This window comes from Diprion similis, chromosome 8 (assembly GCF_021155765.1).
Source record: "Diprion similis isolate iyDipSimi1 chromosome 8, iyDipSimi1.1, whole genome shotgun sequence".
Lineage (NCBI taxonomy): Eukaryota > Metazoa > Arthropoda > Insecta > Hymenoptera > Diprionidae > Diprion > Diprion similis.
The window spans coordinates 15,382,137-15,504,032 of NC_060112.1; the positions used below are offsets into that span (position 1 = coordinate 15,382,137).

At 42.9% G+C, this 121,896-nt stretch overlaps 2 protein-coding genes and 1 non-coding gene across 5 annotated transcripts; 2 read left to right on the forward strand and 1 right to left on the reverse strand.

Moving 5' to 3' along the window:
* Nucleotides 1-9,229: 9,229 nt before the first annotated feature.
* On the reverse strand, nucleotides 9,230-10,990 carry LOC124409079 (calponin homology domain-containing protein DDB_G0272472-like). The gene is made up of 2 exons (XM_046886472.1): nucleotides 10,702-10,990; nucleotides 9,230-10,593 (listed from the first exon to the last, which is right to left on the reverse strand). The coding sequence occupies exons 1-2, from the start codon at nucleotides 10,988-10,990 to the stop codon at nucleotides 9,230-9,232; spliced, it is 1,653 nt and encodes a 550-aa protein (XP_046742428.1).
* A 3,136-nt stretch (nucleotides 10,991-14,126) lies between these two features.
* On the forward strand, nucleotides 14,127-14,277 carry LOC124410116. The gene has a single exon (XR_006929575.1). It is a non-coding gene; the product is annotated as a U1 spliceosomal RNA (small nuclear RNA).
* A 10,687-nt stretch (nucleotides 14,278-24,964) lies between these two features.
* On the forward strand, nucleotides 24,965-118,402 carry LOC124408715 (toll-like receptor 6). Of its 3 annotated transcripts, none has more exons than XM_046885852.1 (2): nucleotides 24,965-29,414; nucleotides 116,955-118,402. In XM_046885852.1, the coding sequence occupies exon 1, from the start codon at nucleotides 25,732-25,734 to the stop codon at nucleotides 29,395-29,397; it is 3,666 nt and encodes a 1,221-aa protein (XP_046741808.1). In that variant the 5' UTR covers nucleotides 24,965-25,731; the 3' UTR covers nucleotides 29,398-29,414; nucleotides 116,955-118,402. The 3 variants fall into 3 exon arrangements, with proteins under 3 accessions (XP_046741808.1, XP_046741809.1, XP_046741807.1); XM_046885853.1 differs by lacking the exon at nucleotides 116,955-118,402 and adding an exon at nucleotides 30,950-31,023; XM_046885851.1 differs by lacking the exon at nucleotides 116,955-118,402 and adding an exon at nucleotides 47,638-48,091 and having other exon boundaries at nucleotides 24,966-29,414.
* Nucleotides 118,403-121,896: the final 3,494 nt, after the last annotated feature.

Here is a 121,896-nt window from a genome sequence, read left to right on the forward strand (position 1 = left end):
TTGTCCTCCGAATGACGTCGTCAACGTCGACCTTTCACGGAGATGTCCAACGGATCCTCGACTTCCGCTCAACTTCAGAGCGTCCCGCAATACCAATTCGTTTTGTGGTCTAAGAGGCGGAACTGCGCTAAGAAATTCGATTCGGCGGCACGAACTCTCGAGGAACGTATTCGTTATCCTTGTACCACGTTTAAGGCGCTCTCGGAATTCCAGGGCGTATATGTGTAGGTGTTGGAGCAATATATTGCATTTCTCACCAAGCTGTATCCTGCAATGTTCGATTACTGCACGCCACGCGAGACAGATGTGAGCTGTATAAAACTGCACCGTATAAAACGTAGAGTTTGTTCACCACTATTGCTTTTAACTGCTGAATAAACATTTATTATTCAGATCTGGGAAATATTAAACAATGCGCGAATGAATTTGCCGGATTCTGTGGATAAAGCCCATGCCCATGTGGTTTACAGTGTTTGTCCGCGAATTGTTGCGATATTTACGTATTTCTAAAACACATTTTTCACGAACACAGTTGGTGATAAAGAACCGTCAAATTCGTTATCAGTCTTTGATTCTCCGAGTAAATCATGGTATTACCAATGACTTATATGAATTTCACTCCGAGTAAGAGTGATAGTAAGTCATTCTATAACCACGTGAGAGAGTTTGCAACGCTTTAGTGCAGTATATAATCTGTGTGAAAACGTATAGATAAAAGGGCGTGAAATCACTTCGACAAGCACACGTGTCGAAGCCGTGCAAGAGAATGTCCGTTAGAAAGAGAAAGAGCGTGTAAGCCTCGTCGAGGAACGACATCGCGACATGAGCTGCATTAGAGTTCCCGTTGAGGATAAGAGGAGGTTGGGTAAAAGTTGCTGAAAATTCAATTGGCAATTATCGATGGCTAGGGATGAAACTCACGGCGCGTTGCAACGAGGGATAGGAGACAGGATGAAGTGAGGGTGTGGGGGAGGCTGCACCCTCGTCCCTAACCGAAGTGAAGGCTCGGGGGTGTTGCAGGCGAGACTAGATCTGACGCCGCGAAAATTATGCTTACTTCACAGGACCGCGAATACGCCCGGCGCGCATCGTGCAGGGTGCCTGCGTCGTTAGAGAGCGGAAACCGGCAACCAGAAACTACCACCGACCCCCTGCTGCCATCGTAAACCAATTGAACGATACGTGCTCCCAATGTTTTCCATACTCCCGATGGCTGCGCCGTTCTCTCGATCTTCGAAACGGCAGTTTTCCAAATGGCGCAGGGACTCCGTGTCATTCTCTGCAGTATATTTAGGATTTTTTTTCCTTTTTCCTGCCCCCCATCTCTTCCCCAGGCTCTGTTCCTTTCCGTAACGACGTTGTTTTCAGTATTCAAGGACTTGGTCTTTTATGGAGCTGGGGGCGGCACTGATGGCGATGCTGTTCCATATACCGCTACTGCTGAGGTGGTTGTGATTTCAAACTTCCTGGTTCTGCTTACCGAACGATTTCTTCCATTTCTTTATTTCCCGAAATTTTCCACGTTTCCGACGCTCTGTTCCTCTTTCACCCTCGCTGGTTGAATTTCGAAAATGAGACACGAAATCGTCGGTACTACTGTCACAGTTACACCGGATCAGCAGGTACACGAAATTGAAAGACTCAGACATCGCTATCGGCACGAGTACCTTCATGTTTCTCGAGGAATGAACAAAGTTTTCCGGTTCTGCAAATCGACTCGTGTAAGTAGCTTGAGGAGCTTACGCTCGGATTTGATCGAAGACTTTGATTGAAATTCTCTTCTACTCAAACGATCAAATGCCATTTTGTATACCTCGGAAACTTGTAGTTGCATCGAGGTTTCCTCGGCAGTACCTGTATTTCTGAATATGATATCCAGGCACCTATCCAAACTCGACCAAGCTAAGCTCAAGTCGAAGGGTGTATGCGCACAATTTCACTCAGCAGATTCCAACTCGGATCTTGCCAACGGGGTTAAGCATTTTGAGCACCTGATACTCAAACGAAGCTGACTGAGTTTCAGCTTACCATGGTCAGTGAAAAACTATCACAATTTCTATAAAACTTTTTGTGGCGCGATTCGTCTAGCTGGTTTAAAGAGGCAGGCTTCAAACTGACTAATTGTGCAGCAGGTCGGCACTTTTATGGTGATTGACCGATTCACATCAATCGTTGCTTCCCTTCTCGCGTTGATTCGAAGAACGAATGCAACCGTGGAAAATTTCTTCCATATTTTATACTGTCATAAGTAATTGAAATAGAATCAAAGGTAGCGTGACTCGTACGCCTGTGATTAATGGTGACTAATAGTGATCGATTATCTGTGCTGTGCTTTGATGTGGTGGTATTAATTTCGAGCGTTGCCACCGGACTGTAACGACTGCAGCGATAGTTCGTGGGAAACGTGTATTTCTTCCTTTTTCTTCTTTTCTTCTGCAACAGTTTTCAAATCATTCACGGATGGCGATGAGAGATACGTTGCCTGACGTTCACGAGACTAAGTGCCGACAAAGCGGGACTAAGTGCTTTGCCTTTGGATCTCCGCTTTTCTCTCCTCGAGCCAATATTAGACGTCATAAATTCAACGGCAGACGAAATGTAAATTGCCTGACGATTAGACATCACTCTCAACCCCAGGCGCAATTCCAGGATTCCAGAAGAGGAAGTCTAGCCTAGTTCTACGACGCTTTAGACTCATTAATTTTGGCATATCCGGAAGTTGACGAGTACTCGCCAAGGATATTTCGAACCGTAGAGTGCAGTGTGGTAGTAGAAAGAATAGTTTAATATCTTTCACGTGCGGATGATCAAAAGAAATTCAACGCTCATGGAAATTCAAGAAAAGAAATTCATGGAATTGCTAGATTTTCCTGATAAAGTTACTTTGAAAAAGCTAACACACGGTCTCTAGCCAGTTTACGTTACCCGTATTCCACGTCTAAGAATTCAAATTGTCTTTCATAATGCTATAGTCCCGTTGTCGTAAGATGTCGCACAACATCGTTCTGAGCCCCGATATATTTTCCGCATCAGATGTCGATCGAGTTCCTTTTTTTCCTCAGCATATGTATAAATCAACATGTACGCCCATGCTTGAATCCCCGCTCAACAATATCCCTTTTGTATCTGTATTCCGGAGACGTATTCGCCTCGCATTTGAAATTCCTCGCGTGAATACTTGCATACCTACTTTGATTTTTGAACGGCCTTGCTCGATTGAAAAACTGTTATCCTGATCAGTGCTGCATGTATTCGCGGAGAGATATTACCGCCGATGTCCACCTCATTACCAAAGATTGAAAGTACTTCAAGTGAGGAAAGCTCTGGTTCTTTCAAGCCTGGCTTGAACCGGATAACTTGGTAAAGTAACTGAGGAAAATACTTGCGCCAGTGCACAGCAGACGGTTTTGACGCTAAGAACGCCGGAGATGAAGTTTATTAGATTACAAACAGGAATGCCTTGGCTATTTGCTTTACCACTGCCATCCGCATCGTTCCTCAAGGTGGTACAGATACATTTCCACTGCATACCCTAATATTGAGACTTCGGTAAAACGTATTCATTTTTTAATCTAAACCTTGGTTTAATTATTTCCAAACCCGTAGACGCGAGGTATCGAACATCTTGTTCACCTGTTGTTCAACACATATGTGTGAATAGTCACCGGATCAACTGCGTAATTATGTATTTATTCCGCATAGCATTATATTAAAACCCCAAGCAAAGTTTGTCAGCTTTGAAAAAGTGCCGATAGTAAAACAGCTCGGCGAAACTAATTAAACGTGGCAAACTTTAGAGTTCTTTGTAAGCTCGTTGGCCTAAGGCGAGGTTCGTACATTAGAATAAAAAGGTTGGAAAGGTGGACGCAGTGGAAACCCGAGGGCTGGATGCGCTGTACGCGTGCCGATAAAAGGAAGGAAAGCAGAGGAAATTAATTTTGCATTATACCCTCCTCCGCAGTAACCACCCTGTCTTTCTGCCTTCCTGCCCGCCAACCGTACAACCGGCACGCACACTAACCCACCTTTCTTTACTGGCGAACGTGGAACCATGGCAACGGAAAATCCCCGAGAAAGCCAAAATTAATTGCAAGTTGAACCCATATGGTACGTCTCTCGCTCCGCATCTTTCGCGTGAATACTTGTCGATGTATTCTCATTCTCCGCCACCTCTATGCAGTATCCCAGGATTGGGAATATAAAACAAGAATGGGGGTAGAATTTACCAGCGCCGTTTTCCTCCGATTCGTTCTTTCAGTTGTATGTTTAAACACGCGCGGTCATACTTTGGAACCGAGGAAAGAGGGTCGTGATCCTTAGAGTTCGGCTGATTCATAGAATAACGTACCGTCTTGTCTTTGAGGATGGTTCTGCTGGTGTACGATCAGTCTCGGCGCATGCATGGTTTCGTGGTGTAAGTAATCGAAGATGTCGAGAAGCTGATCAAGCATCCAGTGCCATTTTGGCTGACAGTAGCGCTATATGTGCGACGTCTGGTGATTGATAACGGTATTGACCCGCGACCCCCGAGGCAACAGAGGTGGCTGCGCAAAAACTAAGAAGCGCTCTGTAGAATTTTCAATAAGGGGGCGGAAGAGAAAGATTAATGCACTGCTGTGAAGGACCGAGGAGGAAGACGACGACGGCAGCGCGTCCGTCAAAAGAACATTTCCGGGGTGGGGTATTTTGCTCCCTTTCTATTCCACCCCCACCGACTATTCTACACCCTGCAGACTCGGCGAACTCGGTACGTAACTTGCGCACAACGCGTCAGCGAATCAATTCGCACGTTGCATCAAATGCAGATGTTCAAGTATGACGCTATGTTGAAATATATTTTAACATACTTCGAGCGAATGAATTTCGCTGTCAGTTCAATCTCAACTTACCGTTACATTTCACCTCTATCAAGAGATTGTAGCTTCGGGTATTTCGACCGCGACGAAGCCCGGAAGGAGGGGATGTTGACCCGTGAATTGCTATTCCGTAGCACCGCTGAAATTTGCGCCATTCGGCACTGTCCGCAGGCTCGATCGTGCCTGAAACCAACCGGTATGGCTCATGTTTGTTATCTTCTTGCCCGGATGTGTCCGGTATGGTATGTGTGTGGACGCACGTGTGCCAGATCGGAACAAGATATTGTCAGCGCATTGTAGCTGCGAATTCGTCATTGTTTCTCGTTGCCCAAGTGTCGATAGATATGAAATGAGCAAATATAGTGTATGAATAATCAACGGCACAAGTAGTTCTGAGTAGACGTTTTTGACAATTTGGAAACGAGAGGAATTTATTTCATCAATATTCGGAATTAGCGTGTTCATTCAATCTATACTGCTCTCGCTAGTTGGAAGAGATTATACTCTTCACCACAATTTCCGACAATTTATACTTCGGAAAATCCTTCACATTTTCCATTTTGGATTTATTATACCACATACTGGCTATAATTAGAATTAGGACAAGTATGTAACAAAAGCGGAATGTATAATGAGGTGACTGCGGAAAATGTCAGTTTTCAGAGATACATTTATTTACTCATGGGAAATGGTTTTCACGGATTATTCCTTTATTTGACGACTGGGTTTTTTTCAGAAATATTCAGTAGATCCAGAAAAATTGTGTGGTCAATTTTAAATGAATTAAACATTTCGTTATAGTGTACTAACATACGAACGAAGAGTCATGAACAATAATTTCTGCGACGTTTTTGGTGAAGCTTTTGGACCTCTTAGAATTGATTAAAAAATAGTATTTGCATATTGACATAGAGTACATTTCTTATTATACAAATAGTAGTACTAGTTATTAATTGCAGTTTGATAAATACATGGTCGACATTTATCCGCAGCGAAGATATTAAATATAGGTACGATATGATATTTCAACACGGTGCTAATTCGTCTATAATAACTAGTTTAAGTACCTGTACGTGAATAAAAAGCGATCGCTATTCAATGATTCCGAAACAAATTCAGGAGAAACCAGACTTGCGGGATCAAAGGTGTAAAAAAAAATCGTAGCTTATACCCAATATTCAAAGACATGCTTTCGTCCCTTTCTAGAGATGATTTATACGACTTCTAAATTACCGGGTCTAGACAAGCGGTTAATTCTGATAACCAGGAATGAAAATAGTGCAGGATGCAGAACAGTGCGAAAGGGCTGAACCAGGGGTGGGTGGTGAGGGTCCGCCGCAGTCACAAGGGTTCAATAATTATATCAGGCCGAGTGAGACATTAGTATGTATTGCCGGCGTGTTTGCTGGCAGCGACAAGTCGAAAGTCTATCCCAGTTCGTATCCTTACGTACGAAACCTCGGAGCGTGGATCCACCCCGCGCCCCCTTTTACCCTAGCATAATAAACAGCTACTCTGCATAGCCGTGGGGTTCCTGGCCGGGTACGAGGGGCAGATCGGGCCCTATCTTAAAAGCGAACCCATCCCCGAGGTCGTCCCTGTCCCGGAAGAATGTTGAATTAGTTTCCTAGCCGCTGGAATCCTTTATGCATATTTATCAGCCCTGTTATAAATATAAACACGGTAAACGTAGACAATTAGTTCTCCGCCCTGTCGGCCTGATGCCGTGCAGCATGCGACAGGGGGAGGGGGGGGGGGGGGGGGTCGATTAGTTATGTTCTGGTGCAAGAATTCATCTCGAAACCGAGCAAGGTTCAATCCAACCTCGACTGACAATCGGCGTGTCAATTGTCTGAACGCCAGACGAGTCGAACGAGGGTTAAATACGTGCAGCTACTCTTCATTCCCAGCTCATTAAATTTCTCTCCCTCTCTCCCGAAATGATAACCGGAATTTAATGATTTTGACGAGCGATCCAAGAACCAGGGAGCTTCCTTTGACGGGAACCTTTTCCACGCAATTATGGTCTCTCCGCGGTGCCCCAAGTACACATCCAATCGCCCGGAGCACACCGACGGCCTGGGCGAAACGGAGGGCTCAGGGTGGGAGGGGGGTGGAGAGGGGGGCACCGATTCAGCTGGCCCCGGGCGAGGCTGTTGCGAATAAAAGTTGATGGTTATTACGGTCACTGATAAAGCACGTCCTGCCGAAAGAAGGTTAGCTTATTTCAAACTCGGTCTTAAAGAGAGCTCTGATCTCTTCCCCCGTCCGAACTTCCGACCCCGCGCTATTTCCATCCCTCGCACCTTCAGAGGCTCGTTCCATTCCTCCCTGACCAAACGTGGCACCCTGCGGTGATTTCCACGGAAATTCTCTTCGAGATCAATAAAGCTTACTATCGAAATAGAAGACGTTAATCTCGACCGCCTAACGCTGGGCCCCAAACCCAGCATAATTTTTTATTTAACGGTTAATTTCGGTAGGTTACTATTGCCGGAGTTTCATACCGAAATAGAATGCGTGATCACGTAGAGTCAAGTTTGAACCTAAGCTAGTCCGAAGTCTTCGTACTAAAGTGACTCAACGTTGTCAAGGAGTTCTATTCAATCCGACGGGGGTACGAGGATTTTGGGCAGCACAAAGGCCCGAGCTTTAAGGTGGAATATTATTTTGCCTATTTCTTTAATCTCGTCTTTGAAAAAGACTTGACTTCTCTCCATATCTCTGTCAAGGATATCTTACGCCCTGAAAGGTAAAATATTAAAACAGACGCACCAGCCGAAGGTGGCGCGGCGGCAGGATACCCGATGACACAGAGCAGGTTTTGTAGAAAGCGGCACCGTTCCCATCGCGATACGGTAGTCAGGATGTGTACGGAAAGAAGCGGAAGATGTGAACGAAGACAGGGACAGGAATACGCAGCGACGCCACACTTCACCTTTCAACGCGGCACACGCTCTCCTAAGATTAAACTGTCCGCTGGCGGTGATACACTGCTGAGAAATTCAAAGAAAATTCAAAGATCTGGTTTCTTTATCACACGGAGTTTCTTCTACACGTGTATGGGCAGGCAGGCAGGCAGGCACATGCACAACTCAGAACACGTACGACAGTCGTCGCATGGCAGGAATGATTCGTATCTCCAGAGCTATACGGCAGCGCCGAGTTTACGCCGTATAGAGAGGTACACACAGTGTGCGGTATATACGCGCTTGTAACTGCTTTTGAATTCGTTCAAAATTTATGAACGAGGTTCCACGAGAAGATTGCAAACTTTATTGCTGGGCGTTTGAAAAATTTAGAAGATCCCGAAGCAGCGATACATCTATTCGGCACAGGCGAGGTTCTCCCGCACGATCCAAACTTGATCGTTCCAATTTATCGGCTCTGACTTTCCCCGGGTACTTCTGAAAAAGTAAGGAAAGTGAGAGAGAAAAAACGGCATCCACTCTCGCAGGCGGGACGGGTAAAGGCTTATAAACAGGAAACGTGAGGGTGGAAGGCGGCTTTTTCAAAACGATAAACCAAAATATGTATAAATCCGCAGGTACTTCCGGTACGAGATGAACTATAAAACTTGGCCGAATCTCGCTTGCGCGTGTGTGTCATACCTCGGCATTCGTGTATGCAGGCGCGGGTTAGGAGGAGAATGAAAATGGATTGAGCCTGGCGAAGCGATGACGCAGGCTATCCAATTTTATGACGAACCCCCAGCCGAGAATTTCATCCTGCTTAACCAATACTCGAAATTGCTTCAAGATTCAATTACGTTGGACGCGGTATAAGAGGCCATGAGCTGCCGGTCCGGCTGCCGCAGGTTCGACATTGAGAAAAGCACATGGAGCGCGGAGCGTCGAGAAGAGATAGAATCGAGAATCAGCCGGAAAGCATGGCCTGGTAAGTCTAATAAAACGAACTTTGGACGAAGCAATTGAAGCAATAAATCAAAGGTAATCCCACCGAGGCACTTTTCATTGGAAAGCGTCGCGGCGGCGGTCGCAAGCCGTCTCAACTCGGTGTTCAAGCCATGGAAATTTCTGGGTCGGGTATCCGCGGTTAAACCCGCACTTACAAACTGATCTTCCCTCCGTTTTAAACTTATCAACTTCACCCTCTCCTCGGTTCAATGACTGACTTATTAAAATTATCCGGCATTCGAATTTCGCGATGAAAAACACACGGTTGAAAGTGGTGTCACGGTGACCAATTTATTCCATTTCACTACTACTGGAGCTACTGTATTTCGCTAAGGTTACACTTTTTTGGAAACGATTTCAATATCTCCTTGACCAGGACTTCCCTTGTAGGCATTGCCTGCATTACCGTTTCACTTGCCTGGCAAATCCACCACGATAATCAAAATCGCTACCAAATTAGCAGATTTCAGCGCGTGGTGGTGGTGGTGGCGGTGGTGGTGGAGGGCAGTAACACTGTCCCTTCTGTTCGGCGTCGTGACGAGCCGCGCATTCCTTGAGCAGCGTCTTAAACGCGTGAGGTGTGATGTGTTCAGATGCCTCGAGGAGGAGTTTGGTCTGCCTCTGGTACTCCTCTTCCCTCTTGATACCATCCTGGTACATTCGATCAGCTTCCTCTTTCTCCCGACGTCGGACGGCCTCGACGTAGCTCTGCTGGGCCTTGAGCTGTAGTCCGTAGTGTCTGGCCCTTTCCTTCTTCTCGGCTTCGACGAGCTCGTTGAGCTTAGCGTCGAGATCAAGCTCTTTCTGCAGAAGCAGAGCTTCTCGCTCCTTCTCGCTCTTCTCGCGCTCTTCACGTTCCTGCTTCTCCCTCATCTGGGCCTCACGCCCAGCTATGACTTCGCGCAAGCTTCGCTCTCGAGCTTCCTTGAACTTTCGAATAGCCAGGGTGCGTCTAGCCTCGACGTTTCTGTTCGATTCCTCGACGATGGCATCAACCTCCACGTTTCGCCTCGCCTCTTCCTCCCGGATGGCCTCGAGGTTACTTAAATAGGCGAACATCTCCCTGCGTAGTCTCTCCGCAGTCGATGACCGCTCGTTTTTCTCCTTGTCCAGCTCCGCTTCTCCAAGCTCCTTAAACATCAGGTCCATCGCCTTCTCCTCGGCTGCACGCTCCGCTAATATCTTCTGCCTCTTCATCAGCTGCTCTTCCAGGTCCCGCTTCAGCCGCTGACGTTCGTAGTTTTCTCTATCAAGGTTCCGCTGCTCCTCTTTTCGAATGTTTTCCCACATAAGTCGAAGAGCTTCCTCTTGCTCCGCTTTCACCTGTCGCTCTTCTGCCTCCAGGGCTCGCAGCCCGGCTATCTGGTTGTCCAGGGAGCCTCGCACCATTTTTGTCGCCAGTTCGCGCCGTTTAGCCTCCTCGACCTCCCTCCCCTTCTTCGCCTCCACCTCCTTCAGCATCAGGCAGTGCCAAAGCGCGTCCAACTCTCGTTCCGCCTTGCGTTTAGCCTCGTTTTCAGCCATCTGCGCCAGGTTGCAGAGCTTCGCGTCCCTCGTCAACTTCTGCGTCTTCCTCTCGCGTGCTTCCAGGCAACAGGCCAGGTACTGCTGCATCCGTTTAGCAGCTACAGTAGCTTGGTGTTCTTCTTCACGCTTCTTCCGCAGCTCCTCTACCCGCGCCCTCATTTCGTCCAGCCTGGAATCGCCGCCATGCTGAGCCTGGTCGACGATCTCCTTCGTGAAGGCAGCTTCCTCGACCAAGATCATGGCCCGAAGTTTTTCTCGCCGTTTGTTTATCTCATCTTCGTACGCCATCATTCCTTGGAGCACATAGAGGTTATCTCTTATACTGACATACTTATCGTTTATTACTGAAGAACATAGAGTATCCTGGAGGAATGACTTACTCGTGGATAGCATTCACGTACCTTGTTCAACGCGTCGTCGAATGTTCTCCTTCAACACGCGTTTGTCGGTACGTTTCTCAAAGGCGAATCGACGATTGAGTGCGACGAATTCCCTGTCTTCAAGCTCCTTGGTTGGATCAATCTCCGTAGATTTTCGCAGTTCGTAAAACTGTTTCATGTACCGACAGTTTGAGTTTGGCTCTCGCATTCTGTGCGCACAAGACACGTTCGCTGTTCCCGGATAGTCGATCGGATTGTGACGCGGTTTTAGTGCCGCGCAAACCGGTGGCGGAAATTCACCAAAATTCATAATCGAAATTTTATTTGCAACACGACCCGGCCAGGTTATGGACTACACACAGCTGATGCTCCGACACGAAGTGCGTCAGGGTTCATGTCGATACCGCCTGTTTTTCGTCGTCAAGGTGACGGCCATTCCACGGTGCCTGTCACTGGTTTCGTAGCATTTGTTGAATACGCGTTACTATCTGAAATTCTTCGATATAATTCACTCGCACGATATCAGAAATACGCACGCAGGCAAATAGAGTTTTGATCTAACCAATAAATCTAGGGCTTAAAAATGAAAGGAAAAAAAATAAAATAAAAAAAAAACCTGAAAAAAATAATTGATAACAAAATTTATGGATTAGAACGTGAAAAAAGAGGGGAGAAAAAGATGGGCTATAAATTATACCCCGGTCTATAGTCTAGACGGTTTTAAACTTTGACGGTAATAAAGACTAGCTCTAACGTTATAATGGTCCTTCGTCATTACACTGGGGCCACTTTAAATTAAACTATAAATCCAGAGTCATTTTTATATCATATTGCAGAACTATCAGTAAAAATTATAAGGCGTGTGACAATTTGCTTTATATTGTAGGTAAATCTTTTGTTACAGGGTACAACAAATATCTCGAATGTGCTATACTCGAAAAGCAGCAGTAAGCTCTTTTGTTGCCGAGATACAATGATAATTCAATTTGGCGCGTACCCGACATGCAAGAAATGAACACCAGTTAGCGACGATTAAATTTTCAAAACTCTTCCCTAAAATACCCTTATATTAAGCGGATTAAAAGTGCGGCAACTCGAGAAGACGAATCCTATTACGATGCCTTTTATTTGTCGGGATTTTACCCGGAGAAAAAAGCACTTGGCCACCAAGTGTTGGTCTCTTTCAAAAACTCGGCTTACCCTTATTTGGGACATTAGACACACGTGTAAGCTCCACTAATTTGGAAAGAAGGCTTTCGGAAAGGCTGTACAGTGGAACTGGCATGGCGGCCATATTTTTCCAGACCGCAAGAGAACGCGAAAATTTCCTCAACTAGATTGGAATATAGAAGAGAAAAGTTTTTCAGCATGGCTAATTGAATAAAACATGCACCTTCATCTTCATCAGAACTTCATCAGAATTCGCTGAATCAGGCTTTACTTGATTTTTTTAAATCCTTTTAGCTATTTACGATGAAAATGCGCATAGTTCTTAGAAGCGAATACGCTTGGCCCTAGAAGATTCGAAAACGAATAAGAATGAATTCGTGAAAGAATTTTAGGAGCAACACTCCTTTCGGAATCTCGATCATTCACCTACACGCGATGCTGCAAAAACTACGTGTGATTAAATTTCTTTCATTCGTGTAAGTTTTTCACGATTGATATGCGCATAGATGATGCACGGACAAATGAATAAATGCATTACGACGGGGTATAAACAAAGAGAAGAAAAAGGAATCATCGATCCAAGAATGACAACTCGGACGGGACCCCTTTAAGGAGCAACCGCTCGCGAATATTTTTCCCGCACGTTGATCCCTCGGCGGCGCGACGTTATTAAAGGAAATGTACGAAAACAGGGGAAAAGAGACGCGATTTATTTACATGCCAAACTTCGAGAGTAGGAGTAGAGCCATGCAATTGAACCCCGCACCCCCCGGGCCGCTGGGTAGGCACGCTATTTGTTTTCTCGTGGTAATTATCAAATCCCTGACTACCCCAACGGAAAATCACTCCGCCTACGGGCTTGTTGATTTATGGTTCATGATTTTTTTTCCTCCAGTTTTTTCTTCATCTCATACTCCTATAATGCCGAAATAAATCTGGATTATGTAAATTCAAATTCCATTAGCGACGTGGACCTCTGGTCGTGGCTCATTATACAGTTTAGATTCGTTTAACCCCTCGCCACGGCGTTGCACAAATAATTGGAACATGAGCCTGGTTTCTTTTTTTGAATGTTTATTTCTTTGTTAAAAATTCAATATAAATTATCCCCCCCCCCCCCGCAGCTCGATTCAATTACGGGAATCCGATAACATTGTACGCTTTTTTACCTTATTTTTTTTCGCTCAACTTTTGCAGCAGGTCAAATTATTTTGCAGACATTATTTCTGTCACGGAGTATTTTCATAGTGAGAAAATTTCTTTCAACTTCTTCCTTTGTATTCGAATACAAAGTATACTATTACTGTATACGATACACCTTCTACAATTATACTTGCATTTCAAATCAGTTTTTTCCTTGATGAAATCACAGCTTGTATAATCGATGTATAACAACTCTAAGAAACCATGCTCGTCAATCATTCCAACCCAATTCAAAGGCATATTGGAAAAAAGGCTACCTTGTATGGCAAGACAGGCATACTTCGACCCCTCAATTTGGTCCACACGCCGAGACTGAAATTACATTTCAATCAACAGCAGCGCAGTATTATCGGGCAGAAGCAAAGCTCGGCCATTGACTTATCTGATAACTAATGTACGTACTCGCTACTTAACAGATCCTAATAGGTTTGCGCCGGTTGTAAATCTTCGGTGAAACGATCTTCGATGGCGTATAAACTCCTTCACTTACACCCTCTCTGTGACCCGGCTGCATCCATCGAGAGCATAAAATTACTATCATGAGTGTTGATAACGGTCGTTCTTCCGGAGAAAAGTCATATAAAATATACCAGCTATCCACACGCTACAAAATTATGACGCATGCAGCGCAGGGCTTTGCTTTGCTCATTTGCCATGGAATATGAAATTTTTCAGGCATACATTTATTGCCATGTTTCCAACTTTGCTATTTCCAACACAAAAGGATGGCTGAATGAATGTGCGCGGTTTCATAGGAAGCAAGATATTTTTATTATCACAATACGCTGTTCAATCTCGCTTGCTTCTATTTTTCGGTAAAATTTTATAATAATGAAAAAATATCGGATGCTCGTAATTAGCGAGCGGTGAAATATCATTTTTGAAATACCTTCTGCCTGAATCTCAACCAAATTTATTTTTATGTCATAGACTTAACGTCACGTAGAGTTACAATCGATATTTCATTATAGATAATTTCAAATCATTGAGTACGATAGTCGCGTAACATTTGTTTCTCGCGAGTGAAATCGTGCCAGAATGAGTAGAATAAGAGTTAAAATACGAAGTTGACTATACTAACCTGACGTAGGGGATACCATGATCAATACGGTGGTTCCCCCGGGAGTGAGGCATGACTGCTGAACCCTGTAAATACCCCTAACGTGGGTATTTGTACGTTTAATTTTTGGTAGTGCGGGGCTCTTGCGGTCGCGCAGTCCCCGCGTAGTTCGCTCGAAATGAAACTCAACTACTTCTCTTTTCTTTTCTTTTTTTTTTGAGGTTGGTTAACGAAGGAGAAGTGGGAGAGATACGTGGAAACAACGATAATCCAGAAACTTGGGTAACGCGAGCTGTTAAGTAATACGCTCACGGTTCCAATGAACGGTGCGATGCACTTGTCCCGTTTCAAACTTCTTTCACACACGTGTTACGATACTTTAAAACTTTACGAATTTCCCGACTGTTAACGTCTAGCTCCTCCAACTTCTATCTATTTCCTCTACTGGGATTTAATCTAAACGCGTTACTTACTTTGTTCTGTAGTTTTAGAACTAACGATAAATTCCACTCGCTGTATACCTTCCCTGCACCTCACACCCTGCATTTATCCCCAACGTCACAAAACTTTACGAACTAAGGTCCACGTCCATATTTACGAAACCTCAATCAAACTGTATAAATACAATGATATGGTATTACTGCGATTGCAAGGTGTTCTCAGTTTTCTATACTTGTTGTTGAAGATACAACAGCTTAGGTATCCTAAACTGTAATATCCGTGCACTCATGGAATTGAGAAAATGTATTCCAAAAGTAAAACTGGTAACAGATTCGTGAGTATCACATGATAGAATGTTAGACAGTTATGTCCTCGAAAACTGTAGCCACAGACTGCGCTGATGATTTGTACTCAAAAGAATTACTTTTGAACAAATATTTCCAATTTGTCTAATCACCGATGAGATTTATGATTTTTTTTTCAACGTGACGTCTGGGTCAATAAACGACCAGTTTTGTGTTCTCCAACATAAATTTAATGGAAACTTAGAAGACACGGATACGACAGGGTCGGATTGAAGTCATTAAAAAATTCGGTACTCTTACGAAACGTTGTTCAAAAGATACAAGGAGGGTTTTTCGTAGCAAGTCTATAAATTAAGATTCGAACAATATCTGAGTAGGTAAATTATACGCGAAGCTTATTAGGATACAACTGCAGACCAACGCCGGAAACTGGAAGCATGAAACTGCAAGCACCCTCAGGATGTTGGGGGATGTTCGTTACAGCGGGCATTCGGTTTAGCCTGTAGATTCGGAGAGTCTTGCACCAGCAGTTTGCTCATCAAGATGATAACGAGGCCCGCGGGATGTTGTACAAAGGCATGCAGACACGGGGGGAGCCGCGGCTGTTAGCTGCTGGCTGCACCGTCGACTGTCGACGTCACTTGTGCAATTTCTACACAAGGTGCAATGTTCTCGGGAGTTGCGTTCCTGTGGATCTGTCTGGCACATGCATAATAGACCACGCGTATGCACTATGACGGCATCGCGTCAGGAATTGAACCGTACCTACGTGAATTCAAAATCTGTCAATCTCTGTCTCCGTCGAAATACGCCGTACATCTAAATCCCGCGTTGCAGCTGTAGTGCAACAAAAAAGAATGTTAATCATACACGTATTTTTCGTACCAAAATACGACAAATGTATGAGATTCGAGGTACCTGAAGACGTACGGAACGGGTGGGAAGAGGGGAGGGCAATTTTTCAGGATTGATTCCGAGAATTTCTTTCTTTGGCACAGGCAATTTCATCGTCGAGTGGCGTTCCTGCGTCACGAAGTATCAGGCAAGAAAAGTGAAGAAAAATTGGGTAGATCTAATTTCGTGAATGGTAATAAGTGTTTGTCACAGTCTGCCAACCGTCACGGCTGTCTGTAACATTTTCCAATTAACCCCAGTTATAGCAGCTGAAGGGTGAAGCAAGAGGGCAGCGTCAGGGATGAGTGACGGTGTGTGTATTAGTGTGTGTTTGTGTGAGACAGTGGCTAGAAATTTCTTTTCACGTTTCGTTTCGCCCCGAATCATTTGAGTGGTGCAGTGCTTTTTCACCCCAAATAGCATAAGGTGAGATGTATGAAGAATAAACCTTATTCGTTTTTTCTTTGCATATTCCGGGAAACCGAGATCTTGGAAACTTTTTAAATTCATGCGCTGTATACAGCTGCGCAGGAGAAGCGAGTTCTCGTCCTTTTCTCCCTCATATTATACGAATTGCTTGAGTCTACGTATGTAACGGCGGCACGAAGATGAGCCAAAGTCTCTTTACCACCCCTTATACTGTCAGACGAGAAGAAACAAGCTTACTTAACGTATCCGAATCAGCACTTTGAAGCGCACTTTTTTACAGATCCAATTATTTGCCCGTCCTGCGTACGCAAAGACTGTTTCTCAGCTACGTTGACTGGCCGATGGTCGAGACTTGACCTCAACCCCCGAGTCATTGGTCAAATGGATTCCGGGCGGCGATTTAACACGTCGGGTACGCCCAGATCTTATCCGGTATTCCAACAATGTTTATTGCATGTGACAAATTTCCCTCGTTTAGTCAGCTTCGATGGACGCAATATTGTCCTTGTGTCCAATTTTATGGTTCATGTGTCTCTTCGCTTTGCCCTAAGAATACCAGACAGCCGATGGAATTTCATCATTGACACATTTCGACTAATTGTCGAGAATATATCGACCTTTTCGATGCAACATTTTGCGCTAGATTGTTTTGCTCTATAAAGAGTCCACGTACAAGGAGCTAATGTCATCGACGTCATTAGATTTCGCGCTGAAATCGAGGTTAATTGTTCTCCAATAGCTGGCATTATGGTTCGCAAATATCACGAATTCGTGTAAGTTTGCGAGACAGCGAAGCGTGGAACAATTTTAGTTGCAAAATCACGAATTCCGAAATCCTTTTCTCCCGGAGAATTCAATAGGTGTCGCGGAATGATTAAAATTCACTGACACCTAATCCCTGCTTAGCTCTTCCTTTCGTCCGGCTTGTCCGATTCTCCGGACTTTTCCTTACCGGGTAATTCGTAGGCGATGTACGAAAAGCAATTTATTTCACGTAGCTTCTATGCTTCAGACTCGAGTAATTTTGCAGCTTTCACAGCTTTTTATTTAACTTCTTTTCACATTGGAGGATCCTGAGGAGAGGCAGGGTCTGATTTTTCCGCCGCAATTAGCTCGTCGGTAATTATTTTAAATTATTTGAAAAAAAATGTTAAGCTCGACAAGCGTGTACATAAAGGGTGTGCAAATTACCGCACTTAACTGGTGAGCTTTTTAAATTCGACTTTGTGTCACCATTACGTGTACAAATGTTCCAGCGGAAGTACCTGCTCAGTTGTAAAGTTATACTAATGTGTTTTACGTTATAAAAAAAAACGTTACCTCAAGTTTTTTTTACGCGGAATAATTCGGAGTACCATTTATAAATATATTACATACCCCTTGGGTCATAAATTAGTTGAGCTGCGAGACAAAATGAAATTCCCTGAAAGAACATTTGAACTAATTTCAGAATAATCATATTTACTGTTTAAAATTGCAGTCATTTCGGGAAACTATGAACTTCTGTACTCGATTCCCCCCTCGGGTTGAAATCTTTTGAGCCCTTCTCAGAGCTCGGAGTATTCTAGCAAAATTGAGTTGGAAAATTGAGAGTTCAGACTTCGAGTAAATGCTTAAAGAAGAATTCTCTAGTAGTTGAAAATTAGTTGAACGAACTCATAATCAATGCATGGCCCTATCTCTTGCCGAGTATTTATTTCTAACTTTATAATTGAGTTGAGGAGAATTTCATCTGGCTGACATGATGGGAATAACCTCAGGGCCTTAACATACCAACATATGATACGAAATTCATTTTGTACGCAATAACTCCACACCACATGAAGATAAGTAGATATACGAAACTTGAGGAATAATAATAATAGTACTAACCATCAATTAGAATAAAAAAATTCTACATGGAAGTTTTTCTGAGCAAAATGCTTGCACCCCCTTTTGCAATATTCGTGAAAATTGCCTGCGGCTTGGCAATGTGAGATTGGAAAGGGAGGATTTATTGTGCGTGTTATTAGCTGGTGGGGTTAATTACATCCACGGTAAACTAATATTCTTCACGCGATCAATATTTATCCGGTAAATAAGAGTCGCTCAATCTTTTTCCAAACGAGATTCCAGTTTCTTACGCGTTCAACTTTCCGGGCGAATAACGGAGGGCTAGGAGCGATCTACATCCGTACTCGAGGGCTTACAAAGCAAAGCACGTCCCCCATTAATAAATCTGCAACATTATAGTCATTTATATCGGTCGGGTTAATAAAGTCCTGTTTCTCTTATCTGAAAAATATTTCATTCAGACTATACACCGTTATTCTATGCCCACCTTATCGCCCTGAAGTACGGTCCGTGAATAGGCAGTGGTAGGTACAGATAGGCACAGTCCAACGACCGTTTTCAGATAGGGAAAAAGTCTTGCGAATGGCGTAACACAAGCTGGCCAAGGCGTGAAATGCCAGGGCCGATTATACAAAGCAGATTAACCAAAGTGTAGGTACAGAGTTTTGAAAATATTTAATCTTTCGTATTCAACTTTGGGTGACCCCGAGTGACAGGGTTTCACACGTAGAGATGAAAAGAGGATCAACAACTAACCGGTTCGTTAAAATGTTTTCTACTTTCTTTTCTGAATCAGTCTTGCCGATCAAGTTTATCCTGGGAAATGTTCGATGCTTCTACCGGGAGTCTCATTCATATCTATAGTCTGGACTCGGAAGCTTACCGCAAACGAAAGGACTCGAAACTCATCTACGTAGAAAAGATAATGATCGGTTGAGCCCATTCGTTTCTGAAGAAGGTAACCGTTGATCGTGAAATTACTGTGTTGCCAATTTTTAAGTTTGAATGAGACAACTTAGCTCAAATGCTCGTTTGGATCGTTCTCATAATGAAAAGTAGCTTGGAAAATTGTACACAAGTTTATTGAATAACAGGCTTCGGAAGGTGTATTGAGCACAGCGTAAAAGGCTTTCAACTTTAATTTTTTTCTTGTGTCATTCGGACTTTGTGCAGAAAAGAGGAAACGTCGAAAAGACAAGAGCATGAAGACTTCACCATTCAGGATGGTGCATCGGCGAACTGTGGACCGAATCCTCTCTCGAGACAGTGATAATTCTTATTGTGAAGTCTCCTTGGATGTGCTGTAGAAGTGGTTTGCAGACAACGGAGAAACCCTTCAGAGGAGAGGAAGTAGGAAGTCGCTATCAGCGATCGGCAATTCTGAAAACGCGGAGGTACTGTGCAACGATTTAGGTCGCGCGATTCACTGCGGAATTTCGTTTCTTTCACATATGTACATACATACAAACGCACACTCGAAGCTTTCCTTAATCGAGACTCAACTGCACCAAGAGTTCACTAAATTTTCCAGTCAGTCTCCGTCTCCGGATCCTCAAAAAATCTCTTTTAAATTACCGAGCATTTCTTCGCTCCCGTGCAAGTTACCTTGACGCATTCACCATTCGCGGAAGTGATTTCAGCTTCAAGATCTAGCCGGGTGAAATTAAATTTAAATTGTTTCCAACAGTAATGGTCTCATTTAGCTATTCGAAGCAAGCCTAGATCACGACATCATTCGGCAAAATCCTGAGATAGAACAGGCTGGATGAGCTTCAAGCGTTCCTGGCCGTCTTGTACTAATATATTTGACGAGCGACAAAATGGAAATACCTTCCGTCCCAAGCGGGTTAAATATACAGGACCAAGGATGTCCAGAAACGTAATATGTGCATTCAGAGAGGGGAAAAATAGCGGAAGAAAAAGAGCGGCACGTAAGAAGGAGAGACGCGGGAAAATCGGTGACGGATCGTCGCGCTATTTCCAAGCGTCGAACGCATTCTGCAATTGCGCAATCCGACAATAGCGAATTAGTTTCATTCCAGCCGTCAATTTGGGACACGAAATAACCACCAAAATGATGATGCATCGTAGGCAACGGGGCAATCATTTGTCGTGATTTCGTTCCGCCGATTTCTGGTCCCGAATCTAGGCGCTCCCACGGGTGCCGAATTTCATGGGAGTCCTGAATCGCCAAAAAGGACCGACCTGGAATAATTTCAACGATTCGATATAGTTTTTGAATTTCAATACGCGAACCCATCCTTCACGCACGGCCAACTTCTCCACATGTGCGCTAGGTATACACCGCATACGTGATCCCATAAAGGCGGACAGGCTTCGGACCCATTTGCACTGCCCTCCTAAGGTACCTCCTCGTTGACAGTGCATCTGCACTCGGGATTACGAGATTAGACGCGCTGGGTATATAGAGAGGAACGAATTCATCTCGAGCGGCACTGGAACCACGAAGAGGAAGGCGGTTGAACTATGGAAGAGATTAATCCTCCCTGCAAAACTGCAGTAAGTGCATCTTTTCAGAGATTCCAAGTTGTCTTAATCGGGAGTCTCCGGTAATGAAGTGACGCAATTCCACGGACTGCACTTGGGAGTCTCAAGGCGAATGCTGGTGCGAGTGTAAGAGTTACAAGTTGAGCAGCCTGCTCGAGCTCAACGCTTTCCATTTATGGAAAACAGCTCGGTGCACCGCGTTGACTTCTGGACATCATAAGCTCGAGCTGTCAGTCTGGACGATAATTACTGACTACCGTTCAGGCACTTGAATCGAAGAACGAATTCGAGACGGACGAAGCAGAGGCGACAGGTCGTGACACGGAGCGACTAGGATGTGTTTGTCGAGCTCTCTGGGTCCCGGACGATCGGCACTCCAGGTGGGTATATTTGCTCGAGCCATCATTTCTTTCTAACAACTTTTCCCCGTCGTGCACCGGGTCCTTTTGTACGCGTGCTCGAACGAAGACCGGGTGTATTCGGTTATTTTATTTCCTGGCCAACGAGCCTTGCAGCTTTATTTTGTCGATTCATATTCACAGCTAGCTGCTCCTGCTGCTAAGGCAGCCCTCCAGGCGTTAAATATTGTTATAACCATGAAAATTAGCAATCAGAACACGTGGAGTGTTCGAGCGTTAAAACGTAACATTTCCTTTTACTCCGAGGACACGAATTATCGTTGCGATATGACGACTATAAGCCGGGACGGAAAAATATGGATAACAGTCTATTTTTTCTCGCTCAACAATGACTTTTTTATCGCGTTTCATCAATTAACTAACGATATAAAAAACTTCGATCGAAATTTGCCGATACGATAACACGGAAAAAAAAAAACTTATTGTAAAATTATATTGTGATTGGAGTAACACAGCTTCCACGATCATTTGCAAATATTATGGGGCAACAACGAACAAGTGGAAACTGGAGGCAGAGAGGCTGAAAGTAACAACAACTCATCTGGGAGTTTAGTGCGCTCATTAATTAGGTTGGTCTGCGTCTGCGAATTTTCCGCTTCCGTTATTAGAAAGAATTCTGTAATAATTGCCGGGTGAAATAAAACAGGCCATTTTTCAGCGACGACTTTACCGAATATTTTTTTTTCTTCCATTTCCTTTTACTCTACTGCTCTCCCAATTCAACAAACAATAAGAAATTGTTTTTTTCTTTTTTCAAACGAACGTGCAAGTAATTAAGGGACATGTTCTCTTGTGGAAAAATATTTAATTGGCATGATGCAATTATCATGTCTCTTGGGGAAACGGGATGGAAGCGGCGGGGAAGGAATAAGAAATTAGAGAAGTGGGAAAAGAAACGACTTAAAGAAATGAACCGTACTTGGGAAGTGCATTATGTAGGTATTATGAGATACTGGGAGGCATAATTACTTATATAATTGGGTCGTAACGCCAATTTGGCTGGGACCCAGATCTTTTCAAATTAAAGCTCTACGGGACGAAATAGAACGCAACGACAGGATGGAATGTGGAGCACCAGCCTGAGCTACCCGCGCAATCATAGGAACACAAAGCGGTTTTATCGTTGTTGGTACGAAAAACGAATAAAACTCATTCAATAGAGATCGTTGGGTATTTCGACCATTTCGAACGGAGCGGCAACCGGACAGTCTGTCATTTGACCAAATAAAACCCATACCAACCCAGGGATCCACTAATTCCGTTGCTAACAATATGCTTTTGTGTATCGCATCTCAACCCCGGGCCGCAGGGTAGATGTATATATAACTACAATAACGATCGAGTGGTTCGTTCACGAAAGGAATCTAATTTGAAAAGGCAAAATTACCGTCGAGTCATTAGTGTGGATCGCCCGTGTCAATAATAAGATGAAGCGAAAATCGAATTCCATATAAATTGCGTCCAGCGCGCTGGGTGAAATAAATTTCAAATTCGTTTTGCCTGAAGTGATTTCCAGTTGATTGCCAATCGGTTTTGACAACTTCTTAGAAAACCAGCATCGAAGAACTACACTCGTCGTTTCCTCAGAGGTAAGGAAATTATATTCATTGAATTTTCACACACCCCCGAGTCTCGTCGCTCCCTCGCTCAACCGTCCAAGCGAAAGGCTAATCTAGGTCGCCTGACGTCAGATTTTCTACGGTTCTCGCATCCTAATTAGGGACCGAAAACTGTGTGTAACTGGCAGTCCGGCAGGAACTCTTGACGCAACCTCGTTATTCCTCGCAGCGGAAAGGAAAAGCAGCAACATGGTCGTCTTCCTGTATAATCAACTCCCCGAGGACACAAGATGGAAAAAAGCAGGGTGAACATTTGAGAAAGACTTTTACCTTGCTCGGAAATATCTTTGACATTTTTCTACGTAGGGCAGTCACACTCGTATATCTGCACACGATATGCATATTTCTCGCACTGCATCCTGTCCGCAAATAATTACACCTTTTGCGCGAAGCTTGCAAAATTTTTTAGCAAAACTAAATTACAAATTTTTCCTTTTTGTTCGTTTCGGTAACAGGCCAGCGTGTGTGCCATTTTACGAAAGCCTGCAGGATTCTAGCATTTTGTAAAAAGTTTTACAACTCGTGCAGGAAATAACGTGGATTACCTTACTTTACATCCAAGAATAACGCCGGCTGTTCCTTCCCGTGTCTAGAGAGAGTATTTCGTTTGAAGCACGAAAACCTGCAAAGAGTGGAAAAGACAAAAAGGTAATATTTTCTTTGCTAACTCATGAGAAATTCATAACGACATATTTGAAATGAAATCGCATTCACTACGGGTTGTATGGAAGACAATAAATGAATATGTGAATAAATTTTTATCCCATACAGTTGAATCCCCAAAAAAAATATCATCTGTGTTTATACTTTCGACAAGAAAAGGAAACAACCGATGAGCAGAATTCTTAGATATTCTTTGCCGTTCGAGAACCAGACGACAATTCTTACGTCACGAGCAATATCTGGTTAGTAGGCCGAAGCAATCACAGGGAATAAACAACAAGTGGAGGCGGGCATTAACGGCACAATGACAGGAAGCACGGCCGCCCTCCAGGAGGGCTTCGACTTGGCTCGACTCGACGTATTACACGAGGTCCAGTCCGTGGAGTCACTCTATCCCTTGGCGGCACCCTGCACAGCTGGATACAAATTCAATCGGCCTGCGGATGATTATCCTTCTCGCACCTTTCCTCCCTCTTCCATCTTTCTCCACGCATCTCTCCACGTCTACGATGCCCACAATTCTTAACAATCGCAACGATTCCATTTCAGGTGCGATTGTGGTATTCTAATTAGAACCGCTACGCGCCACTTGCCATTAAAGCAAGAAAAACCTATCCGTTCCTTGGCACGCCGGTTGGTAGAAAATTTTCGCAGATGCAGATACTGCGCGCGCTTCTAATATATAAATAGCTGATATTTGGGATTGGTTAATAAGGTTTAATTTAAACTGGGTGAAAAACCGATGGCCAACTCGGAAACCGCGTCTGAAAATTCTTAATCAACGATAAGCGTCGAGGGAGAGTGTTATGTAACGTCGAGGTCCTTGTCTTTTGAAGCAGCTCGTCTATATTCTTCTATCACGAAACCGGTGTCGCTTAACGAGCTTTCTACCATCGGCGGGGTGGGAAGCTCGACGGAAACTTTGCTCACTCGCTCGTTCGCGCAAAGCCTTGCCCTGTACAGATATACATCATGCTTAACAAGGACAAATGAAGGAAAGGAACTTTTTCATTGAGCCAAGCGGAGAGGAAACACAGGCAGAGGGAGATGGGACCGAAAATAGCCTTTACACGCGTCGGCCTTGTTTGCTCTTCAAAGTCACACAGGCTTCACCCTTTTCTCTCGCTCATATTCTCATAAAATGTGAACAAAATTTTCCACCCAAGGTTAAATTTCGCACATGATTTATCACGATCGGTTCATCTCTTTTGACAGAATACAATACAGACAGAGGTCACAGATCCAGAATAACTGCAATTTCCAATCTCGCATGAACATTGAGTTTCAGGTGAAAACTTTGATTCGGTCATGAAGCGCGAAGAAACTACCCTTGAACACGTCGGCGTTGGCGCGAGTATAACCAAGGTAAGGAACGAAAGCCAGGAGCGCTTGCAAATGAAAATATGAGCCCATGTTGCGAGCGGTGAAACCCTGATACATAGAGGCACACACACACACACGCACAGACAGGGACGACGGGTGTAGCTAGCATGTGCTAGACCACACAGTAGACGCACGACTGCGCTTCTCCTGCACGTAGAAACACCCGCACCAACACCCGAACACCCCGCGTGTAGTTTCCTTGTCGGCTATATTGGATTTTCTACCACGCGTTTTCACCCCCGTCGGGGTTTTCCGGCAGTCCTCGGAGGCTTTCGGGGCGAACAACCCCCGCTGACCACCCCCGCCGGATGCAGTGATGCTGCGTGCTTCGGCAACCCCGCGAAGCGGGCTTCGGAGCCAAGTTCTGGCGGTTCTGGTGGTTCTGGCGGCACCGTCGACCCGGTCGGACGGGAGAGTTGGAACAGCCAGCAGTCTCCTGCCGCGCGTCGGGATGAACGGTCGCGTTGTCAGAGCACATCCTCGTCGAGATGTTGACGGAGCCAGACGTACCTCGTAGGTGTCACTGATCCGTCGGTTGTGTGAATGATAAATTATCGCGGCGATTAGCGCTGCCCTGGAGTTGATGATCGGCCGACTGTACCTCGCGAATCATGAGAATACCCTCGTCGAGGAGATTTGCTGAATCGCCCGCGGTGAGAAGGGACACCGAGGACGAGGACGAATGACAACTTTGAACTACCCTGGTTTTGGAAGGCTTAGGACAGGGAACTCGCCCCGAGATCACGGGATTAATGCTGTCGACTTCGGATCTTCGGAGTACAGGGAAAGTTGGCAAGGATTTCGAGTCTTGATTCGGGTCTCCGTTATCTACGGATAACATTCGCTTCTTCCGAGAAAATGTTCGGTTTTGTGACATACGGATCGTTATTTCTATTTCTCGGTCATACCGGGCTTCCTTACTTTTGCGATCTGCAGCAGCGACTCTGGCATTGACGCGGAACGTATTTATTTTTCAATCCGAAGTGAACTACTCGGACCGGATTCAAAACTTAGGATAGTGCGATTCTAACCCAGTTTTCTTTTCAAAAGTTATGTTTCGATTCTCCCTAATCAACGGAAGACAATCGAGCACTGGCTGACACTGTGCGTGACTCGTGTTAAAAATGCGAGAAATTGTGATGAAAATGATGCTTTTTTGGGTGATCAGGATATTGGTTAGCTACAACACGGCCGTGTGCTTCGCGTTGTTCGTCGGCGAGGCTGCCGCGGAACCTCTTAGATATGCTGCGCCGGAGGACTGTGCCTGGCACTCGCATAATTCGGAGGACGAAGTTTCGCTGACCTGTTCGCTTCGTTCGATAAACAGTGAGTTTGACACGACGAACTTTAGCCTGATACCAAGCGAGCATACCGCCGTGCTGAAAATAGAATGCGACACTAGTATTCAGACGAAAAGCTCACTTAGCGAGGACAGCTTTGCCCACCTCCACAAGCTCCGCGAGCTTCACTTGGACGGATGTAAACTTGCCAACTGGCCCACGGGCGCTCTTAACGGTCTGAGAAATTTGCGGAACCTCACCATCAGGACGCGAAACAACGATTATCCTGCATTTAGCTTGGAACTCTTCCCGGACGCGTTTGCCGTCACGCCTCATATAGAAAAATTGGACCTGGCATCAAACAACATATGGTCCTTTCCGGACCGGCTGTTTTGCCCCCTGTCAGCTTTGGTATATTTGAATGTGTCTGGCAACAGATTACAGGATGTCACCGAGCTCAATTTTCGGGAAACCAGCGAACCCCAGCCGCAACCATTGATGGCAGACTCCGAGGAACCGCCGCCGAGTTCGACCTCGTGTTCCCTGGACATTCAAATCCTTGACGTTTCCTCCAACCACCTCATCCTGCTTCCTTCGAAAGGATTTTCCACTCTAAGACGGTTGAAGGAATTGCGCCTCGCGAGAAACGAGATCAATATGGTCGACGACAAGGCGCTATTCGGTCTTCGGAGCCTTGAGATATTTGATCTGTCAGACAACAGGGTTGTCGCCCTTCCCGCCGCGTTGTTCAGAGACACGGCCAACACTATCAAGGAAATCCACTTGCAGAATAATTCACTGAGTGTTCTCGCGCCCGGTTTGTTTGCCGACTTGAAACAGCTCGTCGCGTTATACTTGTCCAGGAATTCACTGACCAGTGCTTGGTTCAGCTCGACTACGTTTTCGGGACTGATTAGATTGGTTCTCCTGGATTTGTCGAGGAACAAAATAGCAACGCTGGACCCGGCTCTCTTCAAGGATTTGTATACCGTCCAGATTTTAAATTTGCAAAACAACAAGCTTGAAACCATACCTGCGGACACGTTTTCACCGATGAGTAACCTGCACACTCTCGTGCTGAAATATAATCGCCTCACTTACCTGGATGCCTACTCATTGAACGGGCTATTCGCGCTGTCTTTGCTGTCTCTTGACTCGAATCAAATCGAAGGGATACATCCGGACGCTTTTCGAAACTGTTCTAGTCTCCACGACCTAAATTTATCGGGTAATAACTTGGATAGCATACCAGCAGCTCTGAAGGATATGCGGATGCTGCGAACGATAGATCTAGGCGAAAATCAGATAAAGAAACTGATTGATCCGGGGTTTCACGGTATGTCTAGTTTGTACGGATTGAGATTAATTGGAAACGAAATATCGAACGTCTCGAAAGCAGCTTTCGCCGAGATACCGGCTTTGCAAATATTGAACCTCGCTAGGAATAAAATCGAGAGAGTAGAGAGCGGCGCCTTCGCGGAGAGTCCAGCGCTTCAAGCTGTTCGCCTAGACGCGAACTTTATCCAGGACATGAGCGGTATATTCCTGAACGCTCCAGGTCTGCTGTGGCTAAACATGTCCGACAACGCAATCGAGCACTTCGATTACACCCTGCTTCCGCGGGAATTGCAGTGGCTCGACATGCACAAGAACAAAATATCTGGCCTGGGCGTCGCCCCGGTGGGACTCCGTCTTCAAACCCTGGACGCATCCTTTAATCGAATAACCAAGATTCCGGCCAATTCTTTGCCGGAATCTATAGAGCTACTCTTTCTCAATGACAATCTCATCCACAGTGTCGAGCCGCACACGTTCGTGGCTAAGGTGAACCTCACCAGGGTCGATTTGTATGCAAACCAGATCGTGAGCATGGAACTGTCGGCGCTGCAGCTCGCCCCGGTGCCACCCGATAGAGCTTTGCCAGAGTTTTACGTCGGCGGAAATCCTTTCCAGTGTGACTGCACCATGGAGTGGCTGCAGAGGATAAACGCGTTAACTTTACGCCAGCATCCGAAAGTTATGGATTTGGCATCGGTGTACTGCCGGCTTCCTTACGACAGGCGAAAGTCGTTCGCACCGCTTCTCGAAGCATCGCCGTCTCAGTTTCTCTGCACCTACAAAACGCACTGCTTCGCTCTCTGCCATTGCTGCGACTTCGATGCCTGCGACTGCGAGATGACTTGTCCTACAAATTGTACCTGCTACCATGACCAATCGTGGTCGGCGAACGTCGTCGACTGTTCGCGGTCCAGCTACACCAACTTGCCAGGAAGACTGCCCATGGACGCTACCGAGGTCTACTTGGACGGCAACGAGTTCGGAGAGTTGACATCTCACGCCTTCATTGGACGCAAGAACTTGCAGGTTCTCTACGCGAATAACAGCAACATCGTGGCCATTCACAACCACACGTTCAGCGGACTGAAGCGGCTGGTTGTCCTTCACCTTGAGAATAACAAGATAATCACGCTGAGAGGATTGGAGTTGGCCGCTCTGGCCGGCCTCAAGGAACTGTACTTACAAAACAACCTCTTGGTTCATATCGATAACGGGACTTTCCTCCCGCTGAGAGAACTGGAGGTTCTACGACTGGAGAACAATCGGCTAACGACATTCGCAGTCTGGCAGCTAGCCCAGAACCCTTACCTGGTGGACATCGGGCTCGTTAATAATCCCTGGAGCTGCGAGTGCGGGTATTTAGGCCGCTTCAGGGAATGGGTCTCCGTTCATAAGGCCAAGATTACTGATCTAGCCCGTGTCTCTTGCGCGCTGGGGTCGCCCCTTGGTATTCACGGAAACTCTTCGGTGATAAATTGCGCCGCGTTGTCCGGCGCTACTCCGGCTATTGAGACACGCCCTCTCGAGGGCTACCTTCCTCTTCTCTTGGCGTCCGCGGCGCTATTCTTCGCACTGATCGGGCTCCTTTGCGGAGCCCTGAGACACAGGCAGACCCTCAGAGCCTGGGCTGCAGGCAGGTGCGGCCTGAGAGCTTGCTACAAGACCGCCGCCTTCGAGGAGAGCGACAGACCCTTCGACGCCTACATCTCATACTCGGCAAAGGACGAGGCGTTCGTATCGAGGTCGCTTGCCCCCGGCCTCGAAATGTCTTACAGACTCTGTCTCCACTACCGTGACCTTAGCTCAGGTTCGAGCGTCGCCGATGCCGTTAATGAGGCGGCCGACTCCTCGCGACGAACCATCCTTGTTCTGTCGAGAAACTTCATCCATGGCGAGTGGGCGAGATTCGAGTTTAAAGCAGCGCTCAGAAGCATCCTCAGGGACAAAGGACGCTCCGTTATCTTCCTACTGGTTGGTGGTGTTAGTCCCCAGGATCTCGACTCGGATTTGCGGAAGCGAATTGCCTCCCATACGGTCGTCGCCTGGGGCGAGAAACTCTTCTGGCAAAAGCTCAGATTCGCAATGCCTGATCCACCCGCCTCACTGGTTACCTTAGACAGGGGACTTCCTCCACCGCCGCTCCCTCCACCACCGCATCACCTGTGGGCGTAGCGGATGTTTCAATGCAGGTGAGTCTCGCTGCAAAATATTTTAGATCTATACGCCATCACTCGCAAGGTATTCGATCACCTACTCACGTGATCTGCACAGCAATTTGCTCGTTTGCCGTGAAACTGGGGTAAATAAAAATGAGACGAACAATCGTTGAAAAAACTGTAAAATGACTCTGGCAAGCCACAATTACACAGTTCCTACAAATTAACGTTGAAAATCCAAACAGGGAAATCTTTGTCCGTGAATATGAGAACGAAACTACCTGCAGAGATTCATCCCATTTCTATTCGTTCGCGTAGCTGGGTACGTTATACAAAGCCGAATATACGCGACTTACGAGTCTAGCAAATAGAACCGCGGTGAATAGCCAACGTACATATAATTACTGTAAATCTTGGCCAAAACGGCTGACTGCACCCGGTTGGCTAATAAAGTACGAACAAGCTGAAGAATATTATTATTGTCGGTGGTGAGTTCCGACGGGATTTCCAGTGTATGTAGAGTCAGGTAGCCTGCTAGCAGGTAATAAAAATTCGTTGCACGTTAACTTGAAGTCATTGGCAAAGGTGAAGAAGAAAATTTTTTCCCCCAAAAAATTTGTTAGATGATATCTTATTAGGTTGGCTTTCGCGGGTTTACAAGGGTCGCACAGTTACAAAGGATCACGTGGTTAAATAAGGCAATTTATCCAGGTTTTACGACCTCAGTCAACCGCGTTGTACTCACCGGGCTAACCTCCATTTACCCGAACGTGATCGTCGTATCAGGACTAGGTATGGTACCGTTAAACTAAACTCCCGGTGGTTCTTAATCTACAAATAACATCGAGTGCCTACCCGCGTCGAAACTTGGGAGAAAAAATTATCAAAAAGCACGCGGCTGCTGGACGAGTGTTTACACCTTGGAATTGGAAAGAGTGGCGCGTCTATGCTATCACCGTTCCGAACCGACTCCTGACTGGACTAATTTCACGGAGAAAAACTTGGCATGCAAATTTGACGAGTCTCAAGGCGCTGCGCGGTCGTCAGACAAGGAAGAAAGAGATGGCAGAATGCCGGCGGCAAAAGTTTAGTACAAGAGACAAAGATCTACTAAGGCTTGGAAATTGTACTAACTGTCTCGTCCAGGAACAGGGAGCTCGGCGTTGATGGCTCCACCTCTGAATCCGGCTCAGCAGTTGCCTGAATAATAAACCGTTTCTGAAGAATACTTTTACCTTTTTTTCCTTGAGGATACAACGGGGGGAAAGAGATGATTTCCGGGACCTTTTTGTTTTTCGACAAACTTAAGTCTCCGGTATATGGCAAACGATATTTTTATAGGACGATACCGAAGTCAAAGGAGGCATCATCTCTTTGTGCTGAGGCGAGAACGCATCAACGAATTACTTTATAATGTACGACACGCTGATTAGATTGATCGACCGGATGCTTGAGTGCCTGTTGACTTGGAGATAAGTAACGCGGGTTTATAATTCACGGACTGTGTATCACGTGAATGATGTCACTACGATTAGTCAGTGTTACAATTCGAATTTTCCTGCTTTCAGTATCCAACGCCGCTACTAAAAGCATTGTTGAATATCCCGAGCAAGATAAAATGGGAATCATGAATCGAGGAATTTGATGTACCAACGATTATTTTTTTCCTCGATGATTAAATGAAGGTATACTTCGGATGAAGAACTCATTTCCCCGCAAGCCAAAACATCGTTTCTTTCAACGGGATAGGCCAGCTTTATTTTCTTAAACCGGAGTGCTTTTATTTTCGTGCAAGCTTTTGCTCCGTAACGCTCAACCCATTATGAGGCAGAGCTTTCTCGTAATAACGCTTTTCCTTTCGACGCGTCTGCACCACCGCCCGCATGAATTCTGTGTGGCTAATAGTAAGCTCTCAGGGAATTTGCGCGATCTGTCAGACGATTGCCTGCAGTGGTAACTTGCGTGTGTTTTCCTTCTGCCAAAGAGAGAGAGAGAGAGAGAGAGAGAGAGAGAGAGAAAGCGAAAAAAAATTGGAATAGAAAATAAAAAGCCAAAGGTGAAAAAGAAGAGAAAACAATTCTAAAGAAGAGCAACGCGATGGCTTGTGCCCAGCAGAAGCGAATGACGGAATCAGAAATACACGAGTAAGCCGATCGGGAGCGGAGAGAAATAAGATTGGGCGCAAAAAGCGAAACACTTCGTACGCGTCCCTCCTTAAATAAGTTGCTGGCCTTTTTACTGCGTTCCTCTCGCCAAAAACAAATCCATTCACCGACTCTGAATTGGGGTGGATTCGCCCGGATTCTGGATAAGCTTGGTAGAGAATCGCGCCCAGCATTATCCAAGACCCATAATGCACCTCGAGACAACAAAGATTGCGCTAAGACACCAACCAGCGAAGTGTGCGAGAGCCAGAATTGTCGAACAAAGGGGTTCGAGGTCCAACGCGAGTTTATTTTTATCCCTCGGGTTGGGAGGCTGGGATGAGGCTCTTGGGACAAATTGGCAAACGTATATGACATTAAGACTAATAAATACAATAAACTCTTTAAAGTATCTGCAACTTTCTTTATTGCCAACGTGTAGCCTCGTTTCTCGGTACTCGCGTGATTTACCGACGTAGTTTTCCGGTGCTGCCACGATCTTCTCTCCGACGGAGCGATGCTCGAATGAGAAAAAATAAAGACACCAAAAGACGAAAAAAAAGGTGAGCAAAAACGCGGCACGGTCTCGCACACTCTTCCGTTACATATTCCTATGAAACAATTTTTACTCACGTGGTGTTCCTTTGGTATTCAACGAGGGTGAAAAATAGTCGTAACGTTGCTTGTAAAAGTTTTAAAAAAAACTTCGTCGTTGAAAAAAAACCGAGACGAAGTGTGAATACTTTTTTATTTCGTCGCGCCCTCGTATCTACCGAAGATATGAGTCGACCGATGAGATGAGCATGACTTTCGGAAGTTGTAATGCGAAATGATGATGCTCCGGTTTATTTGACATCCAGTTCCGTCATCGCTGCTAAAAATTATCAAAATAATGCCAAAACCTGAGAGCTTAGCATGGGTCGTTTAATATTCCTTGGGCGGAAAATTTGTTTCGCCGGTGAGACTAACTACCGTTGTGTCGAAGTCAAATAAAGCCATTATTCCGTCGAGAAATCTCGTTCCTGGTGAATCTTGCAAAAATTAACTTTGAAATTTATCGTAGCAACTGTAACACCATTACCTCAGCTTCTCATTGCTCTCTTTACACCCTTCTCTCTTGCACTCCCTCTCTCTCTCTCTATCTCGGAACGCCACAATTCTCTCAGCTTCATTTCGGCCGCGGCCTCTGTATTATTTTATGAATATTTTGAAATAAATTCGCTTCTGTGGAAACCTGTGAGCTATAATATTTTTCAAATTATTTTCTACACCCCGCTTGAGTAACTTATAATTATTTCGCTCAACTAGCAATACAACAGCCTTGCTAATTTGGAAATATACACACATACCTTCTTAATTGTATTGTCATGTGACAAGTTATGTCATCACCTTAATGATTGGTTCAACGGTCAGACCTTTGAAATAAATTAACCAACCGTCAAGTGGAGATAATTATCATTTGTTTGATAATTGGCATAATCATCTGCAGACAGGGTTGGATAAAGATTTCATCAACGATGCGGCCTTTAACTTAAGTTACCTCCATCAAGGATCTACAAAAGATAAGTTGAAAATTGTTTTCTCACCCTGTTAAATCTGCTCAGACTATAAAGTCGGAAGGATTTAAGTTGAAAAATTCTTGGTAGGAAAAGTTCGTTCGGGTGCCAGAATACGAAGGCGAAAAGGATCAGTTGAGCTAGCTGTTCTGCTCAGTTGGTCACTAGATGAGAATTTAATCTATTGAAAAACTGACGCCTCTTCATGCCCGATTATTACCCGTTCTCTTCATTGTAATCCGAATTCAAGCAATTAGCATCGAATAACTTTCTGCTCGCACCTATTCGAAATAAAATCTTCAACCTGTGTTCAGCGTCCTATTTCCCGCGAAGTTTCTTGATAACTATAACTGTAACTTTGAAACAAGTGAAACAAAATAACGTTACGAAACCGACAATGTGGCGGGCTTTATACGAGCCATTTTATCATACCGTCAATGGGATAATGTCCCGGTAGTAAAAAGACCGCACATCACAGCCTCTGGTTACACACTTTATTCATTGAAATTAATCGTTCCCCAGTTGCAGGGGTATTGTCGGAATAGAAAACACACTAGCAACTTACAACGGGGCTTAGATTAGAAGTAGAGAAAAGCTCGGATCACCGCCGTTTTTATCGAGGGCTGGTTCGCACCCCCTGCGGCGAACTCTGACCCAGGGGTAAACGGCAGAGACGCAACGGACAGATGGTCACCAACTAGGAACCTGAGCGTGTATCCATTCGACGAAATGTCTACTATTCTCGTTTTCACGAGCTTATAGTTAGCTTCCATACGCAGCGGGAACCCTCGACAAAGGCTAGAATTCTGACTACGGCTCAACCGATCGGTGATTCTCTAAAGTGAATTTCGAAAGCTGAATTCTCAGTTTAATAGGATCATGACCGAAGTTCAGACGTCAGTTTTTCACATAAGTTTCCAACTCATAGACCTACGCTCCTCTGCACGAAACGTTCGGATCTGCGGAATTTCCTCCCCGCGATGAGTTTTAAAAATCGTTTCTTCGTTCCGAAGGATTCGTCTCGAGGTATTCAGGCATACATGGCGATAAAACTCCGCGTAAGGAGAAATGACTGTAAAGAAAAGCACTCGTATTTGAAACGTTTCCCTTCCATTGTATTCAATCATTTTAAACAGGCCCAGAAAATCCCCTACAGGTAAATTTGAACGAGGGAGGACAATTTCCGATAGAGAAATAGAAGACGTTACCGTTATACAACCATTGGGAGTAATAAAAGTGGCGAACGTGCAATAGGGACTCATACTTCGACGTTAGAGAGGACCGAAAGAGCGAGGAAGTCGGAGAGGGCGAAGGACGGTGAAAAAAATATGGGGGGGAATAACGTTAATATGAAACACGCGTGCCTGAACAGAAATAAAAGTTTGTTCATAACGCTCTCGCGGGTTTGGCCTGCGTTCAGACGTGCCGCTGAAGTCTGCAGGTCGTGGTAAAAAGGTTTTATCCGCCGTTGTGGTCACGGGAAACTCTATTTTATAAAAACCTTTTCTGGATGCGATACAATTTCTAATAATTATTAAAGTTTTGGTCGACATCAATTACGGCGACTTTGCAACCGCATTATGTGCTACATACAGGTATCTAGATGCAACTTGTAACTGGTTTAATACCGCTACTCGATTTATACGCACGTACTTCGCGACGAAGGAGTATATAACAATAACTCGTCTCGACGACGGAGCTCAAGTTTAAAGCCGCAAGAAGGGATGCGTCAACTTCCATCTTGTGGATCATATCACGACCCTGGCATGTATATAGCTGGACCAAGATCGGACGTGTCTACGGATCCGTGAAATATGACGCACGATCGCTCGACAGAGTCCCTGCTGGGCGCTTATCGCCTCCTGAAGTAATAGGACCGTTTATTTAGATAATGGCGATTTATGAAGCAGCGTGTCGAGATTATCTCATCCAAGTAACAAGCGATGCCAGCGTTCAACGGAGACCTTTATAAGCTACTGGAACCTTCTTCACACTGCGGGAGAAAAGCCAAACTACTCGTCGATCACTTTCAACGCACTTCCTAAATCTTGACTCTCAAATGCGCACCTGCTGTGCTTAGATCATTAAAACCTCGACCAGGCTTCGAAAGCCTGTTTGGCAGGGCAACGTTGGATCTAGGTGTGCAGGATAAGCGGGAAGGAAGTTGGTGGGTGGAAAAATAACTTCACTGTTACTGCCGAAATCAGCGATCATTCACGGATTTTATCTCATGTATACTATTCTGCAGAACTGTAACAGCTGATTTACGCAATTTATGATATAAATTATCACCCGAAGAGAGAATTATTGGTGCACGATTTAAAACACAAATCAACGTGCAGATAAAGGTGCGTTCACGAATCGTTTGTCAAGTTATCAGCGAGGGATGCCCCTCGTTCATAATTGAGCTGGCTGTGGCCGGTGGTCCTGACCCCACAGGTGAAAGCATTTAATCGCGGTTTTTGATCGAAGTAATTGACACTGCTACAGGACCGCGAGATTCCCGGGTGCTTGCTAACCGGATGATCTGCGGCTTGGTCCAGCCGTGGCAAAAATGCATGAGCGATGGCCGATGGACTGATGAATTCCGTTTCTTGCTAGATTTTTTCTCATCAAGATCCCGGACCTAACGCAATTCATCCGCCCCGATGAACGAACATTTCTCACGTGAATTACAACAGAGATTGAGGCCACCTTCTTCGTCGAGCAGGAGGTATGATGAAAACAACAAAGAAAAAGGGAAAATCGCTGGCAACGCAGGGTTTTAAAATAAATTTTTTTTCTTGTCTGGTACAACATTCATGGAGTTGGGCAGTTTGTTGCTTCCATTATACATTCAACCTTTAAACAAATGATTAGGATACTTGTATTCCGGTCTCTGAATCAAGGAAATTTAAACTGGCGTGACTTTATGAGAATAGACGAAAAGCTGGATTGTTGAATTGGTATCGCATCAGGCGTTGCTTACACCCCAAACCGGTTTATATCGAAATTCGAACATGCCGCCACAATGCCGCCTGCACGGAACGCGGGATAGGTTGCATCAGAGCGAATGATCAGTGTTTGTTGCCACGACAGTCGGTGGATCCTGCGAAGGCCTCACGACTGCTTTGATCGTGTAACCAGACTAGAAATGCCAATTAAGCAAATATTATCGGAGCTGGTACCCGCATGCAGCACACCGGGATCGCGGCCTCGAACGTGCGGCCAGAGGACCGCATGCGGCAGCAAGAACCGAGTGTGTGTATCGGTCCGAATGCTAACGCGTACGTTCGGACGGACGGCGCCAGTTACAGATGTGCAGTCAGTTCCCCGTGAAATCCGCATTATGGGGAAATACGGGCCGCACGCAGACTGCCACCTAAATCAAACGCGTCCCGCCCTTTCCTCCCACAGGAACCCCTCCTGATCGCACCCACAGCATCCACTTATTGATTTTTACAGAGTGTCATGCCTCATCTCCGGCTTAGTTTCTTCATTGGATATTTTCACGCTCCGCAGACCGTCGATGGTAGAAACTTTTCACTCACGTCCACTTCCGGGTTCTCGAATTGCTTATGGAGCAGGTATACCTTGATCTGTACAATCAGCGATGCATTCCTGTAGTAACACGTGTCCTGTAGTAAAATTTCCACCGATATTAGGAACTTTTTAGCAATCTTTCTCGTCGCTTCTTCCCGTAGATTCGGAATCATACTCAAGGATAATCGAAAAACTTTCATAGTCTGAACTCAATGTCATCCGCCTTACACGTCCCAGTTGTTCTCATCGGTGTTTTCCATTCGATGATATTCTCACGAGTAAATTCTACTGTTTTTGCAGATTTCATTATTACTCTACTTCATCAGTGTCTGCGGGGAGCGCTCTGCTTCCTAGGTCGGGTAGAAAGTGGAAAGTTTTCAAGATGAGACTGATGGGTACAATATAATACGCACCGAGAGCTGTGCAGCATTTCCCGAAGCGAAAGTGAAACGTAAATCACTCTTCCAACACTCACCGTGTATCCGTCATGTATATCTGAGTAATTGTACAAACAAAGACGAAACGGAAATACTCCGCGGAACAATTCCTGCCGCAAGGATAAATGTGTGGAACTGATTATTGGCTTTTAGTATTTAGCAGTGGCCGTATCCCGAGAGTCAGTCAAATTCGCAGGTTGAACAAATCATTCACGGAACTTGTCAACATTCGCATAATTTCACAACTGAAGCAGATATTTCAGCTAAATTGTTCACAGCGCGTCATAATGTTTTGAATAAATAACAAGCATGGATGAATTCATCTACATGACGGAGAATTTTTGGATCGTGGAAAAAAAAGAGCAATGTAAAACAGATTTTATTCATTTCGGAACGAAATTCCAGAGCTCCAAGTATTTTTTTTCCCTTCCACTCCTCTCTTCCCTCGTTCGGAAACGCGGATTGCTGAGGCCATCGCTACTATATGGTCGAGTCAGAACGAACTGACACCGCGAAACGTCCATATGGAATCCATCTGCAGACAGTTGGACACAATTACGTCTAGTAATTGGGGACAGTCAACCATATGGTCAGAGTGTTCCTCCCGTTCTGCACATCCAGGAACAGTTCCCGACCACGGCAAGCAATCTGCCTGAAGAGGCACAGGAGCGTTAAACGCGTGGTGCGAATATTCCCGGTTCGACGGAATCGCTTCCTTCCTTTTCAATGGTCGGATTTAATTAAATTGATGGTACCTCTCTGTGCGTTTCCGTTTTTATCCAATCTTTTGTTGTTGCTCTCTTGTATTTTTTTCTTTACAAAATTGTAGTTTTGAAATTGGAAGGTGAAACACGTTTTTTTTTTTTTATCACTCTATATGGATCAGATCGCCGATGCGATGTGGTTAATTAATTTACCCATTTTTTTTTATTAAATAAATTTTTATTCAAGTTGAACTTTTATTTGCATCACCACGATTTGGCCTACATATTAAGTACACGTTTTCATCCGTGGGGAGCTTTGAGTGCGGCTTCGGTGAACCATTCATTCATGCAGTTTCTGTCGCTCGAATATCTTGTTTACGGAAATTTTTTTAAAACCATTTTATTCACCGTTATTCCCCTTCTCTTTTTTACATTTTCACTCTTCCTCCTGCCTGTACCGATCGAGTGAAAACCTGACTCAACTCACGCGTTATACACTTTTTCGTCACTTAGCTATTCTGCCGGAATAACCGATCAGAGTTCGAATTCTACCCGCGGAGCCTTCGCCATAACAGGTTTAGGACGGGGTCGTGATATGAGAATGCGGCAACCGGTGATGGATGGCTCTGCTATAGGTTACGCGTCGCTTGTACGGCGGTATGCCGCCCCGCCTTTCGCCCTCCACCCCCATTCGGTTATAGAGGATGGCTGGTTTTGTGGGGTCGTTTAGTTCTCGCTATACTGCAGCAGCATGGGGGATTCACCGTAGTCAGCGCAAACTTGACCTAAACTATAAATAGAGCCCTATAAAAGTTCGGCGCCAGTGTATTTCGGGTCCCTTTCCTCCTTATACACATGATCTATATCTACGTCCATATTTATATACGAGGCATTCCAGGATTTGCGAGAATTACGGCATAAAACGTGCAGATATTAAAAAATCATAAATAGTAAAAATTTACTAGAAAAAAAAAGAAAAAATTCAGGGTACTATTTACAAATTGGGATACTTGCATAATGGTTTTTGAACAAAATAAAAAATGATGGGGTCCACGGTGTATGACCAATACGTGTAGATGTACGTCTATTCCGTCAACGGACATCCAGACGCCTTTGAAAAGCCGCGCTCGGTGTCCCTGCGGCCTCAATAAAGCCATGCCGGGATATTCACCCTCTATTTACATCAGTGTCCACCGCTACGGTTTTATAGCTTGTAAGATATATCATAAGATCTCTGAAAATCAGAAAAGAACCGAACTTAAGTATACATTGCGTAAGTCAACCTTACTCACTCAATAAATACCTTTTTTAAAATATTTGGGTCTTGACAGTTAATTAAATAATTTTGATATCGAAATATTGAAAATTCAGTGAGTTATGATTTTTTTAATAGAATGGTCTATTTTCCAGTATTTTGTTTTATTATACATTTTTTTCAAGGAAAACGCGATTCAAATAGTCAAGTGTCTTAAGAGTACACCGTCTACGAATAGATGCAAGTTGTGCAAATATAATGTACATAACGTTCGATGAATCATCCGTCTTCGATTTTGAATTCGCGAAAACGTGAAGAGCCTGTGCTGCGGCTGTGAGAAAGGAATCTCGATTTCTACGTATAGACTCTATATACACCGGGTTTCGACCAGAATCCAAGGGTTTGTTTATGTCGTATGTGGGTGGAAACAGAAAGCCGGGGAGGCGCATTGGGAGAAAGGAGAGAGGGCAACGGGGCAGGGGAGTGGGGGGTGTGGATATAGGGTGCCGGAGTTATGAGACAGATATGGGAAGTAAATTATCGAGAGATAACAGAAGAATATGACTTATATCATGGAAGAGATAGAGAGAGAGAGATAGAAAGAGAGAGAAAACCTCGGCTGTCGGAGTATTTTCTCCGCGCGTTTCCCTCATTCTCGTATTCCTGGTCCACGCGTCGAATATGTTATCCTAAGCGCTCGTACGGGGATCCTAGACCTCCAATTTTCTCTGCCCAGCCGGCTCGAGGCCCATCCTAAACTGAGAGATAAAATACACACGGTCACTTTTTCCGCAGCGAATATATACCGGGTTTCTTTTATCTGATGACATGAGCGTGAAAAACTACGCGCTGCAGGTTTATTCCGAAGGAGAACTACAGCGATCATCGCCTCTATCTGAATATAATTCGATTCGTGGGACTCTTTCCAAACCATCTTATGCAGAGCGACTGATCCCCAACAATTACGCCATACTTAATTAAGAGAAGCGCTTATTCGCCGCTAAGCACCGCACCGCTGAAAGTGGATTAGGATTAATCCGGGTGACCGAAACACGTTATTTATACCAATGCAGTTCCAGTTTCAGTATGTCGATGATTATGACCAGATTGGTAACTCCTAAGATCGGTGCTCCTCCAAAGGTACTAATTGACCGATTCGCTTATATTATTACAGTTTGTGAAAATTTGTGATATCGTTAAAAAGCTGCCCGTATAATCGGTGCTAAGTGTATAAACATCCTGTCCTGCTACACGATTACACAAAATATCCTTGAATGTTACATCAAACGGATTTGGTTATTGCAAAAAGAATAAAATCGGATGCATGAAACAATAAATATGTAGTAATTGAACTAACTCAAATCAAAATCATAATCAATTTCGGTAGTCAACGATATAATCAGATTATTTTCGTTATCAATCTAGATCACGTCAACATCACACCATACGTTTTATGGAATCGCAGTACGGAATCAGTCTGAAGTTTAACGTTATTGTAACGATGCATCCTTGCATATAAAACTGATTAAATAATAATTGAAATATGAAATAACAGGGTGACGTAACCTGCCAAGTAATCCCACAACCTCTATGCACGTCACTGGTATTAATGAGCGCCCTGACTGCAGATTGACAAATACAATCAATTCTGGAAAAAATTGTATAGTCAGCAATAACCATCGAGTAACTCACAAAAGGGGCAGGTCCCGAAGTAATTATTGTGGCAGCTGCAGAGGCAGAATTTTACCAAATCTACGGTTATCTCTGATGACCGCTGACGCACCGGTAGAATCAGTGTAAAATATTGTCGAGATCGTCCCGCATATCCTAACGCAATCCCTTGGTTATTAGCTTTCATAAACTCTCGGGGGTAATCTGCATGTCAAGGTGGACCAGTTTCATCCGTGACGCAGCCTCCGGGACGGTCGGCTTTTCAGGCCTATATATTGAGCAAGGCTTTGAAACACACACGTCCACCAACTTTGGCGGTATTGCGGACTTTGTAGATGTGCCGGCATTGCTGAGAACCAGATTCCCTGTATTGTTCGTTTAAACGTCGTAACCGCTGAACACAATGAATTCTGAGCCTCTGTCCATGTCACAGCTTCTGTGGGGATATTATTTTCTTCATATTTTTCCCCAGCCTACCGCAGATTCGATTCTCGCCTATCCATAAATTAAATCATTATGCACGCGTTGTAGCTGGAAGAATATTTTAATTTTTAACGATCAAAGAGCCTGTAATTCGGAAGTATGGCATTTCTGGAATAACGACTACGCGAAATATTGTTGTTATAACATACCGTCGAGCTTTGACAGCCGCTGAAGATCCGGACGTGAAATAAAATATTAAATTTCGTGCATACTACCCGGAAATCTATCGTACGCGTTTATACTTTAGACTATGATTGGGATTTTGGTCCAAGCACAAAGTCAGAACCCATTAGCACGATGAGCGGTTGGAAATTAGGGAGATGTGGAATTTCATAACGTTTAACATTCCGTTTCAAAACGAGCAACGTACTTCAACCAGCCAGTATGTGCTTTTAAGATAGAAAATATTCGTGTCCCTTTATTTTCAGCCCAACCACGGCTTTGATGTTTCAAAAAAACCTACGAGTCCGTTACGTGAAATGATATTGAGCTACCATTTTCAGCCGGTATATCGTCTCTGGTGACACAAAATTGAAGAGTATGGTGACCACTGCCATTACACAATGAAAAGTAGAGACTAACGACAATTTAATCTTTGTGGTTATAGGAAGTAAAGAATTATTGGCGCATATTTAGCTTGAATCGTTGATATGAGCATTGAAACATCAATACGCCACTGCTTGATCGATTAGACATTTCGTCGACTTTCTGCACTATGATTAGTCATTAACGCTCCTCTATACCTTTCATCATTTCCTCAGTTTCAGGTGCTGCAATAACGATATTGATTCGCTATTGAATTATCGTTGAACACAAACTGTATAACAATTCGCTTTGAAATTTCCCCATTCAATTTCTCGATCGATTGCCAATGAAAATTGATGATAACTATCGGACGTCATTTATCCCGATTAATGATTTGTCGAGCAACTCTCTCTGATGAGAGGAGTACACGAGATAACGTGAATTCTACACGAGATAATGCGCGGATAAAAATCGTTTGCCGGTCACTCGCAAGACTCCCACGCTTGCTCGGCTTCCCAATTAAGGACATGTGCCAAAAATATCATATTTCCCACCGTCGCGTCGCCACTGTAGCGTCAAATATTTTCAAAGTCAGTTCGAAGGGTGGTTGGGTTAGCAGGCGGGTAGCAGGTGTTGGACGTACGCTCAAGATTTTGTTACTTGATACACGAGGTTTTCTTCGCTTCCTTTGGCTCCCTCGACCTCCGGGCATTCATTGAAAATTGTACCCAACTCGGTGGGAGCTGTTTCGAACGGCTCCGGGCCATTTGTGTTCCAAAAGCCTTGAACTAAGTGAAAAAGATCGGTCCTGGCGTTGGCAACCCAGTCCGGCGGTTGGCCAAAGGCACAATTTTCATTTGCATTAGTTACCTCTCCGGCGTAGAGAAGGAGAAGGTTATCTTATTGTTATGCGTGGTCGAGAATTGTCGCGAGGACAGGGAGGGTCGAGGGGTGCCTTACGGCGGCCAGGGTCGTGCTGTAATTTGAAAAGTGTAACCGCTGCGGAGAATGGCAAATTGGAGGGTACAAATGACAAAATACCGGAAGGGACCTGAAAATTCTGCGAGTAAATTCTTAGCCTGTGGTGATGTGGTTTTGAAAACGTTCACACTCAAATTAACTACAGAGAGCCGGAGGGGCGGAATTTGCGAATAAGAAATTTGGCAACGTGAGGACAAGTAATACATCTCCCAAAGAGAGGTACATGGATACCCAGATATAATTTCACCCTAAATAGGTCCGTAAATTACGAAGTGATGAATGATGGAAACATAATTGTAGCTTAAATGTGATTTGAAAAAAATTGTGGCAGCCATTGTTATGGAACCACGAAAATTCCATTTGTCGTGTGAATGCGGTGAGCCTTGAATGGAAATATTTGTCAATGAATTGCTTTTGTTACGGACTGTGCCATATTATGGATTTATTTCTATTGAACGCAGTTTCGGCGACCAATGCATAAATCCAAGTAATAGAATTGGCGAGCCAGGAGAAATGGAAACATACTCGTAATGCATTCCGAAGAAACCGTGTCACAGGATATAGCGATGAAAAATTCCCGTACCAGCTTCTCTCGTAAGATTAATTTTTCTCCGTTATATTCGGAGTTCATGTGATTTTAATTCCAAAATTTAACACGGAGTTGCAAAGAAACAATGATTACCTGGTACGTCAGTAATTTCTTGACCTATTTATTACGCAAGAGTATTGAAGATAGGTGAATTTGCTTTTCCAATCTGACGTAAAAAGCTTTGAATAATTTGACCGTGAAAAAATAATCTATTAATATACACTACGACATTCCGATATCAAGTAAGAGTAAGAATATACCTACATGTCTCTTGTTATTCGAATATTTTATCGATTGAAAAGTTCTTACGCTGATTCTTAATGAGGTGGATATCGAGTATAAATGAGGTACAATCAGCTGGCACTGACCAGAATACACGGCTGATATTTTTTCAACCAGTAATCAATAAGAAGCTCCTTCATGCGTGGCAAGTTTTTAAGAACTTTTGTTGTATAAGAGTCTTAAGCTGCAGGCCAACGAACTTGACCACCCAAATGGACGAAGTAAGCAATTTGACTGGGACGATTTCTCTTAATCTCGGCACTCTTAATGTCCGTTGTCTGTATAGCCGTACAGCAGCCGAGAAGGTATTCAATATGCTTGTGACACGGTAGCCTTTTTTGTGCCCGACGGTGAATGCTTGAAAATTGAATAGCCAAGCGGCGGCGGTAGCTTTTACCGAACGAACTTTAGTCGCGGTGGGTAGTTAGTCGTCCAGCCTCCGGAATCTAGATTCCCTGATGTGTGCCTAGACTGGTCCATCCCGGGTTTTCAACCGGCACATGGATGGGCTACCAAGAGCTATAAGGTCGGCTCTTCTTCCGCGTGCATGGCGCGTGGCTACGTGACATACGTGCGTCCTGGTCCTAATGACGCCAGGTACATACCTATCGGCTTGCGTGACTTTGGTTTTGGGCAGCTACGTGAGCTATTCACGCTGTCGGCGCTTATCGTTCGTCCGTTACGTGCGGAAAGGCCTGTCAGTCCATCGAGCCCATGTGAGCAAGGCCCACCTTATCGCAGGCAAGCGAGGCGTGCGGACTGTAATCGCTGCGAATCGAATTTGTTTAAAGTCACGGGGGGGGGGGGGGGGGGATGATTAACCGGGCGCGACAGCTGATCCGTGTTTGCAAATTTCACGTGAATACTCCGGGTAGACGCCTCGGCCGATTTCGAATTCCTTTGAAACTTAACCGGGCGGAAATCTGAGATGCGATCGACGCGCCCGGTTGAGAGGCACTGGACCCAGAGCTGGTCACGGAAGTCGGCTATTAAAATTAGTGAAGGGACACCGCCCAGCTAAACGAGGGTTCAGAAGTCCAGCCACCGAAACTTGGCCGGTCTGCAGTCATCTCCGTTACGCAAGCACGGAATCTCTCCTCAATTTGGCACCCGAACAGCTGCTATGTACTTAACGTTTTCGACCGGCCAAATATGCCGATGATTATTATACCCCGGGATGATCAGTGTCATATAGCGAAAGCCAAAGTATACGCACGAAAGTCCATCCCGATTTGAAAGGAATGGAGGAAAAGATGCGGCTCGGATTTCCAATTATACCAGAGTAATTGCACGGTTTATACATTTCTTTGAAAGTAAAAGAAAAGAGTAGCCGAGTTACAGTCGCTTCACCTTTTTTTACCGACTCTGTGAAAAACTGTGTCATATAAATTAATTCATTATTTCGATGAGGTGCAACTTTTGAACACATTTTCAATAGAAAATTCACTTATTTTGGAAACAAAACGGACAGAACAAGAACGAGCGACGCGCTCCTTTGTTTGGGATTTTGCCCCAACTACGTTTTCCGAAAAGTGAAGGACCAGGGATGGGGGACGAAAGCGTACTACGAATTCACCAGGTGATTTCTACTCGCTCCGGAATAAGGCATCCCCTCCCTGTGAAAGTGGGACAACAATTGGAGTCGCGAAGTTCAAGGCGCATGCCCGTCGCAACGAAGGGTTCAACTTTTCGCCCTGTTGTAGGGTTGAGAGTTGAAGTATAATTAATCTTTTCACGAATTGCAAGCCCTCGTCCAAACAATGCGAAAATAGTTTTGAGGACTAGAATCGAAGTTCTTCCACTGCAATTATCTACGTACTCGCCATGTTTCCGTGGACTTCAATTGATGGAAAAATGTTCATATTTGCTGCAATAACTAAACCAATAACATATTCACTCCAAAGTCTCTGAATAGATGTATACTGTTTCGAAATCAAGTCAAGTCAATCTTAAAATAAATCATACAAAAATTCTATGATCTCCTATTATTGTAGAAATTACCATTACAGTACCTCGATTACCCACAAGTTCGTGAATTCTATTGTCATTACAAGAAAAAGCAATAAAGCAAACATTGATACCAAAAGTCTCTCCGTGTAGAAAAATCATGGTTATTTCGTGAACTGGAATTGAATTGAAAATTTTTAACTGCACCATAGAGCGTTTTAAAGCGAACAGAACGTCGCCCATTGCACAGAACTATTTGTCCCAATGCAATTGTGTGCCAGCCGGAGAAACGAGTCGGGCTTGAAGAGCGGCAGAAATTAATGGCAACGTGCATTCGCGGTTGGGGGACATAATTTTTTTTTTTTTCCCTCTCCTTCGCCGTTTTTCTCCCTCCGCGGTCGTGTCGTCCTGCTTTCTTTGAATCCTTGATAAAAGGGACGAGGGATGTCGGGATGGATGTGTAAGGAGGAGGATACGTCCAGATCCGAGAGGTTTGATTATTGCGTTTGTACCCGGAGAAAGGAAGTAGTGCTAGTCCCTCCGATTGACGCACGCAGATGTGACGAGGCGAACAAATAAAATGAGCCTGGCTCTCGTCGAAGCGCAGACCCGCACTTCATTGTTGGACCAGGGGGGAAAAAAAACCTGTCCTCTTCAGGTATGCCTATATTCACTGTCCCCAAGCCGGTAGCCGAACCAGTAGCGGACTCTGGGCCCCACTATCAACCAACCCTGTTATGTCTGTGCCGAGCGGTCCATTCAGTCCTATTTATTCAAACACCGGCTCAAAATATTTACCCTACGTCCCTCTCACGCTGGTAATGGTAGCCGGTGAAAAAGGGGCACAAAAAAAAAAAGGAAAAAGAAATTAGAAAAAAATTGTCAAACTCGATGGGTACGGAATTTTTTGTCGTTCACGCACAGAATCCTTGTGTACATTATACGTTATTATATAAACAACCTAGGGAGTGTGAGAGCTGTTCATTTTGAATGAAAACGTACGGTCAGATCTTGAAATCAAACAAATTCGAGTGATTTTCGGGTCAACGATGTGTTTAGAGCGAAAGCGAGCTTTGAGTATTGTCAAGTACGCAAACCGATTTCAATCCTGTCTGGTGTGAAGAGGTGTCTGTTGATAATTACTATTCTTGCTGACGTCGCGGCGATGCTATAGTATAAATATAATTGCGAGAGAAAAGTTGGTATCGATTTTTTTTCGCAATTACAGTACGAATTTTCACCAATTTGAAAAATTTCAACTGCATTAGATATGAAAGTTGGTTTGGATAGAAAAAAATGATCTATAAAATACACTCGTCTTCGGCATCGTTGTAAATTTGATTTGGAATTCGATTCCAAATTAAATTTAACATTTTCAAGCACAAATTTATCCACGTGATCCGAATTTTCAATATTAAAGGAGAGCTATCAAAGTCGCGTTTGTCGATTGACATGCGACAGAAGGTAATATGGTGTACAGGGTCACTGACGTCGCCAAATTGTTTCAACTCGTTACTGTTTCGTTCAATGAAGAGGGGGTAACGAGGTGGTGTGATGCATGCATATACACAAAGACTTTGTGTCGCAAAAAACTTACTTCACTTGGTTAATTTTTGTTCAAGTTGGGCTGTGCAAAGTAAAAAAAAACATTGGGAGTACAACGGTTCGAGACGCTCTTTCCAATGTAGTTCGGTTTGGAGGGATATTTAACTTCCTGCATATTCCTGGGAATTTATCATCCTGCATTGCAAACGAATAGCAAAACGATTTTTGGAATTCCTATTTATATTTCTACATTTCGTCGAAATTTCGTCAATTCATGTACCTGCCGTTGGCAGATCGACACGGCTGAATGAGTTATTCATACTAATGAAAAAATAAATGTTCCATTTCGAAAGTAATTAACTTTGAAATTTGATTGTGTTACGTTCTGAAGTTTGTTCAGATGACGTTATTATTATTGTTATTACTACAATTATCATTATTAATAAGCATTCAGAATTCAGCCGCTTAATCCCTGCGAAAAACTTAGTATTCTGTCTTATTTCTGAAAACAATATTAGTTTTATGACCTTCAAGCTTTGACTCGTTTATATTATTCAAATATTCTTAATTTTGGTATTTTACTTTAACCACTTCTGTTTCTTTCTTTTCTTACAGATTTTAATCCCGATCTCGTCCACAAGAAAACATATAAGCAGACAACGCCCAAAACCTCGACTGATTATTATTATTAACATTATTATTATTACTATTATTATTATTAGTACCAACATTCTTATTATTATTAATTAGATTATTTTGATTTGTATAATGTGTAATTCTGTACATACTCGCAATTACTCAGAAGTTTGTATATTTGTACATATTTAAGAGACTTAGGTAATAGAAATGATCGTGATATTGCAACACGTTATATCGATAAAATTATCTCCTCAATTTACGAGAAATATTACTGTAGTTCTGTCATAATTTGTTTGGATGTCCGGTGTAAAACTCAACTCAAACTAACGCTTGATAAAATAGATTGTATGACATTTTACCTGCGTTGAAAAACTGTTTCACGATAAATGTTAACTAGAATAATAAATACACATCGTTGAATTGCAATCGATATAATGAGTTCTATAATTTACTACGCTTATTTACGCCGAATACTGTAATAACGATCGTTAAATATATTATTGAAATTAATCCAGGATCGTCCACTTCCTTTTGATCCAAATTATGCTGCACTTCTTCTAATGTTAGTAACGAATTTTGCGTTCGGAAATTCAGATTGGTAAAATCCGAGAAATACGATTTACTTTATTAACCGTTCAGCTTTAAACATTTGCTCCTCATATGAATATTTTTTCTAGTAATTCATTTCCATTGCAAAGCGTAAAAACTCCTCAGCCTCTATGCTTAGAGTATATGTGCGATGAAAAGCCTCAGAATTCACGCTGCTAGATTTCTTCTTTATCTTCTTTCATTCTGAGATTAACAAACAACACCTCGCAATGCTTACAACGAGTGAATCAAAAGTATCCATCAACGGCCCGCTTCCTGTTTATATCAACGTAGGTATTAATATCAGTTGAAAGACAAGACTTACAGTCTATTCGTCACTGTCACTGTCTCGATAAGCTTAATAAAGTCAATCGTAGCCTGAGCTTCTGTGCTGCCTCAGTGATACCAATATCATTTCCCCGCAGCAGCGGCCGGTACGAGAAGCGGAAATTTTGGTCGCTTGAAAAGTATACCCATTAATTTTTTTTTTCGATAGAAATTGAAATCAAGATCGCATACATGTTAGGGGTGGGAGTCAAAACTTGGAAGGGTTAATATTACGACAGACCGCTATATCGTAATTTCACACATGAGAAAAATAAAAATAACGAAAGATGAATTGCTCGAAATCTTGAGTCAGTTGTTAGTAGTCATTCTAATCAGCGACACTTTCAGAAATCAATATTTCGAACAATTCATTTGTCGTTATTTTATTATTTACGTGTTTAAAATTCCCATATATCAGCCGTTCGTAATATTCACCCTTCCAAGTTTTACCCTCTACCCTAGTTTGGATATTCCGCTAGTGCAGCGACCTACAATAGCACGCATAAAATAGGACGAGCTGAAAAATAGAAGTTGAAAAAAGGGTGCAAAAAAAGTCCCTCACCATAGTGTGAAGGGGTTGGAATTTAGCGAAGAGTTTGTCGAGTTCGCCGCGTGGCGACGCTTTCGGAGACAGGGAGACAAATGGCGAGGAAGAGAAAACGAGACGGAGAAAGTGATCGAGCAAGCAGGCCAGCGCTACTTCAAGATGACTTAATGGACCGCGTTGCAGCGCCGCAGCACGGCGTGAAGAGGAGCAGCGTCTCGCCCTTCAACCCTCTTCCATCCCTCCTGGTCGCTCTAGCATACTTCAACTGATTTACGTACGAACCGACTACCGAGTGTCCTTGACGTGTCCTGCCGTTTGATACATGTCTGCCAACAGGTTGCGCTCTTCTCTCCCCTCCGCGTTTTCATTTTCCTCGAGCCAGTCGAGCGTTCGCCACTTTTGATTGTACATCATCGGTATAAGTGATGCACGGTTATTGTTCGTCACGCGATTGTTAATTGGTGGGAAAATTTTTGTCTTTACACGTTAAGACCGGACTAAAAACCAGTATCTACAATAAGTTTGAGGAGTAAGAAACTCGACTACAGCAGCTCTACTTTGACTCGTTAAAACTCTCCTCATTTCGTGCTGCGGACGATCCGTAAAAGCATGCGATCTTCCTCCAGACAGCGGTACAGAATTACTTTTTTTTGTGCGTGGTTTTTTTTTCTTCTACTTTTAAGAGAACGTGGGAGCCGCGTGAGCCTGCTGAAAATGATTAGAATAAAAAATAAACTTCCTCCCGGGGAAGGTATATATACGTGTGTATATATATGCATAAATCTTGACAACATATATATATATATATATATATATATATATATATATATGTGTATATTGTAAAGATTTTATATTTTTTAGGGTGAGTATTTTTTTCTGGTTTCCCTCCGCAAGTGAATGAGTGTAGGCGATGCAAAGGTCGGTGGATACCTATCTCTTAAATGTATTAAATGAAGAAGGAGACAGGGAAGAAAGGTAAAAAAAATGAAGAGATATGGGAAGAGAGAGTTGGAGCCAAGGAAAAGAGCTTGTGAAAGCGGGAAATCGTCCGTTTTATTATAATGAAAATACGCACGTTAACTCAGCACTTCTTATAGGTCAGCCTAAATTTAGGGCAAGGTATTATGACTGGTGTTTGAGATTAATGATGGATTAGATTCACCGTAAAAACACCCAAGATTGCGATTTTCAAATTTTGAAGTTGAAATTTTTGTTGTTCATTTTCATGAATAATTTTTTTGAATTTTATTGTTGAATATAAAAAATTTCGAGATTGTCGTTCCGAAATCGCGCAACGTTTGAAATAAAGCCTTCGTGAATTTAATTTCTGCCGAATTCAAATTTTAACTCACTTCACCTCGCAACCAATGATAATTCATCAAGAATTATCAACTGTTGGATTTGTATTAAATGAACGAGTATAATACCATACTATTTCCATAATATATACTATAGTGTTGACTATAAACATACATCGATGGGTGCGCGAATATATAAATTGAGACATTTCATGAAATTAGTAATCACGCGGGCGACTGGGCGGCGTGTTTTTTATTCATTTCTATTATTATTTGAAAGGTTGGTTAGCCACTGGCTGATTTCATCGTAGCCACATCGTTGGAAGTGAACGTGTGTCACAGCCTGATGAGCGAGAGTAGCTGCGGGAAAATCTATTATCGAACGTAATTTACCCCCGGCTATCAGATTTTCACGAAGACGTGAAAGTGATACGAAGCTTCCAGCTACACAGCCATAATTTTCGGGACATAATGGAGGCGTCTGTGCGATATGACGCGACGACAAATTGAGTTGCTGTCCAATGCACCGAGGCGGGTAAGTCGTATTGGCAAAAACTACGATTATTTTGCAACGGCGGTTTGATCAAGATTTCACAAAAATTACAGAGAAACGTTTGACTGAGGTTTTTTCAGGAAATCATGCTTCTGACACCCCCGTCAAATCGAAATGCCATTCGTGCCATGCTTTTTACACAATTTCTTTTACCCGGCTGCTTGCGGACGTGCAACGCGAGGCGTTAAGCCGAGGCCTGAAGTCTCAAAATCGAGCTTTACTGGTTAGGTTTATGTTACATGAGTGGAAGATTTTTTGCAGCGCAAGCTTCGTCAAAAGTGTAATCCAGAAAAAGTCGTGGAAGTATAACGCGCCAAATTTATATAACCACGATGTTCCATTGGACGTATTGCGGAAATAAAACAAGGTGAAAGAAATAACCGGAAGTATAGAAGGCAGGGTTGAAAACAGGAGTGAGAATGAACGGGGGCTTTCGAAAGCCAATCAGCGTTACGAAAATTATAACATTTCAAAATATTGGCTCAATTAATTATGACCAGCTGTTACGAGGTCGGGCTTTCCTCTCTGTGTCGTTTCATTTTGCACTATTTTTATTTTTTCCATATACATCATACCAATATATTCTTGTAGATACGCCAGAGTAAAACGAGTATTTTACATTTTTTGAGTTTAGTTAGAAATTCTTATCCGTAATAGGCAACGTACGGTTATTACCGCAATTTACGAACCTAGTTTACGTATATGTATGGATATATCTGAATTCTACACGTGCTGTATCTGGAAAGTCAAAATATTAGTTGCGGATAATTTTTCATCGGCAAATAAAATCGTTCTAAGTTAGTTCTTACTTCTAAGCTTATTTTATACTACCGGGACACATACGATGGATTTGAGTAGTAATTTTCTGCGTTGAATTGACTTATGACGAGATTGTATTTTCTAATTTGAATGTGAATGAAAATAATAGCCTTCCAATTTCATTTTTCCCGAAAAATTAGGCCTGATAGGGACAATTTCTTTTTTGTTTTGTGTGTGTGTGTGTGTGTGTGTGTGTCACGAGAACGTGGCATTCTCATTAATTCTTACAAAAGGGTACTAATGGAGTTGAAAAAAACATCTCCAATGTAAGTTCATCTATTTTGAAACACTTCTGTTCTAGTTTTGAAGGCCGCGGTATTATTTAAGTACCGTTTTGTTCTTTTGCTTTTGTTGAGCAATTTTCCCCACTGTGCCGAAACCATAATTGAATACGACGGGATCGTAGTGACAGCCATTCAATAATAATGAATTTAGTTAACAACAAATAAAATCGCTCCGGCTGGACAGTAAAAAAGACTTGTGGGATTTAAAAAATTCCTTTTGAAAACTGTGTAATCGCTCTCGTAGCGTACCGCATGTCCCAATTAAAATCCGCTAACGAGAGAAAAACAGTCTGCTCTGATGTGTATTTTTTAATCTAGAATATAACACTCGTCAGTTTCATGTAAATATTTCCAATTTCCTCTGGAAATTTTTTGGATTCAGAACCCCCTTGCATTTGAAGTAGTAGAACATATTCATCGAGATAAATAGTCTGGTATTGAAGTAATATTGGAATATTCGATACAATTTAAAAGGTGACATCAGAGGTTTTAGGGAAATCAGTTTTATGCTTTATAAATGTTTTGAGACTTCTTGCTTACTCGATTTGTTCAAATAGTTAATGTTCAAGTGAGATACTTTTCGTTGTTAATGAAAGCATTCTCCAGAGATGATCCTTATTATAATTTCGATACTACCCAACGTCTATTTTTAACGAAAAATTAAACTCATAACTTTTTTAATTTTCATCCATTTTGTACACAAAAATTTTTGTAACAAATAACAAGCCAATAAAAAAATCTATCGTTCAAGAAAATGCGATAGTAAAAAGAATGTTAAGCAATGATTCCCAAAATGAATGAAATGTCTCGATAATGTTTTCAACGAACAGGATTTTCAACTCGAAATGCATACACTTCAAAAAATTTCTCGTATATCCATGAAAGCCAGTTTCAATCGTACGGTATCCGATTGGCTTCAGTTTTGAATGAAAAACACGTGTTTCGTAATTCATTCTCAACATTCGCAAGGTACACACATTGGTTTACCCGCAACCGGCAATGACGAAGGAGGGAGACCCAATCTTGTAATAAGTGACACGTACCTAAATACAGGCGGACGAACGGACACAGATACAAACGTAAATGGCTGTTCGCCAACAGGTGGCGTTGACATTCTACGTTAACGAACTACACCCTTGCCTGTCAGCGTCCTCAATGAGGGTTCATAATTTTGCCTCGCCCTCAGTCTCGCAGCAACGTATCCCCCCTTTCACGCCTCGCCACGACTTCCTGTGTTTACGCAAGGACCCCTGTTTCAGCGTGTTGATGAGCGCGAGCGTTGAGATTAAGATTTTTTATCAATAACTTTTTTCACAGATGGAAGGGAGAATTTTTCCTTCCAGTACCACATGTATGGGAAAAATTATCAAACTGCACGGACAGAAGTTTCTGTATGTGCTTAACCATACAGTCCTTAATTATTTACATTTTTCACCGTAACAGGATAATATAGCTCTGAGTTTAAAATGAAGGTAAGTCTTGTAATTGCAGGCAGAAAATTGATTCGTGCGATCCGCAGAAGTCAAATTTTCTATCGGGTAGGCAATTTTTGATCAAGTAAAAAGTAGGAGACGATAAATACATATTTTGAAAAAAGAGTTTTCAATAAATCTAAACAACTTTTACCTTGTTTATAGCTCTCAACCACGGTAAAATTTACGTTTTGTATTCGTACAACGAACGGAGTGAACCTCATTATCATTACGAAACGTCAGTATGTGAATTAGGCAGACTTTGTAAAGTATCCGCGTTGCGGGCAGTGAAACGGCTTTCCGGGCGAACTGCCTGCAGTATCGTAATATATATGCCTGCATGAGTGAATATTATATACTTTAATACTCTTCCAACGTATATTTAAAATTGTTATTATTTTTATCAACCGCAAAAGCTCACTCGCTTTGCCATCAGCGCAACTGCCGCGAATTTTCACCATAATTCCCTTCTTACCAGCTTTTTGGCCAGTCGAGGATAAATCGCCCTGCGATTTTCATTCCCTAATTTATGAATTGTAATCGCGCGTTTTTCCACCCTGCTTTTCCCACCACTCGCGTATCTCGGGTGAACCCGTGTTTTAGGCACATACGCCAACGTTTACTGGGCGGGGGAAACTTTTTAACACTTGTCGCATCGGTCAATATACGAGAGGAATAAAATACTACGGTGCATATCGGACACTGGCAGAAAAATATACGAACTGCGAAATAACCGACGGAAATCTGCAGAATATGATAAAAAATAGCCACCCTAAAGCTGGAGATAAAACTGTGAACAGAAAAAAAATTAAAAAAAATAACGGCAGTGGCAGCTCGTGTAATCAAGGCGAACCGGATATAATCGTAGATTTGCATAACGTTCCGGCCCAATTTGAGTAGTTACCGGGTAACGCTCGGTTCCGCAAGTTATCGGCACAAATATTGCCTGATCGGAAACAGCAACATACCGAGGTGGCGTGTGTGCTCTGTAGCGAGATCAAAACGAGACGAATATGTATACAGGGTGGGCCAAAGAGAAATAAAAAACAAAAAACGACAGGCCTGATTAGAAACGTGAATAACATCCAAACGTTTGATCAACTTTCAAAAACTTACTTTCCTTTGAAAGTAAAAAATCGGAGCTCTTGAAAAACAGCTTTTGAAAAGTTGCCGAAAGACTGAAAAATGTTAATATTCAAAAATATTCAACGCAATTTCCTTCTGAAATTATGATTCGAATATTAATTGTCACATATTAGAAATTCTCCGAGATTTTATTCACGTGACTTTTTAGACATTGGCGAATTACGTAGAGCATCACACTCTAACTCGTGGGAGAGAAGTTTTCACCGTTTCGTGGAAGTTGAAGTTACATGGCTTGTTTTATTACTCTCCAGTTCATGAGATATTGCATCTTGGCCAAGGAGAGTTCTGGCAATCATATCGAAGTTAGTAACGTTATCGTAACAATTCATGCCGAGGAAAAATTGCTATTTCGGATTCTTGAAATTGTCTGAGATTTAGTATACCGTAATAAAACAAAACACACTCATACTTGGAAATCTTAGTTCTTTCAAAATCTTTGTAAAATTAAGAAAAGAGTCTTTTTCACCCCAACGTTTCGTTACGATAACGTTACTAACTTCAACCTCATTTCTGGCAGTAATAACCGTAAATAACTGAATTACGCTTCCGATTTACGTTTACGCGTTGCTCATATTGATTATTAGCAAAGTTTGAAGTATTAAAAATCAACGAAATAAACGAAAAACGCAGTGTTGTACATTTTTTTTTCATGATCAATTGAACCAAAATAAAGTAGTCCTTGAATCATAATTTAAGATCGAAAACAATTGAACATTAATCAATATTAATTTCTCTCAGTTTCCTAGCGACTTTATCAAAACCCAATTTTTAAGACCTTGTATCTCATCAGCTATTACAAATTTTTCAAATTTTTAAACGTGACACGAAAGATTCATTCTTCTAGTTTCAAGCAAAATAAGTTCTCCAGAAATCGGTCAACGCGTTCGGATTTAATTCACATTTCAAATCAGTCACATTTTTTTTGCCCACCTTATATATAAATCTACCGGCTTACTCTGACGCGTGAATTTTTTGCCCGCAGATCCGCTTGAGCGTGCGGTAAAAACGCTACCGATAAAAGATAATAAAAAAAAATAAAATAAAATGCGGAATATAACAGAGTGAAGCAGAACAAAAGAAGAAAAAAAACTTACTTGCAAATAACTGAAAACTAAAATAGAAATAACTTATAAAAAAAATGAAAAAAATGAGACGATACGCTGGTGTTTAAAAAAATTGTTCTACATACAACCGGATCTGGAACCCGTATGGCTTTTATATGCGCACCCGCTGCTGCGTACACGCATTATCTATTATTCACCTGCATGGCAAAAGGGAGGCGGGTACGCATGCTTTGGTACAAAACCAGGTATTGTTTATCTCGAAAAAACACTCGGTGCGCTTGTGGACGCAGGTGTATGGTGTATAAAACGGACACCAGCCATGGGTTATTCACTGGTACAATAAAATATCACTTTAATATTCATTTCGTGTTACGGGTGGATTCCGCGAGCCCAATTGCGCTCAAATAAAGCTACAGCTGTTGTTCTTCTTACCGCCACTTTCTATGTTTTTTTTTTTTTTTTTATTAAAACTTCATGAAAATACAGAGAAAATATCATTCACTGCGTGCTCTACATCGGTTGGCGATATTACAATTGAACCTGCGTTTCGAACGAGGGTTAATAGCAAATTCATGAATCACTTGTTGTATACAGTTATTAATATAACAGCTGTTGTATTAGTGGATTTCACCGGGGTTCTCTAAATGGTTACACTATACAATCACAATTGTTTACGATTAATAATTATGATCGTATGCATGATACTGTCGAGGATTAACAGAGATTATCGAAATCCTACCAAGCACACAGCTGGAACAATAAGTAGAATTATTTTTTGTCATTTTATTTACTCAAAATTTAAATCACACGTTATTATGTTCACTGTTTGCTGTACGTGAAAATCACACTGCATAGCCACAGAAGAAAATTGAAGGATAATCAATTCTACAATTCCTATCATCGGTGACCGAATCTCGTAATCAAATTCAGTATCAGCTTGGATTACTTCTCAGTGTATCGAAGTCATCGAAGTGCAGTAAACTGATTTTGTACCGTAGCCCAAGAAATTCGGACCAGATTGAAATCCTATTCCTGCTGATGTTTGAGGAAAAAAAAACAAAAAAAAAAAACAACCCGACATCCGCGTTTCTTGTCATAACACGTAATAGGTTTGCTTATCTGAAGTAGGTACACGGTCTCTCGGTTGCACGTATATTCGGTGAGAGGAACTTCCACCTTTCATTTCACTTCCACAAACGAGAATTTTCTCGACTGGTGATAAAGACTCATACATGTTAGTGGAGGCGGGTTGAGAAATTTCCGGAGATAGCTCGTGCCGTACTCGTTAAATGTGGTATCAGTGAAATTGCTTGGTTACCAGAGCTGTAAAATTTGTCATTCTGTTTTCAAACTATAAAAATATACTGACTGAATATTCCACGACGGGAGACGAGTTTCAGTCTTTACAGCTCATACGATTTTAGATGCAGCAAATGGCGCCAACGAAATACGAGAATGTTGGCCGACGATTGAACCACAATCTTAAAGAAGGAACATGTACCGATATCACGAAGTATTAAATCGAATGTTACTCTTAAACTGACAATAGAGGACGGCAGGCTGACGTGAGAATGTTTTATCGTAACGCTTCAGAAACGCTGATAACTCAACTTCAGATCACTTCCAAATTAACAATGAGTACAATGTAGGAAAGACGGATTACTTTAGCGTCGTAGACCGTTAAAGATGTTTAAAAATGGTAGAAGATTGAACAAAAGGAATTCGATTCATGAATTGTTCAATGATTTTACTGGAAAGAATTTTCAAGCCAAAAGTCAAAGCTGAGAATAAGCCTATAAACGAAATCTGCTTTCGCATACAAGTTGAAACATATTTCAGCTGGCAGCCTCGACCAAAATGTATTTCTCGTATTGAATATCAAATGGAGTCCGAGAGATAGGGAAACCATCGATATAACTCATGTGAATCCAATCTCGGTCCATAATTCTATTTAAAAGCATTAGTTTCGACCGCATCGATGTCGAACGTGCAGGCAGCTCGACGCTCTTCGTCTGACGTAGACGCGGCGGGATGAAAAGAGAAATGGAGAGACCTGGAGAAAGAGACAAACGGAACTTAGTGCAGGGACGTACAAGGACGAAAACGAGGAAGTTAGGTGAATGGCTTGGCAGCGAGGGGGCGAGCGGATGGGTAATTTGTTAGATTGGTCCTGTTCGTCCTCCGAGCGCCAGCTCTTGGTCCTCTATTTCTGTCTCCACCGCAGGAGGGACAAAGTGACATGCTAAAGCAAGATCGGGAGACACTTCAGGCTGCCTCTACAGACCCCGTGTTATACCCATCCATGTACCGATCCACGTATATAAAGTATAACCCTTGTGTACCGAAATATATTAACCTTCCTCTCTGTCACGGAAAAGTTGGCATATTCTTACAACCCATATTACTCGTCGAAGTACAATGGACTTCATAGAGCAGTTCTTGTGCCTTAATAGCTGACAACAGGTCTGTTTGCGTCAAATTTACTTATTTATTTGATTATGCACCAATTATAGCGTATTAGGAGTGAAAATTTCTGTCCACATATACATTTAAAGGACTTCATAAACTGAGCTTGAAAAAAAATGCTTGGGATCTTATGTCTTTTATCACTTGTGTCAAAAAAAGTTTTCCATCGATCGATGTAGTCAAACTTCACTAGCTCTCGAGCTGTGTAATTTCAGTTCTTTCTGAATCTGATAAAACGAATCTGACAAACGACGATGCGTGTGATTTGAAAACTTTGTTTCGAAAGTTAACGAATAGTCATAATTAAGCAGCTCAAGGACATCAGGCAGGTTCGAGGTATTAAAACGCGTTTTATCAGCCCGGCACGACGAGATAAATCGAAAAGTATTAATCAAATATTCATACGAGGCTGTAGGGTTACGGTCCTGTCGGAATATGGCCAGAGTTGGTTTGCCAAAGCGGAACCCCGACTCTGAGCTCAACATCTATAAACTACCATTTGCATAACGGTCAGCCCACCCAATATCCTCGTGGTCTGCCGTCTGCACTGTGGTGATATTATCGCCGAGCTGCAGTAGTTTGTTTGCCGCGGTTACGATTTAATCAAAGTCATATAATACATTTGAGGGGTGACTCACATTCTGGATCCCCCTTTATAGTATATACAATATATATATATATATATATATATATATATATATACGTTTACATACTTCGTCGGGGAGTTTCACTTCCTAGATTACACTTCCTTGGCTAAAAATAATCCCATTTATTACAATTTTACCGTTTCAACGTGTACTTCAGCGGCTGCCTTAAAATCATGCGCTTAAAAGCTGACAATCAGTTTGGATTAGAGTACAGGCATTTTAATCAAACCTGGATTATTTGATATGACATTATTAAAATTCTGGGAGCTCAGGGTTATAGAATCGCTCGGATTTATAATCGTATCATCCTTCCAGCATTAAATTATAATTTTATCAAAGAAGTGCCCTACCCGCTTTTTTCTAAACTTTTCTGAAAATGCATGATGGTCCCAAGATGCGACCGGTTGCGTTGCGCAGACGCATTCGAGTATAACGTGTCTCAATGTAATACGCTTGTTTGCGCCTGTTGGGATGCTTTTATGCATACAGCTAGGCTCGGCAAGTGGCGTATAATTTTGGATCGCGTATTCAGTACATAAATTGAAACGAATAATGTAATGAATGATTTCGATGACTTTGATTTTAAATAAATTGCAAAGATTGAATTTAGTTTTATAGGTATTTTTCGGAAATTTTTAGAAGAAAAAGATATCAATTACATAATATGACAATTCCACAATTCCATTTTGGGTAATTAGGTGATTTAGTATTCGTTAATTGAAATGAGTTTCCAAACGACAAGCTGGTACGTAAAAGTAAAATATAAAAATATGAAATTAAATGAATGGTGAAATCTAATTACTTGAAACCACTGCGTTTGAAAAAATTTCCCTGTCTTACTGCTGCGGAACTTTTGCAAGAATTTTCTAAAAAATAAAGATCAAAGTCTTCTTGACTGTTTGAGCAAGTTTTAGAGATCTTATATTGAAATAAAAATTGACGAAGAGTTTTTGCAGAAATACGATTTTTTTTTCATCCGATAAGGTGTGAAATAAATAAGCCTTACAAGTCCCAGTTTGATCTTGGTTTATTAGCTCCGTCACCAGCGTTTAATGGTGTTGGGAGGGCGGGTCCATCGAGAAAATGATTCCGCGTAAATCAAGGTATTAGCTCGTGCGTTCAGGCTCATTTTACGGACGATGTAGGGGTTGGACGCGAGTGGGGGGTGCAGCCACGAAGCCTACGAACGGTAGAATTTTAGCATCACACCGTAGGTAATAACTTAGTCATACAAACGGCGACCCCTGCGAAATAAATCATTAGAGATGCAAACATTGACTCAAGTTACGTGGGTGAGAATCCAAAGCCGTACGTCAACTGCTCGATAAGCCGTTCGTCCCCTTTGCCGCAACTGTCACGCTTGTCCATCATTATTTAAACACGTTTTATTTAAAAGCGCATGTAAGTAATTCCAATCCAATTGCCCCGGGGATAAAGTTGATGTAATGAAAAAATTTCGTCTGTAATGACGTTGAGCTTGCGGAGGAAAATTCATTGAAAGAACCGATTTGAGTGGATAGTTTTTCATGTTTAAACTATACGTGCTGAATGACAAGTTCGGAAATATTGGTAGTCGAGATATTTAGCCTCAGGATAATTTGAAATCCCCCCGGTTCATGACTGAAAATTGATATTTTATAACAATAATGTGATATGTATGATGAAATTGGTTGTTGTTTTCATAGTTTTGTTAGTTGTGTAGTTTTTTTGTTAATCAACTTGTAATTCGATCAAATTTTTCACAGGTAAAAATCTATTTTAATCTATGTCGGTGTTGAAGCAAAATCTGTTGGAGCTGTGTAGTTGAAAATAGTTTCAACCCAGTTCTAAAATATGTTTGTTCGTTGAATTTTCTCACGGTGAAAGGGTGTATCAATTCATGTATTTGTGCGAAAGATAAGAATGGTATTCCCACATGAAAAGCCTTATACATATACCTATTGCGTGCCTCTGTGGGCTTGACGGTATAAATTCGTAATTGCCAATCAGCCCAATTATATGGGGTGTTGATACTTCGTTTACTGCTCATTCCAATGAGGAATTGATTAACTAATTATTGGATTTTACTTGAAATTAATCAAAGTGATGTATTTTGAACCGCGGAACAGGAAATCACGAAGAGTAATTCAACCACAGATTCAGCTTAACAATAAGAAGGAAGCTTTGACGTAGTTTTTCATCGGTCAACGTATTAGCGGTATAAATAATTCATTTCTCTCGCTTGCTAATTTTTCTCGACGATCTCCTTCCACCTCCATCTCCATTACACGCGGTGGGTTTCCCGATGTCTGCGTGCACGGTGTTCGTGTAAAATATAAGTGTATACAGTCGGATTCACGACACGTAAAATATTATTGATGGCAACTTCCTCACTCGCCCGTTGCCGGCTTTCCAGTAATTATTCATCCCCTTTTTCCACCCTCGCAAGCCTACTCCGCTGTAATCAAACCTAAAATTTCAAGTGACTGAGTAGAGTTGTTTTATTCCCCACTTTTTCATTTTTATCACCGCGAACGGACGAATATAATTCGAATATCACGATCGTCGGGTGAGAAATTCGACGATAAAACTGCGAGATCTGGGTTTTTCTTCTTCTTCTTCTTCTTCTTCTTCCTCTTCCTCTTCTCCGTTTCTCCTCTCTACCCCAACGTTTCCCTCAAAAGCTTAGTCGACGAAAGGTTTTCCTGGTTCTTAGGAATCAATAATACACCCGCCATCGTTTTCTCGGCTTCGCGAGAAAACGTAAATCGTAGGATTCAGAGTTTCTCTCTCTCTCTCACTTTCTCTTCCTCTCTCTCTCTCTCTCTTCTCTCTCTGCCTTCCGTTCTGCTGCAAGTCTCCGACGCTAAGCTAATCAAATTTAGTGCCTTTCTCGGAATTGAGACTCTTTCTGCCGATCTGCTCTCGGCCAAAGCCATTCTACCCGGTAACGCATTGCAACCGATAGAAAGCCGTACGGCTTTTTTAGGCCGGTCAAAAGCTGGCACCCCCGTCCATTGGGGCCCCGCTAGGTGCCGTTAAAATTGCTCATTTCACACAACGCGCGGTATGGCGTAACGCACGAAGGAAAGGGCCGTAGTGACTTATGGAGCAAGGGTTCCTTTTCCCTTTCGAATAACGCCTTGTTCCGACGCCCTTCAAACCGCCCATTGGCCCCCGCCTTACTACCAAGCCTATTACCACAGCGTATTAAACATTCGCACGCTCCGCGTCTATCCAGAATTGAAATCCATTGGCTTTTTACCCCTGATTTATGCTGCCATCGTTTTACTTTAAATAACGCACTATACAAGTAACGCGATTCAGATGGGAAATGAAACTCGGGCAAGAAGTTCATTATGTGAGTTTACTACCCTGTTCAAATAAATATATATATATATACGATAGAGGCAATCGAAGTCAGATCCCGTTTGAGATTTTTTTTCATCTTTCTTTGGAAAATAAGAAAATGAGGTTGATGGAATATATTTTGCTAGTATCAAGCCACTTTGCTTACCTGGATATAGTCAGATTCGATTTCACTCCCTTAAAGGTGAGGAAACCTAGATCGTGGTTGAATATTGACAGGGCAATTTCTGCAGTAAACTGGTATCGGAGGGTAAACGAGAATCCGGTACAATAAATTTCCCCGCAGTAGTGTAAACATCTTCTCAAAATTGTATGTACCTTATACCTGGAGGACTTGGACGCAACACTTTAATGTAACCGCGTTGCATCGCGTCAAGTTTATCCTCGCTTTTCTTTCACTTGGTCCGCATTGCGATTCTGCATTAAACCAAAACCACTCCGTCTATACATCGATGTTTCCAATTCTGATCGGAATTGTTGAAAAATTTTAGAATTGGGAAGAAATTGCGTGCTACATAAAAACAAAAAAAAAACATTTAAAAAGGAGCGAAGAGTTCGTAACGAAAATCTTGAATTTTTTTAGAGTATCGCGTAAGAATTAAAAATATTTCCAAACAAATTCAGATCCAAAATTTAAATTATTCAATTCTGCAACGAGGCGAGTCGAGTCACATACATCAGACGTGTGAAGTATGCGGATTACGTTCCGCTGTTGATGTCAACGTCACGCGCTTTCCCCTCGGCGAGCGACATGTGGAAACCAGGCTGAGGGCAGGGCGTATCCGCCAATTTCCCACAGCCATGCCTCCTCCTCACCCCAGATGGAAAATGGCAGACTCAGCCAGCCAAGCCACGATGATATGATTTTTTATGCGCTCTAATCCTGCCCGCAATCCTGGAGCCACGTGACCGTCAAACGGCTGCAGAGTCCGTGCCGCAGCCGGAGCCGCACGGACTTAGAGCTTAGCGGTCGCGTTTTGTTTAAAGAGAACGTTGCGGCGGGGAAGCAGCTACTTCACTACCCTTTCGGCACACGGAAACTTGTCGAGGATCCCGGGATGTTCCTTTGAACCGAAACCACAACCTGGATAGAAAGGATGAAAATAGGGGTAGGAATTATGGTAGAGTGTATAGAATTTATATGACGTTGAATGGCGCGGGTCAGGGCTGCAATCCGTTTTTGCCAGATAGCAGCTGAATCTCGACATTGTTCATTCTCCAAGTTTTAAACGACCGCGGGTCTCAGCTGATGGTACATGTCGAGGAGATTTCTGGATTTATAAAACTTTAGAATTCTGTTATTAACAGATTATGATACTGCAATGGATGAAGAAGGTTCAGAAAATGTTATCCATTAATATCTTCTACATCCCCTATCGCGTCCAGATCAAGTACATATATGTAAACAATATTTATGCCGTTATACTTTGTGATTCGAGAAATGATGGATAACTGAAAATTCGCTGAAGAAAGTCGTGCGTGAAGATTGTGCAAAATCTGTACTTTCGAATTGCAAATATCATATATAGGTAAAGCATCGCATTTTCATTCATACAGAAATGTAATTCCCAGAGTAGTTGAAACAAGTCGTATATGTTTAAAATTCCTTTCAAGTATATCATATATAGTACAAGTATACCTTTGACGGATTATTCCTACTTAGAAATCTTGTTAGCCCGTGATAGAAATCTCAGTTGCGTCGAGGGAAATGCATGGAAATGAAATTCTCGATAAGTAACCTTCCTTGTGAATAGACGAAACTGGGACAACAACCACTTTGCGTTTGGAACTAAAAAGTAATACAACATTCCATTCCAAAGCGTGGATTATTTGCCGAAAATATGCATAAATGTGAGTACTATTTGTGAAAGATGCAGCGGTTGAATAGACACTTCGCCTGGAGGGTGAAGGTGAATGTATGTAAATATCGTGTTGGTACCCAAGGCTGACGGATCGAAACAGAACCACATGCGCCGTTTAATCCTCCGGCTCGATTCCCGCTCCGAAAACTGCGTATCCCCCATCCACGATGGTCTATCCTCGGCTATGTTCGTCCCTCTGTGACTTCCGACAACACCTGCCACTTTCATGTTACACAAGGCAGTTGAGCGTGACGAATTTCCATAATTACGTGTCATGAACGTAATCGCATTGCGCAGATTGGTCAAAAATACACAAACCAGTGTACAGCTTGAATAGCTAAATGAGACTGTCTCAAACTGGGAAAGCGATCGTGTAGAGAATTATAAAAGAGCTTGAGGCTCTGAGGATATAGGATTTTACTCGGGAGTTTAGTTTAGCTTGAGAACATCAGATTTCGGAAGGGGAAAATCAAAGTTTGACGTACCATGCAGTAGAGTAGCCGGAGTGTAACCTGGTGAGGGTAAGGCGCGCTAGGAATGCCCCCAAACTTTCGAAACGTAAGTCAGTTGAAATTCACTGATTTTCAGTGAAAGGTATGTCAGCACTGGAAAAATCAATGGTATTCCCATAATCTCAAACGAGTAAATATTGATTCACACCTAGAGAGAGAAGCACTCCATCCTGTTCAGGTTATCAGAGCAAAGAAGGATATGAACAAAACAGAGTACGCAGATACTGTGAAAAAATGCATCGTTAAAGTTAAAAATCTGTAGGCGAAAAACCATTGTTGCAAGTTTCAGAAGCTCGCAGTGAAATCGTCGTAAGTCGAGTTGGCTGGGATGCAGCTTCGATCTGGCTGCGCATCAATGCATGGTATTGCATTACCCAAAATGCAGGGTATCGTCGTAAAGTTGGTCATCTAATTATTTCAAGTTGGTTCAGCTTGAAGGCGATGGTTCCTGTAGTGAGCCAAATTGAAAATTCCTAAAAATAGATTTTGTTTTCTTGGCCAAATGCCAAACTGGATTTCGCATTTCTGATGCAACGAAGGCATCGTTGGTGGAGGTCCTGCCTCGAAACAAGTGATCGCGCATCCTTCATTCCTAGAGGCAATAAAGGGGAGGGGCGGAAGCAATACAACCCTCACGCTCGGTGTAAAGTGAAACAGAGCGAGAGAAAAGGGTGAGCAGGAGGAATAAAGCGGAGAAAGGAAAAGAGTCGGGATGAGGAGGAGGAAGAAGAGGAGGAGGAGGAGGAGGAGGAACGAAAGGGCCGGTAGAGCAGAGAGCAGAGGAACCGGCTGTGAGTGACACCTCTCATTACGCTTGGGTGTGCCAAAATGAGCCGAGCCGACCGCACCAAGCGACGCGACGCGAGGCGACGCGACGCCACGCCTGGGAGAAGGGCACGGTCGAGAAAGAATTAACATGTTTTAAATGAAGCCCTCGGATTGAAAAGCTATTATGTCGAAGGGGGCGAGTGACGTGGAGGCCGAACCGCGCTCTGACGCCCTTAAATTATGACATTAAAAATAATTGAATCAACGCCCAATTTTATTAAATTTCGTTCGATTCAGTTAACAGGATCACGAGAAGAAGACCGAACAATCCAATTTCTCCGATATTAATAACGATGAACGTATGCTTCACGGTTCCTTATATTTACTCTCGTCATTCTAACTTTTTCACTTTCACTCATTGTCAGTGAAGTAAGTCATAATACCATGAAAACAGATGCGGTACAACGTTCGTTACTGCATAGTCAGTGATAACCCAATTCAGAAGAATAGTTTTGGGTATTGTAAATGCCACCTGGACTTGAACTTGCATTCTGCGATCCTTCTTCTGAATGACTTTCCCATGCATTTCGAGTACTTGCAACGACGGATTTTTACTGTACTATTTATACCCTGCAGAACGTTTAAATGTATGCATTACTGTTACTCCGTCGATATCTGAGATCTTTCGAGTTTGTGAAATAGTGAACGAAATTGAAACCCTATTCGCGAGTAGACCAATTCATTTTAAAGAGAGAACGTGGATTACGAGAGGATTCCTAGAACCCCTGATACCACCTAGGGTGAATCAATCGAGCTCGCAAATAATAGATTATCGTCAAAATCCGTAGCCCCTGCACGTTTTCTGGTTTATCAGCGAAGGCACTTGTAATAGACGTGCAATCGGCTAACTGGATCGATTTGTTACTACCACTGATGCAGTGATCCATTTATACCAGAATTTTAGCCATCGAGGAACGGTTAAAATAATTCTTGACGACGAAGTTCGACTGACTTTTTGTCGCTCTTCGAATATGCATTCATCGGCTGCATTGGATAGTGCAAATTCCATTCATTTCAAACCAATATACAACACACCTATGTACTAACATTCTGTGGTAGATAAAATGAGCGGTACGGCACGGAGTGGTAACAGCGCGACAAAAGAAAACCGCGAACGGATCGAGATAAAAATACGCCATTACACGGAAATTACTCAGGGTTCCGAGAACACCGCGAGATTGTCCGGGTGTAAGATTAATAGGATGTTTAAACGCCACGGAAATAGTTGCCCAGCGCCAACCGCCACACCAGCCAGCTTCGGGTCCATAGGTCGCTGATTTCGTTGCCTCTTTAATTTCCGGTACAATCGTCCAGCAGCATGTGCCGCTCTTCGACAGACGTTCGTACACCAGGAATACATCCTAACGCTTCTCCAAATGCGAGACAAATTGGCGCTGAAATCAATAACATGCAACTGGCCAGTAAGCAATAAAGGGTAGGACATCGATGATATTTGACTGCCTGAAAGTTCGTATGAAGGATTACATAAAGCTCAGATTCTCATCGCAGGTCAGATGTGGCTTTTCGCACTAGATAAAGCTAGTCGAGGAGAACGAGGTACAGCTTTTCGGTTGCCAATCGGTGACAGGGTCTGTTGGTCCCAAACTCCCGTTTCGGGGGAGAAGAAAGCCGGCTGTTCTAACATCCTTGTGAAAGGGGAGTTGGAGGTGGTGGCTGGCAAGTCAGCAACCCTCCATTATCTGAGGTGGTTGGCCCACTTTTACTTTGAATTAGCATCCCTCTACATAGTAGCTGCTACTTTCTCACCAGCTTCGCGGTAGTTCCTTCGTCACGCGGTGGAACCATCCGGAAGTTTCACGGACACTCGAGTCTTGAGCTGGATATAACCCAGGGCCGCTCGGTGATCCTCACTTGGCCCTAACCCTGCCTCTCACTTAAAGCAACCGCATTGACTCGGCTGGGCCAGGAAATTTGTTGAGACAAATTCTGCGGGTTGAGCCTGCTGGTGGATCTCATTGTCGGCTGGAACCCCTCCTCGGTGACTCGCCTTTTTTGAATAATCGACCTTACACGTGTATCGTACACTCTGACGCACACATCTTTGTCTGGCATCGTGAGTTCGGGATGCTGCGTTAGGTTGAAATACACTTCATGCAAAGGTCAGTGGAGCTGTGAATGTGATCGCGAGAATTTTCTCATTTAAATACCGACTATCGTAATGCGATTCTCTAATGCGTCCATGGTATTCTGTAAAGTCGTAAGGTTATATGCGTTGGATGATGCAGACGGTAATTAGAACGTCGGCCAGAATTTCTAGTAATGCATTCTCGAATAATCTCTCGTTGAACATGATCAAGAGATGAATCTATTCTAATTTTATCATGTGAAATTAGCTCACTATTCGACTCTACGGACTTGTCAATTATTATCAACACTATCGTCCGTGATTTTACCGGTTGAAAAATAAGTTGGATATTGATAGGAAACTCCAAAGTGAAGCGAAGAAAAATCCAGCGGATGAAGTGTGGTGACGAAATTGAAACTTGACTGAACACGGATTTAATTTGTGGATTTGAATGAACATTAGAGTAACAAATTGGAAGTGGTGTTTACTTTGCGGAAGAAGAGCTTGTTAAGCATAAGTTCGAACGACGCTACGTGCTGTTGTTTACCTTTTTTTAATTGTTAATTAATTTCATTATTAATCTCCTACTTTTCATCGAGATGCCTCTGTTTTTTCTCTTCCTTGCCTACTGTTGAGATTGATCGATCTAGAAAGGACACGATCTGTTATCCTCTGCGTCAGTCTCAGTCAGCCCTTGCATGTTGAAATGGAAGTCTGGTTGAACCGATTCTTTCAAATGATTGATGATGTTGCCGGTACAGATTATACATTCATGTTTTTACGCAGAACTCGACTTTTTTGAGGATAATTACATGCCGTTGAAGTTTTCAAACTTTTTCGAAATTCTCCAAACAACACCCTTCGCCACCCGCAAAAAATGTTTACAATTCGCTTTGCACCTGCGTTTACAAGATTAACGTTTCGATGCAAGGTTCATTTAGGTTTCGAATCATTTCGTAATATTCACGGCATAGATTGATATCGATTTTTATCAATGCATCCGTTCAAGTCTTATTAGACTTTTACTTCCAATTGTTCGCTCAATAATCAGTTCGTTTAACTACTTATGACCTGTTTCTTTCATTTTTCCAGCAAAAGTTGTTGCCACAGTTGAGCCCTATCTATTACCGTCCAAGTTTCGTATCAAGAATCAATGAGGAGTTATATAGCTCATGAATTTTCAACTAAAGAGCATTTATACGCTGTGGCTTGGCCTTTCTCTCGATTGTCTCCATTGAACGAAGAAAGGTCTCTTGCCACTGTGGTCCATTTTGCCGAGAGTCAATACAGAGCAGCGGAGAACCGGTGACGTTGCCAAATGACATTATTAATACTTGAAACTTAGCTTCGGCCTTACGTCGCGCGTGACGTTGATCCGTACTACTGAAATCAGCCTCACTCGTGCACGGCTGTTGTTCTGCAGCAGTGAACAAGCAGCACAAGCAGCTCTATTCATTGTTTCGCCATCGCCTTACGTGTTTCGACACATTGTAAGCAGCATTTAATCAACTCGAAACGAAATAGACTGGATTTCCGAACTGAATTTCAATTGCCGGTAATTATTTCAGTTTGCATCAGTTTGCAGTTTGAATTTTAAACAACTTTGTTGCTACTTTTGATCAGATTTTAAACAATTATTTTGCTGAGTATAGGCACAGGTATCTGAAATAGTTATATTGAGATTTGAAAAAATATTCAACAGCTTTGATTTAGGTCCGTTTTATCTCGTTCTGAGTGCACCCAGCTATCTCGTTCGTTATACGACTATTTTATGCTGGCTTATAGCCGACTGTAGTGGACAATATATGTAGGGAGAATTTGCCCATTTATTTCTATAGATGCTTCCCGTATACCTACTTTGAAATACAACGTGACGAGAATGTTCAATTTAGTTAGTAGTTTATTCGCCGTATCCCAATGCTTGTTACGGTAACGAAGAAAAGACAAAGAGCACCTTACACTACAACACAGCGACGTCTGTTCTGCAACGTGCAAAGTCGAGAGAGAACCTGACACATAAAGCCGTTGCAGAAAAGGAAATCGCTTTGTTTCAACTTCCTGCAGAACGTCGCCTAACGCAAAGACCCTAGTAAGGAGATTCCACTAAAGCCAAAAAACTTACGACACCGTTATTTCTCGACAGGAACAACCGAACACGAAAAAATTGAGTCAAAGTGGCCACTGCCAGTCCAAAATCACTTTTTTCGTTTTATTTCATTCTCGTCATATTCAAGATGACTGAGCGTGATCTGCACTCGTGGGGATTTGACTCATTCCACTTTTACTTCAAATCAAAAGTAGGTACATCGGATTGAAGAGTTCTCTGATTGTCAAATTTAATTGAAAATTGAAGTAACAGTAGATATGGATGCGTTAAAACTCTTAAAGATTTGATCAAATAATTTTACATAACGTGAGAGCATGTTTTACGCGTTTTTTCATGCATGTTTTTCACACACAAAGTACCCGTTTCTATGACAGTAGATTGAGTCTGAGAATGCGCATGTGCGGAGTAGAGAAAATACCACTTTTACCACTACCACGAGTTAATCTGACATTACGTGACCCTAACCCCAATTTTGTGCCTCACGAAAAAACGCGTTACATACTCTTGTTACATGAAGAATCGTGTGCAACAATGTGGCGACGGTTTTTTCGCCTTGCGTATTTGCAATATTCGTCTTTAGCTAACCTACGATTCATATTGCAAACTTATAAGATCAGCTCGAAAAGATTTAGTTTTCCTTTTGTTACACAATATACTATTCTTCGCCTCCAGTACGACTATTTGAAGAAGTGGCGATTAACTCAAGCCTGCAGCGAAGAAAAAGACGAGGAATGTCAGCTGCGTATAATAAATGCTCAATTCTCGAAGTGCAGAAGTAGTGAAATGCAATAACGAAAATCTTAACCCGGCCATAAGTATTCCCTCCCAGAGGAAACGTCAGCGATAGGCAGATGTATGTATGGGTTCAATCGTTGGTCTCATCACGGTAGGTTGGTTCTCCGAGTTCCTTAGGTTCCTCAGGTTCCTCAGGTTCCTCCGTGGCAGAGCTCTGAAGCAATAAGGATATCGGCACGGCGGGGGCGCGCCTCATTGCGCGGAGGGTGCGAGCATATCTCCCCCATCACGCTTCTGTCGACTCCTTCGTTTTCCATCCAGCGTCGTCGACCTCTCGGGCTCCTTATATTAGAATCCATCGCGACGCCTGCAGCCTTTGTCTTACGGCCAGAGGCAATATTGCAGCCGCCTCGATGCATTTCATGCGCTAAATTATTGAACTGACGGAATCTGACTTCTAACACAGCCGGATCCGTCTCTTCCTCACCTTCTAATCCCTCACCCAGTTGGCCTCCGGCGTTTATTTTGATAAACTTGTCGCAAAGATCGAAAAAGTGAAACACAATTCAATTTTGTATATGCATTGGTTTATTCCAGTGGTATACTTCTAACTGGGAATCAATGAATTTTCACGAATTCAAATTTAGGCAGTAGATTCGCCTCAACTCTCTCACCCTGGTATCTGGTTTCAAATTTTCGACGTGGTCTCGATCTAAGAGAATGAAATGGTTGAACTTGCTCCGAAAATAGCGAGAGGCACAGATACTGCTAGTTATTCTGGCCTTTAGCCGCATATTATCTGCACGGTTCGAGTTCTAGTCTAACACTAATGAAGACCGTTATCGAGTTATAGGAAATTGGTTCAAGCCCTCGGGAAGCTAATTACTGTCTACGGAACGCAAGATCAAATTGAAGAATTACGGTTTGGAGCCAGAACGTAAAATAAACAGTAGCTGAGTGGTATAATCAAAAATAGCCCTAAGAAATCATTTTCGTTAGCGGTCGTGAAATTATACTCAAAATTCCGTTTTTTTAAATCTGATTTTTGGGGTAAAAGTACCGAAATCGTGAAATTGGTACGTTGATAATTTTTATAAGCCCTCTGAAGTGGAATTTGGTTACTTGCCGAAACTCCATTGTGGCGATCCTGGCTGCGCAGATATTTCATACGAATAATTTAAATCAGTTGAAGTTCTTGTATATTCATATGAAGATGTCACGATAGCAACAGCTGCAAATCACGATCGGAAGCTGCTACTATACATTTATCAAAATCCGTGCTGATATCAATTTTGATTCTAGCGTATAAGGCTGGCCTGTTCACAGAACGGTACGCGAGGACGGGTCACGGGGTGCAGGGATATCTCACTAAATCTTCTTGGCTCACAGCTCAGTGCACAGAGTACAGTGCATCCAGTGTCCTTGCACATGCGGTAGCTGCAATAGAACAGCCTTCGATCCATACGTCATGGGGGATCTAGGATGACCTGTTCCGCTTTACTACTTCCCCCACACAGGACTAGTCGGGGTTCCGGATTGCGTGTAAATTGCTAAGAACGGGACCGAGGCGGCGCTAAATCTCAACACGAACAATGGCTGCTCCTACAGGATCTCTTCGACTGCACAGCCTCTCGAGATAAGCCTCGAATTTCCCCAGACGGAGGGCGAGTCCTTGCCGAAAAGCCTCGAATTATTATGGCGCTTCGTATACAATATTTCGGTGACCGGTTCACGTAGGTTCTTGCTTTCAAATTTCGCTCCTCATTTTTGTATCTTCAATAGAAGAATACAAAAGTAAGAGAAAAAGAGAATTGCGATGACTATAAGGCAGAGTTTTACATCAAAATACGTCGATATGCGCTGTTGTATCAATTTTCTCTGACCGAGGTTTGTAAAAGACGTTGGTCCATGCGATGTACTGGTATAGTTTAATTTTATGTTAAAAACCAAAACTACCTGATTCCGCGTTGTTACTAGCATCGAACCCCTGATACTCATTTTGTCTTGTTTCTGCATGTAAGGGGTGGAAGATTGTTTTTCGAATAAGCCAGGAAAAGACCGAGTTCTTATTAAGCTAGATCCGTGACAATACCGGCAACCAAACCAACTACAACGTGACGTTACGCAACGAGCCAATGGCACCAGCCGGTTCTTGTGTCATGGCTTCGATTCTGTGTGCGACCCTCAACCACGAATTAATTGTTTTCTATGCCTACCGAGGGGCTGGTACGACGGAGAGTAGCTGCGGGCAAAATTGGGGCAGAAAAAGAGAGAGAAAGCGGGAGAAGGAGCGAGTATTTGAGACAGAGGCTGATGAAGAAAGGTGAAAGTCAGAGAACACTACGACTAAGAAGTGAGGATCCTTATGCTCGATTTGCGCTTCCAACTTAGTCCCAAACTTTCCTCGAGATTAGATGAAATTAACTTTGCACCACATTAGTAACTGGTTTTACGATAAGGAACAAAGAGAACTCTGCCTCTCTCTTCTCTCTCTCTCTCTCTCTCTCTTTCTCTCTTTCACTGAAAACAGGGAAAGAGGAGCTAGAATTTGTACAAGTGTGATTACCCGGCGAGATATTCTCTTTGTGGTTCGGAGTACCTGACAGGAAGCAGAGATCTGTAAATTAGAATCAGCCCCCTACAGCCAAGTTGGGTGATTTTGTATCACTGAAGTGCATACTTCTCGGGAACAAGCGTGAGTGATTCGGTCTAATATTTGCCTTTGTGCTCGTGATTAGCTCACACCCTGACAAATCCTTTCTCACTCGACTAAGTACTCTGTCACATTACTATGCTCTGTAACAAACATATAAAACTCCCCGGCATATTCGGTATTAATCTTGAACTTTTCCGTATTTTATTGTGATATAGTTCAACACTTCAAAGCTTGTGTGAATTTGAGGAGAAACATACCTCTCACTTTAATTTCACTCAGCTCGATTTTTCATACAAAAATGGATCGGTGAACAATGTTACTGTAGGTGAAAAATTGATGTTGTTGAGAAATGAAACAGACAGAATAATCGAGAAACTTCTCACTGACAATTCCTTAACGCAAATATTGTACAACTCGTTGTCGCTTCATACTGGCTCAGGAATTTTACTAACTTCCCACGCGTAGCTGAGGAGGCAATCAAGTGCGTAATGATCTCAGTATCATGTACAAAACGAAGCTCGCCACTTTGAAAAACCAGTTTCCTGTAAAGAACCTCTGCAGTCAAAGTTGGCTAGCTCTAGACTTTTGGATGTTTTTCATTCCTGCTAGCCATAATAGTACGAATTTGTTACGAACGGGCGACTTGAGGTGTTCATAAATTCCATAGTTATGGAGTTTGGAAGAAATGTGACAAAAAATATCCAGCAAAGGATTTTGGAGGTAAAAATACACAGGGCATCGTAAGTTCAACGTCCAATGGATAATAATAAAATTCCAAGACTGCAAGAGTTCTCAGATACGATTCTCCTCCGCGTAAAAGAACTTTTTCGCGAGCAGGGGTCGTAAAACAATAAACGATTCTCGACTGGTGAGCCATCTCGGTAGTTTTTTGCTAATCGTCAGGAATATAATACTAAAGCTATCTTAGTCCCGGTGAAATCGAGACTCGAGGATAAAAGTTCACCGAACGTGATATCTACGAGCAAAAAAAGTGCACTAGCTGTGAAAGCTTTTTATTACTTCTCAACTTTAGGAAAACCCTTGACTGATATTCACTCCTTGAATGAAAAGTAAAGAAAACTGCCAAGAATTGTAAGAAATTTCGACGAACTCTCAGTCGTTCCGCAAATTATAAATTACTGCAATAACTCGACTCACAGCATGGTCGCTAACATATAAATTCACGGCAACAAGGTTAACTTGCATTGTGGCCATAGTCACTGAATCACAGTATAATAACTATATTTCGCTTGCATTGACATAACTAATGTAAGCCCTTCTGATCTCGTCGCTCCTGTAAAACAGTTTCTATCTCAGTCTGACATTTCAACCGAAAGGTTCAATGGCGTTGCAAGTGTAGTTGTTTGTTTAGAAGGTATCTCTCTTTCTCTTTGCCTTTTTCTCATCCAGCGATACGTGTACGTGGGTTATATGCACGGGCCATTTTATTGTGTTATACGAATGCTTTACGAATGTCAGTGTGGAAACTGATCGTGAAAAGTTTCGAACGTGAAGTTCCACGAGCCAAGATTCATCGTCGGTTGAAACCAACCAATCCCACTTCGCTGGACTTTTATTTCTCACTCATCGTTGACTCTGCTGAGATTGTCGTCGATATGGATAATTCTTGTGTTTATTAGGCATGATCGTGAAACGAAGTACCTATTGCATTAATTGTAATTGCGAAGAACGTCACCTCGTAAGAAAATTATCTGTTACTTCCGCTGCGTATATACTGAATTCCGAATCAACCGTCAAATCGATTGGATCGAAATTTTATTAAGAAAATGAACCATTCAATTAAGATTATATATTTGTCGACTTCCGGTTATGAACTGGTGGTTGCAAGAACGTGAAAATAAAATTCTTAGCTCTGATAATTTTCAATTCAGACCTTTTGTTTTCGATTCACATGTATCTGTTTCTCACCCGGTATCATTTGGTACTTGTTAGAAATTTTTACACAAACAAACTATACTGAACTGTCGAGGATTAGAACCGCAATCATAAGATCGTGCATATTGCAAAAAAAGCTAAACTCTTTTGTTCATTCAGTTAGTTTGAGTCTTTTTCAGTCTTATTCTCATTCATAGTATACGGTTTGGCATTTCAAATGAATTTAAGAAATCTAAGAATTTAAATTGGTAAACGGAATTGTTGTAGAATAATAAAAACTGCTTTCTTAACTCGACAATTTGGACGTAGGTATGCACGAAGGTTTTGAACAAGATGAAATCGCTGAAATGCGATTACATTTATTGTACACTCGAAAATACTCTGCAAGGTATTGCTACACGTACATCGGGATGTCGATAACGACGTGGCGTCCCGTATTTCACAGTCCTAGGATTATATCCTCGAGCGAACAGAGTCTCCTGTTTCGCCTTTAGGGGGGCTCGAACTCCTGTCTTTTGAGGGCCAGGAGAAGGAGGAGGAAGGGGGAAGAGGAGGTCGTCGACAGCCAGCCTCGTGGTCGCGTCATGACGTCACGTATCTCGCCTTTCCACCCCCGCCGCCGCCTCCACGGATCGATGTTTTCGTCCCACGAGCGCCGCATTGCTATACTCCACCACCCCCGTCCCCCAATTTTCCTCTCTCACTCTTTCCTCGAGAAAGTTCCATGAATACATGCATGAGTTTTGAACGAGATATTTAATCATACCGTCAAGTTTAATAATTGTCGCTTCCGTGTAGCGTTTTCTTTCACCCCCCGACTGCCTTCCAGGTCGGGTAATTGTATCTTAGACGTGCTTTGGGGAATTTGAGTCGAGGGTGTAAACAAACAATTGGAGATCATCCACGACCCGATTAATTGATCCCTTTTTGGTCTATTCTACTGATATTTCGCAACAAGACGTCACGTCTCATAATCAATAAAAAAAACATACCGGGACCAGATCGCTGTTTCTGGGCAACTGGAAGTGTTAAAACAGCCAAACCGCTGAATGTAGGTTGAATCTCGAAGCTTTAATCCGACTCTAGATTCGTCTGACCTTCAATTGAATCACATACGAGTAATAAAACTCTATTTCGAAACATAGTAAATGAATTGGAGTAATTCTTTTTTCTAAATAATCTTACAGAAATGTTCACCAATTCAACCATGACCTTTAATTATATGGAGCTTGAAATTATTTGAGAAGTTTCAGGCCATTGTAAAAGTAGGTAATGGCTCTAGTGAGGGAGGATATTGAGCATAGATATTGGTTTCAGTAAAATTTTAAGCGAGAGTACGAGCGACGAGACAAAAACCAAGAAAGAATTTAGGATTGGATCATTCTGCGTGGAATATAGAAGGTAATCGTTAATGTTGACGCATTAAAGAGTCGTTAGAAGAAACTTTGCGTTAGTCTAACGATAAAAAATTTCGATTAATTTTGATAATAGATTCCACGAAAACTCATTTCAGAATGTAAACTCTTCCTGCATATTAACAAGTCAGCTTCTCTACATATAGCTTATATAACTGAAGAAGAAAAGAAGTTCAGTAAAATGGAAGGCTCAGCGGCAGCAGCAGCCTTGTCACAGTGCAGAGACTTAGGTATATGCATATGTATACCATACAGACACAGACATACATATACATGTCTTCTTAAAATATGGGACATAATAAGTTAGGTTAGAACGACGTTGAAGCTTATAAGGAGATGAGGTGCGAAAGAAAGAAAGAAGATGAAACGAGACTGAGGAAAGGGAGGAGAGGAGAGGAGATACGGAGAGGGAGAAATATGAGAGGCAGATTTAAACAAATCATCTTCCTTACCCCGTCCCATCAGGTACCCGGAGCTTTCCACTGCCCTTGGGTTCAAAACTTTTGTTCTTCCTTTTTCCATGTTTACCTTATACGCATTTCTTCCCAGCGGCCCGAGAAATCGCAGGTAAAACGTTAAAACTTCTCCGCAGAAGCAGAGTGCATAAAAGCATAAAAATTTACAAGTTAAACGAATTTTCTTTATCAAATAATCAGACAGTAAGATAGCAAGAATGTTTTCACGATACTTTCTTTGATACATGACGATTGAGTCTGAAATTGGATATCGCAGTCGAACGATGAAGATGTGAAATGTGGACGAGTCAAGCAGACGAACCCAACGAAACGAAAGAAAAAATCGATTCCCAGAAACATCGAATAACGACTCAAGAAACGTGACGAACTAACTTCAGAACGCGAGGAGCGCTACGTTATAGCTGCAGAAACGAGTGAAATTGCTAGCCAGGTTGATATATACCTACGTGGGGGAGGCGTGGCGTCGTCGCCCGGCCAATATATCGTGAAAACGAATGAAGGAGGAATGAACGGATGAACGAAGAAACGTAAGAGCGCGAAAGCGCGGAGAGAATTTCAGAGGCACGGTAGGCGCTGCAGGGTGGAAAATGGAGTCCGAGCACCCAGTCTTACTTAAGCCTCGTAGTTTGTAAGGAGGTCTTCTCTCGGGCTGGGCGCAGGGTAGCAGCGTTCGCTCTGTCATTACTCGCCGACTTCTTCATCTTGGTCGACATTTATAACCGTCCGCCATCTCCCGGTACGTTTCCTATACCTGCACGTACCACGGTTCCGAGGGGCGTCGTTGGGCGTCGTTGGGCGTCGTTGGGCGTCGTTGGGCGTCGTTGGGCCCTTTCCGGGCCCCGGTAACTTGAAGGGGAACACCGCGACCCTCCGCGACCTAATCCTCCTTATCAGCTCAACGCAAGCCGCCGAGCCAGCACCCGCAGAGAAGTATTCTTATATCATCGCGTGTACCAGGACCGGCTGATTTACTGGCGACTTCCAGGAGTTATGTACGCGATATGAAAATGGGAAGTTAGATAGAGCCGGAAGCGCAGAGGGAGGGGGGTGCTTTGTCATTAGTTGGTTCATTGGTGAATGTGGGACGATTCGCGTTCCTGTTGTGCCGGATGTCACTGGCTCGATATTAACGGGTTTCTCGGAGTGAATCTTGCGGTCGAGATACAGTCTAGTCGAGGTGTTTCAGGGGCGGCGAGACGCAGAGCGAACCCCTAAATGGGATCAGCGATTCCGCGAAACGGTTTCAATTTAAGGATCGGTATTTCTCAGAGGATCTGTCGTCACGGTTTAGCGGTGCAGAATTGCCTTTGACCCGCCACCTTACTGGTGGTAATTTATCGCACGCATTCACCTCGACGTTCCCGATGAAGCAATGTATTTCGTGACCAGGAGTTCGGCTAAACCGCGTTAAAATAACGCCAGACTACACGTATAACAACCAGGGCTGCATTCCAGGGTTATCTTCTCGTTCCACGGCGGATTTTCATCGAGAATTCACCCCGACATTCTCACCTTCCTATAGCAGGTGTATGTGTAGAGGAAGATGCATATATGTATGTGTATATATATATATATAAAGACGCCTGCGTGCATAATTTAACAACACCCTACCTCGGGTTCCTGCATCCTAAACCAGCTGTATTCGCGAGAAGATAAGGAAAATGTAGTATCCTTTCTACGAGGCATAATAAACGGATACTTATATTGTTGCAATGCATGTAAAAATACATTACGCAAGTTTCCAACAACTAACAATCCACCACATGATGCGAAAACAGTGATCATGTACTTCGAACAAACTAGCTGAGAAAACTTTATCCATACTTATAACACGAGTTCTTTTCTTTGCTTGTTCATTTTTTACTTTAAGAGATATTCTGGAATCGAGTATTTGATAAGAATGGAACCCCAAGGTCGACTGTCTTTGTAGAAGCTTATAAAAAAATATCAGGGTAGGCAAAATGAGATTTGGTGTCCAATTTTAGGTGATTTATCGAGTAATTAGTGATCGCATTATAAGATATGAAACCATCAGTTTTGGAAGAATTTTCCGAGAACGAAGACAGGCGAAGTAGATGTTCTAATATCCTTACGTCTACGTAACTCACTTAGATGAATATTATACTTAAATATATATATATATATATATATATATATATTTATAATACATGTATAATGCTGGCTTCCACTTAACTGGATTAAGCGAGTGGGAGTGAAAGAGGCGTCAATACGATACGAATAACTCTTGAGAAGTGGAGGGGAACTTTATTAACTCCATTATTCCAACAGAGCCCTCGGTATATAGAATAAGAACGGTTAAAATATCTGCTCCGGAATAAAATCTAAATAATATCTTAACGCGTTGCCAAATTTTTATAAGGTGAAAAAGTTTCCGAGTATATAAAATGACATTATAAACCACGATCACGCTTGCGCAGAACAGATTTCAGCGACGTTTCGAAACGAAACAATTTGATTCGAGTATCTCCCGTGGCACTTTGCTGATCGTTTCGCATTGACCGAAATCAGTTGACGCTGTAACGAGATAGCGTGGAGCTTGAGAAATGTGCTTGGATCAGAAAAAAAAGGAAAAAAAGAGCAGAGACATCGATTGCCAGATGAAAATAACTTCCAATTCTTGGACCAATTTTATCCCGGCTTATCTTGGCCAAGAGTAAACCTGTTCTGCAGGACAGCAGGAAACTTCTGCAGGCTGTCGTTTAATCCGTCGTTCGTTCAAACGAACTTTGCCTCGCTGTCCCGAAACACACACACCCACGCAGATCTGGCTGATAAAATCTCCGATCGCACGTCTCAACTCACTCCCAAGCTTTGATTTATCCAGCTTTACGTAGTAACGGTTTAAACCCTCCGAACCCGTCTAGTTTACTGCCAGTCGACTCATACGAACCCCCCCCCCCCCCCCCCCCCCCCACATCCATACATATTCAACCTTTCGTCTAGCGAGCGATTCGCTCTTACGCTCACATTCGTTTCAGCGCTCACCGCACGTCGCAGCAGCTTCTGTATTGTATAATATTCTTGAATCGCGTGCCGATCGAAACTCGTAACGGAATTTATCCACGCGGTCCACCGGAGTAACTTTATCCGGTCTGCCGCCTTGCGGTCCCCGCGCCATGAATCACCGCCACCCCCTCGACGTTCCCGTTCGCCCCTGTCCAACCCCTGCGACCGCCAACGACCGTCCGAGACGACTAACCGTGGGGATGGACCCCTTCTTCGGCTACTGGAGGACGACCGTCGTTCGGACTGAGTCGCCAGCTCTTTGCGACCACATCTTTTACGGAGACTTTATTTACCCCAAGAATGGCTGGGACCGATCCCCAGAGTTCGGGGGAACCAGGAGAGAACAGAATTTGCGGATAACTTCGGTGTTCAAGATTTCTCATGCCGTCTTACTTCCAATCTTACAATCGAACCCCTGTTGCTCTATCAATCTTTACATCGTTGTGTGTCAGCTGTGTTTTTTAGCATATCCTATAACGGTTTAGGTACTTTTTGGCCAAATGCCAAATAGGGGCTGAAAACCGCACAATTTTAATGGTGAAGGTTTAGAAACTTTATCAATTCGAAATACGATGGAAGCGAACATACCAAAATGTGTGGTTAATATAATAGACATGGCTTTTATACTCGCGAGCTTCAGATCATGTGAAAACACATTTTGGAATATATGTAAAAATTTTATGACACCCGAATATTGTTTAATTCGCATTCAACCTTAATCCAGTGTTTCGAATTCTCCGACGTACAGCATAATTTTAGTATTCTTAGATCCTTGGATCCGAAAGAAAAATTTACACTCACCCTAATTTCTGTGAGGAGCCTTTGTGAGCGGGGGGGGAAGCGTGGCAGGTGGATTCCAAAGTCCTACGATTTGCGGCCCGCCTCGTGTACCTTCGGATCCAGACCTGCGGGGCTTCTTCTCTTGACCCTCATCATGGCTGGGTCAACACGTTCAAAACACCGACACTGTTTGCGTGTAATCTGTATCAAACCTCGACTTCCGGAGCACTATTTCACTCGTGATTAATATCAAGTCACTCGAATATCGCGACGTTTAACTTCGGTCACGACTTTGTGTACTCTACGCACCACAGGTAACGGGTAAATTTGTGAGACCAACTCTCTTCTGCTATCGTTTATTTAAACTCAAATTTTTAAGCCTCTCCGTAGGTGTGGAAGACTTGGAAAAATTATAATTAGAAAAGAAACAGAACGAGCAAAAACCAAATTTGTACTTCACATGAACTGCAAAGTGTTTATTTGAACACGAAAACCCGTTTCACCAGAGAATTGAAAATTTTTATCCACCTCAATATGCCACCGAGTGTAACACCTTGCAACGCAAAAAGCTAGAAGAAAATGACTCGCGAGTTTAAGCGAAGGAGCGTACGATTCAGTCACATCCGTCCGGACGGGCGCTCTTCGTTGTACTGCGACGTTGTTTACAATTATTCGTAAGAGATCGACGTGACGGCACTTGGCTAAGCCTTTCCGGTAAACAGACGTCAATCGTTACACATTGAAAACGAAAATGGAGGGTTTCTACATTTCAATTTATTATAGTGCTAGTTTTTCAATTATTATTCAGTGAAGATGTTTTATATTCTACTATACATACATGTCAAATGTATGGATAATAAAGTATTCGAGTGTAAAAATGCTTAAAAAAATTGAATTTTACCCTCGCTAATTTATCGAATTTTGCATAACGTAGTGATGACCACGGTCGGATATAACAAAACACGTACGTACGAATTGGTGAACAATGGTTAAATTGTTATTTTTAATTTATTACTAATATTGTTTTTTTTTTTTTTTTTTGTTTTCTTTTTCGTCGTTTCAAATCAAATAACGAAAATAAATGTTTCCGAGTGTGGAAAAAGAAAAAACAAAGCGAATATAATAAATGGACGTGGAAATTGATTGCTATATTGGCACCGTTGTTCTCAGCTGACATGCGATAAGAAAAGGGTATAAACTACGTGTATATAGGCGTTTTTATTTCTGTGGTTCCAATTTGCCCGAGGCACGGAAGTTTTAAATCAACCAATACTGAGAATGAAATAAACAGAATAGTACAAAGTAAAGTAAAACAATCCGCACAAATAACACCGTCCCCAAAGTTAAAAAAATTCCGGATAAAGTATATTCTATAGAGAGGCAGTGTTTTGTTTCATCAAAATCAAACTCAATTAATTTCATCAAAGTGTGACTGGAATTCTCGGAATTTTCAACCTTTACATATCGGGAGGAATTCCGTAATAACCTCGTTTAACCAAAACACAAGTGAATATGGTCGAGTATTTGAAATATCTTTCTGGAAAATATGCTCACCATATTTTTAGCAACAGAGAATACACGACAATTTTGCGGCGGTAATAATGATGACACCGGATGATTTGGCGAGGGTTCGAGCTTCGTCGGTATTAACTTTGCTATCGTTTGCTGAGGTGAGTGCGACCGTTCGAGTATTATCACTCGCTTTGTCGTCCCAGATGAATCACCGGGGAAAACAATACCACGGAGTATGAGAAGAAATCCCAACGGAGCAATCTGTGAACGACGTGACCGCCCCTCGCTCTGGACCACTAGAGATTCGCTCTATTAATGATTTCTCGCGTTATACCCCCGAGGGGATAGCTTGGCTATCTTTCCCTGAATTAACACACGTACGAAATGTATCTCGAGCCTCACATACACGGCGCTTGTACGTAAAAATTTATACCGTAGTTTCTCTGGTGACCATTCGATCAGAAAAGTGGAAAGTATTTATCACTTTCACTGCGTGGTCGTGTAAATTCAATATAATTAATTTTTCAATATTCTCTATTCTGATCGAAGAGTTTCTTGAATGGCCAGTCAACCATAAGTCCGTGATTTTTCATTCCGGACTTTTTTTCAGTGGAATAAAATATCTTTAATTATAAGTTTAAGAAGCTTGCAGGGATGATTGATGAAATGATCATCTTACTTTTCATCCTCATTATCAGAGTAAATAAGTCTTTTCCAGATACATCATTTTATTGCGTTTAAAGTATTTCGTACATCAAGAGTGTTTGAGTTGACTGTGGAATAAAGAGTTTACACTAAAAATTTGAAGAAAGATATATTGTCTAATTTTGCCGTGAATAATGAGGTACATCAAGCGCCATAATACGTCGAAACGACGACGTTTTGTGTTCAGGTTTAGAACCCGATACCTTCTCGAAATCAACTTTTCCGATTCATCATTATTCCGATGAGTTTTCATTCGCTATCGATTTTCCGAGCTCTTCTATTAATCGTATGACCTTATTTAGGTCACAATATCGCTTACGAACATACTTGATTGGCATTGGGACTAGCTAACGATGAACGGGGTAACTCGATCAAGGATTATCTGCTCCCAATGGGACTTGCGAATGGGATTATTTTAAATTGAAACAAAGTGAAAAATCCAAACGCCTCTAGCCGCATCTGCATGCGGTAGCTATCCGATCCGCAGTGCGAATGAAAAATCTAAATCATTGATCGAATGTGGAAATTCCCGTCGTTCACGAAGCTTCAATACGTTGTAAATGGTGAAATGTAAAATTGCACAGGTTAATTACTTCGTAGCAGTGCATGTAATAATTTTGCACCATGTAATAAAGTCTGGATTCGGGTTACGTCCTTATCGCGGGAATGCTCAGGTGCTCAATGTGAGACTCGACTGCAGAACTAGGGTAAGTCTGGGATAGTCTTAACAAGTATACCGTAGCGGAGGTAAGAGAAAACAAAACAGGCTAAGAGTTGCTCCGAAGTATGGGGTGAGGCGCTTCTCTGGTTCAGAGATCGTGGGACCAGGGGTCGGGGTTCAGGGGTTGGGAGAAAAGAGAGAAAGGCAAGTTGGGGAGGGAAATAAGGAAGAAGGAAGAGGCGGAGAGGGGTAGGAGTGCAAATTGTAGGAGCGGTTTATGCTAAGTGGGCCCCGGCTGAGTAGCTTGCTTTGCTCAAGGATTTTGTCCCGCCCTCGTCCCGCACCGCAGATCAAGCTCCTTGCGGGAGTAAGTAATTAAATTAAAGTACTTTCCGAATGCTTTCCAATATGAGCCTCGGAGCGCAGTCGATCGAAATTCAAAGTTTCTCGGTTTAATTTAACGTGTTTTTCGGGGATCTTTCGTTCCGATCAGACACCGCGCTTTTACAACCTCCTGAACTTTGTCGACTGGTAATCCAGCTTCGAGCTTTTGGACAAAAATTGTGAACGGAAATTTCTGAGTAGTACCTACTAACGCGCTATAATGCTATAAGAGTGACAATGATACTCGAAAATAGATAATGAATGTGCCTTTGAATTTTATTTATCAGACACCCTCACCGACGGTGAATTTAATGCACTTTGAACTGACGTTTCGGAAAAAATTATCAGAATTGTTGCACTGCACGCTCCAATTCTCTCAAACGTCCGTTTCCAAGTCTGGTTGATTGTGAGAAACTCGTATAACTTGCGCGATTCATTCTGGTGTCTGGACCCAACGTCTTGCCATTAAGAAAGCTTTGCGGTTGAAGTATAACTAGGGAAAGCGTCTGCTGTTTTTCAGCAGCACGAACGGGTGTGCTCACTGCAAAAATATGAGGAACAATGGCGAAGATGAAAGTAACTCGTTGAGTTGTCGCGTTTGTCGACAGAGCCTGCAGTGTGCAACCCTTTTTCCTTCGCTGTGGGTGCTATGGACTGCAGTCTAGGCATAGTACAAGATAAAAGCAGAGTTGAGTGAGAGTATATGTTTGAGCGATGATTCGCGAATATATGCAACTCTTTTCGTGAGGAGTTTCTTGCGCAATTTGAGACATTGAAAAACTGAGTTTTATGTATTCGAACCGCATCAGAGTAAAGTCTGTTTTTTCTGGAATCCGTGCGATATTCGCAGCGTGTGCGATTCTGAGAAGAGGAAATTCTCCACTACGACACATTTTTGCGAGTGCGTTTTTACGTGAGCAAAAATAAGGGAGTGTGATCCGGAATGCCTGTTGGTTGAAAGGGAGGGGCCTTACAACAGGAACATATTTATGTAAAGATCGGAGTAGGTGAAGAATATCGCACAGTGTATTGTGAAGTTTATATATTCCCAGCACGCGTTCCCCGGGTAGGTGGCTCTTCCTCACCCCACCGGAACACAGTACTCGCGGTTTCTTTGTGCGAAAAACGGGGTCGTAACCTGTAAAGTACCAACAATAACGTGTACATCCGGCAGTGCGAGTGAAAATTAATGAATGTAAAAATAAAATTGGAATGGCAGAATTCGATCATTTATCGCACGACGTGTGTCGATCGGCGCTGTTTCACTCCTGGATATAACGGAATTGCGTCTGCTGGAAGAACCGTGCTCGGATTAACAGGCTTTGTCGACAAAACGTATAGGTGGTGACCCTTCCCAGTTCTCCGACATCCTAACGTTTATAAACCGATGTCGCAATCTTTACGGTGCCAATAAAGCAGGCCTGCCGTTACTGGTTCCTCGTCCGTCTGGCATCGAGCGTCTAACCCGCCCCAAGTAACGATATGGCAGTCCATTTCGACGATTTAAGAGGTCACTGCTTCCCAACTTCGTAACCAGTCTATACGTATACGCCATCGTTTGAGAGGATTCAAAGAGTAGTTCGTATTTTGAAACTGGCATCAATTTCGCCGACTGCGAGAGGCTGGATTTTCAATACGCCTTCGATTTTCCTTGATATGTGAAGTTTCGAGTACTTTTAGCAGTTACTACAGTTTTATACCTAGTGATTTCTAGTTCATTCGGACTCTCAAATATGCTCAGATTGAAACCCTCTTCCTCCAGGCAATGCTGTATGTTTTCAACATACAATTCCAAGACTCATTTAGTGACGAATTGAGATTGTGATTGAAGTGACTATTTTTTTTCATTGTCGCGTTTAGTAATGGGAGGCTTCCGAACGCGATTTATCTTTGTAGCCTAACCTATGATCAAACGGAAATGCATTCATTATGCTGAATTTTCCGATAAGCGTATCCAACCATTAGGATACATCGACAACCGCGTCAGATTGGAGAAGAAGAATTCGTTTTCTGCACTGGTTTCTCACTTTATCATTGAAGTTCAGATTGCTTACGCGATATAGACACTGGAGACTAAGAATAAAATAAAACATATGATATCGATTATGGCTTTCACCTCTGACGCAGATTATTTTTCCTTTGAGCGAGGATATTTTATCTCCAACATGGTAATTCTTAACCGTGCAGGGATAATTCCTTTCGCCTCAGGGTGAAAGATCAAAATGCAAGTCTTCAGAAAATACTTCGCATCGTCGATAATAGGTAAAAAATAACCTGCAAACGAGATACTGAAGATTGTATCACAAGTGTTCCTACATCAAACGATAAAAATGAAAATTGACATCCGTTTTAATCAGTCGAAATGATTCGAGATAAAACGAATTTTTTCACCCGAGTCTCTTCTAATCGAAAAAGGTGTAATCCACAAGGAAAGGCTGCTTGAAGGCCGTGCATATCGCACTGGCCGATTCATCTTGTCTATAAATTGCATCGCCGTGTGAGTCGATGATTTATACGATCCGTAGGAGGCGAAGCAACGAGTATCTCGTTACTCTTCTGGTATCCGGAATCCAAGGCAGAGCGAAAGATAGAGAGGAGGATGCCAGGTTTAGCGAAAGCGTTACCGCGTAATTTCAGCACCTTGAACGAGGGAAAGCGAGACACTGATGTGCCACCACTTGAGTGCACGAGAGGTAAGGTGAGGGTAGCCTAGAGGGTAACTTGGTAACATTTTTCTTTGTGGGCTACGAATTGCAGCCGTATACCGTATCCAGAATCTTGTGCACCTCGGTAGACACTTTGGCGCAAGAGCAAAGGCGCGCTGCCGCTTTAGGCATCCACCCTAGACCTGCACAAGCCCGTAGCATGTCACCCGGAAATTGCCATATTGCCACCCTTGTCTCGTTGCCCGCACTATACAAGCTCGCGTGAAGATCACCTCGAGATTCGCTGGCCAAAAGCCGCTTGCATGACGCTGATGCAGTCGCAGCTTCAACCTGGTCTGTGAAACATCGTCAGAAAGAAAAACTCTGTCGTAATATCTCTTGTTGAGACAACAATAAGATCAATCGATTGATCAATACATCGAGGAGATAGAGAGGGCACGAAAAAACTGTTGAAATTTATTCCAGTCAATCATAACACCAATATGTCAACGCCAGGTTCAGTTTGGAAGAGAGAGAGAGAGAGAGAGTAGGAGAAGGAGAGCTGGGAAAAAGTGGGAGCTTCTGGCACGAACATAATCTAGCCGCTGCCATCTCGGAGATTAGTTTTGAAAAGTTCGTATCCCAGCTGTCGTTGATAGCTGGTATTCGTGCCCGTCGCTTGCAGACGAGAATGACGTAACTAGGATACGAAGAATGTTCGATACACCACGAAGCAGAACATTTGAAGCAATTTCCGCGAAGTTGGCAATTAGTCTCTGAGGCTAGTTCATGTAATTGCGGTCAAGTTCGGCAGGGAAGTTGATCATTGTTGTTTCGGGTTATGCTCGAATAGTTGATAATGCACCCCCGATGCCTGTAACCGCATTTGGTGCTCTTAGGCGCCCGTGGCTGGGTATGGTAATCGGAATTATCCACTTCGAGTATAGAAGACGGGGCTTGAGAGCGGCGAGATGGAACTGCAGGGTTTTTCATCAGCCAGAATGGCCGTTACGAGCTGGTTATTGCTCCATTATGTTCGCCGAAATTCATGGGATCGAATCGTGCATGGCGTGATTTGAGGATTGAGAAGGGAGGCAAAGTCGGAAGTTTAATGATAAAAGTCGCGCGTTATTGTTGGAGTAGTGTTGAAATAAAAATCTATCGTCCGCGAAACTATCCTACTTTACGACTACCGTATATATACATATATATACATCCGTCGGGCCAGCCGACTTTCTAGAAGACTTTTGTTCCGCGGAAAGACGAAAGTTCTCAGGCAAACTAAGGGCCTGAGAGTTGGCCGTGGAAATTAGACGGGATTTGTAGCCACAGACTAGTTAATGTTTGGAAATCCTAAGCGCAGGCTAAAAAGCTTGGAAAACAACTGTCGCTACCGGGTTTCGCGAAATACTACAGGCTCTACTCGGAAAACGTGATACCGAACCATCGAAAAAAAGAGGCAAAAGGGGTGGCAGAAAATCACGGTCTATATTATTGCGCTAACGAAAAACGAGATTAGGAAAAAGTTGGTTGGCCACCCTCTGAGATTCTATTTAATCACCAAGTTGTAGCTACGCAAAGAAAAGCCGAACGTGATACACCCCAGTGCAATTCTTTCTTCCAAGTAGGCTTGGAACATTTTCCACCCGGCTGTAGCGAGAGTGTCTTGTCATGCCACCGATCGTAGCCACGGGGGTGAATGTCTACCAATTACGAGCCCCTCCGGCCTCTTTGTACCCCGCGGAGTGTTATCAGCGGGGTTTGTTTCATGGAGAATAAAATCCTACGATGGGTAGAGGCAGTGGATGTGTGCAAGGCAGAGGCAACCTTCGAGCGGCGGCGTCGAGAATCCATCGATCCATAACTCCGCGAAATTACCCAATTCACCCGGGCCGGGTAAACGGCATCCTGGGTAATTAATTAGAGTAATTAGGATTGATAATATATTCAAAACGTGGCCTGATTGAAATAAGGTCACGGGATTTTGCAGCCGATGAACAACAAGGCTCGAGATCGACGATCTATAAAACGATTTTCGGTCGAGAGCTGAACGCCATGTGGTAACAAGTTACGTTGGGTTATACGCGTAGCGTTTCCCTTCGATATTATTCCGCAACGTTTTTAGCAGAGCTTCACGGACGAAATTTCTACAATAAATTACCGCTTGTGTACAACGACGCTCAACGGTGTAGGAGTAATTTGTGAGGATTACAAAAAACTGTCTCGTCATGCGGGCGGCTAATGAAGTAACAATTTTCCCTGCAGCGGTGCACCGAAAAAAGTCGGAGAGAAAATAATTCCGACTAAGTTCGAGTCTCCTTTTTTCCACGGAAAATACAAGACATTTAAAAGTGGCTGGATTTATGGTCGCGGCATAACTTATAGCTCGGCCTGCCCCTCATCCTCTTCCCCTCCCTTCTTGCCAAAGCTCTTCCGCTATTTTTGCCACTCCACCAGAAGACCGGGGCAAAGTTCGTGCGTGCGTTTTTGCAATCTAACTTGTAGAATATATCAGATATATCAAGGTGACGCAAAAAAATTGCCATTACGATAGGGATAGGGGGATAAGGACACAGGAACGGGTAACAAAAACCGTCGCGCCCGAAGGGGAAGACCGAATGGCTTTTAATAGACGCCAGAAGAATTTCATACATTCTTATTTCTATTTCCTTTTCTGTTTCCTTCCACAAGTCCTCCTCCTGTTTCCTGTTTCTCATTCACCGTTCTTCACCTTTTTCTTCTGGTGCTCGCCAAGCTTCCACTAAATGCAATCGAACTACTAAAAGTATGCGCGTAAATATAATCACAGTAAATAAATTGTTCGTAGAAGTATGTCTTCGAAGTAACCCGAGTAAGTGGCAAAAAGAGAGAGTATACATTAAAATATCCGTAACTGTCGAAAAGTTTGTGAATTTTATTCGAAGAGTTTGTGAGGAATTATTCCTTCACCCCCGTTGAGTCAATTGCCGCTAATAAACTCCCCCCCCCCCCTCCCACCTTCCCCTCGCACTGCCATCCGACCAGTCGGAAAACTTAAAACGCTGTAGTCTGTATCGTGTGTTTCACGGCGGCACAATTGGCACTATAAGATATGATCATAATTTCTCATTGAATGATGAGCATTAAAGATTGGTGGAAGATGGAAATCAATTAAAGTTAATCGTATTTCGTAGTGTCGCGGGTTCGAGTAATTATTGTTAGCTAGTGCATCGAGAGAAATTTTCAGTTGTGATTACTACAAAGTTCTCAACTAGTTCCGTTTTTATAACAACCGAGAAATACAGTTCTGGGTACAGAATGAAAATTAGTTTTGTACCTTTAGCCAGGAAAACTAGTACCTGTTACTATTCTTTTTAATTATGATCACTGTTACTATATTTTCTTGCAACTGTTACGAAAATTTCAAGACTTTATTTGTTGAAAAAAAGTAGAGTAAATGAAACAAACTAATCTTGCATTGCAATTACCAGATAATGTAGTAATGACAACTATAGACGCACGAAGTAGTTGTTTTTACCTTATTTTCTTGTGATTCCAACAATATTCAAACAGTTATTGTAACAATACTTATTCCACTATTAATCTCTAGTAACTGTAACGAAGGAAATTTTTTTCTCAGCCTGGCGACGTACTTGTAAAAGTTGCGAGATGAGCCTGCAGCATGGGGAAAAAAGAAAGGCATTCATCCGGAACAGCGATCGTCAGAAATGAGGATGAAATATTGTGGCAATAACGGGTGGGGGAAGTCAGAACGCTCGTCTGGCGGCCAACACCTGCTGGACCCGAGGGCAAAACTTTATGGTGCGCATATAAACACCGAATCTGTCAATGAATCAGTGACCACCATGGCCGTTAATAAAAGAGTCGATAAATAACGGCAATGCTGCCGATTGGACGACACCCCGGAGTCGACGCGCTTTTTTCCTTTTCCCATTGCAACTGCGGCCTGATGCAGCAATACCGGAATCATACCGATCATGGCCATGCCTCGCGGGGACGAGGAATCGTGATTAACCGACGCTTGGCGTCGCGACGTGGCGTCGGTGTAAAATACAGGCCGGAATATCATGCGAGGACACATTGCGCCACGCCACCACTGTGGGACGTCCAGCCTTTCGCGTTTATCCAGGTGAACGGTGCTGTTCGCTGACTTCAACATCTAGCTGCTGGTGAGCAGCATCCCGTCGTTTCGAATCCCGAGTTGTGACGGATCGTTCCCATTACAGCTTTAGGCTACAACAATTTTGTGATACGGTGGCCGAGATTCATGGCGCCATTTCATGCTGACCGTTCCCTACGCGCTGCATCGGAATGAGGCGAATTTCTGTGTCCCGAATAACCGGGGATGCGCATCATATCAAGTGTCCGCTGTTGAAGGGTGCAGTAGGTACAGCGATTGTGCTTCCTCTGTAACCAGAAGTCACTCTTCATCCGTGGTGTCAGCATTGCTTTGGTTGCATATTTTAACCATCCAGAGACTAGACGAAAAAAGAGATGTTCTTTCGGCTGAAATGGAAATGAATATCCAGAAAAGTGACTTTTGATTGTTGAGGATTATTGAAGTTGCATAATGAATAGGAGGAATCAAATCACAAATGTACGTAATCGGGTGATTCTTTTACCGACTGAAGTTTTCTAAAATTTTTTGACAATGTGTTTGTGATTTCTGTAATTTTTTGTATATTCCAAGCCAGATGAGAATTAGACTGCTTTTGAAATTATATGTGTAAAATGGAATGAAGGAAATTGGAGAAATTCGGTAATTTCTTATTTTATTTCGGAGCCCTCAGACTCATTTCGCGATAGGGAATAATTTCGTTGGATAATAAAGTGCGAAAGTTGCGCGGAGCGGGTGGAAAAGAAGCTTATGTCGGTCAAAGGAAGGGGGAATGGAGGTGGTGGTGGAGGACTGTTGAAATTTATAGCAACAGTTAATTCTAACTCTGGAGCAACTTACTTAACAAGTCCTAAAAATTAAAATATGAATTAAATTCTTGGCCGGGTGCTAACAAATTAGCGGGGTCTTGTAGGTCGTAAAGGTTACCCGGCGTTGGCCCACCTGCTTTACATTTGGCGGTCTGACACTGGGCGTCGGGCTTGTCGAGGCCCCGACAAGATAAAACATCGGCAAGTATGACCCCGCGAGCATATCGCACCTACCTTTCCTCTTCCCGTAGGCGCTGCGTTAACTGCCTGCAAAGTGACGCTTACTTACTTACTTTGTGATATTATGCTCAGCAAAGTAGGTATACCTTATTCCCACCTACCTACGACAAACTTTTGACTCACCCTCGTAATCGCATAGCGCGGCGGGGGGGGAGGAGGGCGGTTGTCGGAACTCTCGAAAGACTGCAAAAAGCACGAGGAGCCCCAAGCGGGGGCTTAAAATCTGCACTTCCGCGAAATTACTACAGATCTGCTTCAATTTGCTAAGCAAGAACACGTCTCTTGCGCAAGGATGACTTGGCTTTTAGAACAACGGTTGTCACGCTTTTCTTGACGATTTATTATTGACCGAATGCGGACGGTGAAGATACAAATTGACTTATTATTCAAGGAAAAATAAAATTCATTTAATAACTGAATTCGAAAAGATTAACCTCCTTGGCGTTATTAGTTTGTTACCTAAAATCATAATGGATGTAGGTATGAAATGAAAGAAGGATTGGCCCACGCTGTACAATTATGGTGCCTTGGTTGCCCGACAAATTCATACCCAAATGATCGGATTTTGTCTTCGGCGACAGCTCGGGATCGTGAATTTATATTTGAAGCTGTCCATTTTCTAACCCAGTAACATCTCTTAATACCAGTTAATTCGTACTCTCATCGTCTGTCTCAACTTTTGACCAAGTCACCGTTTTCAATATTGAAGAGGAGTTGTTCACTCCAGTTAACAAGAGAAAAAATATTTAACTATCAATGATAGTTATATAACTAATTACATCATTTTATGAGTTCTTGGTATTGCTTTTTGCAGTGATTTTTTTTTCTGATACGCAGAATCGGAGTATTTGATTGAATACGCGGAAGATCTTAGCGAAAAACAGAAACGACCACCATTATTGATCAGATCGCGTTTTGTTTCTATTAAACCGACACTCGCCTTTCACCGACTCTAGAAAAATTATTTCTGCTCCAAGGCATTCTCAGAAATACGCAATGAAAGTTCAGATATCTTTTTTTTTTTTAGTTGACCCGAGAATTTTCCAGTTCATTCACGAGTGACTAAGTTTGTTGAAAATTGTTTGCTGAGATTTGTACGAGCAATTCACGGATGAAAAATTCCCGTGAATCACCACTGGCTGGAACAGTGGGAAAATGAGTATTTTTTTCGGACAAATTTCGAAGTAGAAGGTGTAAAACTGTGAAAGTTGAAACTCTGTTATCGTAGCCGCACCCACGCATCGCCCATTCAATTTCACAAGGTGGTAGCTGGGGTCATCGTCGACGCTTGAATACAACCGAGACCGTGGTCCTTGAAGGAACCCTCGAGGGGCGAAGGACACGTAATTCTTGAGTCACTCCAAGGATCTGGTATCGCTTCTTCACATTCGATTCTCTGGCTTTGCTCATTCAAGTCTAGTCTACTACGTAACGCGCTTGTAATTTGTTATTCCGAGTCAATAACCCGGTGAAAAATTTGTATCTAGCACGTCCGCCTTCGAGCGGATGACTCAGGTTTGTTTCACTATTTTACTCGTGCCCATCACCCACGGATCAGTTGGTACACCTATTCTCTGACGGGAAGAACGCGCCTCACACGTGAAAATTGACAAATTTACTGGGATATTGAGATAAAACCGGATATGATTATGCGCCGTTTTCAACTAATGGTTACGTGACACCCAGCGTTCATTATCAAGGATAACAAATTTTCATAGAGGCAAACAGCTACTTGACAGTGTTGAATGCAGCACTGAACGAGCTCCAGACGTTCGACAGTATCTATAGACGTATAGACTCTATACGTCTTTATCAGTTCTTTGACCACATGAATTTCTATCCATTATGTAATATATGCGCGTGTTACTGCCTGAAAAATATGCCCTCTGAACAAAAATTTTTCATGTCGTAACTGCGATATAATGAAATGGAAATAATACTTGAGAAAAAAATCTGCCATGGACATATTTAAATATTAATAATTATTCATCCGTAAATCGTAGAACTGGGTCATATTTGAAAATGAAAATTCTCAACCGGCAAGCCGAAGACTTTCGCGATCTGAATACTAATCGTAACGCACGATATCAAGTGGGAACGAATAAAATTCAAATATGCATTCTGCGCGGAGAAAAGAACCTGTCGGATTTACGAGTGTGACGGTAATTATATGGATAGAATTTTTTCGGAGTAGAAATTACAGGGATATATTGTAACATACCGTAAGCGTAATTGGAGTAATTTTTTCTTAAAAAACGTGCTGAGAATGTAGATACATTCGCGCACACACATCCAACAGGTTTTTCTTTGTGCGAACATTTATCATTTGTTGTTAAATCTCCTTGATGCAGTATATATCAGTAATAATCTGATTTTTTATCATTCCAATTACCGTGAAATAATGCATTCGTAATTTCAAAGTAATGAAATAATTATCTTTGCAATGTAATTGCGAAGAATTAATATTTTATATTTCAACCTGCAGTTGTCTAAGCATAAATTGATGATTGAAAGGCGTGTACTTGGCATTGCAGATATCACCGATACTAAATCAACTTTACGCGTGACTCTGGCCAAAGCATTATATATTATCGTTGGTATATTTCCGCATTTGATCACCGCGGTTATAAATACGAAAAATGAATTTCATCACGTTCCATGAAATATGACCCTGTCACTAAAAGTCTGCAAGCATCGGTATGGATGGAGTTTTTGAAAACGCTTGATTCGAATAAATTTCGCAGAGGCGTTTGCTGATGTATGATGCCCGAATGAATTTCGGATCAGACGTAGAAAGACCATAAAACTGAATATTTCAAGTTTTGTTTGTATAATGTATATGCATGTAGCTTGCGCAGAAGTTGTCAGAATCACCGAAGGCTTATCCGACTTACAGTACTGTGGAACTGCTGCTTATTCAATGGCGGCATAAATCCTTTTCTATATTGATTCGGCAGTGTGCTGGTAAGACGTAAAGCGAAGACTCCTGTCCTGGGATAAAGCGGGGTTACCAACCGGTTGATGTTTGCCGGTATATTGGAGAATAAGTACATAAGCTCTCAGCCTTTCATTGAGAAGCGATAAAGGAATCTAGGAAAGCTAAAAGGACATTGACAACGGCGCCGCCATCGCCATTTTCCATCCACCAAGTCTCGAGAATCCCTCACTCGCTCCTCGAGTAATCTCCTTACGAAAACACGTCATTTCGGGGGAAGTAATTATTTCCAACAATTTTTCCTACCCCGTTTAAATGGGTCAAGCGATGCTGGACGAGGCCTTAGATTTAAGGAGAGTTCCACATCAAGCCTGAACGCGTGGGTTGAATTCCTTGCCGGCCTTAACGACCCGTCACCTCGGCAGTTTTACTCGAAGATAAAAATGTGTCGACCACGAATGAATCACCGTGTTATCTTTAATCAAAATTTACTAGCCATAAACTTTTGCCTGCACGCGCCACCTGAATTTTCTCACACAATTCTACTCTCATAAACCCGAAAGATGCTTCAGGCAATCTTTCTTTCCACAACCCTTGCGTGCGTTTTCTCCGAAAACTAATGAATCCATCGAGCTCGGCTTTGCTGAACGGAAAGAATTTTCCATATCTATATCTTTTCGTACTACGATGAAGGAAAAATGCGATACACCTAGAGTTACAAATTCATATCATTCAGTTCAACGTGAAGAGTCATACTAGTCAATTAAGAAACTAAATATGAAATAATTAAACATAATGGGTTACATAATTGAGCTTTTAATTTCGCTGGGTGAACAACAGAGGCTGGTTATGAATTTAACTTAAAAAAGGTCCGAAACAGAGCAAACGTTCCAAATTTTCATTCAACCGAGAGTTTCAGTCCGCGTTCAGTGAGGCACAATAGACCGGTATAAATTCCTGAGGAGTGTACAAAGTCCATATTACAAAATATGGACGCGGATATTCTACAGACAAAGGGAGAAAAAAGTACAGAGATGCGGACGAGAGAAGATTGTCGGAGCAGCGCAGATGATAGGTTGAAACCGGGGTTGAAGGGGGGTGGCGAAAAGGCGAGGGAGCATTGTTTCCGACGGATGCTGCCCGCAGCAATATGGCCGCGAGGCGTTCGCCTGTCGACGCTAGCCGGCGTCTGGTCTGCGTACTGAATACAGAATCCCGCTTGATGCTGAGACATTTTCTCCGTTATAGCAGGTTACCGTCCGATACGCTGACCCGAATACCCCATCGGATTGGGGAGCATCAACGTCAAAATTGGCGTGTTACATGTGTGATTTGAAAACATGGGAGAAAATCCGGGAGCGAATTGGGAACCGCGTGAGTCTGCAGCGAAATGGAAGAAGAAGAAGGAGAAAAACGCCGCCCCCTGTATTCTATTTTAGTTAGCAAAAAATTTCACGGGATAAATTAGCACGTGGGTCATTACCCCGATTACCATAAACAGGTTGAGCTTAATATATTACTGGGAAGCTGTAGCGACCCGAGTTGTCCTTGTCTTTCCCGTTCCAATAGGTTTTTTTATTTGCTTTTTTCAAATTCCTTCCTAACCGGAATTATACTGCAGGTTCAACCGGAAACGGGACAGGACCAAAAGCGTTATTGTTATGTTCATTGTTTTCACCGCTCCGCAGAGCTTAGCGTTAGTCATTTACGAGCTTTTTCAACTAACTCGTTGACCCGTTGCACGTAATGACCCAGGTTCATTGCATGATGGAGTTGCGTGTAACGAAAATCTAAAACCACTCTATTTTTGAAACGCCACTGCATAACGGATATTGGATACCGGATTTAGCTGACATGCTGCAGGACGCGGCACGGAAAAATTTCAAATCGGTAATAGCGGTGTAACCGTAGAGAGCGACTGCACGTTTCACGTGAAACCGTGATCTCACGTCTGAACGTTTTCCCGACAATATCTTTCCAGCGTTTTCGAAACTCCATAGTTTACATTCGGTTCACGCATGTGGGATTTATCCTCAGTCTATCAGAATAATGCTGGCTTAGAGGAAACCGATTTATTAAGGAAACCGTATGAAAGTGGATTTCGAAACAAGATTTTATGGAGATAACGTCTAGAATGCGAGAAAAATTATTGGTACAGCGCCTTCGGACTCGCGTGAAAACCGTGACAATCAGGGCGAAGCTCCCAAGCTCACGATAGCACAAAAAGCAGTCAAATTGTCAGCCGGATGTTGATCTGTAACAACTCGGTTGAAATTCATCTGAGATTATAACTTGCGAATCTCTGACGGACGTTCTCCAATACTCCGATACTTTTTCTTTTTCCCCGGACTGGATTCGGTCTGCTAATAAAACCTCTGCAAGGATAGGGACAAAAAATTTCGGCTGGTTCCTGATGGCGGCAGCGAAGGCGCGCCGAATTGGCAGAGCTGTAACCTAGACTCGTACAAGATAACCACCGCTCTTCGTCAAAGGGGGATGAACGGGGTCGAGGGGTATCCGTATCGCATTCACATACAAGGCATGTACGTTTCCAATTCATTGATTGAGCGGGCAAGGCAAGGCGGAGGATCGTGCTTCGGCTCGATCAAAGGCCGGACACGTATCCACGGCTCCTCTTTGCCCCGTGGAAATCCGCCTCGTACCCTGAACATCCTCCTTCGCAGACGTTTTTTTTCTCCTCGAATGATCGCTTCTACACCCGACTCGCTCTTAGTCACAATTTGTTGGACTTGATCAATCCGGTTACACATGTCTAATGTTTTCGCCGCCTCTGTTACCCAAGTTGTGAAGCGATCCTTCTGGTTTCCAATAGATCAAGACGTAATTACTGACGCGGCGTTTGTCATAAGAAATTTATGCATTTACATTTCGGTCGAGAATTCATTGTCGAACTGTTTCTGTTGGTTTTTCGGTTGGATTCGGTGTGAGGAACACAGATTGATACGAATTTGAGCTCTTATCGCTTCGACATCTTGTGTATCCGATATGTTCACGTAACGATCGCAATTACTGTTAAGCGCTCGAATATCGGGACTTCTAGCTTGTATGTATTATACCAGTGTACAATTTTAGCTCACTATGGTTTCCACGTCGTAGTGATTTGGCTGGTTTAAACTAATATTTGACTCACGTATGGGTTTACCTCGCAGCGGTTTGGTCCGATAAGTGATGGATTATCCCTTGGGCGAACCATTTGATATCGGGGTTGTGTTACCTTTGGGTTGGAGCCTGAAACTAATTTGATAGATTTGTGGAAACTATTCGTGTCCAATCTTCAGTTTCCTAGGAAGATCACAATATGCTATACTGTGATTGTAAATGTTTAAAGGATCCTGTGAAGTAACAAAGGTCCTGTAACCGATCAAAATTTCAAAAACTCTACCAATTTTACTACCAAAGTAAATCGGGATCCAAGGGAAAAGTTTCTGCACAGTTCAATACCTAGATACACAAGTGTTTAGATCTATAGATCGTCGGCTACTGTTCTTGCAGTCGTCGGCTCTCAGATTCGTATCCCGTACATAACACATCAAGGTTGGGAAAGCACACGCACTTAAGACCCCCGACGTACAACAAAAGGTCGCAGCAGCGTCACCACGAGTACCACGACGGAAACAGAGACCAGTTTTGACGTGATAGATATCTCTGATTTTTTATATTCCTCCATGCGTACGCTGGCTTTCTCAGGATCAGAATCTTGGGTTCGAAGTCAGGGAGTGATTGCCCCAAGAGATGAAAAAACGGAGAAAGAAAATAGAGCAACGGAGGGACCACCGATCGCTGAAGACGTAATCGAGGGTGGACGTAGCACCGGGATTATTACTTGGTAGGTCGCCTTTCAACGGGTCGTCAGTATGTGCTCACCTCCGCCCCCGAGGCACCGTCAAACCCGCGTGTGCCACCCCTGGTGACTGTTCAACGACCGTTCAGCGATCGTTCGACGGACTCAGCCTTGCCTCAGGGCCTCGTGAGCCTTGTGTTATTCACGCAACCCGTGGGTATAATTCCCTGGTGACTAACGACTCGATGCCCGAGAGCCGTGCCTGTTCCGTTCTCCGTTTCTGTAATATTGTGCGAAAAATAGGACTTGGGTATAAAAAAACCCAAATCTAGACGTGAGGCTGAAGAATCGATCCAGCGTTGCTGAGATCCTCTTTGAAATACCCATAAAGAGAAACGTATACCCAAAAAACCGAGCGATTATTGCAACCTTAGCATCTCTTCCGTTTGCCCTAATTTTTTCTTCATGTGTTGATCACTTTTTTTGATATTCGAATTGTAATTGCTAATTGCTAAAGGGGGCTATCGAATAATTACAGATCATGTGATTAACGAGTAACAGCTCGTTTTCAAATTCCGTGATATCCACGGGACACAATAGTAAACTCGTTCGTCTATTCCTGTAACCTTTGCATACACTCACGTGATCGAGCACGATTGCCTCGCATAAAACAAGTCCTCGATAAGCCCTTTTGCTCCCTTGAATGTTAAACCGAGTTGCGTCAAGTGTTTTTAATTTGGAACGTATTGTACGGCGCCCCTTCAATAAATCAGGGATTCGAGCTCTGAGGTATAATATGCGAAGGCGTAGCGCGCTTTTCCCGCTTCCCTGGTTCCAGCCCATGAAATGAAGGGAACCAACTGTACTAATCGGTACTGTACAGTGTACGCGGCAATATTACCCTAATCTCCGCGGGCATTATATTGCGCAACATTTTACTGCTTAAAGCCTCCGGGCGTCTTACATCCGTGAAAGCACATTGTCTTCCCTGGGTCCTTACACATAATTCCCTTTGTTGGACCACTTTCGTACACAATGGGGATAAATCCTATCGAAACTCAGTCTGCCACGCGGCGCCATCCTTCGCTGACGAAACGTCTTCCCTTTACACCCCAAAAGCCGGCATCATACTTTATCCTGATACTATTGTGATATTGGTACGCGGATCAGGACCGCTTCCCTTTTGCGTATGTTTTTAAGCTGTTACACGAATCGTTGATGCTGTAACAAATGTCTTGATTCTATAATACGTTTTTGCATGTATTCGGCATGGGTCAAATTTTATACTGTTATCGGCTGAAGTATTGTCCGAGATAAAAATTGCGGAGCACGATTGAAAATAAGCCCAAATTATTGAACAATTCGACGTATCAAGTCTCGGGACATGACTGCAAATGAGTCGCTAATCTCAGATTTGATGCTTCTTCAGCTTTCAAATATCTTATTTCACCTAAAGTCAAATGAAAAAAGGGGAAACCCCTAGTGAAAATAATTGTAGAAATATGCAGGTCAACTCTGCAAAGGATGGAAAAAATGCGAATCTCGCAATACTTTGTGTTCGCTGGTAGCAAATACTTCGAACTATATAATTCTATTGCAAATAACAGTTTTATAAAAAGTCTATGAGAACGATACTTAGCCGTTGATACTTGGGAAAATTCGTAAAATCCTGGGATACCTAGGCACGAAACATTGTCTTTTAATTTCTACGACCTCCTAATTAAGTTAGGGCCTTGGTACCGCTTTGCATTCGTTAGTTGCGACTCGGCCAATATGCACTAAGCAAAGTTTTATTCTAATTAGATTGCTTTGGGAGACTGTGGAATTTATTCAGCATGGAAAACGTAATCGAAACTTCGAACCTTAGGACGGTGGAGTAGGAGTGGGGGAAAAACAGTGAGAAAATGAGAGGACCGCAGAAGAGAAGAGATGCTGAGAGATGCCAAGGAAGAGAGGGAGAGAGAGATTCTTGCGAAGGTCGAGAAGCGGTCGGTTGGAAACTAAGGTTATAAGACTGGCGGAGATCCGAGTTGGAACGGGATAGATTATTCATCAGGAAGTTGATCACGACTCGGGAGATATAATTTAAATGTAGGTTAAACGCGACCCAGGAGGGTTTGCGGCTAAGTTTGATAATTAGAGGAAGGAGTGCACAAGCGCCACCGACGTGCCTGCGGCGACGCCATCCAGAGAACTCGAACAGGGACTCACAGAGGAACTTCTTCATCCACGAGCAGATGGGTGGGTTCCTAACCCGCGCGTCAGGAATTATATTTTAATAACGCGCGAGAGATATCCCCGCGCTTACAGAATTCTCAAAGTCCTTAATATAAAACGGTCTTAAAATGATTTCCGAACCACTTCCTGCGCTCTCGTCATACCTTCATTCTCGCCAATTAATCATTCGTCAAGTCTCCCCGATGCTATTTTTAGATACATGCAGAATTAGAACTTCAAAGAAGATGAAGACGCGAACTCGACAGCGCCTGTACTTCAACGCGTCTTTAATTTCACATTCAAGAACTGCCACGTGCTGCGGGCTTTCAAGGTCGCTGCTTTCCCCAACTTGGCCAAGCCCCGGCTGAAGACCCCTGTTTGATTTTCAAGTTTCCTCGGAATAACTTCCGGCCCTCGTGTTTTGAGGCCTGCAAAGGACAAGGGTGATCCGTGGACATGGATGCCTGAGACTAAGGAGCGCTTGTTCCAAGCCCAGAAATCGAGGTCCAAAGTTGAAGGTGAGCTAAGGAGTGAAGGCTGTGGTCGTTTACCCGAGAGATGAAGCTGGTTCGGTTATTGGCGAAGGGATCAATCATCTCCCGAGGATTTTCGATTCAATCCCTCCCCTCGCCGCCTCTTCTTACGAGCGAATTATTAAAGCTTAATATCGCAGAAAGCCTCTTCCTTATAATTGCAGTGAAATACACGCCTATTACTTATCGGTGAAGAAAGGAGTATTCCAGTAGCATATTTCAGTGATCGTAACGAATGAATGTCGAATTAATTCATATTAAAACTCTCCCACGCGATCTGCTTCCTGTTAGTAATGGCAACCTCTGCAGAACACGTGTGCTATTGTAACATTGAATTCGCTCACAGTTCAAGGCTAAGTGCTAATTTGTACCCAACTAATGTACATTCGAGATTAGGTCCCTCTCGGTTAATTAACCAATATCTTATCTATAGGACTGCATTGTGGTGTTCGGGTTCAGCGAAGGTTCATGCTTCCGGAAGGAATGTTCATCGGAAACTCGGGAGGTCCTAATTGTATATACCTATGGGTAAACGATTCGAGGAGAGCTTTATCAACAATGCGTGCCTAATTTGGTTACATTGAACAATTCTCGTAAAAGCACCTTACCGCTTATAATTTACAATAATCAGATCAGCCTAGCTTACCACGAGTTTTTTTGCCGTCGTCGGTAATTTTATTGACCCGGTACTTCGCCAAGGCAAATTGTGACGGAGAAAAGTATAAAAATGAGAACAGCCCTACCATTCTAGCCTTTCATTGAGTGGAGGTTTTGGCAAGGTGATGGGTAACACACGACTGTACCGAATATCTTCCGCTTCAGAGAATTCAGAACCGTCAAGATACTCGAAATCTCTCGAGAAAACGGCAATTGCAAAGAGATTTTCCGTGCTCACTGAGACGTGTGTATTGTAGGTGTGGCAAAGTCCTGTATAGGTAGGTATAAGAGAGCCGAGTGTCGGAGCACGTGTTCTATATTCACGGCGGGTACAAGGGCGTTATTTTATGGTAGATTACCCCCAAAAACCTGTTTGCTCTTGCAGTTAACACGTAGCTGGTTACACCTACGACGATTCATACGCGGGATACAATTCGTCGGTAAATACGACAGATATCAACCACCAGACTAGTCTTGCGTTATAGTCACGTCGCGTAGCGTCGCCTCGTTTTGCAACAGCTGATATAGTTTCATGGACCGTTTATCAAAGCGTGAATAACAACTTCCATTAGACGCAAACGGGGGCCCACCTGTTCACAGGAATATTACTTCACCCCGCTGTAAACTGCTGGACTAAATTACCCCCGTCTGAGTAGGGGGAGGGGGGAGGGGAGAAAGATGAATTAAAAAAAAAGCAAAAACCAGTAACGAAAAAAGTGCTCGAGTACCCACCGATTATGAATCGCGTCTAAAATTCACGTGCAACATTCAGGATGATGAGCGGGAAAAATACTTTGGCAACAGTGCGTTTTTAATGTGTTATGTATATGGAAAGGTATAGCGTTATACATAGGTATACGGTGGTAGTAAGGAGAAAAATACTTTGAGTTAAATCGAAGGTTTCCTCTCGGAGAAACGGAACTACTATCGTCGTAGTATGGAAATGTGGAAACGAGGAAGATTCCTCTTCCGCCTCACACGTGTCTTGTATCTCCATCTTCGGTGGCAGCTATCTTATCCTCCGCACGGACGACGGAGAGCCATTCCATGACCGATTGTTGCCCTGCCTGCGCCACGGTTATTTGAAGAAAAGTTGGAGGAAGCGATTTTACTCCGCTCTCACGAGCACGGGACAATTGAGTAGCGGTCGATGTGCGAATGCCACGCAAGCAGAATGCCTGCCCATTGTAAGCAATGGAATCCTGAGGGAGGTAAGTTATGGTATTGGAAGTTTCAAGGGGGTTTTTGGCCCGGCGGGGAGGTAAAACTATTACCGGCAGTCAGACTCGCCGATCGAGAGATCCAGCTATCAAACGACCCAGTGTTCCAAAGATCCACTCATTCGGCCAAACAGCCAGGCGAGGGCGTGGCACTTGAACTACCCCTTCGTCTTGCCATCTCTTAACCGATTTCCTTGTGTATATGTGAAAGTGCTTGCGGATCTTTGAGAGGACTCTCTCCGAGCCACGAAAGTTGTACAAACTTCAAGCCTGCAGCTCTCTCTCTCTCTCTCTCTCTCTTCGAAGAGACTATACATGACTTGACTATAAAAAGTCAGGGATCAGCTGATTTGTGTTCAGTTCACTTTGGAACCGGAGAGCTTTCGTTAATGAATTTTACGATTTCCCTTAATAATTCTTGCACCCTAATTATTCTTATTCTTAGAAATGAAATCTTTACGAGAAGACCTCAATCGCAAGGTGATGAAATTGTCTCAGGATCGTTCCTCCAAACGAAAGTAAGGAGAACCAGATATATATGGGTGCATCTGAAGAAGAGGTTCGTTCAACAACGGCGCGATGGTTAAGAATAGGGTCCGGAAGAAGGAAAAGAGATTATGAAAAGTCGTTGGTGGGTCGTAATGGGAAAAGTAGGGGATCGCGTCTCTGACGATAAACTCATTTCCTTGATGTCAGCTGCTCTCAGCCTAATATTCCCTTCGGACTCGGTCTATAAAGACGTTACGACGGGTGGGTGGTTACATCCTCTCTTACTTAGGTCCGTATATAAGCAGGAAGAGATCTCGGTTCATCCGTTATAGACTCTATTTTTACCGAGATTACTTCTACAGCTCGCGACTCGCTGCAAGTCTGATGAGGAAAAACCAGAGTGCCAAAAGGAGAAACGAGAGAAAGAAGAAGTGGAAGAAGAAAGCGTAGCTAAATACTTTGGCGACAAACAAGAGAAATAAGAGAAGTTCTCCGCTGTGAGAAAGAAAGTATCAGTATCGACCTGTTGGACAGTTGGAAACTCGGCAGACCGTCTTTGCTTCCGCGTGCAGTTATTCTCAGAGAGCTGTAAGTATGGGAAAGGAGAGGCAGCTAGATAGGGAGCGGATACTCTTTCAGGAGTTTCGGTAATTAAAGTCTGCCGTTCTTTTGGTGTAGCCGAAGTTTCTTTGCTCTCTCGTCACGAGTCCGCCTGCAGGTCTCCCGAACAAAACTTTCTAAAACAGAGAACAAATTTCGCTATCGGTAGACCGTCTCTTGCGGATTCGATATGTAAATTGTTCTCGGTGACTCAGCGTTTCGGGTATTTTTCGGTTCTTGATATGTGTGTCGGAGGGCGATCGTCGAGCGACGATAAATTTCTCGCCAAAGTAAAATCCGGCATGCAAATGACGTAGTCCCGATCTGGTAATAAATTTGTTGCATACTTTTATTTACCTCGCATCCCGCAGAGATTTATTTTTCTCTCTATTTCACAAAACGATCTGGCGTAGAACCGATTCCAGCGACTATGGTTCTCAAACGTTGACTTTCCGGAGTTTGCTAAAATTGCGAGTCGGAAATAGACACCATAATTCACGCGTCTTACCGACGAGAGTTCATAAATGAATTAGAAATCGTCAACCCTACAAGTACAAGTGAAATTGAGCGTGCTTCGTCGATTTGTATAATGAAACATCGAGTGGCTGTAACATCGCAATCCGCTTGCGAATAGACCTTAAAAAAAATGATAAATCGATTCAGCTGTCAATTTGCCCCAATACTGCAGCGGCGTTCCGATAGGCTTTTGACGCAGGTGTCTGTCCCGCGATTCGACAGAATTCGCGAGGGCTCGAGCTGCGGATTAATTATGCATGCAAGTTACGTCTGTCTCTCAGGCGAAGAGGTAATTAATGGTACGAACAAACCGCACGAGAAGCCGTTCAAACAAGTGAGAAACGTCGTTATACTGGAGCAATTTCGTTATAGCAGGCTCAACGGGGCATGTAAACGGCCATCACTGCAGGCTAAAGCCTTGGCAGCTGTGCGGAAAACTTTGGCAGAGAGATAGTAACATAAATGTACGCTAAAAAATAAAACGCTGAGCTCATACATGCCGCATGGCTGAATTTACGGCTCGCAATCTCTTTTTCACCCCTAGGGGTAAGAAGCATTTTGTGATTGATCTAAGGATTCAGGGTGCTGGTTCAAATTTCGAATAGACCATATTCAGATCGACCATTACAGGTATTTATACAAAATCTCATCAGCCCATATGATTTAGCTGATTTCATGAAACGTCGAATCTTTGATTGATTCTAATAAGTTATAAAAATCCGGAAGACATTGCAGAGTTGATGGATCGAAGTTTCATGGAAAAAATTTTGTCACACTCGCTGTAACTTCGAAAAAATCTTTACCACAGCGATTTTGATACTGCACTGCATTTCACTCTTCTCTTATTCGGACAACAGGAATGCAATCTTGTCGAGTTTTGTTCTATCAAACAGCGTGTTTTGGGGGTACACGCCCGGCGCCTCGTGTTTCGGTTTCTCTAGACGTCCTTCGCGGCGTTTCTATCTAGGGATTTACGGGCTGATAATCCGGCTGCGGTTTTTGCCAGAGAGATTAATTGCTGATCCCCGCTGCCCTGCACCGCCCCGCTCCGCATCCGCATCCGCATCCGTTAAAACAAGTCCCGTTTCTCTTGCGCTCATCCTTCCACCGCCTCCCCCGCCGCTTCTTCCTTCCTTCCTCACGCTGCTTCTGGCACCAGACAGCCAGCCCGAGGGCGAGGGACTAGTCAAGTGTCCGAAACAACCGATCACCCAAATCTGGAGAGCTTACGCCCTGTGCCGGATAATTGCGGTGCGCCTCCTCCACCCCCGACGTGGAGACGGGACGGGAACGAGAAGTCCAATTAGACTCCGAGTCAATCAGCCCTCCCGGAATTTCAATCTTTACTTTCCTTGACATGACGCAAGTCCCCTCATCCGGCAACCGTACTCCGGCATTTCAGAACCGATAATCGCTACCGGTGACCAATAGCTGATCGCTGTAAAATTGATTTCTGCACGTGGCCAGAAATCTAAGCTGAACCGTCTTAAAGCTCGCGATAGACGGTGAAAGGATATCGGTTCACTTCCTGAAACATTTTGCGAACTTTTACCCGACGAAGTAAACGATTTGTCTCTATCCAGAATCAGCAGACTAGGTAATAGTAGTTTTCGACAGAAGAAAATGGATTGGTTTTGGAAACGAGTCTTTGAAATTTTTCTCAATCCATGATTTGGGGTCATTCTTGGAGGCTATTCGTATACGATTGACGTGGTGAAATGGTAAATTGGGAGGATTTCGACACGGGATATGGAATAATTGAATGGATTTTCATTTGACGTATTTGGCTCGCACCCTATGAAACTCGGAGTTTTCAAATGAAAATGGAAACTCACCAGCTCCTGCTGCAGCTTGCGCCCGGCCAGCCGGATCACCGCAAAGTGATTAAAAGTTAAACGGATCACAGCGATGGGATTGTGGCCTATGAACAGTGTTCTCGGAAATTGATATTTCTTCCACCTTGCAGCGTAAAGCTTATTGGCATATTTATACTAAGTAGCTGAACAATTCCAATTAATTGAAAATGATAAGCTGATCTGTTCATCAATTGCCCGTAATGCTCATGGATTTATCTCATGCCGTTAAACTTTGTCTGGGATTTACATGAAAATTGTCAATATTCTCCTCGCTCATTGGTCACCTTTAATACCCCAATGATCCGATCAGAACCCATTGTTGTAACTGAGTAATAATTCGCACAATATATGCGTGCCCTAGTTCCTATTTACATAAATTCATCGCGGAAGTAGGTTACAAACTAGTCGAATCTTTCATTATTGTTAACAATTGCATACGATTGTATGAATTACCTTATAGAATTTTCACCCGAACCAGGATCGTACCATACAGTACACACTCTGCAAGTAACTCGTATTGAAGTCAGCTAAAGGAATTATCCTAAACTCTTACGTTAACAATTACGTCAATTATCATAAATTCAAGACTGTGCAAAATTACGGTAAACAACACTTGGCTCGAGTCACTAACACCGCTCAGTTCGCACAAGTTAGCCACTCTGACTACACAGCTTCAATGGGTCGAGGGAGTTTCAGCTGGTCCGGTCAAGTGTAATCTGGAGAGCATCTGCCCTTTGGTGCACGAGATGGCAAACTTTGGAGTTTCACAGTGGTCAAGTTAAGCTGAAACGTCGTTTCACGGTGTGCTGAGAACCTGTACTCAGAGGCCATCATTATTGTATACAACGAACCGCTAGTGTACAGGAGCTTCTAAAGGCTTTCACGCGATGCCTGCACTTACATTAGCCTACGAACGCAAGAACAAGAGGCGTATCGCAACCGATCCAAATAGATTATTGTCTCGTAAAGATACTTATAAACTGAACAGTACCGGTTGTGTTTTGAACTGGGAATCCTTATAATGTGTACGTTGCTCAAAACCATGCCTTACGTTACGTAGTATATGGTGTATACCTTAATCCAGCCAAGTGATCATGAGCTTGGATAACGAACTTTCTCTTCGGGGGTGAAATCAAAGTAGACCTTTCATCAGACGATTTGATTGGGCTAGGCTGCTGGTGATGGATCTTGATTAGGGTTCGCAAACTTTACCTTTAGTATTAATGAGGACCGCTAGTGGTAACAATAATCTGATGAGTTTGATTTAGTCCTTCCAGGGAAGGGAGTTTCGTCTGGACCACGGCCTTGCTCGACACACTGCCGAGTTCATTGGACTTTAGTTTCCTAATATTTTTTCTTCTCTCTGTTTAGAAAATGCTGTTATTCATCCACCCTTCTATATGAACTTTTTGATAGATAGAGGATGTTGAAAATCTTTGAAAGATAAATGTCACAAAGTTTAAGATTAGTTACTACTGACGGGAGGTTTTTTCACTGTGTTGCCTTTTTCCATTCCTTACTTTCCTCTCATTCTTCATAAACTACATCGCGGACCTGAGAGATCCCTATCAAGACTTATACTTCTTTGAGAACACTTTGATTTGTCGCAATCGTATATATCCGAACCCGAAGACAGCATATCCAAGTCTTAATTTCAATTTTATACCCTATTTCCGGGCCCGCACTTGCTGAATTCTCTATAGTTTTGGTAGAGAGAAAGAGAGAGAGAGAGAGAAAAAGAACCATACGTCTCCGTGGTCTATATTTTTCGACTTATTGAGTTATCGCAGGCTTTAATATGAAAGAGAGTGGCAACTTTTCCGAACAAGATTCTCAGGAGAGAGTGGTGTCGGGTCCAAGGCGCGGACCTTTGGAGAAAGAAAAGCCTGCAGGGGAACTTGCGAGCTGAATTCACGATGGGCGAGAACTGGATGTCAAAACGAATGGAGGAGCCATACTTTCGCAAGGACTGAAGAGTTTTTGCGACCGATATCTTATTCGCACCCCCGTCTTTCTGGATGCTCTGTTGATTCAGGAACGTCTCAATAACAGGAAGAGGATGAAAAAGAAATTCTTTCTCGCCTCAAGCTCAAGCTTACCGCTTTTGCGGACAAGCTTTCTGTTTCCATGACCCTTAAATCACACGCACCCGTCTGCAGTCTGCACTTTGACATAGTTCTCGCTCTCCCTGTCGGCTGGTGCGTCATTCCGCGAATTCCGAATCCACTCTGCGTGTTACGCACTTTACACACTAGCGTAGTGTCGGGGTTCCTCGCGGGAAACCCTAACACCCTCTCTTCGACGGCGGTGCACCCCGTGAATTACTGTGAAATGCCTGTCGCGCTCTTTTGACCGCATTCAGCGTTCTCCCATTTCTTTTTTTCCAGACACGATTCAGCAGTTCTTAATGCCGGGCTGATGATGAAACCGGTACAAGCACTCGATATCCTATTCAAAACTAGATGTTCCACCGAATCTGAAACGCTTTAATGTACACCGAATGTCGCCTCTTTCTGTTACGTTGTTAATTACAGAGGGATATTCCGGCACGAAGCATTCTCAGGTTAAATATCTTTGGGAAAATTGCAGAAAAAAAATACTGGAAGAAGGGAATGGGTTGTATTCGGTTCACAACACGGCGCGACGCTGAAAAGTTCAGTGAATGTTAATGCTCCGATTCTATCTCGTGATTAAAAGAATCAACTTTCAGGTATTATTTCAATTTGAGCTTTATCCTTGAGAGTTTGTTAAGGATTTTAATTAAGATTGTACTTGATTACGGCATAAATACCGTCCTCTTTCGGATTCTTTGAGATCAAGGTACTCGGAAAGTAGCCGTGCACATTCCCTTCCCGTTTCTTCCGAAAATTTATTTTCCCTTGATGCCGTCGCGTCGTTCCGAACGGCCATTTAATTAGTTTCCAGCGCGTTTGTCACTTCCTCGATACACTAAGGTAAGTCCTTCAGCGCCGCTACTGACAATAAATTGTCCTTGTCGAGCCCCTTCAAATCCACCAGTTTCCGATACGCATCTTACGCATCTCATACATTACAGACACTTGTTTCCAGGTAGTAGGTCATTGCATATCGTCCCCGCAAAGCCACTTCTTACGTTGAAACAAGATGGCACGGTATACTCGGGCTTGTATTTTGTATAAATGTATACCAATGGAAATTCCGATATAGGATCGTTTGCCCCCTATCGAAGGCCTTCGATTCCATCGCGTTGCACGTACATTCATTCCCCTTCTGCGTCGAGTTAGTCCTGCTCCTGCGCTCCTTCTTCTCCCTTTCTGTATTTCGCGGTGGCTACGTGTCCGCGCCCACTAATGTCTCCTTACTCTGGTAATTTAGAGGGGCAGCCACTCTGACTTCAAATCGGCTGCTTTTACCTGATTCCCGAGGGGTGATCTACCGCCAATCAAAGAGACATCCAGTCTACGGACCTTTTCCGGGTTAACGACGCTACATCGTCCGAATGTTATCAATATGTGATAGCCGCCATAACCCAGCGATCAACCTTTCACAGGCATCCCTTTAACGAGGACGAGGGCACAAAGTACATGCCAGTAATACATCCGAAATCCCTCGCGTATCTACGATAAACACACACGTCATACGTATGCGTGTGCATATTCGCAATGGCCGATGAAACAGCGCATCAGCAATTCGTAGAGCACTCATAATAACAGCTACTGTTTACTAGTTTTCCCGTGATTATACCCCGCTTCGCTATAGGGACTCGTTTCGCTCTCATGATGTTCGCAATGTTGCATTGAGCTGATCAGCGAGAGGCTCTGTTTACCTCACGCTTTCTAGGCTACTCACGTGTAGCATCCACATAGGTATAGCTCAAACACGAGTGCGACTGAAACCGCAATCAAGCTTAAGCTTTGGATATAGTCGAATGGAAGCACAATTTAACGGTTTGCACACGTTGCAAATCAATTATAACTGCTTGTTTCGTTCTGAATTTGGACAAAGTTTCGATTCTTTGGACTTTGCAGTGGTTTTGTACTTTTCAAATCAAATTCTACCACTACGCATTTTACAGGTGATGGATTATCTTTTGCGCATGTCTTTTCAAGATTTGGAAAGCTCACGATTCAATAACGCTGGTGAAGTCGGATTAGACGATTCGCGACGCGTAGTCTCATTGTCAATCAACTTGAATCGACGGCACCAAGGTTCCCTAACTCCGACTAGGGTCATCAAAGTCTGAGACAGACCGAGCTTTGCGTATAAATAGATGGTAAGAGAAACACTAGTTGATTTAACGAGAACAGCTGAAAACACCGGATGAGGATTTGGTGGATCGTTATCACCATTGTTTGGTACAAAATCATCCCCTCAAATAACATTTATTTGTCAGTTGTGCAGCTACGTGGTAAGGGATCAGGGTATGAAACGGGTTGGCATACGTAATAGTATGTGTGAGTAATCCGCGAAGACGAGCAGGGCTGACTCGAGTTTCAAATACGGCCTGCTGCTCTTCACATCCAAATGACAATACGTCCAATATATTGCCGATCTCTCGCATTTAAACAATATCGATCTTAGCATGAAAAGGAAAAACCGAGTCGAGATGAAACAGAAAAAGAGAAAGAAACGTTTCCATGCGAGTTTCCTCCGTAATGGCAAGTCCACCCGGATGAGAGAGACGCGCAAATCACGTGGTGCAATATTAATGGTATATGTGCGTTATAACGGTGTATAGTATTTATGATTATGGGGCTTTTCCAAGACAGCCAGTATTTTGAAGGTGCTGCGAAATGAAGTGGAGAAGAAAAGACGGAGGTTTTCCCTCTCCGTTGGCCCCGCCCCACTTCCTCCCCCCTCCCCCATTCGCCTTCCTTCTCGCCATGGAACAACGCAAAGCTCTCTCAGGCGTACATATATTACGCTTGCTCTGTCCCGGTCCGCTCATCCCGTTTCGGTATAGACCCTTCACTCCCCCCGTCGCACTTCCGCGCCGTTCTGTTTTCTCTTCTCTTTCCTCGTTTCGCTCTCAGCTACGTCAAAGGTATTCAGCTCCGCAGGAAGGGTCTCGACATTTGTCGTTCTGTCCTCTGCTTAACCCCTTTCGCACTCCACTGCTCTCATTTGGGCGTAAGCGTTTATTTAACTGTAACTCCCGTGTTTATCAAACGATACACACTTTCATATTCTGGTTGTTTCGACGACTCGACTGCACCCTCTTGATTCGAGAGTAGGTACGTATCAGACGCGATCTCTTCATCGTTTGGAGTCGGATAATTTTATCCCCATCCGTGTGAATAATTTTTCTCTATCACATGTAGAACTATAGTGAAAATCGCGGATTAATTGCAGTTGAACCCGACCAGCTAAGAATTGGGGCGGTAAAATGAAGTGAGGTTGAAAATAATTGGGAAGGAATGATGATGGGGGAAGAAAGAAGAGAGAGAAAGGTGAAATGAGGGAGGCACCGAGAACGAGAGAATCGGAGAACCGCGAGTAGAGTTGCGTAAAGGCAATCACAAAAGCTGATTGGCCCCACAAGTGGTTGATTAGAAGTCGATAAAGTAGAGCACCGTTCTCATGTTGACCTCCTTTGGTTCGACAACGAATCAGGTATAATACGATCGGAGGGTAGGCGTTTTCAATCAGCGATGTAAACACGTTATTTGCATAACGGTACAACTGTAATTATATTGAGAATTGGAAATAGAGAACCGAAGCATAAATCCTCCGCTTACGCTCTCCGGCTTCCCACAGGACCGTTTGTTTTACGAGTCTCATATATAATTCGTTGACAGCTGGTTTATACAGGCACTACATACTGTACCGAGGCGGCCGCTAGTGCCACTGCTGGTGCACCCCGAATTTCCATGTTTTATTCGCTCTGCTCAAAATCTAACCTCTGCGGCCATTCGCGGCGTACACAGTATGGTCAGAGAATAGGTCAAGCACTGTTTAGCCACATCCACAAAGAGCAGAATCGTTACCATGCAGCCCGCCTGAAGCAACGTTTCGCTCTACATTCGCTCTCGGTGTTTATCTGGAGGATAATAATTATACCGTTAAGATAATTGGGCGCTACTTTTGTTTATTCTTACGTAAAAGGATTGCCTGCAGCATCCGAGTCTTGGCTTGGCCTCGTTTTCGAACGATCACGCTCCCGATATGATGTATGTATTGATGCAAGATCCCAACCCTCAATCTCGCTTTATGCACGGCACCGTGTATTTTTCTTCATTTTTCTCCAACCGCGAGAAACCTCTCTGTCAGGCACGACTTTATACCAGCACAGTTCTTCTGATTCTACGTTTTACATTAGATCGATGTATACTCGCGCGGAAAACTCGGATGGGATATTTATAGAAGATAGAGCAATAGTTGATGGATATCTTTGTTGTCGCGCTCCATCTCCGAGAATGCGACAATCAGTGCATTCCCAATCAGTCTTGAAGTCGTCCGTAAGAGTGCTTTCTTGACGTTCTGTGCTTCGTTCTTATACTTCACTCTTGGATTGACGATGAAATGAAGGAAAAGACGAAAGAACGTCAGAACTGTAGAGTGTGAAAATATCCTCTTCCGTAGATTTTCAAAAGTTAATCCCGCCGGCGTTGTCGCTGCAGGCAATTGAGAGATCCTCGCCCCGGGTGGTGTAGATTGAAAGGACCAATAGAGGATCCGGCATAAGGTGTGTTTGCGCAGGATGTCAATTCGGGGGAAAGATTTTACCCCTGGGGGAACCGAGGTGAGCCTTTGGACCCAATTAAACTGGATTAGTCGAGCGCCAAGAACTATCAAAGTAATTCGCAGAGACGTGGAACCGTAAGACGTAGCATTGTTTCCACCGTTTGACACGACTGGGTGAGAGCTGAGAGATCACGGTTAAGGACCGACACCGTGCTGATAAATGCCCAGAGTTCTGTGAGGCTGCTTCGTGGATCGATACGTCGAGCGGATTAGTCGCTGTTGCAATTAGACTGCGTGAATAGAGGAAACTCCAGCATATTTGACTGACAATGAATGAAACCAGTATAGCTTTAAGGTATCTCCACCTGCCTGCAGAAGTGATGGGAAACTGGATTATAAATTTAGGGAGACATACACCGTTAAGTACAGAACTAGGCGATGTATTCAGCTAAATATCATTCTTGTCTCGGTCTTTACCGACTCCTGTGTGATCTGTGTGGCCACACACACGGGTGCAGGGCACAACCACATAGATAAATCGCCTCAGTCAGGTAGGTGAACGTAGCGCACGTGACCCAACGTAGTGTAATAACTGCGGACATTACGAAGAACATTTTGGACCGCAGACCGTTCGTGGTCGACACGGAAATGTGGATGCTGGCGTACGTGGCGGCTACATATGCCTCCATAACTATTCTTCCCTCTCCGTCTCCAGCCCACCCCCGCGGTCCCAGATTATACGTTATGCACACCCGGCATGTGTGTACGTGCAAACATCCACTCGTATATCGCATGCATCCTGGTAGGTTGGTGCTTTGGCGCGGGGTTCTGTACCGTCACATAAAATATTCCTCACAAGCCCGCGGTTTCACTATGGAATCTATGGAGCACCTGTAAAGCAGTTTAAGTACCTGACTTCTTCCACCATCGATAAAAGTTTCTATCCTTCTTAGAGATAATGGCCCCTGCGACCATTTACATGGATATGTAACGCCTGGTCTCGGGGGCATCTTATACGCATATTATACCGCTGTGTATCGCCGTCGCCCCTGTTTTGGCATCAATTACCATTTTGACGTCTTTATATTCCCTGTTATGGTAAACATGGTTCTGGATACTAAAACCGAGGAGTGTGTCGTGATCGCAATACTCTTCGTGGTACAATGGTATAATAGTATGAGTCATCACAAATATTATTAGACACTACCATCAAAACGACTGTCAATATGTGGAGATGGTAGATCGCGGAAAATATGAAAAACAGTTCAAGCAGCTATACGCAGAAACTTTATCGAAACACGGTTCTCGTACTTGCGAGTCATGAGTACTTTTTCTCTTTCAACGACGTTCAACGCACATTATAATCTGTACACGCAGTGCAGGGCAAAATTAGACCCGGTGAGTTCGCCAGTCCTAAATAATTCATATTTAACAGTATAGAGCATCCATATTCATTGGGCTGAGTCGTGTGACTGTGTGGGCTCTGCTGGTGTATATAGCGAACCGAAATTAGCGTTTATTTACCTTGCGGAAGGAGCCGGTGAAACGGAAGGTTCAGAGATTCCCGGTAATGTCTTTGCCTGCGTCTCTATTGGTCGGTAGCTCCCGTATTTCTGCTTCGCGGAATGTCGAAGAATGGGGTGAAGCTACAATCAAGAAAGCACGCGACCATTCTTGGGCTTCAATCTCTGCTGTGGGAACCGGAAAGGCGATCTTCCACCCATTGAGTCCCACCGTGCTTAGGCGAGTCTCTTGCACGCTATTTAGAGATGATCATAACAACATCTTGAACCGTCCTCGGTACAAGCATTTTCCGAGTCTTATCATAGCGCAGATTATTCTGATAATTGGCAGAGAACTTTGTTTTGAGAACGTGTTTTTTTGAAAAACGAGAGCAGTATATCTGCGTTACAACTTTCACATATTTCGACTTGTTAAACTATAACTTTCTGTGGAGGTGAAATATATTCACCATTGATAAGATTATTAATTTGTTGATTTACACCCAATCTGAAAGCACGCCAACTGGCGCAGTCAATATTGTTTAAAATATATAAATCTGTTAGCAATTACTCGCCTGATATTGGCTCAGAGGGTGGCTCTTCGAACCCCCGACTGTCTGCCGCGGCGCTCTCATCCCTTTGCATCCTGCGCAGCAGTTGTTCGGTATTAATTGCAGAATTTCATGGAACAGAAATCAAACAGTGTATACTCGTTATAATGATAAAATTACACAATTAATTTCACACCCTTCCGCATGGTAGTTACGTGCAAAATTGGCTCGCCAGTCCCCCCTCTCGCTCCCTCTCTCACTCTCTGCAGATGTATATTGATTTTATCATTTGCTGTCCTTTCGTGATTGTCCTCGCCGTATTTGAGTTTACAAATATAAGTGTATAACACGTGAATTCAATCGATTATACAGGCTTGTCCATCATTTTTCGATATTCAAGGTTTGAGCATCGCAGTCGATCACACGCGTGTGGTCACTTGTGCAACGTTATAACTCGATGGAAGAACATAATTTGAAAACGAATGCGAGGATCATCGACAAACCAAACGCTCTACTTTACGTATGTGCAAATGGGTTCAGCCTGAACAAGGCAAGACTCGTGGCATCCCCTCATCCGCCTTGTGTGAGAAAAAAAAGAATAAATCGTGCCACAGTATTAAAGAGTCTTTTGAAGAAGCGCCAAAGCAGCCTGAAAGACACCTCGTATCGCCCAGAGGCAATATACCCAAGATAAGCTCCCCGGATTCCGGATTATTTCGAACAAGATGCGGGGGAGGGTTATGGCTTTTTACACAGAGGCGGTCCTGTAAGGTGGAGGAACGTGGCTTTGGACAATTGCCTCGAAACAGTAGGGATTTGATACGCCTCTGAGTAAGCCGAATTTACGGCGTCTTAAAATGAAATACCCTCGTTCATTGGCGTCTCCAAACAATCTGATGATACGTTGATCGTTTATGGTTAAATATTTAAGACGAGCAGGGGGGAGTGGTTAATAGGGAAGCAGGCTGCAGTTAGATGCATTCTAGCAGAGTCATTACCGGTGTCTATCAACTATATGATCATTGGAATAGGAAAAACCATGGGCATGAATGCGAATGGGTGGAGAAGCGTCCATGAGGGAGTCGTCAAGGCATTCGAACTGAGGATTAAGGGGGAACGTCGTAATTATGTTAGCAGCAGTGGCTGCTTTCGAACGACCGTGAATGACTCGAGAACGTTAGTCGAACAAAGTGTCTCTATAAATCTAGGCGAGTATAGGGTGCACTCCCGTTCGTAAATTTCTGCGAACCTTTATGCGTCTGATACTGTCAAGGGGAAGATTTTTTCCACTTGTTCTGTTGAATTGAGAAAATGAAAACAAGCAAGAATCTGTGGCCTGCTCGCAATATCCTAAGGCAATTGTGTGCGATCGTTTCACGTATTATTTCTGCTGCACCGCCATGCATCGCAACTTGCGGTTGCACATTCTGTTGGGAAAGCTATCGACGGTAATTTCCTTGGTATTCCGTTTACTACAGCTTTTAATATTGAAATTCCTGGCTATACGGCGAAGTGTAATCTTCGTCAAGATAAGACATTCCGTAGATTCTACACACGCGGACAAACAACGATCCAAAGAACAGGCACTTAGCTTGTAGATAAACTTGGATAGACGATCGTGGTGTGCGGTTGATCTAAAGATTTTCAAACGCTCCCTGTACAACCTATTTTGCGCGTAATGGACGACCAAAAGGCAATTCTATTTCCGCAAGGTATCAATGAAACTATTTTATGTTCCAGCCGAGAACTCTGGCCGTTGGAACGATTGGAGCTGAGCTGCAGCTATCACATGATCCACCGGGATATCCTGAATCCGAATATATCCTCGGACGAGTACGAAGACCTCGGCAAAGAATCGTCCTGTGCGAGGTTCTGCGAAAGTGGATATTGAAATTGGCCCCTATTCTCATATCCGGGGGTCATTCGGGGACCCGGCAAATCAGCCTGAGCCTCAAATTCTGCAGCGAATGAAAAGACGTGACTGTGGAAGCTGAGGATTCGTATCGAATAATGATATAATATATTGACGCGGATGTACGTATCATTGTAAAAAGGGAGAGACGCAAATGAACTTTGAACTAATATAGACAGTGAACGAGCTGCTTGTAGCTGGAGTTATTCAATTAATAGTAACTTAATCGATCCATGTAAATACATTATGTACATGCATTTATACGTAACTGACGAAAGTTGTCAAATTTCTACGTCTTGCTTGTTGTTAATTGATATTTATTCTAATTGACGACAAGTCTAAATGTAGGTAATATGTATTATCTCTGTACAGCTTGATGTCTGGGCTCTTTGAGTTCGCAGAGCTTGCTATTTGCGAGTAAATATGCATCGCAACATTTGCAGTGAAATATATTGGAAGTACAGTCTAACTAAGATTACGACTTGTATCTTCTTTATTATTGTGGTTTTTTGTTCGATCACTTTTCACTCGATTATGGTTAGTTATATTTGAAAAGCTAGAATTGACCGCAATAGCTATTCCAGGGTGAACACAAGTAAAAGGGTATTTTACTGAGTCACCGAACTGAGAACTTCTCTTAAATTTAATCTGTATCGTATATTGAAGTATCCTCGCATGATTATAGGAATAATTTAGGTATGATTTCATTTATGGCAAAAGCGGATAAAAATAATTTACGATTTCGCTCGTGAAATTTATCGGCACAGGTTGCTTCTGGGTCACTCTTAATGGTATGCGCAGTGCTTTGTGGGGGACAGTAAATACTGCGAACGTATTTACCGTCAGTGGTTGAACAGTGCCAGTAGTTTCGTGATTTTGGCACAGCTAATTTAAATCCTATTTTGGAATATCTGACATTCACCGTTTTACAATTATTTATGATTTAAAGGTGCGCAGTTATCTGAATTTGGTCTATATCTCCAATTAAACTAGCATCACTACTCGCAATCACGTCTACAAAACATCTATCTGATAGAAACACAGAACTCCCAATCAGATTGAAAACTAGTGACAGAATTACGGTAGATCTTGATTGTCAAACTACATAGCACAACGCCATTCTGTATCTCGCTGATTGGGCATTCATGCAAAAGGTCATGCTAATCAATTACGAATTTTACCCAAAAGAATTCCATTTTCATTATTTTCAATTCTGTAGTATCAGTTATAAATCATAGGAACTATCAATTGTAGTCGACGATACTGCGTTGAATACTTTCTAGGCGTTATTTTTGGTATATTCATCATAGATTTGAGCTTCTTTTTAAAAATTATTAGACACTCGACTGATTTCAACAGTTAAAGTTACTGTAACCTGGCAACTTCGAATTACATGTTGAAATTATCTCTTCCGTCGTCTATCTTTCAATACCACAAAAATTACTCCGTAACTAGTATATATTCTATTTTAGCGGTACGGATAAAAAGATATTTTGATAATAAATTTTATATATCTGTTGTCAAGTCAGTAAAATTCTTGAAATACGTATAGTGAAGAAGAAAAAAAAAATTAAAATCAGTTCGATTCCGATAATCACACATGTTTTTTGACATTAGTGATATGTAAACATACCGATACAGTTTGCTGATAAGAGTAAGTATATTAGAGAGTGTCAAACACGTATAATAATTTAATACCCCTGTTGGAAACGTGATGAAGAAAAAAAAAAAAGTATTAATTAATTAATAAACAAACGACTATTTAAAAGACTCAATGAGGGAAAGTCCGAGCACGTTTATGTTTATATTTTAGTCGAGAAGTAAAAAACAGCTGTTCTCGAGGTGCTTTGGTTCTTCATTTCAATTAGTTTAAGTCCATATTACTATAAATTTAGTTAAAATACAAAATTATTATGTTCAGTTTATAAGTCAAAATGTTACGTGATTAAATTTAAAATATTGTAAGCGAGAATTATTATCAAAATGCCACATAAAATAGTTATTGCGAAATATTGCAAAACTGAGACACCAGCGATTATTGAGACGAAAGGCAACCTGTTTAATTGCTCAAGTGACTATGAAATAACCACTATTGGTGTAAAATTGAATGGTATTGCCGATTGAAGCGATCGTACTGGTTAAACGTCTCGCTCGGGGTTCGACGCTCGTCCACAAGCATACTCGAGCACGTAATACGTGTTGTCGTGTATGTAACGCCAATTCAGCCTTAAGGAGTTTCTCCTTAAGGGCCACAGACTTCCCAGGAAATTCATTTTTCTCAAGTCCATGCAGGTCACCCTAAACGGCACGAGGGGGTCGCAAGACCAAGTTGGGGCCGGTTGGCGGGCGAGCGGAAAAGCGAGCGAGAGAGAATAAGGGAGGGCGCTAGCGGCGCGTGGGCCCGATTCAAAGTAAGTCCCCTAAACAGGTGGCGCTACGGTCGAAGACAGTAGTCACCCGCCGAAGGCGCGCGCTCAGAAGGCAGATTGAGTCCGACCACGAACGGAGCAGGTCGCCTTTCGACACTAAGTCGTAGTTGCCACCAGAAAACAACAATAAACGCACGTTTATAACCAGGAAGACTAAGTCGGACATTATTTCCGCTCACCTCACCCGTAAGGGGGGGGGGGTTAGGGTTTTAAAAGCGAAAAAGAAGCATATTTTCGTGATTTTTTTGCAGTGATAAAGGCAATGTTATTTAATTTAATTTATCTACATATTGTGGTACAACTTCTGAAGTATGTTAGAAAAAATTTACAAGCAAAAATGTTGATAAATACGCCTTTGACGGTGAATCTCCGGAGGCGACTTGAAAAAGAGTTGTTTTGCGGTGAACATTATTACTCGTTACCGGATCATCTGAAACAAAAAAATTTATATGCATTTTAAAGGTTATATATTTCCCCAGGTAATCAGGAAGAGTTTCTTTTTTCCCCCATTTTTTCTATTTTTTAATAACAAATGAGATGACATTTTTTTTAGCTAAAATCGCGTTTTTCACTTCCAAATGCTGTCAAAAATAGAAAAAAAAAACTCTTCCTGATTACCTGGGCGTCACAGGCGTATTTATCAACATTTTTTATTGAAAATTTTTTCTAACATACTCCAGAAGTTCTACCACAATATGTAGATAAATTGAATTAAATAATATTGCTTGTATCGTCGTAAAAAAATCACGAAAATATGCCTCTTTTTCGCTTTTAACCCTCCCCCCCTTTGCCCCCCCTCCTCCTCCCCTTAACAACCCCAGTATAACTATTATTCACTTTGGAATACTCCCATCGAATGAAGACTACGTATTATTCAATACTGTAAGATGTAATATAATCATACTGTAAAAAACACAATGTACATATTATATTATACCTAGCCCGAAAACTACCAGCTTTCAGTATCCACAGTGGACGAAGATATAGGTGGATAGAGAGAATTTGAGCCCGATTCCAACGATTCGAAAAGTTATATTTTGTAGATATTAGACACAAAACGTAGAAAATGTTAGTGATAATTTTTAAATGTTAACCTTGACATAATAGTTTTTATATTCAACTTATAGGCATAAAATACGATGATATCTTGAAAAGTGTGTAATTTATCGACGAATGAATGAAATACTTATCCACAATACTCAGTGCCTGCTTATTTACGTCTAATAGGAATTCAGTTTGTCTTACGATCGACGATGGATATTCACAAAACTTCGAAAGACAACGATAATACCGCTTTATTCAAATCACAGTGATAGCATTGTGCTGTTGAATTTACCGTTGCAAAATTTGAAGCCTTGCGCAGTTAGACAACAATTATTGCTTCTTCGTTTACATACAGACGAAAAATATTCAACTGGGAATACATACCATAATTTGTATACGATTACAGCAGAGCGTGAGCCGTAGTTTTCCCAGATTTAATTTCATATTCGATTTTGCAATCCCCCCACTTACGTCTAAGCAGCCGCGTTACACGTTTTCCGATTTATCGACAAGATGACATAAAATGCGCGATCTCGTCTTCGGACTGTATAGTGGTGGGCGATACTGTGTATTTGAATTATAAGATTAAAGGGATGAAAAACGAGCTTCTATATTTTCCGTGCAATATAATTAAAAAATGGTTAAAAGTTTATAGGAAAGAAGAAGTAAAAACAAAATGAATATAAATGATGTTTGTAAATATTTGTTGTCATGCATAAACCTTATTCGTTATACGGGGTGACCGGAAAAGGACGGCTGGTTTGATTCTCAGGGAAATTTTGGAGAGTTCAAACCATCGTAACACTACAGTAACGTCGTTTATGTCATTCGCTTATTTTTCTAGTCTGTACGATGAGCTACGATAAATTTAAACGTAAGCCTAATTCTCGTTCACCCCGTACAACAAAAGCGTATGATTATAAAACTTTTATTGTTCTCACTGCTCTTTAACGTCTCAAATATTTAATTACTGCTATACACTATAGCAGTATATATATGTATAGAAAATGTTATCATGCAAATTATTAATCCTATCTCGTAAGAGCCAAAGAAAAAATTGTCTTTGTATATTTAATCTGAACGCGATGTGTATATAATAGAGTAAACGAGATCTCACCTAAATTTGAAAAATTCCCAGTGTGCAATTTCGACACATTTTCCAATGCTCCGCTGGGAAAAAGTTTTTTTCTCACTCCTCACATCTGCGTTCGTTGCAACTTACCGCTTCAATCGCTTTAATGTTGTTACCGTTCACGTGGCTTTTTTCAACATCGAAATTGTACATATATATAATGTA

Excerpts from the sequence above, each read along its gene's own strand:
- LOC124409079 (XM_046886472.1), bottom strand. The coding sequence starts at position 10,990 with ATGAATTTTGGTGAATTTCCGCCACCGGTTTGCGCGGCACTAAAACCG. Across the intron at positions 10,594-10,701 it reads TCGACGACGCGTTGAACAAG|GAATGATGGCGTACGAAGAT; the intron begins GTACGTGAATGC and ends ATGTGCTCCAAG.
- LOC124408715 (XM_046885852.1), top strand. The coding sequence starts at position 25,732 with ATGCGAGAAATTGTGATGAAAATGATGCTTTTTTGGGTGATCAGGATA.